General features: G+C 43.5%; 1 protein-coding gene across 4 annotated transcripts; it reads right to left on the bottom strand.

The window, feature by feature from the left end:
- Window positions 1-18,753: 18,753 nt before the first annotated feature.
- Window positions 18,754-120,989, bottom strand: LOC147623716 (TSL-kinase interacting protein 1-like). 4 transcript variants are annotated; one of them, XM_086820329.1, is made up of 15 exons: window positions 120,579-120,989; window positions 87,481-87,563; window positions 87,311-87,358; window positions 86,848-86,957; window positions 79,781-79,865; window positions 79,408-79,687; window positions 65,796-65,933; window positions 65,688-65,741; window positions 65,478-65,578; window positions 65,116-65,357; window positions 64,357-65,020; window positions 63,323-63,745; window positions 63,126-63,245; window positions 19,382-19,791; window positions 18,754-19,126 (listed from the first exon to the last, which is right to left on the bottom strand). In XM_086820329.1, exons 1-14 carry the CDS (start codon window positions 120,733-120,735, stop codon window positions 19,606-19,608), a joined length of 2,691 nt encoding a protein of 896 aa, XP_086676455.1. In that variant the 5' UTR covers window positions 120,736-120,989; the 3' UTR covers window positions 18,754-19,126; window positions 19,382-19,605. The 4 variants fall into 4 exon arrangements, with proteins under 4 accessions (XP_086676455.1, XP_086676451.1, XP_086676452.1 ...); XM_086820325.1 differs by having other exon boundaries at window positions 65,688-65,933; XM_086820326.1 differs by having other exon boundaries at window positions 65,688-65,918.
- Between the last annotated feature and the right edge of the window lie 11,255 nt (window positions 120,990-132,244).

The following is a 132,244-nucleotide window of genomic DNA, read 5'->3' as shown; positions in this document are numbered from 1 at the left end:
AGTGTGCCCTCTCCAAATTTTATAAGGAGGCTATCATATCATGTTCTTAAAGAGCAATTCAACCATTTTATTGACAAAGATAAGCCACTTTATTTTCACTTCGTTTGTCAAGGATGCATCAATCAATCGGCCATTGAATTAATGTAAAGGTTGCCTTAGGGTTGTCAGTTCGTGTTGGCCCCTTCTTTTTCTTATGTATCTGTTCCCTTCCTTTTTGTTGTCCTTTGTGAGCTTCTTGTTTATAGCCTGGTACTTGCTCCTCTTTTTTTTGTGGGTCTTTTGTTCAGCTTTTTCTCATCTCCTTTCACCATGGACAATCATGAACAAGTCAAAGTTTACATCCATGGGTGTATAAATTTTTGAAGATTTTGAAAGACTAAAGGAGTCAACTCTTATTCTATCTCATCATGATAATCTTGATGCACAATATGTGTATGATGCTTTGCACAAAGACTTTAAGGAAAATTAGGCTCTGTGTGAGAAGTCTAAACCTACAATCAAATATAACATCTTAGTGGTGCAAAAAATTTTGCGAGAAGTAAATTCTATCACCAATTGCGGTTAAAAAATATATTGGGTGAATGCGTTGTTGATTATGTATATTATGAAGTGCATGGCTTTTTTGAAGTGGTCCTTTCGAAAGCAACAACTGTGAAAAAATGGCCATTGTATTATGGTGGGCAAATGGTACATGTGCTTTTGTGGAATCCTACACAGGATTATCAGGTCCTTATCAAACACATCAATGCTTTGTATGGGTTGAGGTGGGTAACTTTACTGTGAATTTTAGTGAAGCCATACCAGGCTTGGCTCAATACTTGAGAATTGTAATTTGTACCCCACGTTTGATGGGCAATCTTTATCGTTTTTGTATTATGGGGGACATTGATAAACCCCACTTCTCAGTTTATTGCTATGGAGATAGATGGGGGGAAAAATGCTTTGACTAAAAATGGGGTGTTTTCGCATGTGCATGCTCACATGCCATAACTTTGGGAATTTGGCTTCGGGTTGTCCCAATCTCACAATCATTCTATTCCTCTTGCTTTGATGGTGAATGAACTAAGAGTTCAAGCAGAGCCCCCTATAGTTAAGACTCCTAATTCAACCCTTGTTGCCAACATAGGTGTGCAGACAAGAAGCAAAATTGTGCAACAGTCCCAACAACTACTACGTTTTGAGACATCTCGGAAAAACATGTTGCAAGAGATAAGAATGCGCTGGATTTTTGGGTTGGTAGACTCCAAATCCAAGAAAAGTAATCAATATCAGATCGCAATCATTGTAGTCAGCCACTTGGACAGAGTCATTTGCATCTACATCTAAGGATAAAGTATCAATGCCTACAAATATTGACATTGGGATGTTGTGGGCTGATGTGCTTAAGGGTGGAATGACGAAATTAGTCACTTGGACAGAGTCATTTGCATCTACATCTAAGGATAAAGTATCCACGCCTATAAATATTGACATTGGGATGTTGTGGGCTGATGTGCTTAAGGGTGGAATGACGAAATTACAAAGTATGCAAGGTGATATTGATATGGCCAGAAATTGCTTGTTGGTATCATTTTGCAATTCGCATATAAGGAGTAATAATTGACTATGGAAAATGGTATTTAGGTTGAAAAATTAATTACATGCTCTTAAAGATCTCATCCATACTTGTGTCTTATCCCTTCAAGAAAAATTACAAATGTATTATGCTAGGCATGAATTGGACAAAAATGATCAAAGATAGTTGCAAAAATGGCAAACTCAATCATGACAAAAACCTCTTTTGGACAAGGGTTGTTCTTCAAAAGCCTTCTTTAAAAGTTTTAATACAAGTCAAAAGCAATGTATTTCAAGACTCTAAATGCCTAATGGGGGGACAAAAATCTTATTCAATTAGAGAAAGAGCATGTTACTTATTTTTAACATTCTTTTGCAACACCTTCTCGATTGACAGTTAGTGCCGCTTGTGCTCGTGATGAGCTGTTTTCTCATGTGAAAGAAACCATGGATGTACAGGAAGCACAAGATCTTGAAGGTCCTTTCTAGAAATTAGAAAACATTGCTGATCATTGGGGGTCGATGGAAATCTCCAGGTTGGGATAGTTTAATTGTGTCCAGAATGTTTTCTTTAGTCTTGGGAAATATTGGAACAACCACTCTTTCTTATGATCAATCAATCATGGTTATAGGGTATTATGCCATCCTCTTGGTTTGGCAAGAGGAGTTAGTCAAACTGGTGCCAAAAAAATAAATGTCTCTACATATCTCTGATTGACACTCTATTACATCGATGACTATGATTTAAAAAGTAAGCACTAAAATGATCAATACTAGGATCAAAATGATCTTGAATATGGACCTACATCCAGCTCAGTATGGCTTTATTCCTAGATGACAAATTATAGATAATATATGCAATGCATATGTGGAAATAGAGTATGCCAAATATATAGAGCAAGATGTCTTATTACTGCAAATAGATGTGGCAAAGCTTTTGATATAGTTCATTGGGATTACATTGCTGGAGTAATGACAAAACTTGGGTTTGAAGAAAAAATGTGTAGAAAAAATGTGTAATGGCTATATGAAGACAACACGGCACATGGTGTATACTACGCAAAGGTTTGTCCTCTCCCTGGGTATTGGGGAAATTGGTTAGTCAAGGTTGCCCTTTGAGTGCTTTGTTATATGAAATTGCAACTCATCCCCATTGTTAATTTATATGGATAAAATCACTAGCAATGGATAACTATATGGGTTGCAGCTGGACAAGGTCATGTTTTGGTAGCCCATGCATATGCCGCTGACTCATTCTTCTTACTTAGAAATATACATCATGATCTTAGTGTACTTATGCAAGCACTTGAGCTTTTTGGTGAGACTATAGGGCTATTCATAAACTTTAGGAAATTAAAAATTTACCCTTGAAGGAAGCGGATTGGTATATCATATTATGGATTCTTCTATCTATTGACATTGTTGGCACTTGGGATATCCATTACGATGGAATGTGTCTCATTGAGATGCCACTGAATGGGTCATTCAAAAAGTGCAAGAAAAACTTGATTATTGGCAACTCTCTACTTGGGCTTCGAATTGTGCAATCCATTCTTATGGCATACATTCAATTTTTCTTGCCACTTTTGATATGGTCAAAAACACAGATTGATGGTTTTATGTCATAGACAATGGAAGTACTGTGGAAGACAACATCGCAAAAAAAGCACAAAGACTTCTAAGATATGAGAGTGTGTTTGCCCAAAATGCATGGTGGACTAAATGTTTTCAATATTCATTATCATGTATTGGCAAGAAAAGCAACATCTTTGAATACTTTTCTTGTACATGAACAACATTGTGCACTCGTGGGGTAGCACCAATATGTACAAAGTTTTAAACATGCTCGTTTGTTGGCAAATGAAAAATGACAACTACAACATTGGGACATATTATTTGGACGTGCATGGCAGGATTCCTGGCTATCCATACACAAGCAGATTGATTGCTTGACTAGAAAATAGTGCTCCAATATCTGCATAGTCTGGAAGGCCTCCATAGATAGGGAATTCATTGAGACACGGAAACATACATTGGAGTAGAGATTTTGCTGCCCCTTTAGCGATTACAATACCTCGACCATCTTATTGCTTGTCTACTAAAGGACATATATAGTGTCTAAGATGCCAAATCCCTTGAGGGACATGTTTGATCTTCCCCATAATCTCAAAGGAGATGGGGTTTGGCATGCATCACATAATTTCATGGTAGCAAATTAGAACACCCAACTATAGCCTTTTGAGAATGTTTTACCTGACCCACGACACAAACTTACAAGGGTAGGAGACACTTGTTTTAGTAAAATGCAATTTCTCACAAATCATAATAGCAAGTCTATAGATTGATCATTCCATAGCCTTGGTTCTCAGACCACGCTAACATGTTATGGGATATGAATAAATTGCCAAAATGGTGGAAAGAATATTTGGAAAAAGTATGGAAAAGTAAACTACATTAAAACAACAAGTATTCTTCTAGAGATGTATTACAAGAGCTCCCTATAATTGGTATAGCTTTGGCCAAAAGAAAGATTATTACTGATCAATGTCCAAGGTGCTCATGCTCTATTCAATACTTATTGCTATGGTGTTGTATTGACACCTAGGAATTCTTCAATAGTTCATTTGTTTGTTTGTCTACTAGATTTCTTGCTACACATTTCACTAGGAACTTTTGGATCTTTGGCAGATATGAGAGGAGACTAGCAAGAATGGCACCTTTTTTAGAATGGACAAGATTTTGGGCTCTCTGGTCACTTTGGATTGCACACAATTGTCAACTCATTTTCTAGTCACCCCCGATTGATAAGTATTACTACTTTCTTTAATGATTGCGCCAATGCCTACCATCGGCTACAACAATTGGATTAGACACGTCTAGAGTTGTTTTTCCATTATTTTTAGTTTTGTGAATTATGAGACCAAAGTGATACAATAATGTCCATGGCATATCTCATCATTAAATTGAACAAATAAAATCTCACTAGAGTGATGCAAAATTGTTCATGGAAATATCATCATGGAATACAAGGGGGAACATGAAACATGAGAGGAGCATCAGCCATAATAGATGGTATACCACTCTCCAAAATAGCAAGCATGGGGCTAATGAGTTTGGCGAGAGGTCTCCCTATGTCACATAGAAAGGTAGCTCAATATGGCGATGGAGCATGTCTTGGATGATGAAGGGATCGTGGTGGTTGACATTCGAGGATGAGGAGCATTGGGTACGTTGGGAATGCGGGCTCGGTCTTACGTAACTCTCCACACGGGTGAGGTGTCTGTAGTAGCCTGAGGTGGGTGCATGGGATTAGTTGTACATGTGTCCTCGTATTGGGTCCGAAAGAAGCTAGTGATGGGTGGCTGGCAAGGGAGGGGTCGGGATGGCTAGGGTCAAAGCTCTCTCAGGGAAAGTGTCCCTATGTGAGACCCTTACCCCTGTATCTATACAATAATTGGAAGCAAAAACTACACTAAGGGTAGAGCGACTCACTCGAGGCCTCATATCACAATTTCCCAATGCTTGGCTATCCCAGCTCTCTAAGGTCTGACCAGAATAATTCTTATGTCAAAATTATGTATGACTCCATGAGGTGTTACTTCATAATTCTTACAACCAGGCCACATCAAGTAGCTCTTTGAGGCTCAACAAGATGTCTCGACTTCTCGATTATGAAGGCAATTTCTCTATCCTTTTCATAACTTCTAATCTTATTTATTCTCTCCAAGTTAACTCATTCTAAGATATAATTTGTATGTTCATGCTTGGGCCCACTTTCTAATGTTTAATCCTTTTCTACTTAGATCAATTCCATAGACTCAACCTATCCCAGGTTCTAGCCTTTTGCGTGAGCATTGGTCCTATGGAACTAGTGTGAACTCACAATAATTTTTTTAATGAAAACAAAACATAAGACTAAACTTTTCACATAACATGTATAATCATAATCACATATCATTGAGTAACACATCACGGTTTCATAACATCATAATATATATCCTTACATCATGATCGTGATCCTCAGACATGACATCACACATTGTTGAGCCCGATCACTCCTAGATCTTTGTGTGGACTAGCACATAGACAAGCCCATGTCGTATATCCACCACAATTTGAAATCCTGGTATTCTAGGAGTTGCTTCTACTAGTCTTGTCACCTATCCTAGAAGTTAGCACATATGTCTAGTCGTGCAATGAAGAGAATCCAGGGCTCTAATACCAATGCAGTGAAGAGAATCCATTGCTTTGATACCAATGCAATGAAGAGAATCCATTGGTTTGATACCAATGCAATGAAGGGATCTTAACCAACTTGAGATATGGGAAATGGATCTAAGCCATATCCATGAGAAGCCATGTGTTAACCTGCACATGAAAGGCCAGCTCCCATGATGAAAGCCCTTACACTCATTAGCATGGAGTACACACATGTGCTACTCATCATCATAGAGAGTAGCCACCTAAACATGGGAAGACTACCATGAAGAATCAGCCATAGAAGCATGAGCTCCAAGAAATGACAATAATCAAAAGATAATAATGGTCATAAAAGGGTACAATAGCCTACACCAAGTTCACTTATATAGTGTCTAGCCAGTTCACACTAGCTAACAATATGCCCATGCCCCAAACCTATGCTCATGTGCTAGTGGAAAATAGCCTTGTTACAAGTCCTATACCTAGCCACACTAGGAACCACCCTCCCCACTCAGAGCTGCTTGTCCATCACACCGATCATGCCAGGAGCACACCCATGTTCCGCTAAGAGGGATCAAGGTATCGAACAACTGCCTTCATGTGATACACCCCATGGATGATATTCACATGGCAATCCATGAATTTGTGTGGTACTTTACTGGTTGGCTACCATAAACAAACAACACATATATCTAAATAGTTGTTTCATGTCATGGTTCAAGCAGCATGCATCATACATATAACCAAAGTTTACGAAAATCAACTATTTCAAGCCACTTTAAAGTCTAATTTTCTCTGTAACATTAAACCCTTTCGAACCCAAAAGTATTATAATCTACATGTATATGTGATTAGGATTTTCTTTCTCTAAAAAATTAATTCAAACCTAGACTATTAACCCCAATCCTAAGGTCGGATTAGTTCATCTTAGCTTAGCCCTAGCATGGGTTAAAAATCAACTCTCTCAAGGCACTTTAAAGTCCAATTTTCTCTATAATATTAATCCCTTTTGAACCCTAATATACATGTGCATGTGCATTAAGATTTTCTCTATCTGCAATTATTAATTCAAACCTAGACTATTAAACCCAATTCTAAGGTTAGATTAGTCCAAGCTAGCCTAATGCTAGCTTGGATTGTTCTAGATTCAAAAGCTAATGTAATCTAAAATAATAATTCCAAAGCTAATGTGCTAGATAAAGGTCATTTAATTCTCTATTTTTGGAATTTGCACAGAGACATTATCTCTTCTCAAAATTTAAGTAAAATACTCAAGTAATAGTCTAATTTATAAATGGTCAATTTGGACTATTTAAGCTTTTCTGGTTACACGACCTTAAAAAATGCTATCCTAAGGTGCTAATTGTCCTACCTAGGGTGCTGTGTATTAGTTCAATTGAGAATTATTAATCTATTTATTCAATTTTAATTAAAACCATTAAACCCATTCATATGCAAGAAATAGCAAATTTTGAATATAAGAATTAATGTACCTCTTAGCCTAGCTTTGGGGGTTGGAGTAGAGCCCAAGGGTGAAGTAGATGTGCTATAAATCTCCTTAGAAGTACACGAGTTTTTATGTCGCTTTCCTAGTTACAGTAGTAATTCCCAAGGTCTTGTAGAAATGCTAATGAAGTACCCAAAGTGTAAAATAATGATTGTACTAGGTAAAAATAAGGTACGGGAACATTGAAAATGATGAAAAATACTCTCTCCTCTTGAAAAATTCATGTATTTCTAGAGGTCTAAGTGGTATTTTATTACGACTGGGCACTCCACATACTTCTCTAGTTAACTCGTATTGGTGGCCCACTATATCTTATGCAACTAGAGTTACCTATGTATGTAACCATCCATTTTCATGTATCTTATGCAACTAGAGTTAACTATGTATGTAACCATCCATTTTCATGTAGTTTTAGAGGTCTAGGTGGTCTTTTATTTACTAGGCACTCCACATACTTCTCTAGTTAACTCGTATTGGTAGCCCACCATATTTTATGCAACTAGAGCTAACTATGTATGTAACCATCCATTTTCATGCAACTACCTCTACCTAATGCAACTAACTCTTACTCTTAGTAAACTAGCCCTGCTCATGTATGGTTCTTCAACTAATAGTATCCACCCTTATCTCTTCATTTATTTAATTTCCTTGGCCACAAAATTTAACCTTAGCCTAGTGACCTTACCTATTTAACCTTAGCCTACCTGACCTTACCTATTTAACCTTAGGTAATTTATTGTACATATTCCCATTTACAATTACCAAGACTAATATTTTGCACCTAATCCTAGGTTTAATTTTTAATATGCATTAGGAATATTTTATTTATCATTTTTAAAATTTACTTGTTAAAAATTTCATAACATTTTCTAAAATTATTGACCCTCTTTAACCCAATTAATGTGCTGGGGGATGTATGTGTACATGGGGGAGGGAATTCAACATAAACCAAGCTTTAGAAATTAACACAAAAATACATGAGAAATACTTAGCACTTGTACGACATAGACATTGGGTGCAATCTTCCCCCCTCACGTGTGTGGCCTTTTCTCCACACATGAGTATTTTAGCATTCAATAGGCCATGAATTCCAAAAATATAGAAGTTCTTTTTCTTCCACGACGCTCTCTCATTTCCTAAAATAGAGAGCTCTTCAATATAAGATTACTTGGAGCTAGGGGAAAGCTTATTTGCAAGTCTATGCTTCAAGTTTAAGCTTGTAGAAATAAATAAATAGATGTGCACAAGCTAGCACATAAATACAAAGCTTGTCCAAAATAATGAATGCCTTTTAAAAATAATAACTTGTGCGCTTTCACCTCAATCTTCTAAGTCCTCTTCACCTATAAAATATCCAACAATAAATTGACATAAACAATCGTTTCATAGGCATACAAACCGTCACCACACACACACATGTTCATCAGGCATAAGTATATGATATTAACATAATTTGGCATGATGCAAAGATAATCCGAGCATCCCCAAATCATCTAAGAGGGTAGAATAATATTTTTAAGAGGGCTTAAAATACATTCTCCAAACACAAATAGAGGAATGTCAATTTGTAACAATTACATGATACCTTTTAGCCTTAATCTTATCTAAGTTATCTCTAACTATCTAGCCTCTAGTGTTTAAATGTGGCCTTATAAAATAGAGGTAGAAGTACCTATGAAGTTACAAGAGAGTTTAAAATTGTGACTTCCAAACAGCCCTCTCAATGTCACCACAGTCCAAAGGTGAACCACCTCTTTGGTTCAATGCCACCACCACCCAAACGTGACCAAAGGTGAACCACCTCTTTGATTCAATGTCAGCACTGCCCAAATGTTACCAAAGGTGAACCACCTCCTTGGTTCAATGCTATGCTGATGAAGAAGATCCTTCCTACGGAAATATATCCTCACAATTCTCCATTGTTGAGAAATGGACCATCTTGACCTCTCCCCTCATGATCAGCTTTTATGATACTAGATCTCATCCACTTTACACAAGAACAGAATACAAGATTCTTTGCTAATTACATATAGCTCTAGTTATCGCAATGCATCTCCATTGATTACTCTTTCTTGATGTCATGTTCCCCAAAAATTTTCTTTAACATATACCCTCACATGAAACAAAGTAGCCAACCTTATCATTCATAGATTAATATACCATGTATTTATTGATCCAACATCCCAAACCAAGGTAGATGAAAGGGCCATGATATGATATTTTTAATTGATCCAAGATGCATACGTGAAACCAGGATAGAAGCAGTAACTTATCACAAAGTGTTTGATGTCTAAGGCACCTACCTACTTTGAGTTATAATATCACTAAGTGCTTAGCGTCTAAGACACCTACTAGCTACTTTGAGTTATAATACCAATAAGTGCTTAGTGTCACCTACTAGCTACTTTGAGTTACAATATTTGATCAAAGTCTTTCCCAAGTTTAGGTGATTCCATAATCCTTTATAGCTTTGATGTAATTTAACTCTCATATGCATGACTTCTAAAAGTTTTGTTATGTCTTATTTGAGAACCTACTCATCAACACTAACTGTAAAGCTAATGCTCAATCACGTCGTTACATGAGATGATAAGGCTCTTCTCCCTAGTAAATGTTGACTAAGAGATGAAGATAACCCTTGGCTATTGATAGACTTCATTATTCAAACAAAAATGTATAATCCTCTTGGTTATTAATAGACTTCACTCTTTAAATACAAATGTATAAGTCTAAGGTGTGTTATTTTAAACTCTCATTTGTCTAAAATATGTTATGTCCATGAGATAACATCTTCATGTTACCTATCAAAATGATATTTTCCACATATAGGATGATGCTTAAGTACTTGCCTTACTTTGATAAAACATACAACTACAGGACTTTTAGTAAGATTAAATCTTACAAAGTGCCAATTTGTTGGTGCCATGCATGAGGGACATGTTTCAACATGCATAATGCACGAGAGATGTTTAAACATGTGCAATTTTTATGGTAGCCTAAATCCTTTGCTTTTTGAATTAGGGATAATATATACTAGTAGTCAGTCCAACATACCTCCTCCTTGGGGAAAGTTAACTTCATATATCCTTGGGGCCAACACTCTTATGTTGCTTGCCAAAGTAAGGATGGTGCAAATTGTTATGATGTAACGTGGGGGCAAAAGTCCCTTTAAATTCAAAATTTTCAACTATGAAATTCCTTTAGCTACCATTAACGAAGCCTTATATTTCTCTAAAAATCCATCAAAGTGGTGCTTGTGTGTGCTTATGACCTTACATTTGTTGAGGGGATGATCCACAAGGTCCCAAGTGTGGTTCTTAGTGATAAAGTCATAATCTAATTACATGGGTAGCCTAAAAACGTTTCTTTTTTAATTAGGGATAATAAATCCTACTAGTTGCTCAATCAATATTTCGTTATAAAGAATGAAATTTGCCTTTGGGATATTTTTATGTAAAGATTATTTTAGAAAAATGTAGTCTCTTAGGTTAATTATGTTATATCAAAGAGAGAGAGAGAGAGAGAGAGAGAGAGAGAGAGAGAGAGAGAGAGAGAGAGAGAGAGAGAGAGAGAGAGAGAGAGAGAGAGAGAGAGAGAGTGCTAGCATAGTGGTTTGCATGTTGAGCTCCCAAGCAAGAGATTCCAAGCTCAAATCTCATCATCCCCACATTTCACATGGATCATATATGGTATGCTTGCTTAGCTATGACATCAAAAATCCTCCTCTCCTCCTCCCCTCCTCCCTCCCTCCCTCCCTCTCTCTCTCTCTCTCTCTCTCTCTCTCTCTCTCTCTCTCTCTCTCATTGTTGGGGATCCCATCAGAGATGGTTTGGGGCATCTATGCTTTATATGAGCAGGTCCTTGGGCGCATACGATGCCCCGCTGATGTTATTGCTACTAGCACCATAGGTGTGAACCAAGGATGCCCACTCTCTCCTACATTATTTGGGCTATACATTGATGAGGTGGTTGACTCATTGGTCACGGTGGTGGGGATGGGGTAGACATCTCAGGTACCACAGTCCACATTATGCTATATGTAGATGATAATATTCTGGTCTCTGAGTTGCGGATGGGACTATAGCACCATCTCCATCGATGACTTCTGCACATAGAGGGGGCTTACAGAGAACCTTGGGAAAACCAAGGCCATGATTTTTCCACACCTCAGGGCCGGTTCGACGACAGGCCATCTTCACACTAGCAGGAGGACAGGTAGAGGTGGTAGACTCATATGTGTACCTGGGGATTACATTTATGACTCCGCCCCGCCAGGAAGATTTACTATGGCACAAGCAGCCAGGGATAGACTCACATGAGGGTATGTAGGTAGCTCTGGCCATGATAGAGAGACAGTGTCACCAAGCACACTTCCAGGAGCCCCGCACGAAGGGGTGGTTGTTTTGACACACTAGTCACCCCTGCTTTGATGTATGCTGTAGCAGTACGGGCACCTGGGCTCGCCACCTCCACATGGTCTCACATAGAGAGGCCTCATATTCTCATGCTGTCATGGATGATCTGCAGCAGCAAACCCTCCGTCCCACATGGTCTCACATAGAGAGGCCTCATATTCTCATGCTGTCATGGATGATCTGCAACAAACCCTCCGTCCCACATGACATTGTCCGGATGGAGTTTGTTGCACCTCCTATGCTAGTAGAGGCCCTCTTCCAAATGATATGCTTCATACAGAGGATCAGAGATATGCCATCAGATCGACTCTCACATAGAACTTTTGAGGCATTTAGAGGCAGCTCATAGTAGAGAGTGGAGATAGGAGATCATGGAATTCACAAATGATACAGCGGCTCACTCAGCATGGTCTTGACATAGATCACGTGCCACCTTTTCAGTATGATATACATGCACCACATATCGAGCTCTCTCCTCACAGTGAGAGGAACAGAGTCCTTCGGTAGGATTTATGGCAGCGATACACTTAAGAGACTTGGATTACACCCAGTCAGCCTCTACCGCCAAAGATGCTATACTACAGAGATCAGTTTATGTGTATCTGAGTGGATGGATTCATACAGAGACCTGGATACATGGATGTGTACATGCCTCACAATGCCCGAGTGGTGATTGGTGAGCTCAGAGTGTCATCACACCAACTTGAGATTGAGGCAGGTATAGGGTAGCACGTATCCCCAAAGCAGAGAGGATATGCAGACTATGCCAGGAGGAGGAGAGTGAGGAACATTATGTATGCAGATGCAGAGCATATAGTGTCACATTAGAGAGAGATACACCACCATCTTCACTGGACATCCCTCACTCCGCCAGATCATGTAGTCCGCAGACCAGCGCAGATTTCACCAGTTCTTGCTAGAGATAACACAACGCCACTCACAGAGAGACACTGGTACTACGGACTTATACCACCACAGGGAGAGGTGGGCGACACCTCCAGAGCTCACTGATTTCTTCCAGAGATCTATCCCAGTGCTGCCTACCATGACACAGGAGGGGGTTACACTTCAGCGCGCTGCTGACCTCCGAGCCAAACGGAGACCAAGAGCACCAGGCTACCAGACTCCCAGACTACATCAGAGGGAGATCACAGAGATATGGGCTCGACATCAGCACCATATCCAGGAGTGGCTAGCTCACTTACACTCACACCCAGAGATCATGCTCCGAGGTATTTTTGCCTCGCCATCGCCTCTGTATAACATATTGCACCCCTATTATGGTAGTGGTTAGAGCTAGATAGATCTGCATTGCATTCTTGTATACCTTGCGCATATAGGTTGCATAATACTGAGCCTCTAGCAGTAGTGCTCCATCCATCACACCCCCCCACTAGCTCAGTACTTTCATAGCTTATTTCATGTTCATTTTGTCCCTTTTTTTTTGGACATCCAGAAGACATTGATAGTTGTACATTGATTTGTCTTAGGTCGAGTTCGGCCTCTAGTAGATGTTAATACAGCTCTCTCTCTCTCTCTCTCTCTCTCTCTCTCTCTCTCTCTCTCTCTCTCTCTCTCTCTCTCTCTCTCTCTCTCTTTCTTCTTCTTCTTTTTAATCTCTAATTTTATAAAATTATTTTAAATCTAGGTTTCTAGCTCCTTCATTCTCCTTTATGATAATTGTGGAAGTCTTGTAGTTTAGTTTATCACTTCTTATCTAGGAGCTAATTATAGTCTCTAAGTAACTTGCATGAAATTTTCTTGTTCTCTCGATTTTTTATTGAGAGTTCTCAAAATTGCAACAAGCACATCTTTCATATAATATTACTAAGACACTCACTGTTTTTAATTGAAAAGTACCTCTACTCAATGAAAAAGTCCTGACAATCTCTTCCACATATTTTAGGTTACTAAACATTTAAAGAAAGACTTCCAACTCTCAGAAATTGAAGGGACCTTTGGGGTATTATTTGAATCTAACAAGGTCATTATTGAAGGCAAACCCATGAGATGGCTAATTTTTCTCCTAAACTTAGGTACATGAATATATGCAATAAGAAACAAGCTATAATTTGGTTTCACCTACTGATATTCAACTATGATGAATAGAAGGCTTCCACATCATTGAGATTACACAATTTATTGTGAATAATTTTAAGGAGAGGCCTCCCTCTCTCTCTCTCTCTCTCTCTCTCTCTCTCTCTCTCTCTCTCTCTCTCCTTCTTCTTGTATTCAATCTCTAATTTTATAAAATTATTTTAAATCTAGGTTTCTAGCTCCTTCATTCTCCTTTATAATAATTGTGGAAGTCTTGTAGTTTAGTTTATCATTTCTTGTCTAGGAGCTAATTATAGTCTCTAAGTAACTTGCATAAAATTTTCTTATTCTTTTGATTTTTTATTGAGAGCTCTCAAAACTGCAAGAAGCAAATCTTCCATATAATATTACTAAGACACTCTCACTGTTTTTAATTGTTGAAAAGTACCTCTACTCAATGAAAACGTCTTCTACATATTTTAGGTTGCTAAGAATAAACACTTAAAGAAAAGCTTCCAACTCTCAAAAATTGAAGGGACATTTGGGGTAAATTACACATTGACTGCGAGTCCATAGAAGCAATTTTTGAAGTGGAGGATCTCCTCAACTGTCTAAGGGTGCATAGAGGCAACATCAAAATAGTGAAAGATGCAAAGATGTTTGCGAGAAATCATAGCATAACTAAAATCATTGAGTAGAGAAAAGGCTTAGTCTTTTTTGCATAATATGTTTGGAAGAAGCTCTAAAGCAAGGTGAGAGTTATGAAATGAGCTTTGCAAGTGCACTATGAGAATGCATAATATGTCTTATCATGGAGAAGCTCTAAAGCAAGGTGAGAGTTGTGGAAAGAGATATGAAGTGCACTTTTGATTGTGACAAGAATGATCCTCTTTATAATAAGCGCGCAAAGGTGTAGACTCGTTTGACAAGGTTGTGTTAATCATGTTGGTAAGTACTACTAGCAGTGAGCAAGGAAGCATATTCAAGGCAACGATCTCATCTAGTTCACCCATCATTGATAGTTGGGGAGAAACATCCATCACCCATTACATGGTGGGTTTTTGTTAATATTAAGTTATTTACAATTATATCTGCTACTACTGGTTATGGTAAGAGCTTTGCAAGTGCACTACTGATTGTGAAAAGAATGTGTAATATGTCTATTAGGAAAAAGCTCTGAAGCAAAATGAGAGTTGTGGAAAGAGAGATGCAAGTGCACTACTGATTGTGATAAGAATGCAAGTCTTTGTCATAAGCACTTAAAGGTGTGGGGTTGTTTTGACAAGGTTATGTCAATCATGCTGTTAAGTACTACTAACACCAAACAAGGAAGCATATTCAAGGTAACTATCATCGAGTTTACTCAACTTATCATTGATAATTGGAGAGAAACATCCATCACCCATTATACGGTTTTTATTGTTATCAAGTTATTTACAATTATATATAGTTATAATATCTTACACAATGAGCATATTGTTTACGCTCATGAGACAAATATGGTTTTTCCTTGACATGTGGAGCACCCAATGCATGGACAAGTCACATTACAAGGCAAGGGAATCTACTTCAAGGACACTCATCATGTAGAAGGGGTGACACAAACCAGTTACCTCATTCAAATGTTTGATTGGTTTTCATACACATTAAGTATAAGCTTATCAAAGGAGAAAGCTAGGTAATTTAAGATTGCAAAAGCAGTATACCTCCATCATACTAAGAAGATCAATAAGGGTAAATGGAACCGAAGTAGTGGTTGGTTTTCCAATACACATTAAGTAAAAGCTTATCAAAGGAGAAAGCTAGGGAATTTAAGATTGCAAAAGCAGTATACCTCCATCATACTAAGAAGATCAATAAGGGTAAATGGAACCAAAGTAGCGGGCCAACACACCATGATGCATGGCTTGCTAGAGGACAAATGTTCAATGAAAGAACATTAATTTATAATGGACATTGTACTTTTTTAGTTTTACACTATAAACAACTACTTTTTAAAATTTGCCCTAAAGTTGAGTGCTTATAAAACAAGCCTCTATGGCCTCATTTTTATCATTTCACATTCCATGGCTCGAATTAAGAATACTGCACACAAACTACCTCCATCTTGTCAATGCTAGTAGTAATAGTGGGAAGTGTCGTCGTGACCCTAACAGCATAAGCTCCTCGACCGAAGAGCATGAGCTTGAGCTTATACATACTCCTCCACCATGGATGGAACATAATATTCCACCTGTGCCAAGATAACATGGAACGAAGACCCTCACTTGTGATGTGGGTCCCCTTCCAAATTTAGAGGAATGTCAACAAGGGATAAGAGGACATGGGGGCTTTGCAATTCAGGAGAATGTGCATCCACCTTCACCTCCACCTGTACAACCACCATCCCTCCTTTTAACCTCAACTTGCACCACAACCTCGTCGTGGGTTGTCCACTGAAGAAGGGACTTGATTGGAGGTCACTATATCCGCTAAGGTCTGAAAGCCAGGAGGAGGAGCAAAAAATGGAGTAAAGGAACTCCATACGCCAATCAATGGTCAATCTCATTATTCCCAAGGCCCCTCTCTCATGCATCATCGTGGAGATCTTGCACAATTATTCTCAAGTCGTCTTCAAAGTCTCACCTTGGTGGGAGCCCTACTAGAAGTTGAGGCATTTTTGGTATCCTTCTTTGAGTATGCAAACCTCTATGCTATCCATGCAGAGGGTTAAAATAATGATGAAGGGTTTAAAATTAGCACAACTTTTGCATCATAATGACTTGTAATGATCATAGCAAGTGTTATTGACATGCAAAGTTTGCTCTTGATTAAGAGATGATCATAGCTAGTGTTTCGATATGTAAACTTTGCTCTTGATTAATAGAATGATATGGAACAACAATCATTATTTACTCAAGGTTGAAGTATCATCATGGAAAGGGTCACCCATACTCGCTTAAAAGGCACCCATAATTAAAAGGTTATGAATTTACATTAGAACTATATTCATATGATCATTCATAGTCCATGTGCAAGTAAGTAGTTAACCCAACATCTTGCTTACTGGCGAATTGTAATGGCATGAGGTTAAAAATGTGGCCAACAATACCTCGAAGCAACAAAACTAAAACAAATACTAAGCTTGGTGTTGCTAATTGGGTCTTTCTTGGGAGCTGTAATAAAAGTACGCGTTAAGTTCATTAAGAAGTGGTGCAAGAGAAATGGGAGATCAGGAATAAAGGGAGATTGCAAAAAAATCAAAAGGAACATCTGTGTGAGCAAGAGCAAAATTAGTAGACATTATACATGTCTTGAAGAAAATAATCAAAAGGTAATTGAAAGCACAAAATAATAATAATAAATTTTGCACATATTAGTACATCCATACACATCTCACTTTGTGGGCCAGCTCGGAATAGAACCCTCTTGGTAGCTTTTACCACTTACAAATAACCACAACATTAAACTGTACCCACAGATATCCAACACTCCCTTTTACACCTTTCATACATTGATTCAATCAAGGACTACCTTGTTCCGCAATTACTTAATATGCACTACCACAAATGTCATCTCTTTCTTGTGATGGGGTCCTCTAAGCTCTTCCACAAATTGCATCACCAAAGATTTCAACACTTCCCCCCCCCCTTCCCCCAAAAGACTTGAGGAGTTGTCTTTTAAGAAGAGACTTTTTCAAACCTTGACCATCCTCATGGACAATAAATAGGACACATTTACAACCAAGGTGAGAGAGACCACACTCAGAGAGTAAAGCAATTAGTTACAACATTCACTCACAACAAGCATAGCAGCGCGCACAAGGTCTGCAGCTTTCAGAGTATCAATTTTGAAGATTTATTTTGACAAATATTATGACTGGTGTGATGCTCACTTTATGTTGGTCTAATATGATATCAAGGGAATAAAAGCCATGATGTACTTTACGACAACATATTTCACTCTGCTGAAACGGTTGAGAATTATGGCCATCAGAGGATTAGGAAGCCTAGCAGTGGTATTATTCTTTGTGCTTGTTGGGACCAAAGAAAACAACCAACATGATAAAGAATCCTTAAACACCTCTGCCGTTCCTGCCCAGTAGCCTCTCACCACGTCCCTCCAATTGTGTAACAGGACAAGCCCAAAAAAAGCCACTTTTGCAACAACAAAAAAAAAAAAAAAAAAAGCCACTTGCAACAAAAAAAGAAAAAAAAGAAACTGTGTGTCAAGACCAAACATCCAGAAAAACGGTGTCCTCTGCTGTACCCCTTTTCCCCTTGCTGCACCAATATTAACTCCTACAAAATGAAGTTGGGAGAATTGCCTATGGGAAAATGTACACAGTGGATTGAGGGGCTCTTGCAGCACTACCTCCAATCCACCAGTGGCAGTGCAACCCATGGCCCACGAGGGTATGGTGACCCAAATCTGATTCACATTCCTGAAAGTAACTGAAACTCATCTGTCAGCAACCTTGCACATGGGAAACTTGTCTATGAGCAGGCATCCAACCCAACTTGTGAACATGAATGTTCATAAGCAATGTTGAATGCCCCCCCACTCATCACATTGGCTTCATTTGAAGTCATGAAAACATTTTGCTTTCTCAAAGGTCATCCTTCTTCACTTGAAGAGTCTGACAAAGGGTGGTCTCTATGAAAAATCCTCAAAGGACTAGCGAGACCTGGCCCTTTCTGTTCAAACAACCCTACAGAGATGCATGAATAGGATCGATTCCCCATCCTTAACAGCATATGATAGTCATGATGGCACATTTTTCTGTACTTACGTCAGGGAGTTTCGTTCATAATTGAGTGTGTAAGATTAAAGATAGCTGACAGCAAAGCTCCAACATTGTAGGTTGGCAAATGAAGAACAAGTGGTGAATTTTGTTTCGCTTGCTCTTGGCCAGAGTGCAAATACTCTTGCAATTGGGAGGACGATGCCTAAAAAAGGCAAAGGATGCATGCCTTTGTATTGAAAAAAAGGGCCCTGTATGATTCAGATCTTGTCCCTGAGTAATACATAAGCTAGTTCCCAAAAAATGTAAACAACCTATTTTTCAACCAACTAATATATGTACTTAATTGTACATCAACAACAATAAAAATACATTGCAGATATTTATAAACATGCACACGCACATGCTACTGCCATGTCACATGATCATACATACTTTTTCAGTCCAACAAACACCATTGAAATGAAAGTAACAAGCTTCTTATCATTCTGATAAGCTTGAACGTGCATATTTGGTGAGTTCACCAAGCAGTGTCTTGCAGGGTATCATTACTGCACATTATTTTCAGAAAAGTTCTAAGTTTGAATGTCCATAGAAGTGGCTATTATACCGTCCTACTGCTAAGGTCGCCTGTCCATCATATCATCTTCACTTGTGACAATTGTAAATCACTAAATTTATCCAAGATCACTGCAAAAACCCAAAAAATGATTAGTTAAAGCTTCACAGGCATCTTTCGCAACCATTCTGCAAGGAACCAATTTCAACAAAATGAACCAGTTTAAGCTTCACAGGCATCTTTTGCAACCATTCTGCAAGGAACCAATTTCAACAAAATGAAAAATGAAAAAATATTTAAAAAAAAAATAAGAGGACCCTATTCAAAGAAATGGGGTACATGCATACAACAGAGCCATTATTTTTAAAACAAATTGATAAACTCACCAGCTTGCACTTAGAATAGCTACTGGCCTCCAAAAATGATGTGGTCCTTATACTGACTAGTGTCTTCATGTACCCTTCTCAGAAGGCAAGAAGGTGAATATTGACAAACCAATTCTCTAGCTCTACATCCATCAGCAAATTGACCTTCCATCTGAGCGAGCTCTGCCTTTCAAGAGTCTTCACTGCCATTAATCATTTTGCTGTAAACATTCCTAAAAGGAAGCCTATGTTGACTGCAATCCACAGCTTGAGGAGGAAGGACAGTTCTCCCCACTTCCATGAGCAGAGCGGGCATGCATCGTATCCAAGCTTGATTCACCAATGGCTTTATGTCTAGGCAAAAAATATTCCTCTCTTGCACTGCCAAGAACTTCTTGCACTCCCAAGCTTACAGCCCCTGGAGAATCTGCCTGTTACTCCAAATAACACATATATCAAATTTTTTGAAAAACCTAACCCATAATGATAAAGAAAAAACCAGCCATTGAGCTGAATACAACACTGCTAAAAACCAGTCCAAATGTACATAAGAAATAAGGAAGGGGGGACTCCCTCCACGCTCAGCCACTCTATCTGAGACAACTAGAGGTGAAGAAAGCCACACTGGGGGACTGTAGAGCCAAGAAACTCCACTGTACTCCCTGGATAGGAAGGGTCCAGGGTTCCAGGCACGGAAGAAAGCCTCACGCCGCTGCTGCATGCGCTCTGAGTCAGGTCAAGTGCTCAAAGCGGCCCCAGAGGCTGTGTACAAGGCCCATCCAGATGGAACAGATGACCTCAGCTTTTTCTTTTTTCTTTTTTTTTTCCTGGGGGGGAGGGGATATATGTATCAGGCCGTTGATGGCCTCACTGCATCGGGCTCGCCAAATGTGCCAGGCTGCTATGCTACTGATGATCTCCCATCGCGAGCTAGTGTGTGACTGTGGAGTCCAGGGCCCAATCGAAGCTGCGCTACAGTCGTCACAAGGATGTGCATGTGAGTGAGACTCAAAGTGAGGTGGCGTCAATGGAACAGATGACCTCAGCTTTTTGTTTTTTCTTTTTTTTTCGGAGGGGGGGGGGGGGGGGGGTGGGTATATATATATCGGGCCGTTGATGGCCTCACTGCAACGAGCTCGCCAAATGTGCCAGGCTGCTATGCTACTGATGATCTCCCATTGCGAGCTAGTGTGTGACTGTGGAGGCGGGACTCCCTGTGCCTGCCAATGCTGCTGTGCTGCCAGGGTGCCATCTGTGGTCTCAAGGAGGATCCGACAGCCGAGCCGGGCAGAGTAATCAAAGAAGGGGATGGCCTCCTCCTGATGGGAATCTCGAGTGCCACAGTCCGGGGTCGCACTGTATGTGAACCAGTAGACTGCGACGCCATTGACCTCAAAAGGGGAGGAGAGGGGCGGGGGGGGGGGGGGTGGTCTGTCGCCCACTTCTCCCCTTATGGCTCACCACACGGACTCACTGAGGGGGAGATGGAAGGTCATCGCTGATCTGCCACTTGGGAGGCTGTCAGAAGGCTGCCCTGTGAAAAACCAAAAACCACCAGGGGGGACTCCGGTGCGGGTGAAAGTGTCCATCCACAGGGTATCCGCGCGTGGGGCGGGTGCGCACAGGGGGGGAGGGGGGAGGGGGAGGATCCTCAGGAGGAAGAAGTCAATCCGGTGGATGGCAGAGTCGGTGTCACAAATCATAATGAGTCTCCTCTCAGGGTGCCCAGGTGACAACCCTGGTCCCCGTCTTTCTCAGGACTTGCAATGCGAGAGGTGAGGATATGACATGGGAATGGATACTCAAGAGAAAACGCAAACCAGATTGTTACATCTCATTTTGGGGAACACCCCGGGCAAAAGACCTGACTCACACACACAGAATAAAGGTGATTTATAGGGAGGAAACCCCCTGCTCAGATGTCGGTGAAGATGATGCCTTTTTGCGTCAGCGTTTCCAACCCACATGGGCTTGGGGTCCACGCATGAATGAAGATGCGTTTGATGACTCATGGAGCTCATGCTGACAAAGATAACCATGGCGATGAAGAACTCGGTGTCTTTGATGAAGATGCAAGCACAGAGGCACTAAAACTGCGCATCCCCATGTGAATAGCCTTTAAGAAAGTTTTAAAAAAACTTTAATAAAGGTTTTAATAGACCTTTTGCAAGCTGGACTCAGCTGATGGAGTCTTAGCTTGACGAGCGAATATAACCGACGGCATCTGGTTATCGGACTGATGGCCGTTTTGATGGATGGTGCAGGCTGACAGAAGCGACAGGTCCAGGCAGACCAGGATGACGCAGGCATGGAAGAAAAAACAAACTTTAATAAGGCTTACTAAAGTCAATAGGTTACCCTGCTGCTTGACAGATGGCCTTCACCATCAGCTCGTTATGTTGCACCCCTGGAGTGTTGCACAGCAGAGGACAGCCAGATGGTTGGCAAGGCAGTTGACGGATAGGGCGACAGGTGGCTGGCCAGCTGGGGTGTGAAGATGCAGCTGACTGGTGGACGTGTCGGGCAGATCTAGGCGACGTCAATTGACAGGCAGATCAGGGCGACGTGGAGAAAGCACAATGCAAAGTGCTCAGGCGGAGCCATCAAAGCAAAAGACGGCGATTGATATAGATCATGGGCTGCGCATCGCATCAGAGAGAGTGGAGCTACTCAAAACACAGATATTGTGACTAAGAGATATCTGGCTTAGGCGACCTTGAAAAACACAAATGACACACAAACCTTGCTTTTTTCCGCCTTTGCAGTTAGGATAGCTCTGATACCAAAAAGCTATCCTAACTGCTAAGGTTCCACTCCCACAAGTCCATGGCAGTCAGCCCTCGCATCCAATACCAAATAAAAGGGGTGCACGCAAGATTGGAGAAACCAAATAAAAGGGGTGAATGCAAGCTCACCATGCAATTGTAGGTTCACGTCCGCCTGCGCCAAGGGCTGAGGTTCCACTCCCACAAGTCCATGGCGTCTGCCCTGGCGTCCCATACCACCAAAGGGACCCTTAGCAAGACTACCCGTGCTCCGCCATGTCCACGGCAGGAGTAAGCCTCTTGTCCAGACCACACATAGAGCTTATAAAGAACCCCCCAATCATGAATAGCCAATAACCTTGCATTTACTAAATATGAACCTTAGCCACCTGAATCCGCTTGCTTTTCCTAGTCCCAGGGCTCCCCTAATCCTGCTGGATTAGTCCCTAAGCCCAAGCGTTAGTGCTAGGTACGTACCACGGTAGTAGCCTTGCTGACATGGATCGGCCCCCCTCTTTTCTACGCAGCAACAGGTGGGCAGGCCCTCTGGCTCTCTCACTGCAGGATCAATACAGTTTCCACCCCTGACACTTTGACAAAGCCCTGGTCTTCGAGCACTAGCCCAAGATGGGAGATCACCTCAACAGCATAGCTGTACGACACATTTGGTAGGCCTGCTGCAAAGCGAGGCCATAGAGGTACCCTCACATCTCCAGCCAAGTCCATCTGCTCCATTTGGACCAACATCATTCATACCCTCCATGGTTAGAGAGGGAATCTGCATGGCGGGTCAGACCCCATGCGTACAAGGCACATGGCGCACGAGTCCTGTTCTCACTGATCAGGCCTGTGAGATTACTTGGCATTAGAGCTGGCTCCCCCCCCTTCTCCTCTCCTCCTAGCATGAGGTAGTTTCCCTCCAAGGGCTGGCCAGCCATGGCTGGAAACAACCCTCCCTAATTTCTATTTTGCCTCCTTTGCGGGTTCTGAAGACTTCCACTACGCCACATGTAACAGTGGTTTCAGAGCGTTGGACATGTGGTTAAAGAATTCTTTAGGTTGTTCCAGGTATTGTGGACAAACAAATATCGCAAGGACCCCAAGATTGGGCCTGTCAGGATTATGAAGCAATGACGGCTAAAGCAAGTGAGCAAGCAATGCTGTAAGTTGTCATTCACGAGTTTCGAACCTTTTCCAATAAATGACGTCAACATGAGACTTTCATTACCCTCCAATTGAACTATGCATACAGTTTTTCATGTCACTTGGCTAAAGAAGTATATGAGACCTCCACCTTCGGATGTACCAGATGAAAGGCAGCCAAACGTCATAGATACGGCTGAAGTCCTAGACCTGGCACATATCCTCTAACACAATCCGAACACTGCAACGGTCACAAGAAGAGGCGATTTCTTACCAAGTTCAAGGACAAAGGAACACACAACCCTGTGTGATTGGATAAGGATTTCATCAAATAGTACCCACCGTTGTTGGAGGCCTACTTTTATGCGACATCAGCTAGTACGACACCTTTCTGATGGGCAATGTGCATGTTGGGAGCCCTTGTCCATAGACGTGTCGCCAAGCACCATCTAGGTCTAGGATCTGGTCAGGTAATGTCCAAGTCCCACACAATCATATGTAACCCACTTGCAAGCTCTACTTATGTATAGGTTCTGGGTTGTCACGTGCATCGCCCACTTGGATGCCACGTGGACATATATCCGTATAGGGGTGCAGGACCTAGAGTGGAAACTCGTCCCTTGTGAGCCCTAGTCCGGGACAAGTCAGCTAGAGTTCCACTCTAAGCATCTAGAGTGGGTGTACAAGTCCCGTATACATAGTCTTGGTTAGGTGTGCAAGTCCCGCACATGAAGCAGTGCTAGTCCATACTATGAATCACCCTCTGGAATGATGATAGGTGTTCAAGGCATTAGGCTTGTGGCCAAATGTCAGGCACCTATGGAAAGCATGTCATGTCAAGGAAGATCTCCAAGAAGTCAATCTTTTTCATCATTCAGTTTTCCATGGCTCAGTATATCCATGGTACCATTGTATTACTTTTGGTCTAATAGGCCCTTGGGATCTTCCACAACTTTGTATTCCTAGATTCATCAGTTTGAAGCCGACTTTGTTGCTAGTAGAATGTCAAACATAGAGAAGGTGGTGTTAGCTAGTTGCTACATTGGGAGGGAAGCCATCTCTTGGTGGACTAATTGGGCCGCCCAGGTCAATTCCAATTATGGAGTTGCTGTCTACGAGTGAGACCATTTGTCACTGACCTCAAGAAGCGGTCCCTACTGTCTCATTATCTTGAACAACTCCAGAACGAGTATCGGGGATTGCGCCAGAACGTGCTACCTGTCCTCTAGTTCACAAATAAAGCCACTCATCTAGCTTTACAATAAAGTTACTCACCTAGCTTTACAATTGCAAAAATCAAACGCAGACAAACAAGGCCAATTCCTCTATGGTTTGGAGATGCAATTCCGGTGGGATGTGCGCATGTTTGAACCAAAGACTTTTAATCGAGCACTTTTGCTAGCGCGAAGTGCTGAGACGAAATGTGATGTCGAAAAACCAAGGACATCTCAACCTTGAGTAGCCAAGGCAGTCACTGCCTCTGGCAAGGGCTAGAACTAGAACCTATCAAGGTCTACCCTGGGAGCCTCTGACTCCAAGTACTTGAATAATTGACCTCGCCTTACTCCAAACCATAAGGCTCTGGCAGGCAAGGCAGGTGGTAAGCTCTGTCTTAAAGAGCACAGACAATACAAGGAGGAGGGGTGGTGTTTCTTTTGTCATCCAGAAGGACACACTTCTAAGGTTTACCTTAAGAAGACCCATGCTCAGACCACCACCCCAGCCTCAATAGTTTCCGTTGGTGAGCCACCCTCCCACACTGACACCCACGGTTTGCGCATTGTCAACTGGAGCTCGAAGATAAGTAGAAGAGCAACCATGACCAGGAGTATGAGCGAAACGAGTTACTCAAGACATTTGGCTTTGTTTGACAGTGGCATACAAAGGACGTGGTCATGGAACAGGCCGCTCGGAGAGCCCGTCATTCGTTGAGCTCAGTACATCGAGAGTGGAGGGATTTAGCAAGGGTATGACAACGAACATCAAGTTTGAAGCTCGCCGTGCAAAATTAGCCATCCAAGGCTCCGAATTCGCTCGTGATTTCATGGTTGCCCCTCTAGTAGGTGCAGACATAATCTTAGGGATCATGTGGTTTCACAAGTTCACCCTAGACATTGATTGGGACCAACACACATTCCGAATTACCCGAAATGTGTCAAAGTCTCCTGTAACCATTAAGTGTGAACCAAGGATATCAAACTTTCCAATCATTAGCCATATGCAAGCAAAACGAGAGATACAGAAAGGTGCACAATGTGCAGTGATCTATGTTCAGACCACCCAGACAGTGATAAGAGCTTCAGGGAAGTACTAAGGCCTGCATGACCGGTTCCAGAAGATCTTTCTTCGAGATAACCTGCCTCCCAAACTTCCCCATATAGATAGGGGGACTATAAAATTGAGCTCCTCCAAGGTTCCAAACCCCCCAATAAATTTCCATATTGCCTAAGCAAGGTCAGGGAGACAAAGTTGGGCCGTCGACTCCACGAATTGCTGCAGTCGGTTTTATACGCTCTAGTGTGTCTCCATTCGCAGCCCATCCTTTTCATGAGGTAGAAGGATGGATCCTCCCGGATTTGCGTAGATTATGGCGCTCAACAAGCTGACGGTAAAGAGCAAGTTCCCTATGCCTTGGATTGTTTACATCTTAGAGAGGTTGAATAGAGGAAAGGTGTTTTCCAAGCTTGACCTCAAAAGTGGGTACCATCACGTACAAATTGTAGATGAGGACATCCCCAAAACTGCATTCTGAACTTAGCCGGCCTACTACGAGTTCATGGTCATGCCTTTTGGTTTAACAAACGTCCCTGCTACATTTAACCGCATGATGATGCGGGTTTTCAAGGATTTGATAGGCAAGTGTGTCTTTATCTTTTTGGATGACATCCAGATGAGGAGTACGATATTGACGTGGAAAAAGTGATGAAATTGCTGAAAAGCAACGACCTTTAGGTTAATGAGAAAAAAATAAAATTTTATCTATACGAGGTTCATTACCTCGGATATATACTTAGTGCTGAGCGCATCCGATTAGACCTTGCAAAGGTGGCGGAAATCCTTAATTGGGAGATTCCAAAAACGATATATAACATTCGGTCATTTGTGGGTATTTGCCAAACGTATTCCACCCACATCGACAAGTTTTCTAATGTCTCGTCAGCTCTTACTAATCTGCTTAAAGGTGTCAGAACTTGGAGGCAACGGATTCAGAGGACCCTCTACGTTTACAAGCTTACAAGGGCCTTAAGGTTGCATTATCTGAGGTGTCTTGTTTAGCGTTAGCCTCCTAGGATGATAAGGTTGCATTATTTGAGGTGCCTTGTTTATCATTAGTCTCCTCGGATGATCCATTTCATGGTGATCACCGATGGGAGTAACATCGCTATCAGAGCCATGACCCATAGTTTCATTCCGTACTCGTACTCATCTGTTTGGTACTTTCAATACGTATCGTACGGGTACCTTGCTTTCCGTACCCGTACTTAAAAAAAGAATTACTTGTTAATTGATTGATTTTCACTTTGTATCCTATCTATGTGCCATCTTTGCTTGATACTGACTCTTCAAACCCCTATTCATGCTTCTTGCACCCTTGTTCCTAGCCCTCAACTCCCTCAATTTTCCTTTTCAATGGACTCATAACGCACAAGGATCTATTTATATTTTAGCTTGTACTCGGTCCTCACTAGCTTTCTTATTTTCATACTTATTTGTGTATATCATTGATGATTTCAAATTTACACTAGTGTCTCTGATCTATTTGTACACCTTAGGGCATTTGACATTTCATGTACAATACACCTATCATCTCATACCCCACCTACATGTATGTGAGCACCTTGTAGGTGAATTATAAACTTGTAAGTCATTTATAATATATATATTACTATTTATATATGCAAATTGAAAAGGTGAACGTACTCAAAGTACTTATCCTGATGTATGCTTTGTGTAATCATACCACACACGTAACGTACCGCACCATACCTGAAGTACTCAACCACTCCTCAACCGTCTTGCAGCAGAATAGGCCTCTAGTTGCTTACATGTCCTGTAAGCCGATCCCTGCAAAAAAGAAGTACTCGGTCTATGACTGGGAACTCCTCGCAATGATACAAGTCTTGAAGCATTGGAAACATTTTCTTTATTGGCGCGATTTTGAGGTTCGCACAGATCACTAGGCTTTAGACGATGCCAAATGCAAATTGGAGTGACCGTCAACACCATTGGAACCAGATTTTCTAGCAGGTTGATGGATTGATCGAGCATCTATCGGGTAAGGCCAACCCAGAGGCCGACGCCTTGAGCAAGAAAGGAACCGTGTCTCACATCCAATCCACACGGATGGAATTTGCTAGTACAGGACTCGATGAAATGAAGCACAAGTATGCAAATTCTGTGGAATTCGGTACTCAATGGAAATAGGCATTAGATGCCACATAACCATGCCACTTCTTGATACGCCATAGTTGGTTGTTATACAAAGGTCAACTTTGTGTGTTGAAACAATTCCAGGCAACTCTTCTTCACATTGCAAATAATGGCGTTATTGGTGGTCATAGAAGCATGAACTCAATTTTGGAGAAGTTAGAGTGGCAGTTTTATTAGCCTAGAATGAGGCGAGACATGTTCACTCATGTGCAACACTGTTTGGTTTGTCAAAAAAGTAAAAGCTCCTCCTGGGAAGAAGATAGGCTTGTTGCAATCTTTATCCATTCCGGAAGTACTTTTCAGGATATCTTGATGGATTTTGTGACGAACTTGCCTCCTAGTCCAAGCGTTTGATGATTGTTGATCGTTTTACCAAATTTGTTATGCTTATTCCTTGTAGGGCTAATGTTCCTACTAAAGATGTTGCTAGGTTATTTATTCGGTATTGGTACCCCGTAGGTGGCATACCTAGGACCATTGTCTCAGATCGAGATGTCAAGTTTACCAGTCATTTCTGGAAGGCATTATTTGATAACTTTGGGACTAAGTTGAATTTTTCCCACTGCATCCCACCGACAGACAGACGTCTAGACAGAGATTTACGATCAATTGGCGTTCGACATGCTGAAGTGTTATGTTCACAACCAGCAAGGTAAGTGGGAACAAATTTCGCCTTTAGTTCTAGCTATGTTGAATGACTCTTTTTTCTTTAGCTATTTGAAGGACACCATACCATAGTTACCGCGGAACGGCGTTCCGCCTTCCTGGAACGCCGGAACGCCGCTCCAAAGCTCAACGCGTGCCCGGAACGCGGAAACGGCAGCCGGAACGTGGGACTTGCCGGGGAACGTGGCGGAACGGCTGTCGGAACGCCGAAACGTAGGGCGGAACGCCCGTTTCGGGCGTTCCGACAAGTGCGCATGTTCGCGATGTCGGGGCGGCAGTTTTTATCCAGCGTACGGTTTTATTTCGTTGCTGCGCCTATTTTGTTGGCTGAGCCTGCTGCTTGAGTGCTCACTCCACCCTTCCTCTTGGCTGGCCCCTTGGCTGCCCCACACTCTCCATTCCACCTACTACCCCACCCTTCCTCTTGGCTGCCCCACACTCTCCCTACCTCGTTGAGGCTTGAGCCTTGGCTGCCCCACACTCTCCCTACCTCCTCTTGGCCCCTCCTCTTGGGCCTTGGCAAGTTGGCCCCTTCTTTTGCTCGGGTGGCACTCGAGTCTTGAGCAGGTAAGATTTAAAATTTGACGCAATGAACATTGGATTTTGGAGATTCTAGTTTGTTGCGTTTTTTCCCACTTTGTGGACACTTTACTTATGTCTCATGCAAGGGCATTTTGCATGTTTTTTTAATTCTCAGCCATTTATCAATTTCAATGGCACCTCCTCGTGGCATAGATGCAGAAAACAGATCCCCTTGGTGGAATGAGGTGGATCTTGTGTCTAGATATGATAGTGCAAGAGGAGGAGGGTCAGGCAAGTGGAAGTGCCACTTTTGTGGATCCATTAAGACTGGAGGCACGGATCATGTGTGAGCCCATTTGTTGGGGGTTAGAGGCAAAGGCATTTCTGTTTGCCCTATAGTGTCAGGAGCAGATATCATACGATTGCAGGCACTTGCAGATAGACTTGATGCAGCAGGGAGTTGGCCCTCTGTTCTTGATCCTCGAGGTACATCATCATCAGCTACACCTGCAGGCGCGGCATCTTCAGCGAGTGCATCTACCCCATTATTTGGGGCTGCTCCACAGCCATCCGCACATGGAACAAATGCTTCCCAGACCCAGGCTTCACGAGGTCCAGTGTAGGCTAGTCTTGTGGCATCATGGCACCCTGGGAGGAGGGCACAAGTAGATGCATCAGTGGCACGTTTTTTTTATGCTGCAGATGTTCCTTTGGTAAAGGCCCGCAACCCATACTTTGCAGATATGGTGAAGGAGATTGCTTCTTTCGGACCTGGCTATGCTCCACCCTCATCCGAGGCATTGCGCACTACACTTCTAGCCACAGAGAGGACGGCCATAGAGGATGCCTTGGGACCCATTCAGGATGTATGGCGTAGATGTGGCGTCACTATCATGGGTGATGGTTGGAGTGACACTAGGAGCCGCTCCATTCAGGGTATTCTTGCGTACTATAGAGGATGTAGCTTTTTTATTAAAGCTATTGACAATTCAGAGGCGGGCAAAACTGCAGAGAGATTGGCAAATATTTGGATTGAAGCCATTGATTACGTGGGTCCCAATAATGTCATCCAGTTTGTTTCTGATGGAGAGAACTCAAACACGGCAGCAGGGAGGATCATTGAGGATAGGTACCCACATATTTGCTTCACTCCTTGCATGTCACATAGGCTCAACAATCTCCTCAAAGATATTGGTAAGATGCACTGGGTGGAGCCTTTTATTGAAATGGGCAATCACATTGTTTCATTTATCACTCGCCACCACTACATTTTGGTTGTATTTCAACAGAGATCCCCAAAGGATCTCTTAAAGTATTCAGATACACGCTTTGCATATAATTTCCTTATGCTAAAGCGTCTTTTTGAAGTGAAGAATCATTTGAGGCAGCTTGTAGTTTGTGAGGAGTGGGATGCATGGCGAGAGCGTACCTCAGTGGGCAGGTATTCCATGCAGGTCCATAGTTCTTGATGACACTTTTTGGGACACTGTTGAGGTATTGTTGCAGGTTGTGCGGCCAATCATTCTTATGTCGAGGCTTCTTGATGGAGATGAGCCTTGCATTGGCAAGGTGTACGAGGGGATGGACAGGATGATTGAGAGAATCCTATCTCTACAGACTTTGGATGGGGGTAGGAGACAGGAGCTATCTCGTCTTGCGACAGGCAAGTGGACAGAGTATCACTCTGCATTAGAGGCTGCTGCATTTGTGGTGGATCCAGAATTTCAAGGCAAAGGACAAGAGACTGATGCAGAGGTTGTGCAGGGTTGGGAGGATATCTTGAGGAAGCTTGTACCCAGTGCAGATGATAGGAGGGGGGTTCGTGAAGACCTTTCCTTCTATCGACAAAAGAGAGGCCTCTTCGCTTTGCAGGATGCACAAAATGATAGGTTCAAGATATCCAGTGCACAGTGGTGGGAGGATTGTGGGGCAGATACACCATTGCTGCAAAGATTGGCCATTCGAGTGCTTAGCCAGGGTGCTAGCTCCTCGCCATGTGAGCGCTTATGGAGCAGTTTTGGGAGCATTGCAAGCAAGAAGAGCAACAGGCTTGGTGTCCAGAAGGCAAATGACCTTGTATTTGTTAATGCGAACTTGCGTTTGCTTAACAAGTTCAGGGTTTAGTGTACTCCAGAGCCATTTATTGGATTTTGCCTTAATCTTGATGACAATGATGGTGAAGATCAGCCAGAGGGAGAGCATGATGTGGAGCAGCATGAGGATGAGCAGATTGAGGGACAGCCTGGACAGGAGGATGAGATCCCACTTGCTGATGACTAGTCTTTGACTCACCACTTACCTTGGCCCTTGAGGCTAGTTTTGTACTTGTCATGCGATGTACTTTCTTTTTCAGTTTCTATATATCCTCATGCGATGTACTTTCTTTTCAGTTTCTATTTGGAGTCTGGACTCTTTAAATTTTTAATGTTTAAGACTTTAAAGTTTAATCTTGGATATTTTAAATGTTTTGTCATTTTATGTCATATGCTGACATGTCATATGACGTGGCGTTCCCCGACGTTCCTGATCCGCTCCCGTTCTCGTTCCCGCTCTCCTGTTCCAGCATCCGACGTTCCCGGAACGTTCCCGTTCCGTGGTAACTATGCGTGACCATACGAGGTAGCATTTGGAAGACCGTTTTGACCAAGATGTATCATGAGGTCCTCTGTGCCTAAAGCTAACATATTGGCAGAGTCTTACCAGGAGATTTTGGAGTTTGTAAACACGTTGGCTAAAGCGCACGAGACCTACACTCGACAAGCCAACAAGGATAGAAGACATATGATCTTCTCTAAGCCCAACGGAGCGTGCAGTGAGACAGATGCAACCACATGTACGAGAGATAAAGATAGAGAGAGATGGGAATAGGGGTTTCACACAGTACACCACGTTGAGCGGGGAACACGCCCTGCCCCCTCTTTAGGAATTTATTTCAAGAACAATCCATGGACTTTTCCAAGCCAGGGCCAATACAACAAATGAATACAATATCAAACAAAAGTGTCGATGTCGATGTCGAGGCGCAAGATCGCTGATGCCGAGCTCACCACAAGGATGACCCACAAAAGACTTACACCAAGCTAGTACCAATATCCAATATCCGAATCAATTCTTTGTTATTCACAAGAAATCTCACAAGAAACTTGAGGGTGAGATGTTGGATGCATGGTTGTCCAAGGTTCTTTCACCAAAAAGAGAGGAGGCAGCTTTTCTTCAATGGGCGGCAGCCCTCCAAAAGAAGGCGGTTAACACTTAGTTTAGGTGGTGCTATTGGGGGCAACAGAGGGTAGTAAACAGGTGGCTGAGGAGGAGTATAGAGTGGCCAAAATCTGGCAAACAGCCAGCTGAAATGCCGGCTCTGGGGTGGCGGAGGCACTCGTGGAAAACGGCTTTGGGCAGTGGTGACGCCGGAGGCAGGCGGCGGAAATAGCTCTCGGCGGTGGCAACGCCAACGGCAAGCGCGTGGGGGTTGGGGGGGGGGGGGGGGGCAGGAGCAAAGTTGAGCTCTGGGGCGGCAACACTTCTACACAAGATGGCACCTGAGCTCTGCACGGTGGCGCCAAGGTATTGCTTGGAGTTAGAGAGGGAAGAAGAGGCTAATGATGCCCACCACAAGTCTTCTTCAAGAATCTCCAAGGCATACTTCTCTATATTCCACCATGAGGATACAAGGTTCTTATATACTTGAAGGGGGGGGGGAGAGAGAGAGAGAGAGAGAGAGAGAGAGAGAGAGAGAGGGAGAGAGAGAGAGAGAGTCCATGCTTTTGCCTTGCTTTGCTTTTTGCTTTGCCTCTTGCTTTTGTTTTATTTTCTTTCTTTTGCTTTGTCTCTTTGCTATTGTTTTATTAAATATTAATAATACTCAAAGTTCTTGATTTGTGCTTTTACAATCTTCAGGGCCTTGCTTTTTGGCCCTGGAGTTGCATTTTGAAAAAGCGGCTTTTAGCTTTTTGATCCAGTTCGATGTCCTCTTTCCAACGGTGCCCTCAACTTTTTGGCCAATAAAGTTTGACTTTTGCTTTTTCCTGCTTTTTGACCAAGACGGGTGCTTTTTCCAATGCTAGCATTAGGAACCCTGTTTCCATGTGTCCATCATCCTGCCCATGTGTCCGGGTATGAGTTCTATCATATGAAAAGAGCAAGGAGGACTAAATAATTACATTCCCTCCCTCTTACATCACAATTGTCCTCTAACTGTGGCGTGCATATGATCGTGGTACTAGCCCCATCTCGTGCTCTTGTGCATCTGGTCTTTCCTGATATATGTTGTGCCTTCTACTCCTCTGGCAACATCTTTATGCCTTTCTTTGACCAATGTCCTTGTTCTTGATGGTACATAATCTTCATAGCCTCTAACAGAGGTTAGATATAATAAATGCATACTCACCTTCTACAAAAACTAGACACAAGCTAGTCAACAAACAAGTATGCATCATTTGCGTCTACTGGGTATTCAAGGTACAAGTCAGGTAGTCTCGAGCCCAGTGGACTATCACATGCCATAAATCCAAGCATTGCCCACGCATCAAAAATAGCACACAAAGTCGAAGAAATTCAAACATACATTAGTATGCAATGCACCAGTAATGATCCTCATGTTCAAACCGTGCTGAGCCATTTGGTCACTAGGACCGCTCAGTCTACCCTCAAGGCCATCTGATCACTATGACCGCTCGAGAGTTCATCAATAGTCATTTGGGCCATCTGGTCATTGACCGCCCGACTATGAAATCCAATACAGTTATCTGGGCCATTTGGTCGGAATGACTGTCTGGTTGCGAAATCTAATATAGTCATCCGGTCCCAATGACTGGCCAACTGCGAATGTCCAATATATCTGGCATCGTTGCCTCCCATATATAAATCTTGCTCCTTAGGCTTTTGGACATCCTTGCCACCCAAACTAGAGCATATCCAATCAAGACCATTACATAAGTAAGATAATGATCAATTCCATTTCAGTATAAATATATACAACGAAGAGAGCTAGGGGTACAATCCCTCCCTCTTAAATCTCTCTTGATCACAACACGTTCCAAGCCTGTACTTCAAATACATCTGGACCAACTGCTTCCTCATAAGCTCGAAGAATATCTGGGTAGACCTGTATATGGCTTCAATAAACTGACATGAAAGGCATTATGTATCCTCCAATGGTCTGGAAGGTCCAAATGATAACATACATCGTTGATCTTCTTGGTACCCTAAAAAGGTTCATAATATCTAGGGGCAAGCTTGGGTTCCTTGAGCTCCTTAGCTTTTGACTTTCTTAAGTCTTGCTTTTTCAAAACGAAATAACACCCAATACCCTTCTTCGAAAGTGACCTTCCTTCTATGCTTATCTGCAACTTTCTTTTGCTTGTCTTGAGATGTCTCAATAGCCTTCCGAACCTGTGCAACAAAGGCTGTATCCAAATCTCGAACAAACTCATCTGCATGGAAGATCTCTTCCTTGGGTCTTCCAAATAGGCAACAACAATGGTTTGTCATAGATAATCTCAAAAGGAACTTTGCCTATCGAAGAGTGAACAATGTTGTTTTAGGCAAACTCAACCAATGGCAACTACTTCTCCCATTGATCCTTTGCTTCGAGAGCATAACACTTTAGCATATCCAAAATAGTGAGGTTTGAAGCCTTTTCGGCCCCTTGAAGTCTTCGACTCTCATAGGCCACGGCATGGCCCTCCTGGTTCAAGATTGAATATTTTCAACAAATCTGGAATAATCAATACCGATTCTTTGCTAGCATAAAACTTTAGTGCTTCAAAGGATTCTTTTTTAGCTTTGGCCGACTGAAATCACCTGCGGCTTTCTTTGTCAAATCATGTAGTTGACTTGCTACCACAGCAAACCACTTGATGAACTTCTTGTAATAAGAGCATAAGCCAAGGAAACTTTGAACTGCATGCACACTAGTCAACTCTGGCCATTCCACAATAGCCTTGATCTTTTATGGATCCATCCTAACCTGTTGGACACTATATGACCCAAGTAGTGAATCTATGACAAAAAGAACTCACTCTTCTTGCCATTCACATACAACTTGTTCTTCTGCAATTCCTAAAATACCATATCCAAGTGCTTCTAATGCTCTTCTTCATTCTTTGAATGCACAATAATGTCATCAAAACAATAGTTGCAAATTCTCTATGTGCTCAAAATATTCTTTCCATCATTCGGTTGAAGGTAGTCGGGGCATTGGTAAGACCAAAAGGCATCACCAAATACTCGTTGAGTCCAAAGGTAGTCTTGAATGCGGTCTTACGAATGTCCTTTGGAACAATCCTAACTTGATGGTAACCACTCTTCAAGTCGATCCTGCTAAAGATAGTAGCTCCATCCAATCTATCCACAATATCATCAATCCTAGGGAGAGGAAACTTGATCTTTACAGTGATCTTATTAAGAACCCTGTAATCAATACACATACGCCAAGAACCATTTTTTTCTTGAACCAATAAGACTAGGGAGCAAAAAGGTGATGAGCTAGGTCGAATCAAACCCTTTTCCAAAAGCTTTGTCACTTGCTTCATAATCTCCTCTTGTTGAGCCTGACTCACTCGATAAGGAGGTTTATTAGGAGGTGAGCTTCCTGGCATGATGTCAATCTTATGATCTTTCGGTCTCTTTGGAGGTAGCTCTCCTGAAAGAGTGTCTGCAAAGTAATCCTCATACTTCTTTAGGAAATCTTTCCTTTCATGATCAAGAGTTGAGAGTGACTCATCACCCTCAGATTCTTTTGGAACTCTTACATATATCAAGTACAAGGAAATAGATTGCTTTATTGCTTTAGGAACTTGTATATGACTAATGAGTGGAATGGAATTCCCCTCAACTCTTACATCAAAAGTTATATTCTTGCCTTTAAAGGAATCTTAATCTTATTTCCAACCCAATCAATGGTCGAGTCTATCTTCTTATGCCAAGGCATACCCAAAATAACATCACAATGTCCAATTTTGCCAACAACAAAGTTCTCATGAACCACAGTCTCCAATCTGTAAGTAGAGCTTTCCCAAAATAGGAGTCACCTTGGCTGACATTCCTTCAAAAGCGGCACCTATTTCAATAGGAGTTCCGAACCTATCCAAAGGGAGGTTCATGGCTTCAACCACTCGTGGATGGATGTAGCGGTGGGTAGCACCACTATCGCAGTGGATAAGTATCGGTTGGTTTGCTACTTTGTCCCAAGCTTTGAAAAGTTGCCTCTTCTCTAGTGGTGTATTATCTTGATGTTCTAGGTAATGCATTACTTTGGAGCGGTTTGGTTCTTGGTTTGGTTTATCAGGACATTTTGCAACCATTTGTCCTTTCTTTCCACATAGGAAACATTTACTTCTTTGACATACTCAAGTTGCTTACGGGATAGCTTCTTTTGGTACAACGGGGGTTTATCCCCATTCTTGTTTTTCTTTTCTTGTGGCTTGTTCCTTGCTTGAGATTCCCCATTGAACTTCTTCTTTTGGGACGAGTCTCAATTCTCATTCTTTGATTTGCCCACCATCCAAGGCATATATAGAGCTTCGACTTGCAAGGCTTTGTCTTGGGCTTCTTCCAAGGTTTTAGGTCCCATCATATACACTGCTTGCAAAAGCTTTGGTTGTAATCCATTGGCAAACTTTCGCATTTCCATCAATGGTGGGATAGGAGTATATGAGGTAAACTTCAATGAGACGGCTGAAAAGTTATTAAGATATGTTGCCACACTTTCTCCCACCTTTTGCTTTACCTCATCCCATTCCTTTTGGACATCTGCCTCAAAGGTTGCAAGGAGGAACTTCTTGTTGAACATAGTTTTGAAATCAGCCCCATGAAGTAGGCTCGATCCCATCTTGGATCACTTTTAGCCACCAATTCAAGGCGGCATCTTTTAAGTGCATACAGACCGTACGGAGTTTGGACTTTTCAGAGAAGTCCTCTCCTCCAAAGCCGGTGTCAAACTCTTTCATGAAGGATAGAGCTTTCTGGGTGTTCTGCTTTCCATAAAAGGTATCAAACTTTCTCGGCTCTCCAAGCAAGGAACTATTCTTCTTGAAGATACTTTTTAAACTTTTGAAAGTCTCGATATTCAGCTGATGTCATGATTGCGGTCTCATGAGAGATAGATTGGCGGCCTTGGATCCCTCCTTGATGCTTTGGGTTGGATTCGTAGTTGTTCCCTTCTTGAGCCCCTTCGTCTCCCTCAACTCTCGACATGGTTTTGTCACCCCCGAAAAGATTTCTTCAAGAGAAATCCTTGCTCTGATACCTCTGTAAGCCCAACGGAGCGTGTAGTGACAGATGTTACCACGTGTACGAGAGATAAAGATAGAAATGAAATGAAATGAAATGTTACCACGTGTACGAGAGATAACGATAGAAATGAAATGTTATATTACCATCTTCAAAAGGCCATAATGACCTATGAGACCAAAAAGTTACATCATGGTGGATCTGATACAATGTCTGGATAAGGGAAAGAGAGAGAGATGGGAACGGGGGTTTCACAGACCACCACGCTGAGCGGGGAACAAGCCCCGGCCCCTCTTCAGGAATTTATTTCAAGAACAATCCATGGACTTTTCCAAGCCAGGACCAATACAACAAATGAATACAATATCAAACAAAAGTGTTGATGTCGAGACGCAAGATAACTGATGTCGAGCTCACCACGAGGATGACCCACAAGAGACTTACACCGGGCTAGTACGAATATCCAATATCTGAATCAATTCTTTGTTATTCACAAGAAATCTCACACCGTTAGTATATCCCTAACTCAGCTCGTCAATCAGCCTGCCTAGCTCCAAGCTTCCCCAAGCCTTGAAACTAGTCTTGCGTGCGTGTAGCACACGGTAGATACACACTGTGCACATGACATACTCCCCTTCCTCTAAGAGCTCACTCTTGAGCTCACTAAAAAGCCAGGGTAATCTATCTGAAGAGTAGCCAATGTCTCCCATGTAGCGTCCTCCTCAACACGATCCTTCCACTTGATCTTGTATTCCGTGATAAGCGTATTACGCAATCTTCTTTCACGAAATCCAAGAATCTTTTCAGGTTCGTGCGGAACAAATGTCATGTCCTCGATATCTATAATTTCTTGAGGAGTAACTAACTGATCTGTTCCACCCAGTACTTCCTTAAATCTACTGACATGAAATACAGGATGAACTTTCACATGAGAAGGCAAATCCAATTCATATGCAACTGAACCAATCCTTCGTGTAATGCAAAATGGTCCACAGTATCTAGGGGATAATTTCGGAGATCGTCCTGTCCGTAAAGTCTCGGAATCTTTCGGAACTCGCAAATACAGCATCGTTCCTTCAGAGAACTCTCTGGGTGAACGATGTCTATTAGAATAAAACCTGTCTCGGTCTTGAGTACTTCTAATAGATTCCTTCGCAACTTGTAACATTTTCTGCATATCTTGTAGAAAATAACGTGCTGCATCATGCTGAAGTCATGAGAATCCTACTGTAACAGGTGATCTAGGTTCAAAACCATACATAAGCATGAAAGGACTAAAACCTGTACTCGTATGCTTAGTACTGTTATATGCAAATTCTAACATAGGAAGATAATCCTTCCATGAACTCTGTCTTTTGGATACATATGCTCGAAGCATATCTGTCATGGCCCTGTGAAAATGGAGCAGGACAAGTGTGGGCATGGTGGTTGCAGGGTCAGAATATTTTATGATTCACATGGGGGGTGCCCGGACAGTGTTTAAAGATGTGTGGACAACCCTAGGTGTGAAGGGGGAACATTAAAACATTAACTTTTAATGTTTATAAAAGTTGCCCCTAGGCCTTAGTGGCCCTAGGGAACTTATTCAAGTTGGGCCCTAGGGATTATTATTATTTTTGGGGGAGGAGCCACTTTTGGAGAGTTTCTCTCTCTTCTCTCTCTCTCTCTTCCCTTTTGGGAGTCGTGGAGCAAAAGCATGTATTCTATGCGTGGAGAAGCTGAAGGAAGGGGAGGCGGCTGCTGAAGATCAGAACTGTTGCTGATTTTCTGAGAGAACCAGCCGTACAGCACTGTACGGCCAGAGCAGGACTCTCTCTCTCTCTCTCTTTCTCTCTCCTGTTGCTGGCGGCGCACAAGCTGTTGCTGTTAGGGGCTGCGCAGAAGGCCTGTGCAGGCTGCACAGCTTGTTTTTCAGCAGGTACACTTGGTACGGCTGCCGTACAGTGTACGGGCAGCAGGGTACAGAAGGTACAGTTGCTGCAGAAGTGTTTACAGGTGCTGGACAGACCTGTGCATGCTGATTCAGACAGGTACAGAAGTGGACAGCAGGCTGTTTTTGCAAGTACAACGCCTGGCACGCATCCCGAGGCGGTACAATCAAGTACAGTGCTGATTTTCAGATCTGTACTTTCAAGGACAGCATAGGAGTGAGCATCAGGAGGAAGATACAGGCAAGTGCAAGCACATGTGTGAAGCAGGATTGTGGGTTCAAGTGCCTGCAGGCACAGATTGGTGCTGTTGCTTCCTCCAGAGTTGTTTCACGAGCTGAACTTGGTAAGCCTTGACTCTGTTCATCCATCTCTCTTTCTATTGCTTGATGTTTGCTACAGGTATGTGTTATCTGGCTCCTTGTGAGAGGAGGAGTATAGCAGATTGACAAGAGATTAAGACAGGGATTGAATAGCACATGTATGTTGAGCTGAGAAGATGTATCATGCTTATGAGTTATGCCAGATGTATGCCCATGGCTGGCCTGCTTTGTGAACTTGGCTGATCAGAGGGAGGCACAGTGTGTTGCTTGAGGACACAGATCTGTGTGCATAGATCCTCTGTGCTGAGAAGGATTTGTGGGCAGTCAGATTGGACTACAGGTGTAAACTCTTGGCTGGTTTTTATGTTATACTCAGCCATACATATTATTTTAATGGAATAAAGAAATACCGCAAGGGGCGCCAAGCTTTGGGGCCAACAGGTGTCGTTGTGTTTTCAGATTTGGGCACTCTAGCTCCAATCTGTGTTTTGTTTATCATCTAGACTACAAGTGGACGGGTGTTAGCTCTTACCGCACTCTGGTTTTCTATCAGAGGCCGGTTTCAAGGTTCCGTTGCCGGGACCAATCATCAACTTTCTGAAGGGGGTGAGCTCGTGGTTGTTTTGGAGAAAGCCATCGCTGAAAATTCAGCAACCATGTCTGATATTGAGGAAGAGTACTTCTATCAAGAAGAAGAAGAGCAAGAGACTTCTCCTGAAAGAGATGTATCTGAGGATATTTATGCAGGAGAACAGGCTGCAGATGTTGAGCCTTATGAGGATGTAACACAGCCAGAAGATGTGCATGGTAAAGAGGATGATGATGCTCGGTTCAAAGATCGCTTGGCTGGTGTTATGGATACTTTTATGCAGCTCACACAGAGCGAGAGATTTGCTGAATTTATGAGATCTCGCACAGAGCCCCGCACAGAGCCCCAGAAAAAGAAGAAGAAGGTTCGTTCGAAGAATCTTTCTCATGGTAATAGTGGTACCACTCCACAGGATCCATCTCCTGCACAGTTTCCGAACATGCAGCATGCTTTTGGTGCTAACCCACAGAGTTCCTTCTATGGACAGCCACCTATTCCTCAGCAGAACATGCATCCAGGGTACTTTGGTGGTGGCTCAGTGTTTCAATCCATGACTGGGGGTTATCCTCAGGGAGGCATGGGTATGTATGGGCCTTTTGGAGCCAATTTTCAGCCTGGCATGCAAGGGAATATGTATGGTGGTATGCAGTCCGGTATGCAAGGAAATGTGTTTGGAAGCATGCAACCTGGGATGCAAGGCAATATGTTTGGTGGCATGCAGCCAGGTATGCAGCATGGAATGTATGGAAACATGGCTGGGATGTATGGTATGCCTGGTGTTGGAATGGGAAATGTTGACCCGATGATGGGTATGAATGTTGGGGGCAGCAATCTCACGAAACCACTTCCATATGATAATCTAACGCCTATGGGCAAGGCGAAGGATTACAAGGAAGGGGGAGCTGCAGTGAAGTTTGACACTTTCAGTGGGGCCAAGGATAAATTGAAGGCACTTACCTTTTTACAGCAGTTTGATGCTGCTTTTTCTGGTGGGAATTACACAGAGTCCTCGAAGGTGAGGAAAGCTGCCACTTTTCTCAAGGGCAATGCTTTGCAGTGGTGGTCTACTCTTCTTTTGCAAGGCATAGCACCCACTACATGGGTCCAATTCAAACAGGTTTTCTCTTCCGTATGGCTCACATCTACATTTGAGGTGGATGTTATGACAGCATGGCACAAGCTGGATGCTTCAAAGTGTGATAGTTTGGAAGACTATAACAAGAAGTTTTGGGAAGCTCTACTCCCAGTGACTTCTTATCGTGCCGTGCCATTATCTGAGCAGGTAGAGAAGTATTGTTGTGGGCTGCCCAAGGAGGTACGCGATTACTGTATAAAGACAAGAGTAACGAACATGTCACAGATGATTGAAAATGCTATGACAGCCAATGCGTTACTCACAGGTGGTTCATCTGGATTTAAAGGCAGTAAGAAATTGGGCAAGAAAGCTGAAAAATTTGGGCATGCTTCTCGTGATGCTAAAGGGTCTACAGAGACAAAGTATAAGAAGTTGCCAATGCCCAAAAGGACTTCTGAGGAAAGACAGGCTTTGAGAGATGCTCAAAAGTGTTTTTACTGTACTGAAGAGGGGCATATGTCATTCAATTGTCCCAAGAGAACGTCCAAGAAGGATCCTGACAATAAAGGAGAGCCCAAGCCAAAGAAACCAAAGCCTTCTGCAGGTTTAGTTCCTGATCTTGTGGGTGAGCAGCTAAGTGGTGAAGCTACAGAGTTGTGCAGGGCATGGGGCAAAGTGAGAGATCAGAATGCTTTGATCTTCTTTGACACAGGTGCTAGAGCCAACTTCATTTCACCAGATTTGGCTGGCCGATTGGGGATTCGCGCAGAGGAGATGGGGCCGTTACATGAGGCAAATATGGCTTGTCCAGGGTATGCAGAACCCGTTACTCCTATTATTGGGAAGCTTCGGCTTCATTTGCAGGGTTATGTGGACAGCGAGGAGTTCTTCATCATGCCTTTGGATGGCTGTGATGTTTTGTTGGGGATGCCATGGTGCCACAGGGTACATGCGGTGGTGGATACTTACAATAGGAAAATTACTCTGACTCATAGAGGGAAAGAGCATGTATTGGATGTAAAACTCAAAGGGGAATCTGTTCCTATTGTATCCGCTTCGGCGATTTCATCAGTAATGAAAAAGCATCTTTCCGCGTACTTGATTTATGTAAAGGATGCACAAGATGATGAGTCTAAGTCTAATTTGTCGATGTTAGATAAGGACAGGGCTGATTTCTTAAGTGGGTTTCAAGACTGTTTTTCCGAGTCATTGCCAGGAGAATTACCTCCTGAGAGGCCAGAAGATCATGCCATAGATCTGATTCCTGGTAGTACTCCACCAAATAGACCGCCGTATCGTGTTAGTGCAGCCCAACAAGAAGAGATTATGAGTCAGGTGCAGGAGCTATTGAATAAGGGGTTGATACAGCCTAGCTCATCACCCTTTTGCTCACCTGTGCTCTTAGTGCAGAAGAAGGATGGTTCTTGGCGCATGTGTATTGATTACAGGGCGCTGAATAAGAATACCATCAAGAATCGATTCCCCATACCAAGGATCGATGACATATTGGACCGCTTACAGGGCTCCACAGTTTTTAGTCGTATTGACTTGAAAAGCGGGTATCATCAGATACGCATTAGACCCGAGGATGTGCATAAGACAGCATTCCGAACCACATTTGGGTTGTATGAATTCTTGGTTATGCCCTTTGGTTTGACGAATGCGCCTGCCACATTTAACCGAATGATGGACAGGATTTTCCGACCTCATAGAGAGTTTGTGGGCACATTCTTTGATGATATGATTGTGCATTCACAAAATGAGGAAGAGCATAGAAGGCATTTGGCCATTGTGTTTGCAGAACTCAGAAACCATAGGTTGGTGGTTAATGGCAAGAAGAGTGAGTTTTTCTTGCAGGACATACATTTCTTGGGGCATATTGTGTCTGGTCATGGAGTCCGTATGGATCCAGCAAAGGTGGAAGCAATACTTAATTGGCCAGCTTTGAGGACCGTGCATGATGTACGCAGCTTTCTAGGATTGTGTTCCTATTACAGGCGTTACATACGGCACTTTGCTGAAATTGCTTCGCCTCTTCACGCTTTGACGAAGAAAGCAACTCCGTTTAGATGGGCTGATCGGGAAATTACAGCATTCAAAAAGCTCAAAGAAAAGCTTACGTCGGACCCAGTATTGGTGTTACCGGATCTCCGAAAGGCTTTTGTTGTCCAGTGTGATGCATGTGGAAGTAGCATTGGTGCAGTTCTCATGCAAGAGGGACATGTGATAGCCTATGAGAGTAGAGTTTTGCAAGATGCTGAGAAGCATTTACAGGTGTATGAGAAAGAGATGTTGGCTGTAATTCACGCTCTTTCTACATGGAAACACTACTTGCTTGGGGCTGATTTCACTGTGCAGACAGATCATCAGACTTTGCGATATTTCCTCACGCAGACTAAGCTTTCAGAGAAGCATATGCGATGGGCAAACTTTTTGTCAATGTTTCACTTCCAGATTGTGCATGTGGAAGGCAAAAAGAATGTAGTGGCAGATGCTTTGTCACGCAAGCCACAGGTCTCTGCAGTTTCACTTGCTTATCATCATGAGCTTGATGAAATGAAAGAGCAGTATGCCCATGATGAGGATTTTGAAAGGTTGTATGATCAGATGTCTGAGGGTCAGCGGCATGAGCATTACACTCTCAGAGATGGGTTTTTATTGATGCATGGCAGACTGTGTGTTACCAGGCCATTGCGACTCAAGGTTATGATTGAAAGTCATGCTCCACCGTATGCAGGTCATAGAGGTATTGACGCCACGGTCAAAGCAGTGGAGACTTTCTTTTATTGGCCAACCTTGCGAAGAGATGTTGATGCCTTTGTGAGGCAATGCATCGTATGTCAGAAGGTAAAGTTTGACCGTCAGAAGACACCAGGGTTATTACAGCCTTTACCTATTCCGGATAGACCTTGGGAGAGCATTGCCATGGATTTTGTATTCGATCTTCCACGGACACAAACGGGAAATGATGGTATCTGGACAATCATATGCAGGTTCAGTAAGCAGGCACATTTCATTCCCGTGAGGAAGACAATTAAAGTGGATCATATGGTGAAGTTGTTCATGGCGAACATCTTCAAGTATCATGGCTTGCCTACGTCTATCATTAGTGACCGTGATCCACGGATGACGAGTTTGTTTTGGAGAGGGTTGTTTGACAACATGGGTACAACTCTCAAGTTTTCATCGTCTTTTCATCCACAGACAGATGGTCAGTCAGAAGAGGCTAACTCTACAGTGTTGGATCTTCTCAAGTGTTATGTGTCAGAGCACAAGCAACAATGGGAAAAGTATCTTCCTCTAGTGGAGTTTGCATATAACAACACTGTACATAGCTCGACAGGCAAGGCGCCTTTTGAGATTGTAGAAGGAGGGAAGAAGGTTTCACCCATTTTGCATACAAAGGATAAGATCTTTGAGGCTGATCAGTATGTGGAGAGCTTGGATGAAGCTTATCGGAGAGTTAAGTTGGCCCTCCAGAAAACTCAGCAGAAGCAAAAGAAAGCCGCAGACCGTCACAGACGTGATTTACAGTTTGCATTGGGTGATTGGGTTCTTTTGCGTTTTGAAAAGGCTAGACTCAAGAAGATGAAGGGTAAAGAGCGCTTATTCCCTAAGTTGAGCATGCGATATTATGGGCCTTTTCAGGTTTTGGAAAAGATTGGTGAGGTAACCTATCGTTTGAAGTTACCAGATCACTGGAGGATTCACAATGCTTTTCACGTGAGTCTTCTTAGACCTTTCCGTGGGGATGTGCCTGAGGATGTATCAGATGAGGCTCAGCCGGAAGTTGAGGAACTTGATGAGGTTCTGATTCCAGAGCAGATACTGGCACATAAAGAAAGGAAGGTACGAGGTAAAGTTTCCCGTCGCTATCTTGTGAAGTTCAAGAACTATTCACCGATGGATGCGAAGTGGATGGAGGAAGGTGACTTAACAGATTCACCTCAGGTTTTGCAGCTTTATCTCGATGCCTTTGAGTTAGAGCCGACTCTTATTGTGGCTCATTCAGGTTCAGCAGAGCATGGGTCTGGAGCATTACCTGATGCTCAAGAGGGGGGTAGCACCTCCACTCCCTTGATACAGACAGGCTCAGATGACATCTAGAGGTCGCTTGGTGCAGATTTTATCTCATCCGAAGGTACTGAGGCTGACAGTACATCTGTTTATGGGACTTCTATGATATATGTGTACTAGTCACATGGAAATTTTTGTGGATATGTATGGTTCACAGTGGTATACAACTTGGACTATTACTATGCCATTGGTTTGCAGTGAATATTGATACATGTGTATGGCTCAGAGAGCTTGGGACGCTGATCTTGCCATATTGTATATTTCACTTTGGATATTTTGATGCATCACCAGAATGCAATCGAGGACGCTTGCCATCTTTCAAGAGGGGGGTATGTCATGGCCCTGTGAAAATGGAGCAGGACAAGTGTGGGCATGGTGGTTGCAGGGTCAGAATATTTTATGATTCACATGGGGGGTGCCCGGACAGTGTTTAAAGATGTGTGGACAACCCTAGGTGTGAAGGGGGAACATTAAAACATTAACTTTTAATGTTTATAAAAGTTGCCCCTAGGCCTTAGTGGCCCTAGGGAACTTATTCAAGTTGGGCCCTAGGGATTATTATTATTTTTGGGGGAGGAGCCACTTTTGGAGAGTTTCTCTCTCTTCTCTCTCTCTCTCTTCCCTTTTGGGAGTCGTGGAGCAAAAGCATGTATTCTATGCGTGGAGAAGCTGAAGGAAGGGGAGGCGGCTGCTGAAGATCAGAACTGTTGCTGATTTTCTGAGAGAACCAGCCGTACAGCACTGTACGGCCAGAGCAGGACTCTCTCTCTCTCTCTCTTTCTCTCTCCTGTTGCTGGCGGCGCACAAGCTGTTGCTGTTAGGGGCTGCGCAGAAGGCCTGTGCAGGCTGCACAGCTTGTTTTTCAGCAGGTACACTTGGTACGGCTGCCGTACAGTGTACGGGCAGCAGGGTACAGAAGGTACAGTTGCTGCAGAAGTGTTTACAGGTGCTGGACAGACCTGTGCATGCTGATTCAGACAGGTACAGAAGTGGACAGCAGGCTGTTTTTGCAAGTACAACGCCTGGCACGCATCCCGAGGCGGTACAATCAAGTACAGTGCTGATTTTCAGATCTGTACTTTCAAGGACAGCATAGGAGTGAGCATCAGGAGGAAGATACAGGCAAGTGCAAGCACATGTGTGAAGCAGGATTGTGGGTTCAAGTGCCTGCAGGCACAGATTGGTGCTGTTGCTTCCTCCAGAGTTGTTTCACGAGCTGAACTTGGTAAGCCTTGACTCTGTTCATCCATCTCTCTTTCTATTGCTTGATGTCTGCTACAGGTATGTGTTATCTGGCTCCTTGTGAGAGGAGGAGTATAGCAGATTGACAAGAGATTAAGACAGGGATTGAATAGCACATGTATGTTGAGCTGAGAAGATGTATCATGCTTATGAGTTATGCCAGATGTATGCCCATGGCTGGCCTGCTTTGTGAACTTGGCTGATCAGAGGGAGGCACAGTGTGTTGCTTGAGGACACAGATCTGTGTGCATAGATCCTCTGTGCTGAGAAGGATTTGTGGGCAGTCAGATTGGACTACAGGTGTAAACTCTTGGCTGGTTTTTATGTTATACTCAGCCATACATATTATTTTAATGGAATAAAGAAATACCGCAAGGGGCGCCAAGCTTTGGGGCCAACAGGTGTCGTTGTGTTTTCAGATTTGGGCACTCTAGCTCCAATCTGTGTTTTGTTTATCATCTAGACTACAAGTGGACGGGTGTTAGCTCTTACCGCACTCTGGTTTTCTATCAGAGGCCGGTTTCAATATCCTCCAAAATCTGATTCACTCTTTCAGTCTGGCCATCAGATTGAGGATGATCGGAGGAACTCAAATTCAAAGTTGTTTCCAACTTCTCAAAAACAAGTTTCCAAAAATCACTCGTAAACTTAGAGTCCCTATCACTAACTATGTCCTGCGGTAACCCGTACAGTCTAAACAATTGCTCGATAAACTGCCGTGCTAATTGCGTAGCTGTACTAGTCTTCCGGGTTGGTAAAAATCTAGCCATCTTTGTCAAGCGATCTACCACAACCCAAATAGAATCGTGGCCTTGATGTGTTCTTGGCAATCCGGTAATAAAATCCATGGAAATACTTTCCCATTTATTACCTGGGATTTGCAAAGGATGCAATAACCCAGCCTGTCTAAAGCGTTCAGCTTTATTTGCTTGACAAATTTGACACTTGAGAATATAATCTTCTACATACCCTTTCATCTTTGGCCAATAAAAAGTGTGTTTCACTAATGATAGCGTCCTGTGTACCCCATGGTGTCCAACAGAAGGGGCGTCGTGACACTCCTTAAGAATCTTGGACCTAATGTCCGGAATCTGTGGTACACAAATTTTATCATTACGGAATAGTAAACCATTCCGAATCATCCACTAGCCTCCTGCAGCCTGAATGGTAGACTGCTCAATCATCGAGTCTTGGTCAATCAATGAGCTCCCGTCCTCGATCTTCTGCCAAAATGGACCAAAATAACTATCAGTCTTGCAAAGCCCTCTAAATGACTGAAATACGTCAGTAGAAATCTCGGTGAACGACAAAGAATTCACCTCTCGAATTCGACTAAGCACATCTGCAACACTATTCATGGACCCTTTCCGATAACGGATCTCAAAAACAAAACTTACATTAATTCAGCCCACCGAGCTTTCCTTCCTCTCAAATCATCTGCATCACACACATACTAGATTGACTGATGATCAGTCAATACCACAAACTTGGAGCCATATAAATAATGTCTCCAAACCTTGAGAGCATGAATCACAGCATAAAGCTCCTTCTCAAGGGTTGGCCAACGAGATTGAGTGTCGTCTAGCTTTTTTACTCTCAAAAGCAACCGGTCTACCATCTTGAAATAAAGCAGCCCCGATAGCAGTGTCCCTGGCATCAGTTTCGAGAACATAAGGCCGACTAGGATCGGGCAATGCTAAGATGGGTGCTTGCTTGACTTTATCTTTCAAAAGTCTGAAGGCCATATCCAAAACGCAATTCCAAGTGATAGGCTGATTTGACTTACGTCCACGACCTTTCAATAAGTCGGTCATCGGTAGTGTAAGCTGAGAGTACTCCCGTACAGATTTCTGAAGAAAAACAACAAAACTGAGAAAAGAACGAAGTTGTTTCATTGTTCGCGGTATAGGCCAGTCCAGAACCTTCTGAACTAGGTCATAGTCAATGCTCAATCCATCTCTAGTGATTTGTGTCCCAAGTAAATGATGTCTGTCATAAAAAAACTCACATTTACTTAACTTAGCATATAGTTGATTCTGTCTTAAAATAGATAAGACAATCGTGAGGTGTCTAACATGATCCTCAAGAGTACGACTATATATATCAAAATATCATCCAGGAACACCACCACAAATTTTCCCAAATGTTCACGAAAAAGATCGTTCATCATTTGCTGGAAAGTGGCTGGAGCATTGGTTAACCCAAAAGGTAATACGAGAAACTCGTAATGGCCATATCTAGTCTGAAAGGCGGTTCTTTCGACATGCCTTTCATGAATATGTATCTGGTGATAGCCAGTACGTAAATCTATCTTCGTGAAATATTTCGCTCCTGCTAATCGGTCAATCAAGTCATCTGATCTAGGGAGAGGATAACGGTTCTTAATTGTCAGCTTGTTCAATCTCTTGTAATCTATACACATTCGCCAGGTGTTGTCCTTCTTTCTCCTAAGCAACACAGGTGCACCCCAAGGTGATTTACTTGGACGGATCTGGCCCATCCTCAAATAATCTTCGAGTTGTTTAGCCAACTCATCTTCCTCAACTTGGCTCATCCTCTAAGGTGGAATACTGACAGGATGAGCACCAGGGATCAAGTCAATACGATGATCTACTGCCCGCTCAGGTGGTAAACCCGATGGCAGTTCCTTAGGAAATACGTCTTGAAACGAATCAAGTATCTTCTGTAATTCTTTGCTTTCAAACACACTTAATTCATTTACATCCAAGGAAGGGATGAGAAAGGAAGAAAGTGGAATCAATACACAATGGAAAGCGGTATACAAAGAAGAATCCATTATATTTCCAAAATCAATTGTATTTACAAGAGGTCCCTCAGAGGGATGAATACAATCACCTAAAAGACTATACTTGGTGTCCCTATGCTAAAAAGAAAAAATATGACTAGACCAATCTATCTGGAGTTGAAGAGTCTTAAACCACTCAATCCCTAATAACAAGTCTACATTTTCTAGGTGCATAACATAGCATTCCAGAGTATCTTTGTAGTCCTGAATCTGGATTGGAAGCATCTCCACCTTTCGATCCCATACTTGCCTTCCTGCAGGTAGGCGTACCTCATAAGTATGATCACTGGGTGTCATATCAAGACTCAATTTCTGCACAAGTTTGTAGTTAACAAAGTTGTGTGAGCTGCCAGGGTCTAAAAGAATGTGAATCTTATGGCCATTCACTTCTCCATAAACTCGGAGAAGATCATGCAAGCCAAATACTTTAAAATTGAACAGACAATAAGAACAAGTACTAGGGCGAGAAAGTACAGTAATTGACGTACCTGTCAAAGACAATTGGTTAGCTGCCTTTGGCTTGGGTCCAGCGTTTGTCTTGGCACCCTTTTGCTTTGGGCACTCGTTACGCATGTGTCCTTGTTCTTTGCAGATAAAACAACGTCCTTCCTTCTTGAGCTTTAAAGCCCTAAGGAGTCGTTTCTTCTTCACTGGTGTCGAACTTGAATTCTTCGAAGGTTGATAAAACAACGTCCTTCCTTCTTGAGCTTTAAAGTCCTAAGGAGTCGTTTCTTCTTCACTGGTGTCGAACTTGAATTCTTCGAAGGTTGATCCGAAGACTTTCCTTCAGTCATGTTAGCCATAGGTGTGGAGAACTTTCTTTTATGCTTGTTCCCCTGCTCGGTAACGGGTTTTGACTTGGAAGAGACCATTGTATCATCATAGATACGAGCTGAATAAATGGCCTCGTCCAATGTTGTACATTTGTTATTTTTAACCTGTAACGTTATGAGTCGCAAGCTTTTTAACACATACCTTTCTTCGACCTCATCTTCTCTACCTACCGACTCGCTCGTTCACAAGGTATGCTCTCATACCACTGTCAAATCCCCACGGATCTCCTCGTGATCGTTCTTGGTACGAGACTCGAAACCTGCAAACAAACGAACAAACAAACAAGGGGATGCAGGCCTGACTCACCTCCCAGCCATGACATCCGTGGGCAAGCCCACAGTCTTGGCTGTCCCCACCGAGCCACGAGCTGAGCTAACTAGGTTGACGTACCAACCAAACTCCTCCTCGCGACGTCCCATACCGCCACGAAGCTACCCTCGTGGGCCTCGAGATTGCTGCCGGCCTCGGCTGCATAAAGCAGGTGCATGTCTGCACTAGATCCAAGCTCCAAGACCATAGAGCTCTCACAAACTCGCGAGACTCTCTATATCCCAATAACTAAGCTTGGCCACCCTTTTATAGGCTCTTGGCCGGTCATCGGGCGTCCACACTTGGACGCCCGCCTGTCCATACTTGGGTGCCTGCCCGTTAGTATATCCCTAACTCAGCTTGTCAATCAGCATGCCTAGCTCCAAGCCTCCCCAAGCCTCGAAACTAGTCTTGCGTGCGTGTAGCACACGGTAGATACACACTGTGCACATGACAGGAGGAGCACACAACGGTGAAAATCTGGCAAACAGCGCTTGAAAAGCTGGCTCTGGGGAGGCGGAAAACAGCTCTGGGCAGTGGTGATGCCAGAGGCAGGCGGAGGAAATGGCTCTGGTCGATGACGACACCGGCGGAAATGGTGGCGGCGCAGAGGCGGCAGCTGAGCTCTGCAGGGTGGCGCCAAGATATTGCTTGGAGTTAGACAGGGAAGAAGAGGTTAATGATGCCCACCACAAGTCTTCTTCAAGAATCTCCAAGAAGTACTTCTCTATATTCCACCATGAGCATACAAGGTTCTTATATACTTGAGGAGGGAGGGGGGGGGGGGGGGAGGGTTCCATGCTTTTGCCTTGCCTTGCTTTTTGTTTTACCTCTTGCTTTTGTTTTAATTTCTTGCTTTTGTTTTATTAAATATTAATAATAGTCAAAGTTCATTCAAGGCCTTGCTTTTTGGCCCTGGAGCTTCTTTTTGAAAAAGCGTCTTTTAGCTTTTTGATCCAATTCGATGTCCTCTTTCCAACGGTGCCCTCAGCTTTTTGGTCAACAAAGTTTGACTTTTGCTTTTTATTGCCTTTTGACCAAGACAGGTGCTTTTTGACCAAGACGGGTGCTTTTTATTGCTTTTTGACCAAGACGGGTGCTTTTTCCAATGCCAGCATTAGGAACCCTGTTTCCATGTGTCCATCATCATGTCCATGTGTCCAGGCATGAGTTCTATCATATGAAAAGAGTATGGAGGACCAAACAGTTACATCTTCTCGGAAGTATATCTTAGGATTTTGAAATAAAGGTTGAAATAGGTGGGCAAGCGATGTCCAAAGTTATCATTTCAGAGCTTTAGACATTTTTCCATTCTAAAGAAGATCAATGAGGTTGCTGTGAAGCTAAAGCTACCTAACAATTGTTCCATGCATGATATGTTCCATGTCAGTTGGTTGAAGACTTACATTGGATCTCCTCTCTCCAATGTCCACAATGAAGAGAAAAAAGACACAGTGGACAAAGCTTTAAATTATGGTTCCATAACAGATCCTCTTGCAACGTTTCAAGCATAGCTCCGGCTGAAAAGAAAGTCAGTTCCTCAGGAGGTTTCAAGACCGAGGGACACATGAAGCAGTGTGACTTGATAAGAACTTCTTCAACGAGTATCCGGCATTATTGATGGACTATTTCAAGGCTTTGAAGCTTCCGTCACGTTAAGCAAAAGGGGATGTCACGTGCATCCCGCACTTGGATGCCACGTGGACATCTGTACAGGAGGTGCAAGATCTGGAGTGGAAACTGGTCCCTCGTGAGCCCCAGTCCTGGGACGAGTTAGTCAAGGTTCCACTCTAAGCGTTCAAGGTTGGTCAGGTGTACAAGTCTCATACATGGTCTTGGTCAAGTGTGCAAGTCCCACACATGAAGTAGTGACAGTCCATGCTATAAGTCACTCTCTGGAATGATGACAGGTGTTCCGGGCATTAGGCTTGTAGCCAGATGCCAGGCACCTAAGGAAAGCATTTAGTTGCATGTAGGTTTGCATAGAGTGTAGGGTTGTACCCAATACTTGGACTACCATGAGCCATGACATTGGCCCATACGAAGCCCCATAGCATGTGTGGCCAGCCCTTATAGGGCATAGGTCTTGTTGGCCAGCCTGTAGGAGGCAAGGGCCCAGTCGGCCAGCCCCTAGTAGGCATGGACAGGCTGCCGGCCACACCTAGAAGGCCTGAACAGCCAGTCAGCCAGCCCTTGAGGCTTCACAGCCAGGTGGCCAGGCCACAGAGGACCACAGCAAGGCAGCCAGCAACAAACCCAAGGTGGCCAACAGATTGGACAAAGGCACCTATTACAGGTCGTGGGCATTAAATAAACAGGCCAAAAGCCTTTTGTAACTCACCGACCAGCAGATGGAAGAGTATAAAAGCATAGGTTAGCCATAGGTTTTATTCATCTCATTATTCACAAACTGCCGAAGGTATCCAAGGGCCCGACTAAGGGAATTCCGAATGCAACGATGAACTTGAAGGTCAAGAATCAGGTCATCTTAAGGCTGTAGGTACTAGGTTTACAGCCCAGGAAGATCTCCAAGAAGTCAGTCTTTTTCATCATTCAATAAAGCAAACACACCAGTCCTTGGTGGGGGGCCCTTCATAGGGTATTTGGGACCCAATTGGATGTACCTTGTCTTTATTGTTCTCTCTCTCTCTCTCTCTCCTCCTCTCTTGCACTCTTATCTCCACTACATTTTGCAATCGTCAGAATCCAAGGTGCTGAATAATCATTATCAGAGTATAATCCTGTCTGTACGCTTCCGCATGTTACACTCGCATTTATAAGACCCATAGTCGGAAACTCGCAGCACTGGTCACGTCTTTTAGAATTTATATCATCTACCTGTGCAAAAGCTTGTTTCCCATCCGAGGTCACTTGCAAGGTAACAATTGGCCATAAATGCATTTATGGGAACATGGAAGACAGCCCATGGGCAAAAACTGGGTGCCCATTTACCCAAGCAAAAACAGGCAAAGGCTGGACAAAGGAAGGCACCCCATAAAAAGGGAATAAAGGAAATTATGCCACATGTCAGCCTGTATAAGCCGGCTGACCAACACCTATATGCTGTATATATACGTGCCTGTTTGCCCACCATTTTCATCTACAATCATCTCGAAGGTAACAATTGGCCATAAATGCATTTATGGGAACATGGAAGACAACCCATGGGCAAAAAGTGGGTGCCCAGGCCCCATTTACCCAAGCAAAAACAGGCAAAGGGCTGGACAAAGGAAGGTACCCCATAAAAAGGGAATAAAGGAAATTATGCCACATGTCAGCCTGTATAAGCCGGCTGACCAACACCTATAGGCTGTATATATACGTGCCTGTTTGCCCACCATTTTCATCTACAATCATCTCCAGCATATGTGTATACTTCAGCCCCCGGGCAAGCCAATGAAGGAAAATGCGAGCATCTGGAGGTCTTGCAATCTGTGTTTTTCAGCCCTCTGTAAGAAGAGGAAAATGCAGGCCTACTTCAGCTTACTGGTCACCTATGTGCAGAGTGTGATATGCAGCGGAAGTCTTTGTATTGGTTGATCCTGTCACACAAATGCTCACACCGTCTTCTGTATCCTGAGTTTCGTGAGTTTAGCAATCCATTTCATTACTTCAAACTTTAAAGAGATGAGAGAGAGAGATATGAGAACTGTACACCAGATTGGGTCCCAAATTACCCACTGAAGGGCCCCCTATCCCGATAACGAGATAGTATTTGCTTTATTACTTTAGAGAGAATGACTTTGGACTGTAGATAAGCCAAACGCAAGATCTCGGAGGATCGGAGAGCGGCTGATCTGTACACTGCTGTAGAAACACCTCAATGACTTGATCTCGAGCCTATGCACTCCTCCCAAGGGCATGAGGAAGGGCTGCACACCTGAGGCTCAAAGAAGAAGAAGGTGGACTGTTCTACACACTGTTAGAATGCTGAAAACACTTATGAATGCTGAGTTACCTTCACCAGATGACTGCTGAATGTGTTGATGATGCACAGAATGCTGGACACTGATGCAAACAACTGTTTCAATGCTGGAAACTGTTGTAAACTGTTGCTTCAAGGCTGGATTCTGCTGTGGACAGAAACGCAGGTGTCTGGGAGTGTTGATGGACTGAAACGCAGCAGCAACAGATGACTGTAGGGCTGGAAACTGTACGGCTGGAGCAAAACGCAGGTAGACTGCTGTAAGGCTGCACCAAAACGCAGATATGCAGGCTGTTTGCTACTGGTTTTCAGGCGTGGAACTGAGCTGAGGATGTATGCTGATTCTAGGGTATGAACTGATGCTAAGGACAAGCACCTAGGCTGGGCTGAAGCTATGGATCTCAAGGGGCTGGAGAAGAAAGCTTATGGGCACTAGGGCATGGATTAGTCTTATGCTGAAAGCAAGAGAGAGAGGAGAGCTCTTAGCACAATGAAGACTGAATGAGCAAAAGAGGCTCTAGGCAAGCCTATTTATACTAACTGGAGGTTGGTCATTTAATAAACTTAATATTTATAAATGCCCAATCATGCAAATAATGATAAATAAATACTAATAAATATGGGAAAAATACCAGATAAATCCCAGTAAATTCCCTAAGGCTTTGGGGATGTTCTAAATGATGCACAGGCATATGTATGCATATTATGCAAGATGCAGAGTGCTTTCTGATGCAAACCCTAAGGCTTCTACTGACTCTACATGCATGAATGATTCTCTCCAAGTGGGTTAAGGGACTTGACTGACTGACTGACCCACTAAGGCTGAGGAATGACCTACGTAGCTTGTGCCTGACTTATCCTGGACTGAGGATGTACAATGGGGTCACGGCGTACGACAAATATCATCCTACTGGGTTCTAAAACTGTACAAATGCTGCACTTCTGATGATGAGCCATCTTGTCACCATGCACTTAGTGCAAAGTGCATGTGACATTCCCTCCTGATTAGCTTGGCGGCAAGTTCATGGCTTCCAAGTAGTCCGCCAATAACTGGGGGTACTCCTGGAAGAACTCCTCGTCGAGCCATACGGCTTCGTGGGTGCCTCGATCTCGGAACTTCGTATAGAACTGACGAATCCGTCGACCGGAACCATGCTTCCATCGATGAAGAAGGATCTGCTCAGGCTCAATAACTTCTGCCTCGTCTACCACGTCTGGCTGCTGTTCATCTGAAACATCAAACACTTCTGGACCAACATATGGTTTTAGCCAAGAAACATGGAAAACATCATGCATTGTCCAACTGGCAGGCAACTTTAACTTCATTGAGACATCACTTATCTTCTTAACTATTGGAAAAGGGCCAAAACTACGAAAAGAAAGCTTGGGACAACGTTTGCCCACTTGTTTCAATCTCTGCTTCATGATACGCAAATAGACCCAATCCCCTTCCTTGAAGTGGACATCTCGTCTAGATTTATTTGCCTGTCTGCTGTATGCTTCCTCAGCTTTGGTCAAGCGGTCTTTAACTGACTCAATGATCTCGGAAAATGCTTCCGTGGTTTTATTAGCCTCTAAAGATGGAGACACCATTCTCGTCAAAAGAGAAGAAAAACGGCGACCAAAGGCTGCTTCATATGGAGTCCGTCCGACACTGGATGAATGCGTGTCGTTTAAGATAGCTTGGACCAACGGAAGATAGTGCTCCCATTTGGACTGCTGGTCATGACAGTATGACTTGAGGACATCAAAGGCCAACTGATTATAAATTTCTGTCTGGCCATCTGTCTAGGGATGAAATGCACTGGACAACTGCAACTTAGTTCCAAAGTTTTCAAATAATGCCCTCCAGAAATGCGAGGTAAACTTGGAATCTCTGTCTGATGTTATGGTGCTAGGCAAACCACAAATTGGATACCAATGCTTGAGAAACAGACGGGCTACGTCCTCGGCTGTGGCCGTATGCTTGCATGGGATCAGCATGCAGAACTTACTAAAGCGATCCACAATGGTAAAACACTGAGTGTTACGGGATCCAGTGGATGCTGGTAGAGGCCCTACAAAGTCCATAGATATGTCGATGAAAGGTCCGTCAGGGATAGGCAAAGGTTGAAGTAAACCTGCCTTCTTTGTATGGGGAACCTTGACTTTTTGACAAATCTTACAGGCTTGTACATGTGCATAGACATCACGCCTCATCTTTGGCCAATAAAAGGACCGTTCTAATTTCTCGAGGGTACTGTTGATACCCCTATGTTCTCCAACTAAGGAGTCATGGACATCATGGAGAAGAGCAAAACGCTTTTCCCGAGTAACACAGAGACGGTTCTTGTAGAACAACCAACCGTTCTGTACTGAATAGTGGCCAGGCTCAGAAGTGAGGGCCAAACTATACTGAGTACCAAACTCAGGGGAGTCGACATATTGGTCTTTCATACTATCCAAGTCCTTCCCCGTGATTTCGAGAATGGTAGCTTCTTGGACTGCCTCGATGCTGGACTTTCGACTGAGAGCATCTGCTACTGGGTTATGCTTACCAGGGATGTATTCAATCATATCTCCAAACTGTTGGAAGATTTGACTCCACCTGGCCTGTCGATCACTCCACTGGGCACTTGGCATAGTCTGAAGCCACTTAAGTGCTTGGTGGTCTGTTTTCACTGTGAAAGCCTGTCCATAAAGAAAAGGCTTCCAATGTTTGAGCGCTGTGATCACACCCAAAAGCTCTTTGTCATATACCGAATAATTCTTTTCGGCGACATCCAATTTTTTGCTGTAATAAGCCACGGGTCTCAGGATCAACCAATACAAAGACTTCCGCTGCATATCACATTGGTATCAGAGCCAGGTATCACTGTAATATGCGGAAGCTTCGGAGAAGGATCGGTACTTCAAAACTCAGAAAACAGCACTCTTTTCGCGACGGAATTAACGCACAAAACTGAAAGACGATGTGCAGAAAATAGAGAGAGAAGGGGGAGATGGAGAGGACACAGTATTGGGTCCCAATTACCCTCTGTAGGGCCCCCACCACGGATGGTGTATTTGCTTTATTAGAATGATGTAAATCTGAAACAAATACAAAGTACTTGACCTTTTCTTGGCTGGAAAACCTGCCCTTGACCTTCAGTCCTTCACCCCTTTGCTTTAGCAAACCCTTGGCTGTCCTGGCCCTTGAATGCTTGGAGCTCTTGGTGAAATATGAGATAAAAACATGGATTATGGGCTGGGGTATTTATACCCTCCAAAGCATCTAGTCGGCCAGTTCTTAAAAGCTCCACGACTGGGTTCCATGCAATAAAATGCTTTCACACTCTATTAAATATTGTCCAGCCTGCGCATGCATTCCGGGACAGCTTCTGGCTGCTGGGCATGCTGCGCATAGGTGTGGGGACTGCCCCTACACCTGGCCGACTGGCTGGGCAGGGTTTCTAACCCTGTCGGCTGCCTGTCCAGCAGCCCTAGGGCTGGCCGACTGCCCTTCCAGCCCAAGCCATGGCTGGTGGGCACAATGTGGGCCCTCCTGGCCCCTTGGGGGTGGTTCTACACCTCCCCCATGCCCAGACTAAGTATGCAAATGCAAATCCTTGCCCTGGGGTAGCCCTATGGGCTGGCCCCATCTCTACCTGCAAACTACATGCCTACAGAGGCCTGGCATCCAGTTGCAAACCAGATACTCAGCACATCTGACATCATTCCAGAGGGAGACTCACAGCGCGGACTGGCACTGCTTCATGTGCAGGACAATGCACACCTGACCTTGGACTCATGTGCAGGACAATGCACACCTGACCTCGGACGACTGAGATGGATCCCTGGCTGACTCGTCCCGGACTGGGCTCACATGGGACCAGTTCACCATCCCAGGTCCTGCACCTTCTGTACAGAAATGTCTACGTGGCATCCAAGTGCGGGATGCACGTGACATCTCCTTCTGCTTAACTTGACGGAAGCTGCATAGCCTCCAAATAATCCGTCAATAATGCTGGATAGTCTGCGAAAAATTCTTTGTCAAGCCATACCGCTTCATGAGTTCCTCGGTCCTGAAACTTCGTGAGGAACTGTCGTAGTCTTCGGCCTGAGCCATGCTTGAAACGGTGCAGAAGGATCTGTTCTGGAACCATTACTTCTGCTTCATCAATGATGTCTGGTTCCGCTTCGTCTTTGACCTCTGAAGGGGGTGGACCTGCATATGGCTTTAACCAACTGACATGAAATACATCGTGCATAGTCCAACTCGGAGGTAGCTTTAACTGCATAGACACCTCATTAATCTTTTTCCGGATGGGGAATGGTCCGAAGCTCCTGAAAGACAACTTTGGGCATCGCTTGCCCACCTGCTTTAATCTTTGCTTCATAATCCGAAGATATACCCAATCTCCTTCCGAAAACTTCATGTCCCTTCTGTCTTTATTGGCCTGTCGAGTGTAGGCCTCTTGCGCTTTAGCCAATCTGTCTTTAACGGACTCTAGGATCTCCTGGTAAGACTCCGTCACTCTGTTCGCCTCCGGTACTGAAGACGACGTCCTGGTTAACAACGACTGGAAAGGCCTTCCAAACGCTGCCTCATATGGAGTCCTGCCAATAGCTGAAGAAAAAGAGTCATTCAAAACAGCTTGAACTAAAGGCAAAAACGATTCCCACTTACCTTGCTGATTGTGGACATAACACTTCAGCACATCAAAGGCCAACTGGTTGTATATCTCTGTCTGGCCATCTGTCTGTGGGTGGAATGCACTGGAAAAATTCAACTTAGTACCAAAATTATCAAACAATGCCCTCCAAAAATGACTGGTAAACTTGGCATCTCGGTCTGACACTATGGTCCTAGGAATCCCACCAATCGGGTACCAATGCCGAATGAATAGCTGGGCAACATCCTCGCAACAATAGTCAAACACTGTGTATTACGCTTATTCGGACTGGGAGGCAGATTTGTGACAAAGTCCATTGAAATGTCTTGGAAAGGACCCTCAGGAATTGGCAAAGGCTGTAACAACCCTATCTTCTTTCCACGAGGAGCTTTCACCTTTTGACAAATGTCACAGCGTTGTACATATGTAAACACATCACGCCTCATCTTTGGCCAATAGTATTGCCGTTCTAATTTCTCCAGAGTCGAATTCATGCCCCTATGACCACCTATAATGGCGTCATGGGCATCATGGAGAAGAGCTGCCCGGAATGATTTCATGACACACAGTCGGCCTTTGTAGTAAAGCCAACCATCGCGTATCAGAAAATGGCATGGTCCTGTGGCATCCAATGCCTGTTCCCACTGTGTACCGAATTCCTCAGAATCCGCGTACGTGTGCTTCATGTCTTCTAGTCCTGTACCAACAAGGTCCAGTCTAGTGGTCTGAATCGCAGATACTTGTCCCTTCCTGCTCAAAGCATCGGCCACTGGATTGGCCTTTCCTGGAAGGTACTCAATCATTCCACCGAACTGCTGGAATATCTGACTCCAGCGGTGTTGTCGATCACTCCACTGTGCACTGGGCATCGTCTGAATCCAGCGCAATGCCTGATGGTCAGTGCGGACCTCGAAATCACGGCCATACAGGAAATGTTTCCAATGTTTCAAGGCTTGAATGACTGCTAGGAGTTCACGATCGTAGACTGAGTAATTCTTTTCGGCGGGCAGTAACTTACGAGACATGTAAGCTACTGGATGACCATTCTGTTGCAATACACCTCCAATTGCGATGTTACTCGCATCGGTGATCACCTGAAATGGTTCGTCCCACGAGGCAAGGGCTAAACAAGGCCCAGTCAAAGGCTGTGACACCTGTGGCCTGGTCAGTATGAATACTAGACCAATGCTGCCACCAAGTGACTGCCTCACCAGTGAGATGGGGAGCCGCTAAGTGGACTTTGTCTTGTGGGTCTGTGATCCTAGCTAATGGAAAATGAGCATTAAATTGATGAACAAATTGATTAACTCAAGAATGATCAGACTTACCATCATACTTGCTGAAATTCGATTGACTGCAAATGATGGTGGTTGATGATGCTGCGGGATGCTGGTTGGTGACACCTATGACTGGGGAGACTGAGGAGAGCTGCTGATACCTCAAGTGTATGGCCTCCTTTTCCCGTTGGTGTTCAAGTAACATACGTTCTCGATCAAGCTCACGTTGGTGTTCCCGAGCGGCGAGTTCAGCCTGACGCCGGTCTTCGTCGATCCTGCGTTGGGCTTCCTCATAGTCCCGTCTTTCTTCTTTTTCTCTTCTCCTTCGGGCCTCGTCCTCTCTCCTTTGTTGTTCCATCTGAAAGAAGAGGGAGATGTAGTCGGGTGCTGCTGGAGGTGTAGAAGGACGTGCTGCTGCTGCTGCCTCCAAGAGTTGGAGACGCTCCATGAATAGCTGGTTCTGAGCTCTTAGAAGAGCTATGGTGTCTGCTGTAGGCGGAAGAGCAAGGTCTCCTTCGGGGGAGACGTCTTCCAGCTGATGAGTACTCTCTCGTGTAGACATGATGCTGAAGTCGGTGGTCGTGCCGGAACGCAATCTAACCATCCGAGGATGCCCCCACGCTAGGATACGGTGTGTGTGGACTATCTGAATCTGATACCAATGTGATATGCAACGGAAGTCTTTGTATTGGTTGATCCTGTCACACAAATGCTCACACCGTCTTCTGTATCCTGAGTTTCGTGAGTTTAGCAATCCATTTCATTACTTCAAACTTTAAAGAGATGAGAGAGAGAGATATGAGAACTGTACACCAGATTGGGTCCCAAATTACCCACTGAAGGGCCCCCTATCCCGATAACGAGATAGTATTTGCTTTATTACTTTAGAGAGAATGACTTTGGACTGTAGATAAGCCAAACGCAAGATCTCGGAGGATCGGAGAGCGGCTGATCTGTACACTGCTGTAGAAACACCTCAATGACTTGATCTCGAGCCTATGCACTCCTCCCAAGGGCATGAGGAAGGGCTGCACACCTGAGGCTCAAAGAAGAAGAAGGTGGACTGTTCTACACACTGTTAGAATGCTGAAAACACTTATGAATGCTGAGTTACCTTCACCAGATGACTGCTGAATGTGTTGATGATGCACAGAATGCTGGACACTGATGCAAACAACTGTTTCAATGCTGGAAACTGTTGTAAACTGTTGCTTCAAGGCTGGATTCTGCTGTGGACAGAAACGCAGGTGTCTGGGAGTGTTGATGGACTGAAACGCAGCAGCAACAGATGACTGTAGGGCTGGAAACTGTACGGCTGGAGCAAAACGCAGGTAGACTGCTGTAAGGCTGCACCAAAACGCAGATATGCAGGCTGTTTGCTACTGGTTTTCAGGCGTGGAACTGAGCTGAGGATGTATGCTGATTCTAGGGTATGAACTGATGCTAAGGACAAGCACCTAGGCTGGGCTGAAGCTATGGATCTCAAGGGGCTGGAGAAGAAAGCTTATGGGCACTAGGGCATGGATTAGTCTTATGCTGAAAGCAAGAGAGAGAGGAGAGCTCTTAGCACAATGAAGACTGAATGAGCAAAAGAGGCTCTAGGCAAGCCTATTTATACTAACTGGAGGTTGGTCATTTAATAAACTTAATATTTATAAATGCCCAATCATGCAAATAATGATAAATAAATACTAATAAATATGGAAAAAATACCAGATAAATCCCAGTAAATTCCCTAAGGCTTTGGGGATGTTCTAAATGATGCACAGGCATATGTATGCATATTATGCAAGATGCAGAGTGCTTTCTGATGCAAACCCTAAGGCTTCTACTGACTCTACATGCATGAATGATTCTCTCCAAGTGGGTTAAGGGACTTGACTGACTGACTGACCCACTAAGGCTGAGGAATGACCTACGTAGCTCGTGCCTGACTTATCCTGGACTGAGGATGTACAATGGGGTCACGGCGTACGACAAATATCATCCTACTGGGTTCTAAAACTGTACAAATGCTGCACTTCTGATGATGAGCCATCTTGTCACCATGCACTTAGTGCAGAGTGCATGTGACACAGAGGTTGTATCTCTCATCCCAGGCAGTCAAGTCGTCATCTAAAAGAGGGTAATTCTTAGAGGTGGGAATACCCAACATCAGGTCAGTCTCAGTAGGGACAGCATTCGACATCTTTCATTGTACTTATTATTTTGCAGAAATCAAAGCAAATACTCTCTTCAAAGGGGCAAAGAAGAGGGAGGAGAGGGGGGGGGGGGGGGAGGGTTCCTTAAGTGGGCAGTTTGGAACCCCTCACGTGTATTGTGTACTCTACTCTTCCCATCTCTCTCTTTTATCTTGCTTTTCCATAATCAGAAATTAACACTCTCCTGACCACGACTAAGAAGACTTCTACTCTTCCCATCTCTCTCTTTTATCTTGCTTTTCCATAATCACAAATTAACACTCACCTAACCACGACTAAGAAGACTTCCTGTTAGCTCCATTTGCATTGTGCGTGTTTTTCTTTATTAAATTATCTAAGTATTCCATGTGATACGCCACGCTACCTGGTATCAAACCTCCCGTTTTTCACTCTCATGTGAAAACAATACTTTTAAACTTGATTGAGCAAATGATGGAAGATAGGATGTACAATTTTTCCTAAACAGTTGACGGTTCTTTTTTAGGCTGCTCTACGGTTGAGCACTAATAAGGAGTATAGATGTTGATTGTTAAGACGTTTTCAGACAAAGGTAAACCCTCTCCAACTTTGTGTAGCTGTTGCCTAGTAAGTGTTAGCATAACGTCATGTACAGTCCTAAATATGGAACTACATCTTACATAGCCTAAACACCCTCACCCCAAAACTTTAGTCATGCTAAGTATTTTTATCAAATAAATTTCTCTACCATTCTGTTGTGCTATGTACCTTTCACAGTGATGCATTCCCCTTTTCACAGTGATGCTTTCCTAGTAAAACTCAACTTACCCAGGCAAAGTCTTGAGAATAGCTTCCCTTCCCCAGAAACTCTAATTGTTGTCGCAAAATCCTGGAGCCTGAATCACACTTGAGTTCCTCTGGATAAGAAAAATCTGCATGACTGAAACTCTGCCACAAGATCAACATATAAGTAAACATCAAAGGTTGCTAATAGACGCTGCATAAAAAACCAAAATTTTTCTTACCTGTTTCCATGCTTCGAGGCTTCCACAATCAGTGAAAGGAACAGCCATTCCATCTGACTCCCTCAAAGCCTCCCCAAAACTTGGAGGTTCCGAGCTGCACTGAGTCAGAACTGAGGTTTGTCTTTGTGAAACCACCTTTCGAAATGCAAAAGCATCACGAGTTTCCTCGCCATCCCAGGCTGGTGTTTCAGGATGGCGAACAAGGCTGGTATCGATCCCAGAAACATGTGCACTTTGAGCAGCAACTGCAGAATCAAATGAATCTAAAGACTGCATCGGTTGAAGAGCTTGAATTGATGCAACTCCTGATGTAAAATGCCCCGCCTGAGAGACTTCATTGAGAAAATCACTAACACTTATATTCGTCAAGCTATCAGCCCAATCTATTTCAGTAGGCAGTAATGGACCACTGTTGGCTGGATCCTGTGATATAAGCAGAAAAAAAGTAAAGGCAAAGTATTACATTCTTCACCTCCATGAAGCAAGTTAAAGAAGTACCTCATATTGACCCATTTATTTCCTTAAGAAGATCACACTATAGGCTTGCCTTTGTGACATGCATGCACCCACATGCAACAGAAATGCTTGCTTTTAAAAAGCAAAGTACGCATGTAAAACCATGTTATGTGAGTGGCCCAAGGTCAAATGGAAAAGCAAGCATATAGATCATAAGATGTTCAAAAAACAGTGAGTTTTTATGTGCAACAAAATTCTTGTGAGAGTCATGTAGCACCCATTCTTGCCTCGTCCCTAAGCTTCCACATGCAACAGAAATGCTTGCTTTTAAAAAGCAAAGTACGCATGTAAAACCATGTTATGTGAGTGGCCCAAGGTCAAATGGAAAAGCAAGCATATAGATCATAAGATGTTCAAAAAACAGTGAGTTTTTATGTGCAACAAAATTCTTGTGAGAGTCATGTAGCACCCATTCTTGCCTCGTCCCTAAGCTTCCAATCAAGTGCATGAACACATCTGACTACTGAAACTAATAAAGTCATGCACAACTTTTGATTATAATATCAGGATATACATACCTCAACAGCCCAAATCCTTTGAACAAAGCTGTCATTGCTGCCTTCATAAAGCCAGGAAGAAGTTCCCAGGTTACCTCCACTTTCTTGCACTTTGTGGACAGCTTTATTTGAAAAGCCTTTTCCACTGTCATTAAGACAGCCTGCTGACCCCTGACCAAAGGTGTTCATAGCATTCCTGGCATCCACCTGAATAAGGCCATCTAAAGAATCCATAGAAGCCAACGAAGTGTTCCTCACAAGCTCAAATCTCTTTGGAATAACATCTGCTTGGTTGTCTTGAGCAGACAGTGTTGCTGAATGACACAAAGCAGTAACCCTTCCATCTAGCGAATCACTACTCTGCAACTTTACTGATTCAACACATGGAAGTTCACCACCTTGCACATGAGTTGGTAATTCCTTTTGATGCATGCTTCCAGCACAGAAATCTTCTTTTGATTTCACCAGTGCTTGACAGGCCCCTGGCCCAGAAGCATTTTCTAAACCAACAAAGTGTGGAACGTCAGGTGGTGGAAGGACATGAGCTGATGAATGGACAGCATCAACGGCCGTGTCAGTCATTAAACTTGCCTGCAGCCCTCCCTCTTCTCTGACTAATGAAACAGGTACCTGTGAGCACTCCGCATGTGAAGACTGAAGAATGCGAGAAGGAAGCCAACCATACCTGGAGACCATGTCAACCAAGAAACATGCTGAGCTGAAGATAAGTCAAAATGCTCGAAATCCAGGTCACATTTAAAGCTATCTGACATCACTTGCCTCAAACGAAATACAGATGGGTTGCCCAATGCTGCATACACATCCCCTGCATTGAATGTTGCATCATTAATGCTCCAACTCTGACCAGCGCTCATGTTTTTCACTTGCATGGTGAAAGGAAATAGATGAAGTTGGCCTGCAGCTGCAGAAGTCCCACCCCACTTGTGAATCAGGTGGCGAAGGACTGAGGAAATTGCTTTTCGCGGTTTCAAAGTTAACTCCAAATAGGGATTAAGTCCATCCTGCACGAACATCCAAAGTCCATGGTAATTGAATCACACTCCAGCATAATGATCAAGAGGAAGAATTATCTAGCTTATAACACCACCCCAGCCATCAAAATCAGGATCCTAAAATAGTGCCTGTTCCATGGATTTGCGAGTGGCCTCATCAATGGGATACAGCTGTAGTTTCAACTTGGATGCTTGCTTTTCTTCTTCAATTGTAGCCTCCACTACGTCCCCTGTAACATTTTCCAAAACCAAACAAGTCAGCTCTCGTAGCATATCTATGAAAATCTCAAATGATGACCATTCTATTGCACTAGTCTTTCACAATAATGAATCCCTCACCTTGTATGCCCTCTTTTGGACCTGACAATAAAGGTTCGTGTGACTTGGGAAGACTCTCCAGCGATTCTGGCCATGCTTCAACAGTTGATTGAGTGCGTAGTTTTGAACGTTTCCAGCTTGGTTCAACTTGCCCAAGTTGTTCAGCTGCTGCCCGTTCCAACTGCTCTGCAGCTTCCGCCATAAGGCTTACCCCTGCACTCGCAGCTTTTTCCCATCTTTTGATTGCAGCTGCTGAGACATTGCAATCTGAATAAAAATTTGGCCAGTGACAATATTATCGATGTTAACTATGAAATGTTGAACCTGGTGGCATATTTGTGAAGATGTTAAAAAAAACGCTGATAGCAACTCAAAAAATAGACATGTACCAAACATGCATTTGCTGAAATATTGAACATCACTCTTACAAGCCTTATACACATACATGTATTTATACATATATACATATATACAAATACACACACACACATATACAAATGTATGTACATACGTATGACACTTTTTTTTTTTTTGGTGAAACCACTATTTTCTCTTATATTCGAGAACCCTCAAAGTGAGAGGCTCTCATTAAAGTACATCTAAAAACAGTGGAAAAACACTTCATGGTTCTGTTGATCAATCTGCTGCCAACTCAAAACTATCAATCAATGACTGACGTAATGATCAACGGAAGTAAATATACTTGTCAATCCGAGGTTGTGCAAACACCTCATAATTACAATCCAGCCATATTGTCCATAAAGCCCAATACCTCGCCCAACCAAAGAAAAAAGCATATTCCTGCACACTGGAAGGATATCTCCCAATCATCCAAAACATTTTGCCAAATGTCACCCCAGTGAATCTTATTCGCATATCCGAAGATAGACAATTCAAAAACGCACTTGTGTCAGTGCACGCCCATAGCAAATGATAAGTACTCTCCATTTGATGATGGCGCTGCAAACAATTTGGAGCAGAAATTTTCCACTTTGCCAAATACTCTCCTACCGAAAGCGTTCCCGAAAGGCATCTCCATAGAAAAACCTTATGTTTTAAAGGCAATTTGATTTGCCATATCTTTCCCAAATTAGCTTTCCACCACCCTAAGGATTTATTCATATGAGACACCCGCATGTCCCTTTAGGCTTTATCCATGGTTGTGGAAGTAGTAACTTATATGCCCTTGCCGCTGTCAGCCCATAAAGAGGAAACTGCATAATATAACCTAGCCAGGTGTTTTTTAGCAGCCAATCATCTTGTTTTTGCCAACCCATATATAGGACATATCCCCATGTCTGCTCCCAATTGCCATCGTCATCGTGCTTGTGGAAACGACAATGGTCTGCCTTCAGTCGATATGACATCTCTGACCGTGCAAATTCCTTTTTGTGCTAAAGAATAAGCTTTTATTGGCTCAACAACAGCCATAGTCACAAGGGACAGGGAACAGCCATAAGTAGGGAATGGAGACGGGGGAGAGAAAGGCACTTAAAAAGTACTTTTTTTTTAAGTTTTTCTACTCTACACTTATTCTACTTTGGAAGTACATCAAAATGAGCACAAATTCACACTAAAATGGTAAGCTTTTGAGTCATATTAACAAAATATGCTGATCAAAGAGTGAAGGCATTGACGGTTGATTGTATTAAGTAGATACAAAATGAGTCATGACTCAAGAGTCAGGACTAAGCTTTAAGGAGGCACAATACATGGAAGGAGAAAAAACTTCAAAAGGCTAAAGCATGGAAAGACTCAAAAGTGCTAAAGCCTAGAGCTAAGTAGTAAGGCCCATGAATCATGATGCATGAATGGTCATCCACGTGAAGTGCTCGTGTCATGATCATGGATAGCTTGTGGCAAAGGAACATCAAGCTCATCCTCACTGGCATGATGTTGTTGCACATCATCCTCTTGTTGCTCTTCTTGTTGACTCATTTCCCACTCGGTGAAGGGATGTGCCTTCTTGGTCACGCTGTTGCAAAGCATTCGCAATTTCGAGCTGACGAAGACAAGGTCATTGGCACACTCTACCCCGAGTTGGTTCCTCTTCCTAGAGGCAATGTGGTTGTAGGTGCTCCAAAGTTGCTACAAGCAAGAGGTAGCTAAGTATGCGAATGGCCAGCTATTGTAGCTCCGGTCCATCCAAACCAAATTCCTCCCGCCATAGAGCGGCACCAACTTTTGAGCGATCGATTTGTGCATCATGACAACCATAGGAGCAATGAAATGACCTGTACATGGAAAGTTGGTCCCTAATCTTGCGCCTAACCGATGCATCAGGCACAAGATGGTCCAAGATGGTCCTCCTCCTAGCACTCATCTCCCAATCGCTCCAATGCTTGTTGCCTTGGAATTTTGGGTCAACCACATAAGCTGCTGCATGCAATGGAGAGTAGTAGTAATTCCACCTTCTTAGCAAAAAGGCATGGATCTCCTCGTATTTGTCTTCGTCAGACACGAAGTCTTTCAACTTCTCTATCATGCGATCCATGGTCTCATAGACCTTGCCTATGCATGGTTGCAAAGCATCTACAATCCTCAATAGGTGGACTATGGACCTCACCATAGCATCTGTGGTCTTCACACTCTCCCACCAAGAGACGTCATCCGCCCGTAACCTACACTCTCGGCCGGTGTCTGTACAGGACTCTTGCATGTCAACAAACCCGTTGCTAAGGATAAGCCCTCTCAAAGCACCACTACAATCCTTCAACCGGCCCAACATAAGGACGTTGTAGGCAAACCGGGTGTCAGAATATTTGAGGGGAGAGAGAGAGAGAGAGAGAGAGAGAGAGAGAGAGAGATTTTATTAACGTCTTCCAAAAGACCGAACTCGGCCTATGAGACAAATCGGAGTACCTGTATGGGGTATCCTCTGTCATCCCAACAAAATGAAAAAGTACTGAACTAAAAAGCTGAATCTGGGTGTGCAATAAGTACAATGAGTGGTGAAGGGGATGGAACTCTACTACTAGGAGAATGCAAAGCTATATGCATGGAGTATACAATCATGATATGCAACCTAGCTAGCTCCATCCTGTACCATACTGGGGGTATAAAATGGTATACATCAGTGAAGGGAGAGAGAGAGAGAGAGAGAGGACCTCTTGTTGAACTCATGCTGTAGTCGTTGGTGGTTGAAGACAAAGCAAACCATGCTGTTGGGTTCCTCAATGGGCGAGCTGATGCATGGCAACGCCCCTATGTCCTTGAGGAAGTTGTTTAAGCAATGAGCCATACAAAAAGACACTGTGACAAGTCCATACATACCTTGGAGGATAGCTCCCGCCACCCTGTTCGAAGGCTCCGTATCCGCAACAAAGCCCACTACATGCTTGGGGCCAATGATCTCCATGGTGGTAGCCCACTCCGCCGCAAGCACATCCGCGGTCTTCCCGGTGCCGGATGCATCATGAGATGAGGTGAAGTACATCTCTTTGCGGCAATATGCAACCACACCATGAATACTCCTCTTGTGGGTATCGCTTCATCCATCCACAATGAGGGAGACTTCGTTCCTCTCCCATTGCCACTTTGTGTTGTCGGCCGCTTGCTCTACAATGTGCTTCTCCTGGGGTGCCATCACACCAGTTTTTCAAAGGCTTGCATGCTAAGAGACAAAAGCAAAGCATACATCGTTGCAAAAGCCCGATGGTTAGTGGACCATGATCTTGAAAGGGAATGTGTGGCACATTTCCAATCACTCTTTGCTACACCAAGGCATTTCTCACAAGAAGAGCTGAAAGCGAAAGCCAGAATGCTTATAAATGTGACACCAATTCTTGATCAACAAGAAGCTGCACAGTTGGAATCCCCTTTCACGAACATGGAATTGCAAAGTGCTCTTGCCAAATTGGGTAAGTGGAAGTCACCAAGATGAGATGGATTGAGTGTGAAATTTTTTCAACATTTTCGAGAGGAATTGAAAGAAATTTTATTGGCAATGATAAATATTGCATAATTAGAAAGAGTGATGTTGCTTCCTGGCAAGAGGGCCTTGTGAAATTGGCTCCAAAAAAGAATGTATGCCTAAATTTGGCTAGTTGGAGACCTATCACTTTAATGCCAATGCTATACAAATTGGTGACAAAGATGATCTCCAAAGGAATAGCCATTGTGCTTAACAAAGGGTTGCATCTTGCCCAATATAGTTACATTCCTACACAACAAATAATAGACAATATATGTAATGCTTATGTAGGAATGGAGTATGCCAAATATACTGCTCAGGAGGTATTATTATTGCAAGTAGATATTGCCAAAGCATTTGATACAATGCATTGGGACTTTATTGCTTCCACCGTGAAATGTCGGGGGTTTGACAAAAATCATCTACTAGTTGTACGCAGGCATCACAACTAGATGTATCATTGGAAAGGATTATCATCACCTTGGACTTTGGTAAAATCAATTAGGCAGGGCTATCCACTACGTGAAATGTTGAATGCAATTTCCACTCATCCTTTGTTTATATATATGGATATTCTTACTAGGGAAGGAAAATTAGATGGACTGATCCAGCCAGACGGGTCATCAATGGTTGCACAGGCATATGCTAATGACTCCTTTTTCTTCCCGCGGCAGATACTCCAAGGGATTTGACAATGATTATGGATGCTTTGCAATTGTTTGGGACAAAAGCGGGACTAGAAATCAACTTTAGAAAGTCAAAGTTGCTACCATTAAAGCAAATGGATTGGATAGCATACGTTGGCCAGGAGATATACTACCTCAGGCCAAATTACTAGGCATTTGTGATACCCTTTGGGTTAAACATATCTTTCAAAGCAGTTACATGGGTGCTCACAAAAGTCCAACAAAAGGTTGATTATTGGCACTTGTCTACATGGCCTTTGCATGTTAGGCTACGAATAGAGCAATCCATCGTGATGCCTTACATCCAGTTCTTCTTGCCATTGTTGATTTGGGACAAAAATCGATTGACATGAATCATCAGCAATGGAGCTATTATGGAAAACTAGCTATGATAAGAAGGCTTTGAGGTCATTGATAATGGAGCATATTTGCAGCCCTAAAATGCATGGTGGGCTGACTATCTTGAATTTGCATTATCATGTACTCGTCAGAGAAGTACCATGATAATAACTTTCGTAGAACAAGGGCAACCATGGGCACGTATGCTTGCTGCAATGTGTACATGTTACAAGGTTGATTCATTTGGGCATTGGAATTTGGGGTATCTTGGTAGATCAGGTACAAGGAAATATACATGGTTTCCTCTACTCTTCTAGATTGCTCCAAGATTGGAAGTTTGTGCTTGTACATTTGCATTGGGCACATAGGCCAATGCCTCTTGGAAATACATTGGTAGATTAAAATGTGCATTGGAGCAGAGCATTTGATACACCATTGGCTATTGCCATAGTCACAAGGGACAGGAGGATGGGACATGGGGACGCCGTTTCGGGACACGTCAGGAACAAGGACGGACGAGGACGGTCAGACATCCCTCTTGGAGGTGTCCCTCACAAGCGACAGGGAGACTTGGCTGGTGCTGGGGACGGTGTGGGGGACAGCAATGATCCATTGCGCAGTCTAACGGTCATTTTTATGACCGTTATATGGCCGTTGGGGACGCTGTCTTGGGGGCCTTGTTGGGCCATTTTGGCCCATACTCACACGGGCCATAGTGGCCCTCTGGCCTTGCCTCTTCTAATCTTCAAGACTCTTGCCTCTCCCTCTTCCCTATCTACATAAGAACATGCACACACACACACACACACACACACACACACACACGTCCTCACATACACACCTTCAAGGCTCAAGCCTCAAGTCTCATTGCTCATTGCTCAAGAGTCAAGCTTCAAGCAGCAAGAGCCACACACACAAGCACTCTAGTCTCTCTCCTTGAAGAGTCAAGCCTCTTCCAACTTCCAAGCCTCTCACACAAGCACTCTAGTCTCTCTCCCTCAAGCCTCTTTCAACTTCCAAGCCTCTCACACAAGCACTCTAGTCTCTAATCTCTCTCCCTCAAGCCTCTTTCTCCCTCTCTCAAGCTATCAACTTTCAAGTGACAAGCCATCTTCAACCATAGCATCCTCCTCACATGCCGGGGCTTCCTTTAGAAGGACGACGGGATGGACATGGTGGGAGGAGGTTTACTACACTCCATCAGCTCATGGAGGCGGTTCTCGGCCAAGGGCATGCAAGCTTTGCCCGTACAGGAGAACAGGTGGCGCCGACAAAGTGCGAGCCCACCTCTTGCGTGGGCATGAGGTGCAGTTTTGCACGAATGTCATGCTTGAAAAGAGACGGGAACTTTTCGACAAGTTTGCTATCTACAAGGCGGTCGATGCGACACAAAGGACACCACGAGTGACCGTCGATCCCGCGACGATGCGGAGAGAAAATGCTTCAAAAACATTTCTTTTGAATGAAACACATTTATTTCCCTCCCACCGGTTATTGATACGATTGGGGCAATTTTTTAACCTAGAACGCTCTTCTTTTGAAAAAAACGTCTACCTGTTGCACCTGTGAAAACCAACAAAGAAGGTACCGCGTTGAAAAAATCAGCCCTTTCCAACTCCTCCCGCACTTCTCAACTTCTGTGCCTGCCATCTCTCACGTTGGTTGTGCTGATTTGTGCCTTTTTTCTTCGATCCCCCTCCAAAATATATATATATATATAATATAGAAATTTGGAGGTTTTTATGCCAAGGTGCCAATCTTGCCTTGCCTTTGTCAAGATGCCTCACACTAGGGATGCCATGTGGGCCCATGTCACTCCTGTAACAAGATATGGTGGTGCAGGCACCCAAAAGCAGCAATGTAAGTTTTGCAGGGTTTGCTCACGAGGTACCATAATCCGTGTTGAGGCCCATTTCTCATGTTTAACTGGAAAAGGCATTGGTGCCTGCAAACCTCAAAGACGAGCTACAAGAATGAAAAAGACAACAATTGGCATGATGCGGTGCCTGAGAATATTGCTAGTAGTGAGGATACAGGTGATGCATCAAGGTGATGCATCAGAGAGAACACGGTTGGACTCAGAGAAGGATGCACAAAGCCAAGCAGGATTCGGGGGTGCTAGTAGTTCCACTCCCACAGTAACACGAAGCCCTTTACCTACAGGACCTAGAGCCTCTCTAAAGAGAGTAAGCATTCAAGCATGCATGCAAAAGCAAGAAATTAATGATGCAACTAGGGAACTCACTATGCATTTCATCCGATGCGCTTTGTCTTTTCACATTTTGTGCACCCCAAAATGGAAAAAGGCCATGACGGCAATCAACCACATTGGATGTGAGTGGACCCTCCTATGAAACATTGCACACTAAAGAGCTCAGAAGAGATCAACAAGTAGTGAAGGTGGAAATGGAGCCATTAAAAGCCACTTGGACTAAGTATGGTTGCACATTATTATGTGACGGATGGTCAGATATACGCAAGAGGAATGTGTACAATGTTTTGATGTCCTCTTGCAAGGGCACTATGTTTTTGTGTGCCATGGATGCATCTATGCTTGGGTACAAGAGAGTAAATATGGTCACACCCCCCGGAGGCTATCATGAGATAGGCCCACAAAACATAGTGCAGGCGGTCACTGACAATGGTAGCAACTTTGTCTCTATGGGACAGATCCTAGAGGATGAGTTCCCGCAGATTGTATGGACTCCATGTGCATCCCATTCCCTATACTTGCTCGTTGAAGATCTTGTAAATTTTATGTGGGTTGCTGACATCTTTGACACTGCGTGTAGCTTGGTAAAGTTTGTTACCAAGAGACCCAAGGTCTTGGCAATGTATCATGCCAATAGTGACCTTGAGCTTCTGAAGCCCTCACAAACTAGGTTTGCATATATGTTCATTCTGATTGAGTGAATAGAGAGAGTCCGACAAATACTCATGCGCACAATGGTCTACCGAGAGTGGATGAGCTGGGAGGATCATGAGCACCCTAAGGTAGTTGCTTTTGCACACAAAGTGATGCAAGAAGGTCGGTGGAAGGAGGCAAAGGCTTTGGTGACCGCTCTTCAACCAATCCAAATTGTTCTTTACATCACTGATATGGAGAGCATCGAGTTCATGGACTTGATTGAAGAGACATTGTTCTTCGCATCACTGACATGGAGAGTATCACTCTTGGACTCTTGTACGAGTTCATGGACTGGATTGGAGAGGCTCTTAACCAATGCACATGAGAGACACTCAACATGCCCAGTTCCAACTTCCAACTAGTTGCCTTCTTGTTGTAACTTGTATCTTAGGCTTTATCTACGAGCTTTGATCATTCATGGCTAATTTTCAAGGTTGAGGACATTCGATTGTTTTGGAACGACCAATGGGATTGGTTCCATAGACCAATCCACACGGTTGCCCACATATTACCCTCTCTGACAGAGGAAGAAGCAGTATGGCAATGAAGAGCTAGAAGACAGATGACAAGATTACATTCAGAAATGGACAATAGGCGACATAAAACTCATGAGACACTTCGAGGATGAGCGGCTAGTGTATAGGAATGCCAGCCACACATTCGATAGACAGACTACACATGGAGTTCACCTAGTCGTCCACTGGGGATGAAGATGGCCTTCTACAAAGATCACCTCCTATGCCTGACAGAGGATGGATTCATCATCCGCCCACGCTACATGGACACACACCTATCCTTTGGGGTGTGATGTGCAATGAGCCAGATCCGCACCTCATCCCACTAGCTGAGAGTGGAGACTGCCAGATATGGGCCTAGCGTGGCCGCACCAGAGGACAGGATATGCCAGCTCCGTCACATAGAGCCCGAGACAGAGGATCATTACATATGTCGATGCCCTGTATACTATGAGATTCGGGGGAGGTTTCATTGCCTCTTCCGAGCTGGGTTCGGACCACTTTCTAGGATCATGGACTTCCCGGATCAGAGATATCTGGGACTTTTTCTTCTAGAGCTCTGTAGACACAAGGAGTCCTTAGTGAGATCCAGATCAGCTGGACTTGCTCAAGGACAAGCACAAAGAGCTCTCACGGAATTCTTTCATACTAGCACTCCAAGGGCCGATCCACCCATCATACCCAGACCACAAGCTAGTGCAGGAGCTCGGCCGAGAGGTGTGACACTCGATAGAGCCACTGCGTTATACAGAGCTCGACGCCCCAGACCCCATGGCCCTCGCCCATGGCCACGCCATCCGGGCCATCATCTCCCATCATTGCGGGACCTTCTCACGCGAGCTCATTTTAACCACCTTGAGCACCATGTCACAGTGGCCCATGAGGGATGTACTAGGGTGATATGAGAGCTCTCTTTTCATGTACTTAGATCAGATTTTATAATTCTAGATTTTTGTTATCTTTCTTTATTCCTATTTTGTACCCAGGATGATGTACCTCATGGATATGATGTAACCTTTTGGTCTCATAGGTCATTTTGGCCTTTTGAAGATGTTAATAGAACTTTGCTCTCTCTCTCTCTCTCTCTCTCTCTCTCTCTCTCTCTCTCTCTCTCTCTCTCTCTCTACATATATATATATGTGTGTGTGTGTGTGTGTGTGTGTGTGTGTGTGTGTGTGTGTGTATACATATGTGTGTGTGTGTGTGTGTGTGTTGAAAAATATATATACATCATTTCATTTCTCTCTCTCTTTCTCCCTCTCTATATATATACATATGTGTGTGTGTGTGTGTGTGTGTGTGTTGAAAAATATATATACATCATTTCATTTCATTTCTCTCTCTCTCTCTCTCTCTCTCTCTCTCTCTCTCTCTCTCTCTCAGTTTCATTTTCTAGGTGCCAGTAGTATCATCTTTATTTTTCATTTTTTGGTTTTTTATCGAGACATTGTATCAGATCCACCATGATGTAGCTTTTTGGTCTCATAGGTCATTATGGCCTTTTGAAGACGTTAATATAACATTTCATCTCTCTCTCTCTCTCTCTCTCTCTCTCTCTCTCTCTCTCTCTCTCTCTCCGCCAGTGTCCGATGCGGCACATATTATGAGATGGAGGCACCTCCATAGTGTACCCCTCCGTCCCACATGATATTGTATCCCCTCACTATATTCCACTCACCTCCATAGCGTACCCTCCCCTCACTATATTCCAGTTCCAGTTTCATTTTCTAGGTGCCAGTAGTATCATCTTTATTTTTCATTTTCTGGGTTTTTTTATCCAGACATTGTATCAGATCCACCATGATGTAACTTTTGGTCTCATAGGTCATTATGGCCTTTTGAAGACGTTAATATAACATTTCATTTCATTTCTCTCTCTCTCTCTCTCTCTCTCTCTCTCTCTCTCTCTCTCTCTCTCTCTCTCTCTCTCCGCGCCAGATGGACCACAGCAGCAGCAGGATGACATGGATACCGCCCACACCAGCGGTACACTGATTCATCGTGCGATTGAGCTTGGGTGGTCCAGACGCCCTCGACTACGGAGGAGGGCATCCCAGCATAGACGGAGGTTGCAGCGGCGGATTCGGATTATTCTTGCGAGACATGCGGGACACCCAGTCAGGTTGCTGACCACAGAGGATATTGAGGAGATCCGCCAGCGTCCGATGCGGCACATATTATGAGATGGAGGCACCTCCACCATAGTGTACCCCCCCGTCCCATATGATATTGTATCCCCTCACTGTACTCCACTCACCTCCATAGCGTACCCCCTCCCTCACTATATTCACACCCTATAAGGGTTTCTGTTTACCTTCCAGTTCCAGTTTCATTTTCTAGGTGCCAGTAGTATCATCTTTATTTTTCATTTTCTAGTTTTTTATCCAGACATTGTATCAGATCCACCATGATGTAACTTTTTGGTCTCATAGGTCATTATGGCCTTTTGAAGACGTTAATATAACATTTCATCTCTCTCTCTCTCTCTCTCTCTCTCTCTCTCTCTCTCTCTCTCTCTCTCTCTATATATATATATATATATATATATATATATATATCACACAGAGATTGAGACAGAGGAGCATTACATATGTTGTTGCCTAGTATACTACGAGATCCGCGGAAGGTTTCACTATCTATTTCGTGAGGGATTTGGTCCACTATCCAAGATAATTGACTTCCAGGACCAACGTTGCCTAGGCCTCTTCCTGCTTGAGCTCTGCAAACACAAGGACACCTTCTTGAGAGAGCTTCGGCCCCAGCCACCCCGCCCCCTCCCTCGCCAGCCAACCATCACCAGTTTCTTCCGGACCCAGGAGGTGAAGGACACCGATAGAGCGGATCTTGTGGACCCTCCACGAGCTGCTCTGGACCTACCTCGCCCGAGAGGAGTTACCTCAGACCGAGCCTCCACACTCCACCGTGCCCAACGCCCCCGGCTCCCCCATTGGCCACGATCACCTCATCAGCCCCAGATCCAGGACATGCTCCACCGCCATCAAGCTACCTTTCCACGTGGCATAGCTAAGGGAGACCTCTCGGCAATACTCATTAGCCCCAATTGCCTATTCCCTCGCAACCTTGGGAAAGTATTACTATGGATTTTATTATGGATTTGCCTAGATCCCAGCATGGGAATGATGCTATTTGGACCATTGTGGACAGATTTAGCAAGCAAGCTCATTTCTTGCCCGTCAAGAAAACCATTAAAGCTGATCATATGGTAAAGCTTTTTCTTGCTAATATTTTCAAGCATCATGGTATGCCTAAATCCATTGTTGGGGATAGAGATCCTAGGACTACGAGCCTCTTTTGGAGGGCTTTATTTGATAATATGGGTACTAAACTTGAGTTTTCATCAGCTTATCATCCCCAAACGGATGGCCAAAGTGAAGCTGCAAATTCAGCCGTGTTGGATTTGTTGAAATGTTATGTGGCAGAACAAAAGACTGCATGGGAGAAGTATCTTCCACTTGTTGAGTTTGCCTACAACAATACAATCCATGCCTCCACGGGAAAAGCTCCGTTTGAGATTATCTATGGCAGAGTGGTATTGCCACCCATCCTTCGAACAAAGGATGAGATTTTTGCAACTAATGAATATGTTCGAGACTTGGATGTAGCTTTTGGTCAGGTGCGGACAACCATTGCAAGATCTCAGGAGAAGCATAAAATGGCTGCTGACAAGCATAGAAGGGACATGGAAGTCAAAGAAGGTGATTGGGTTTTGCTGAAATTTGAGAAAGCCAAGCTTCGGAAGAGGCCACGACGAGAAGGATCATATCCTAAGCTTTCTCCTCGCTATTATGGACCCTTCAAGGTGATTCAGAAGATCAATGAAGTGTCATACAGGCTTGCTTTACCTAGTCACTGGAAGATTCACAATGCTTTTCATGTGAGTCTATTTCGGAAATATGTGGGGCCAGATCCTGATGAGCCTGTCACACAGAAGATCCGCCAGAGATTGAAGAGCTTGAGGAGATCCTCCAACCAGAACAGATTGTTTTTCACAAGGAGAGAAAGCTACCTACAGGAAAGCTTTCCAGGAGATACCTTATGAAGTTTAAGAATTATTTGCCTATTGATGCCAAGTGGGTAAATGAGGACTATTTTGTTGATTACCCACAGTTGTTGCAGGCATATCTTGAGGCTTTTCAGTTGAGGACAACTCTTTAGAAGCCCGGGGGGATGTCACCAATTGCCCGACCATTTGGTCCATCTCCAGTTTTTGTGTCTCGTTCACTTAAGGCCAGGCCGGTGCCTCATGTGAAGAGGCCAGTAATTTTGCTGACATGGACGGGAGCTAGACTGGTGCCACCCGTGTGTTAGCAAGATGGTGTCGTATGGACGGGAGCCAGACTGGTGCCACCCGTGTATGACCTGGACTGTGTTCGACCCATGGGATTGTCACGCCATGGAAGAGCCAGTATTCGTGCCGTGTTTTGCCTATGGGACTGTCACTCCATAGGGAGGCTCGTGCCTGGAACTGTGTCTTACCTTTGGGACTGTCACTCCATAGGAAGACCAGGTTTTTATGTTTTACGTCGTGCCATTTTTGTGCCGACAAATATTTTGTACTTGTTCCATGCACGGGAGATATGTCCATGATACTATTTGCACATGCACACATGTTTTGCATGTTTGAAACTGTTTTCGCATGACATGTATTTTTGTGTTTGCCTATTTGACGTGTTACTTACTGAGCGGGGACGCCTGCCAGTGAGTCATGAAGTCTGCTCTGTCTTCGACGAGTTTTGGTGCATGTGAACAGGTGGTAAGTATATTGCACATGTTGGTTTAATATTTTATATTTCTAACCCTTTGGTTTATAAGGTCATTTGTTCATACTCACTTAAAAGTGGGCACCCCCTTTGGGCACCCACTTAGGGGCCAAGGTGGGGAGCCCCACTTAAGTGTGTGTGTGGGGGTGGGTGCATGGTCACCTACCCACACCCCCATAGAACTGGCCGCCCACATGCAATCGTAGGGGGACAGCCAAATCACTATTTGTTTACTCCCCCTCCAACCTTAATAAAAAAAAGCTCCACGACCACCCTGAAATATACGATTTTGGTGCGCCTCCATCACCCTTAGTATTGCTGCGCTCCATCGCTGCTGGCGGCTGCACATGCTACAGGTGGCTGCGCTAGAGAGAGAGAGAGAGAGAGAACATTACCCAATTCATTAAACAAGTAGAAGTGTGTGCGTAAAGAATACCAGTTCCATTCTTGCGTTTTCTTGGCGGCTCTCTCTCTCTCTCTCTCTCTCTCTCTCTCTCTCTCTCTCTCTCTATATATATATATATATATAGAGAGAGAGAGAGAGAGAGAGAACATTACCCAATTCATTAAACAAGTAGAAGTGTGTGCGTAAAGAATACCAGTTCCATTCTTGCGTTTTCTTGGCGGCTGTGGTGACTCTTGCTTTTTGCGATTTGTACTCTTCATTTTCCGCTTGACAGAATTGCCCCGCCCTGATACTGGCTTTAAGCCATGTGAATCTGCAACTGCAACTGTTTTTGCTGACTCAGCTCCACATGCAGAAGGCTTTCTTGCAACTGGTGCAAGTGGTTCAGCTACCACAGGTCCATTGATCACAGATACAGCTCGTGGAGGTTTCTTTTTGCTTGCTTTCATTCGGTCCTTCATAATTTGATGTTCCTACAAGAGGTAAAGCTACACTTTTTAGACATCACTTCTATATAAGCTGCAAAAAAGTGCCGAGTACATGGGAAAAGGAACAATGATACACACCAAAGCAGTAACGAATGTTTTGAAGCGCCTTGGTTTTAGGTGCAGTTTTGAGGCTGAACAGCTCTGTTTCTCCAAGAGCGACCACCTAAGTTGGTTCCACTAACTAATTAACCAGTTGAAAAACAAAAGTGACAACAGAAGGCATATGTCTTTACAAAATTGTGTTATCAGAAAACCATTTTCACCTTTCGATTACTTTTTGCATGAAAAAATAAAATGTCAATGCCATGAACATCACCAAATACAAATCACCTTTTCTTTTCCTAGATCGTGAAAGAATAAAGGAATGAAGGGGCCTAAGATAAACCCAGGGCAGCCTTATATACGAAACACATTACCATATTCATATGTACATACACCCACTCCTAGTTCTTGTGTTACCTTACATGAAGGTAATAAAGAGAGCCTAGAAGGAAACTTATCATGCTTGTATCAATGTTAAAGCAATAGTCATGCTTTTCCACTATTTGTCAATGAGCTACAAAATGACTTTTCTAGAACAGATGGCATAGCCTCATGATTCAGGTCAAAAGAAACACCACAACTTTCTCTCTCAGAACCAATAAGCAAACCATCCCCCCTAGAAAAAAACATCTTGTTCTACCTACATAAGAACAAGGATAGGCATGCAAAGGTAAACCGAAAACACTCGTATTATCTATGCAATATAAAATTGTAATGGTTGGTATATGTATAAAGTGCAAAATTATGTTTTTAATATTCTCTCTGTTCAAAATCTAGAATTTACTTTGTGTGAGCTTGAAATTGAGTGTTAAACAAGGAATAATACCATCCCCACTTGATGGGATGTAATACTTTTCAAGATGTTCAAGCTAAAAAATAGTAGGGACAAACGATGAAACAAACCTTGACGGCAATTAGGGTTAGAAGAGCGGCGAGCCCTAGTAAGTGCATGTACAATCCCAACCGCCTTAACATCTATCACACACAACTGACACATCATAATAGGTGAGCGGGCTGCCTCACCACCTAGTGATGGCTTCCCTAAGAAGAAGCTTAAGCTTAAGACTAGACTAACATTGAGCAATGTTGTTTGCCCAAACCCTAACACTAGGGCCCACTTTTTGAGAGTCTCACTCTGGCACAAGTGTAATTCCCCCGGTTGGGGTTGAGCACAATTTTGACACACCCTTGAACTATTAATGTTCATAAACCAAGTGACTTGGCACAACACAAAACAAGATAGCAATGCTGAAAATTGAAATGACAATGCAATATGGCTGGAAAGGGCCGACCCCCCCTTGTAATATGATTGTAGTATCAAGGAACTTTACATAAAATCTTCATAAGTAATGCGTTTCATGTAAGCCTCTTCTGTAAATATGTGGGACTGGAGCCTAAAGAGCCCGTTATGAAAGACCGACGTCTAAGTGGATGAGCTAGTAGAGGTGTTATAGCCAGAGTAAATAGTGTTTCACAAGGAGCGTAAGCTTGCAGGTGGCAAACTTCAAAGACGCTACCTTATGAAGTTTAAAAATCATTCACCCATGGATGTTAAATGGATGAACAAGGTATACTGAGTATCTGCAGCTCCTAGAAGCATACTTGGAAGCTTTCAACTGCGGTCAACTGTTTAGAAGCCGCGGGAAATGTCACTAGTTGAGCATTCTTTGTGCTTCCGGACCTACGAACAGGCTCCATAGTGTGGACATGGGCCAGTAGGCTGGATATGAGAGGCTAGGGATTTTGGTCTATGCCCATGTCCAGATTATGTTATTCTGGTTGGCCTGGGGGGATGTAATATCTACGCCCGGAATAACTACCTGCCATAGTTGTTTCCATACATCATACGATGCCATATCATATGGTACAATACCATACAGGTTCGCGCGGATTTTTTCAAAAAAAATCGCATTTTTTCATTATTATTATTTTATTATTTTTTTTGGGGGGGAAGGGGGGGGGAGGAGGGGGAGGGGGGTATGGTCTTGTTTTTGCTTGTCTATGGCTGTTTGAGCTTCCTCTGTATTATGATGCTTCCCTCCTTTTTAAAATACTCCATATCTCGAAATTCAAAATACCTAAGTTTATAAGTATTTTTTTTACATCGTATTTTATCGTACAATAAAAATAAATAAATTATATCTTACCGTATTTTCCCATACAGTATCGTATCATGCGATATCATACCTAATAACTATGCCGCCTGCTACAAGCTAAATGAAAGGGAGATTGACCAATACATTCTTATGCATGGCATACTTGCATGCTTGGAAATGTTTTCACGTGAAATGTTTAACTACATGCAAGATCTATGTGTCTAATTTACGGGCAAGGGACACCCGTCCATGAACCATGCACGTGAATCTGAATTCTGACCTAGCTTGTGGGCTGTAAACAAGTGATAGGTGTGCCTCTAAACTCTATGTTTCTTCATTCAAGAGTTATGGCTAAATTTTATGTTTTGCAAGACCACACCTCATTTAAGTGTGGGCGGACAAGTTATAAGTGATTTTCGTTCACACTTTATTAGAGTATGGGCGGACAACTTATAAGTTAGTTTGGGCACTCCAGTCGGTCAGGCTAATAAACAAGCACCCAAATTATTAATAGGTGTGGATGTGCACCCTCCCACTTGGAGAGATGTGGCCTATGATGAGGTGGACCAATGGCTAGTCTTTATGAGTTTGGAAACCTCATCTCTCTCTCTCTCTCTCTCTCTCTCTCTCTCTCGCGGAAGTGGGCGCCAACTTCTAGTGTGGATAAGGGAAGTGGATTTTTAGCAAAACCAGTCCAGGAACGTGCATTTTTTTGCTTGCTCTCTTGCCTTTCTAGTTCTTGTGGGACAGCTGGCAAATGGATCACTCACTACTGCCCAGCCCTTGGGGGTCCTTTTGCACTGCTATTTCATGGATATCTACGTGCTGAAAATGCTTTGGAGCATTTCTATCACCGACAATTTGATCAAAAGCTGATTTCTTCTCTTAAAACCAGAAAATTCGGCAGTAAGAGCTTTCACAAAATTCTCTCTAACTCTACATCCGCGTACTTGACCATTAAGGTCTTCTATGGCTCAGCCTAGCGCACACATGCTTGTGTATGGATGCCAGTGCAGCATAACTGCTTGTGGCAAGACACTGGGGAATGGGGAGTGAGGTTCTTCGGGACAAAAGTACTTCTGTCACCATTTGGTCCCTTCACCAGTGTTTTACACATTGAGCAAAGGAAAGATGAGAACGGGGATTCTCCACAGAAGAAAGCCGAAGCATTCATTGGTGTATTTTGCCCTGAAGTGTTGGCTAAAGAGCATGAACAACATGGGATTTTATTTGTCAAAGTGACTTATAATGTTTTTAAGTCAGTGTATATACACATCATTAATACTGGGTTGGACATATTATTATTTCGGGCATGCATATGTGGACCAGAGGAGGCGCCTAGAGGAATCTTGACCAACAAGCTGGGAAAGGCATAAACTTGATATTTTTGGCAACTCAGCCACTTTTGGCTAGGAAGGAAAAAAGCACAACTAATATGGGCTGGTCAACTCCTTGAAAAGGACGAGGAAGGATGTGTATGCGGGATAGGTGGCAGGGAGCAGTTGTTGCAAAACGTTTTCTCTCTCTTTCTGAGTGTTGGCCATACAGCAGGGCAGCAGTGTGCTCTTTCTTCTCCTCCGCGCTGGTCGTACAGCAAGGCAACAATCAACTCTCTCCTCTGAGCTCTGGCCATACAACAGCAACAGCTTACTCCCTCCCTTGGGTGCTGGCCGTACAGCAGCAACATCATCCAACCTGTTTTGGTTCTCTATCCCCTTCTGTGCGCTGATCATACACAGTTGCAGCAGCCTTTCCTTTCTCTCCACTGAGCACTGGCCGTACAGGTGGGCAGCAGCTGATTGGTTCTCCCTCTCTCTCCTGAGAGCTGGTCTACAGCACAGGTTCTCCCTCTCTCCTGAGCGCTGGCCGACAGTACAAGTTCTCCCCCTTCCTTCTCTCATTTGGCCGCATGCAGGAGCTGGTCGAACAGCTGCAAATCCTACAGTGGTTGTACACTTTTCTTTTCTCCTCTTTTTCCATCAGATGGAAGGCTGAAGTCAGCGGGTTGTCTTGGGGTGTACTCCAGGATTGCTTGGACAATTTTGTGGACTTGTTTTTGGCTTAGCTTTGTGAAGGAAGGTTTGTTAGAGCCTCGGCTATTCAGGAACTATGGAAAATCCGGTGCTGATTGCACCCTTACCTTGGATTCTTTGTAACAACTTCTACTTAGAATAAAGAAGTTCCTACGGGGGCGGCCATTCCGGCTTAATGCTTTGTTTTTGATATTGTTTGTGGTTCTTCCGCCGTGTTTTCATAGCTCTGTTTGGTATCTGAAGTGTCTGTCTATTGCTCCAGGTCCCCATCTAGTTACAAAATCCTTGATAATACAAACATATTACAAGGGGGGTCAACCCTATTGCAGTGTCATTTTAATTTCAGCATTGCTATCTCATTTGGTTTTGCGCCATTTCATCTTGTTTAATAGTAATAATAGTTTCAGTGTGTGACAAGACCCTGTTTGGGCCAATTACGAAAACCTAACACAAAACCAGCTGCACATGACAAGACCTTTGCTGCATGCAAATTAACGCATCAAGCTGTGGGAAAAACATAACGCAAACCTGATGCATGACCCCTCAGAACACTCCTAATGCAAACACAGCCCAATGCTCTAATACCAAAGTTAAATGCAAGCAAAAGTTCATTCCCTAACTAAAACATTAACTAAAAGGCTAATTAACGTTAATCAAAACATAATCACATCGTGCTCCAAATAACAAAGATCACAAAAGCATTCACCTAATCTACTATACATTGCAAACAATGAATATCTGCCATGTTGTAAACTCAGATTTGGACTAAAATATGGATTCCTTCCATGGTAGCGTCAAGCTTAAATGCAGAAGGTTGTACTGCTGAACTGAAGGTTGATTTTCTTTCCAAAGGCTTGTGCGAGCTGTAAACTTCACATTAGGGCTGCTCCTTCCTTGGTTCACGAACTTGCCTTGTTGCTTGGACTCTCGCTTTGCAATTTGGCATTAAATGAATAAGACTCACCCTTGTCCATCCTTAAATAGGTGCATATCTGTTGATCAGCCAGTCTAGGGTTGGTGGGCACATTGATACAGAATCCTCTCAAGTGACATTAACTTCACATGCATGCTTTTTCCCACTTTATTCATGAAAGTAGATGGTTGATTCTGCCATCTAGGCCCAACAAAGAATAGGTGGTGGACACATGCATGCTTTTTCCCACTTTATCCATGAAAGTAGATGGTTGATTCTGCCATCTAGGCCCAACAAAGAATAGGTGGTGGAAGAGGATCACATGAAAATCGACCACTCTTTCAGGAAGGTCCATGCAATGGTGAACATGTCTAACGTAGACAATTTCAAACATATCCTCTTCAAAGTGTGATTATCCGAAACCTCCGGCATACATTTTCTCAATGCTGCATGTTGCTTGTGAGTACCATCTTACAGCTTTTCATGTGCTTGATGCCCAGAGCATAGACATAAGCAACAACAACCTACATGGATCAACTAACACAAGACAAAAGGCAAACGAGACAAAAAGAGAGTTAATGGCCAGCTTTTGGGGTCTGTAGGTGAAGTTCAAATAGACCAAACGGTACATGTGAATCCTGGACCTCCGCCTAAGCAATGGATGACATGGGCACTCTGCATTGCAAAGTTGGAAATAAGAGGTGTTGCAGTATGACCAGGAAGCACGTTTCAGTTCCTCTCAAACCTATTTAGGTGCATGGCTGCAGTTCATCAGGTTTTTGTTGTAAGATGAAAAATTCTCCCAATTTTGTAATCCATCCCTTTTATGCATAATTGTCAAGTTTGGGCTTAAAATTTACATAGTAAGCTCCAAATTTGGGCATTCCCCTAAATCTCCCCCAAATTTTCCTCAAATATAATGTTCCGCTTTCAATTTTTTGTTGCTAAACTTGCCCAGTTTTTCCAAATTTGGCGCCAAATGTATGGTCCCTTTTTCAAATTTTCCCCAAATTTAGGCATTTCCCCATGTTTAGGTGTTTCCAACAAATGTGGCGTCTTTTTCAAATTTTCCCAAAAGTTTCCCCCAAACTTAGCATTTCTCCGCCAAATGTATGATTCTACAAATTTGGCATTTCCCCAAATTCCCCTAATGTATGGTTCCCCCATCGAATTTCCCACAAATTTGGGCACTTTCTCCAGATTTACCTTCTCAAGGAAATGTGCAGGACTGGTGCAATTGCTAATGTTGTTTCTTATATTATAAATATGGATATAAAACTATCCCAAATTTATATTAGTTTTTGTGGCACTGCCATTTCAAGAGGACAATCTTGAAACAATTTTATTATTGTTTTTTGTGGAATTAAAACCATTTCATGCAGCTATGTGTCGCTCTCACCTGATGTTTCTTCCTGAATCCACTAGGCTACTTCACAACGTATGCTAGTAAGAAAAAAAAACTACATTAAGGTGTTATAAATGGCAACGGTAAATGCAGATCACGTAATAATCGATGCCAAATATAGTACCCCATTGTGGACTGTGTATTCCTTGAAGCTATTTGAAAGATCTTAAACGGAATTGTCATAGCCCCCTCACAACGTTCATCCCATGGCTCTAGCCACCAAAAGTGTGACCTTTTAGGAACGACAGTTAAAGGAATGTAGCCCATCCTTTTAATACAGAAAGACATGTGCTTGAGGTTATGGTTGCAAAGCTCAATAATTATTAATCCTTTAAAAAATGACGAATGGTTTTAAAGGACTGTACTTACTCTAGGTGGTAAGGTTTTTTTGCTATTAGATTTTACTAGCAATTTTATAAGGCCTTTTGGCACACTGAAACATTGTTAACATTGAAATGCTTGATCTTTTTTCTTCTTCTTTTTTGCACGAAAGCAACACAATTACAACCCATAGAATGTTTACCTAAAAAAAGCATAAGAGCCAATCAATAACGATTCACACCTGGGTTTGTGTCCATGACATTTACAAAATGTGCAAGCTTATATGTTTAGAACATTGATTATCCGAACGTATTATTCAAGAGTAGTGTACTCACCAACGAAGCATTGCTAAGTTTGCATCCTTTGAATTTTTTGCATCCAAAGAAAAATCAGGACCCAGAAGCTTATTTATTCGTCTAATAAGCCGATAGTAATAATGTCGAACCTTTGGCAAAAACATGCAGGAGTTAAAACACACACAATTCTTTTATCAACCCTCATCTCTACAAAATTTCCAACACTTGACAGCCTTGTAAAGCCTTCTAAGTATTAAAATCATTTCTTAATAAATAAATACTATGGCAGCCCTACTCATGTCATCTGTGCCCAAGTGTACGTAAAATTTCCATGCATATTAACCTTAGAATAACAGCTTCATGCAAGCTAAGTATTTGGTGCTTCTCAAAAAGGGAAGGGTAGAACAAGAGAAATGCTGAAACTACAGATAAAAGCTAGCACAACATTCCCTACTGCACATCTGTTTAGAAGCATGAGCAATGTCTTCAAGAGAAAAACCACCTGATCCTTGTTCTTGCTTTGAACACGGCTTGTTATCTTCTCAAAGTTCTGAAAGCAAACAAAATAGAATCAACTCTTACCCAAAGCCAAGCACTAGTAGCAATTCTGATCTTCAATAGCACCACCTCACATGGACAATAATTTTCCAAAGAAGCCATGATGGAATGGACCTTCCCAACATGTCGCAAGGCAATGAAAAAACTCTCCTCCTCCTCATGGGTCCAGGCATCCCACTGTCGAGTCGGCTTTTTCCCTGGTGATAGAACTAGTGAGTATACAAGGTCCTAAATTCTTGTTGTTTATGGAACGCAAACTAGTAAGACAACCAATTTTCAACTTTAAAAGCCCGTGATCATGGGTCGCCCAAAAATTTGTTCACACTAGAGAAAATTTCTTGTTGTTTACACCTCACAAATTTTCCAACTTTGATATAATAGTAGTGATAACACCATGAATCATTATCACACACAAAAAGATGAGATTCACAAGTAATTGGCATCATAACTTTTAGTGAAAGCTAAATATAGCCTTAGCTTTGATGGCTATATAAGCCTTGGGACTTTGTAATTTAATCAGAGATATTGGAATCAACACTTCAATGATAGAGATCTCAGATTTTGTGCGGCCTAACATATGATGTGTATGTTACTTTGAACAAATCAGTGTGTTGCTTTTGGGTACTCACACACTTAAGCACACTAACTATTTTAAGGGATGGGTCACACACATAAATCCAACAGTGTTACTTTGAACAAATCAGTGTGTTGCTTTTGGGTACTCACACACTTAAGCACACTAACTATTTTAAGGGATGGGTCACACATAAATCCAACAGTGCAACTGAGAAGGACAGTTGCACGTGCAGCCTAACATATGATGTGTATGTTACTTTGAACAAATCAGTGTGTTGCTTTTGGGTACTCACACTTAAGCACACTAACTATTCTAAGGGATGGGTCACACACACAAATCCAACAGTGTAGCTGAGAAGAACAGTTGCAATGCAAGTGTAGGAGAATGTGACACACCTCACCTGTGGTGGCACATTGAAGATAGGCCCGTGTGCAGGCGCATGTGCCATGTGGCATGTAGTGGACCTAGCTAACAGCAGTAAAACAGACCGACCAAATGCATTGGTCCAAATATATACGTAGGTAGCTAAAAATCATCAAAATCATATTCTTTCCTCAGCATTGGACTTCCCATAGCAATTCTCTCTAGGCGAATTCCTAGCCAGGAGTGTACAATAGGTCACAGGGCTGCAATTGACATTTTCACTCAGCCATATCCATTGTACTCGAGATTCAATTGTGTTACTTCTTTCTTGTGCATAATATAGACAGCAGTTTAGGACTCATGTGTGTCGTGTGTTACCGCACTCTTCTTTCTCTCTCTTAAAACCCTAGCACATAGGCACCAGTGTTCTACACGTGAACCTATTTTCCAATGTGGACATTGCCTCCAATTATAACCTTTGAATGTCCATGAGGCCATAGACACCTTAAAACCTGTGGGCATTTGTGCATGACTTTGTTTGGGTGTACATTAGGCCCAGTTTTAATGTTAAAAGGTTTTATCGGCCGGACAACTTTAAAAAAATTTGTATTGTTTAATGAAGTGAGGACATTTCACAACGTACATTATGAAGCATGTGAATACCATATTGTGGGCAATATATATACCGTCATAAGGCCAGATGAATCTGAACTTAAGAATAATTTTAAAAGAAAGAAGAGAATCACCAAAAACAAACAAAATTTAAAAATTTTACAATTTTTAAAATTAAAAAAAACTTAATAGAGACACTCGAGAAAAAATAATAATAATAATTGTAATAATAACTTGCAAAAATAGACAAATACATAACTAAATCACACACACCCACATACACACAAACAAATTCTATATTAAACCACAACAAAAGAATTTCTAACAAATGAGCTAAATAAATTTTTTATAACTAATTAGCAAAAACAAACTTTAAATGACTAATTCACTAAAACAAAACAAGTAAAGACGAAAATACAAAAAATGGACATGAGCACCCTCCAAGTGTTCACGCTTGGGAGAGAAATTGAAGGCTGGCCATCCACGTGGATTTCTCCATGTAATAAAAAGTGATACTTTCTTTTCTCCATTGCGCAACAAACGTGCTCATGTCCATCACCCAACTTCACGTAGAGGAGAGGCAACCCTTGCCAAGCTATTTGTTCTCCATTGATGACGGTTGGGACCTCCTTGTAAGGGCTGTATGAAGCATCTATGGGTTGCAACAACTATTTACGGCCACCCCTTGCCTTCTTCTTGATGTGTGCAATTGGTATTCAAGTTGTGGCATGCAACCTGTAGGATCGTGCAACTCACAGGGCAAGGCCTTATTTATAACTTATTGTTAGTGAGCATAAAGCAAACCACTTTAATCTATAATACAAGAGATAGAATTGTAGAGAGAGAATGTCACCATTTGGCCACCCAACTGGTCCACCCTTACTTTCTCATTATGTATACACATTGGACTAGCGTCCATGGTTGTTATGCAAGGGATTGATGCCAATCATGTGATACTATGGATTTGGCTTTTCGCTGGGACTTGTGCCCCTGTGTACATGCCCGAAAATGCCTAAAGAATTGGTGTTCCATTGGATCTAGTACCTCGTGTACTTGCCTAGAACACGTCTATTGTGGTATAGTCTCATGAACGGAGATTGTCCATACCATTGTTGCATTGCATAGCATCTTTATGTGCTTGCTTGCAAATTGAATTTGCATGTTGTTTTCATGCTTGCTTGACCAATGGGTAAGGGGATGCCCGCCCGTGAACCGTGCATGTGAAACTATCTGATGACATGCAAACCCGGAGACAAATCTATTCACTTTGATACATATCATGGAGAATATGATGGCTAATGCATCAAAGTCTCGTGACTTCAAAGCCGGAGACAAATCTATTCAGTTTGATACATATCATGGAGAATATGATGCGTCAAAGACACTTGCTTTTATTGCCCTGTTTGATATTGCTTTTAGTGATGAGGATTTCACTCAGAAATCCATGCATGTACGCATGTTTATGAAAGATATTGCTGCTCATTGGTAGCTTACTAAGAAGCTCTCCCCAAATCCTCTTAGATCATGGAAAGAGTTCAAGCAGAGGTTTTATACCCAGTTCTTGCCTCCCAATGCAATAAATGCAAAATAACGAGATAAAATATGCAATGTAGGGCCTCATATGTGGGCCAGATACAAGCATGCAGGGAGTTCCTCTAGGAATGAACAATATTTCCAACACCTCCTCTTTAGTGCCAAATGGGCGGACCAACGCCGGCACGCTAAAGTAAGACCTCCAAAGAAGCATGATGGAGCGGTTTGGTAAAGAGGTCTCCAAGGTTGTCCTTGGTAGAACAAAATACCAAGCAAAGAAGACAAAGTTCGATCCAATCTCGAACAAAATGATAATGTACTTCGATATGTTTGCATCGACCACAAATCACTGGGTTCTGTGCCAAAGCAATAGCACTCTGGGAGTCCGAGCAAATTGTGACAGGAGAATCTTCTGCACAGCATAAATGTTACAAAATTTGATGAATCCACAAAGCTTCAACCGTGGAGAGAAGGTAGGACTTATACTCAACCTCAGTAGATGATTTAGCAACAATCCTATGTTTCTAAGACTTCCAAGAAACTAGTCCAAATCCAAGCACAAAACAATATCCAGAAGTGGATCACCGAGAATCAACATAACCAACCCAATCAGCATGCGTGAATCCCACTAAATCAGAACCACTAGAATAAGTGATACCATAACTAGATGTGCCACAAAGATATTGAAGAACCCGCAAAGCAGCTTGCAAGTGAGACCATCAAGCCGCAGAGGAGAACTGAGTGAGAATACTCAAGGCATAAGAGATATCCGGATGAGTGTTGTTAAGGTAGAGCAATGAACCAACCAACTGCCAGTACTCAGTAGAATCAACCAAAGGAGAATCATCGTCCTTTGAAAGCTTGGAACTAGGATCCATGGGACAAGAGAGCGGAGTACGATCTGTCAAACCATAAAGAGAAAGAGATTTGCGCACATACTTCTCCTAAGAAATAAAAATGCAATCATCACACTGCCATACTTCAAGACCAAGAAAGTAATGAAGTAAGTCATCTCAAACAATTGTGAAAGCTGAGACTGAACATGAGTGACCAATTGAGAAGCAGATCTTGTAAGGATGAGATCATCCACATATAGCACAATGATACAAATATCACCATCAGAGAGAAAGACATAAAGGTTTGAATCTGGATAAGCTCTCTCCAAGCCAAGTGAAATCAAGAAGGCATTAATCTTCTAATACCAAGCACGGGGTGCCTGGTTGAGATCATATAGAGCATTCCACAATAAATAAACATGATCTGTGTGTCCTTGAATCACAAATCCTAGAGGTTGCTCAACATATACCTCCTCTAAATCTCCGTTCAAAAAAGCAAATTTAACATCCATCTGAAAGACAGGCCATCCAAAATGAGCAACCAAGGCTAAAACAGTCCGAATGGTGGTATACCTGGTTGTAGGTGCAAACGTCTCATCAAAGTACTCGCCAACTTTTTGAGCATAGCCACGAGCAACAAGGCAAGCTTTGTACTTATCCAAAGTACCATCAGAATGAAACATAGTTGTCACAGTACGAAAATACGATACCGTACGGAAATTTTCGGTACGATATGAAATTTTGGGATACCGTACGATAAAATACGGTTTTTTTTATTAAAGAACACCTACAAACATAGACATTTTCAATTTGGAAGGGTAGAGTCTAGAGAAGTTGTTTCAAACCAAAATATCATTAAAAACAACTAAACAAGTTTGAAGTGACAAACAAAAGTACATAAAGTATAGAGGTGCGATGTGATCATGCGCGCTAGGCACGAGTACAAAAAGAGAGGCTAGAGCTCTCACTGAAATCATCCTCATGAGAAAAGGACACATCAGTGGCCTCGCCGAAGTCGACATCGCTAAGAAGGTTGCCCTCATCATCGAACTCGGGTTCTCTAAGCTCATGTGAGAAGCCAAAGGGAGCATCCTCATCTGCAAGAGCGAGTGTGGAGCTACCCGATCCACGCCGCACAGAGGTATGCACTATGTCCCTGAAAGCACCACGAACCGTGCACCCACGGCTTCCTACTTGCACTCCTCTGCCACTACCTCCACGCCCACGACGAGTGCAAGTAGGTCGTCGATCAAACGACTCGAGCTCTCGATAGATCTCTGCATAGATCCTCTCCTCCTCATCCTGCACTTTGTTTACACTCTCAAGAGTGCCCCATGTACAATGATCAAGTGACAAGCAATGTATTAGAATTTGGTTCCAAATTTCAATAAACATTGAAGTTTGAAATTTGAATGCTTATAACTTATAACTTATAAGTTGTAACTTATACCTGTCTCGCCGATTCCATCTTTTGCGTTGCGCGCACCATGCGCAAGTTAGCGCGGCAATACACTAGCCGCTCTAACTGTTGTGTGCTCAAGCGATTACATAACTTCGTGTGTACAAGTGAGTAGGAACTCCAGTTCCTCTCACATGCACCCGAAGAGCAATCCTGAGCTAGGATTCTCAAAGCCACCTTTTGGAGGCTTGAGAGCGCATACCCAAATGTCTCCCACCAAAAGAGGGGCTTCACAAGGGATTCCCTCTTCCAACAGGTAGTAGATGCAAACGCGGCTCCTCCCCTTTGGTCATTGTAGCTTATGAGCTCCTCAAGGAACTTCCCATGGCGATCCTCCGGCAATGCTTTGGGCAAGTAAGCATCTCGGGCTTCAAGTAGCTCCACGTTGGTGAAGAGGGCGGGTGATTTGTAAGCCGGATGCAATAAAGCGGCAAGACCATGGATAGGTCTTCGCATCCACTTCCATCTCTTCTCCACAATGGCCAACATACCATCACGCTTCTCCTCATCGATGGAAGGAGAAGCGCGCAACTCTGCTATGGCCTCTCTCATGAAGTGAACAAGAAGGCCCTTGGTGGCTCCCTCCATGTCGGTCATCCGCAATACCCTATAGAAGGGCGTGACCGCAATGACAATAGTGCGGACCGACTGCCAAAACTCCTCCTTTAGGCAAAGCCGTTGCATGGCTTTGGCCTCCGCCGATTCTCGCTCATCCCACTCATTCCACATTGTGGAGACCACTGTTTGGCGAAGGGAGGGTTTCACATCGTGGAGGCGCTCCAAGAGGAGCCACATGTAGGCGAAGCGTGTAGATGAAGACTTCTTCAATTCCAACTTGCTATGTTCGCGGAACATGGCAAGCACCTTCACCTTTGTGGTGAAGAAGGTGACAATAGAGATAGCTTCGGTCATTACTTCCTTCATCCACACTAACTTGCCCATATCCTCCATGAGCAAGTCAATGCAATGGGAGGCACAAGGCGTCCATACTATTGAGGGACAGTCCTCCTTGAGCAACTTCCCCATCCAACGGCAATTTGAAGCGTTGTCGGTGATGACTTGCACCACGTTCTCCGATCCGATCTACATGTCACAATGCACATGAATGGATGCAATGAGCGTATGCGGTATGAGACTTGAGTCATGATATAGCCACATATGATCATATCACATATACTAAAGCCTAAACTTTAAAGACTTGAGTGCAATTTGAAAGTTTAAACTTACCTCCATGATGGCTTGCTTGATATGGCGATATATGAATGCACCCGATGTTTTCCTCCCCGCCTTTCCGGAATCCACGCCCTGCACAAAGTATGTGCCAAGAGGGCAAGAGACAAGTATATTGATGATGCCTCTCTTCTTCCGGTCACTCCATCCGTCGGAGCGGATGCTACACCCATACTTGGACCATGCCGCCCGCACCAGATTGAGAGATCTATCGATTCTCTCCCTCTCATCCACAAGCCTCTTCGTGCGCATGTCATGATAGGAGACGCCGGTTCATCCTTCACATGGGCCCACATTTGCAATGGCTTTCACCATTGACTTCCATTGATCTACCTTGAGCACATGGAATGAGAGATTGCACTCAATAATGGTGCGTGCAATCTCTATATCCGCTAGCTGTTGCCGTTCTCGGAGATGTGATAGAGAAGAAGAGAACCCCCCGGTGGCTTGGGCTAGAGTGGCTTGCCTCATGGGAGACTCAAGCCTTTGTCTCTTTGAGGAGGCGGAGGTGGAGGCGGAGGCGGCACCGATGGAGGTGGCACCGATGGAGGCGGCGGGGGAGGATGTATCATAAGGCGGGAAAATGACCTCATCATCCGCCCTTGAGCTTCTACCACTATCACAGTGAGCACCCAATCCACCCTTGATCTTGTTGAAGATCTCATCGGATATAGCAAGGGGGACTTCCTTGCATGGCGCAACTTGCCCCCCCACCTTTCCAAGATGTTGGAGAAGCCTAGTAACTCCACTTGTGTATTGTTTGCCACAATACGTACAAGTCCACCTATATGACTTGGACTTTCCATCGGCTTTCTCTACATGGATAGCATGCACATTGAAGGCTTCATTCTTCTCCCTTGTCATTGTAATAGAGAGAGAGAAGTTAGAAGATTCAAGAGATGGATAGGCTTGAGAGAGAGAGAGAGAGAGAGAGAGAGAGAGAGGCTTGAGAAAATGAGAGAGTGAGGCTTAAGTCTTGACTCTTGAGAGAGAGAGAGCCTAAAGGCTTGAGAGAGAGAGAGGCTTGAGAGATGGCCTATGGGGGAGAGAGTGGCTTGAAAGTTGAGAGTTGAGAGAGAGAGAGAGAGAGAGAGAGAGAGAGAGGGGGGGGGCTTGATGGTCACTTGAGTCTTGAGCAAGACTCAAGAGAGGGGGGGCCTTGATGGTCACTTGAAAGTTGAGTAATGAGAGCCTTGAGAGAAGCTTAGGGGGTGGGCATTTTATAAGAATGTAACATGTTCAATGGCCCATGGCAATGGGCCAAGCAAACACATGGGCCACAAAGCAAGCCAACAAACGGCCCTTAAAACGGCTACAAAATGGCAAAAGAAACGGCGCAGGCGGCAGCGAAACGGCTATATCGTACGGTATCGTACCGTACGAACCTGTTCGTACCGGTACGAGAAACAATTATGGAATGAAACTTGACTTTAAAAATACATTTGACACCAATGACCTTCTGATGTAATGGGCGTGGAATCAAAAGATGAAAGAGGCTACCAAAAGTAAATATGATCTTTGAAGGAATCAAAAGAGGGAGGCAATTTACCAAGCAGCTTGTGGATCGGGTCGTTGATTGTGCTCCCATATTCTTCAAGTTGCCGCTTGATGCGAGTAAAGTCCCCAATCTAATCTTATCAGTGATATTGTCAGATTCACTGATGGAAATCTTATCAAGATCCGCCTCCAGCTTGGCAATCTTTACAAAAGAAACCGCACCAAACCTCCTATGAAATCTCAAGCCACATCTGCCGAGCATTACTCCTTGTAGAAATAACTATGCATGCATGGCACAAGTCATGCAATGAATGATGATGAGGCATCCACGAGCATCCAAAACTCCCTGAAAAGCTAGATCCACCAAGGCAAGTGTCATAACTGATGTCCAAGCACGAGCACCTTCAAGTAGCCACTGGGTATAAAAAGACCAAGTATAATAATTGGTGGTTGTACGCTTCATGGAATCACTGATTTGGGGAGGAGTGTAGGATGGAACATGAGAGAAAGAAGAGGAGAGGTTCTGAGGGAGGGGAGCAACAAGAAAAGAAGTGATAGGGGGAACCACCAAAGGGGTGGAGAAAGAGGGTATCGATGAAGTGGTAGCTTGGATAGTAGGGGATAGGATTCCCTAGGAAGAGAAATATACAAGTCAAGGCTGAAATCAAAGATGAAATGTTGTGGGAATGAGGCACCTATTTATATAGGTTCTCATGAGCTGGTTGGCCAGGTCCTACAGGCCGAACTGGACAAAAATCCATGAAATGCTGAAAAATGCTTTTAAAAAAGGCACCTAAAAATGGTGCAAAAATACCAGATAAAATATGCAATGCAAGGCCTCATAAATGGGCTACATACAAGCATTCACGGAGTCCATCTAGTGATGAGCAATATTTCCAACACTCTCACTACTGAGCAGAGAGAGCAGTATTTGAGCGAGGGCAAATGCTTTACTTGTGCAAGCGATGAGCGTATTGCAAAAGCATGCCCAAACAAGAAGCAGCGTGATAATGTGAATGCACCAAAGCCCAATGTGCATATGATTCCCGATGTGCACAGGAATACTAGACATGATAGCAAAGAGAGGATTGTGGGTAAAGCTTGGGAACAACTTAAGGATCAGCCACTTTGTTTATGTTTGATGATTGTGCAACTAAGAACTTCATATATACACAAAAGGCAGCCGCTTTGGGTATTGAAGTAGAGGACATGGGTCCTCAAATTGAAGTAGGGGTTGCCTTTGTGGTAAAGAAGTGCAAGTTACGCCAATCATTAGCAAGTTGCGCGCACACATTCAAGGCATTTGGATCATGAAAACTTTCTTGTAGCACCTTTGAATGGTTGTGATATTCAGCCAAGGTCTTCCCCGTATTATTCACCCGTCCTCTTGGTTCAAAAGAAGGATCTTTTTGTATGTGTGTGTATTATAGAGCTTTGAATAAGCTCACCATCAAGAATCGGTTTCTAATCCCACGCATAGACAACAATCTTGACAAGTTGGATCGGCATGCTTTAGCCACGAATTGATCGCAAGAGTGGGTATCATCAAGTGCATGTGGTGCCTAAGGATGTACATAAAACAACTTTTAGGATAGCATTTGGGCTTTAGAGTGCATGTGACATTCCCTCCTGCTTAGCTTGGCGGCAGGTTCATGGCTTCCAAGTAGTCCGCCAATAACTGGGGGTACTCCCGGAAGAACTCCTCGTCTAGCCATACGGCTTCGTGGGTGCCTTGATCTCAGAATTTCATATAGAACCGACGTATCCATCGACCGGAACCATGCTTCCATCGATGAAGAAGGATCTGCTCAGGCTCAATAACTTCTGCTTCGTCTACCACGTCTGGCTGCTGTTCATCTGAAACATCAAACACTTCTGGACCAACATATGGTTTTAGCCAAGAAACATGGAAAACATCATGCATTGTCTAACTGGTAGGCAACTTTAACTTCATGGAGACATCACTTAACTTTTTGACTATTGGAAAAGCGCCAAAACTACGGAATGAAAGCTTGGGACAACGTTTGCCCACTTGTTTCAATCTTTGTTTCATGATACGCAAATAGACCCAATCCCCTTCCTTGAAGTGGACATCTCGTCTAGACTTATTTGCATATCTGCTATATGCTTCTTGAGCTTTAGTCAAGCGGTCCTTGACTGACTCAATGATCTCGGAAAATGCTTCCGTGGTTTTATTAGCCTCTAAAGATGGAGACACCATTCTCGTCAAAAGAGAAGAAAAACGGCAACCAAAGGTTGCTTCATATGGAGTCCGTCCGACACTGGATGAATGAGTGTCGTTCAAGATAGCTTGGACCAAAGGAAGATAATGTTCCCATTTGGATTGCTGGTCATGACAGTATGACTTGAGAACATCAAAGGCCAACTGGTTATAAATTTATGTCTGGCCATCTATCTGGGGATGGAATGCACTAGACAACTGCAACTTAGTTCCGAAGTTTTCAAATAATGCCCTCCAAAAATGCGAGGTAAACTTGGAATCTCTATATGATGTTATGGTGCTAGGCAAACCACAAATTGGATACCAATGCTTGAGAAACAGACGGGCTACGTCCTCGGCTGTGGCCGTATGCTTGCATGGGATGAGTATGCAGAATTTACTAAAGCGATCCACAATGGTAAAACACTGAGTGTTACGGGATCCGGTGGATGCTGGTAGAGGCCCTACAAAGTCCATAGATATGTCGATGAAAGGTCCGTCAGGGATAGGCAAAGGTTGAAGTAAACCTGCCTTCTTTGTATGGGGAACCTTGACTTTTTGACAAATCTTACAGGCTTGTACATGTGTGTAGACATCACGCCTCATCTTTGGCCAATAAAAGGACCGTTCTAATTTCTCGAGGGTACTGTTGATACCCCTATGTCCTCCAACTAAGGAGTCATGGGCATCATGGAGAAGAGCAGAACGCTTTTCCCGAGTAACGCAGAGACGGTTCTTGTAAAACAACCAACCATTCTGTACCGAATAGTAGCCAGGCTCAGAATTGAGGGCCAAACTGTACTGAGTACCAAACTGTACTGAGTACCAAACTCAGGGGAGTCGACATATTGGTCTTTCATACTATCTAAGTCTTTCCCCGTGATTTCGAGAATGGTAGATTCGTGCACTGCCTGGATGCTGGACTTTCGACTAAGAGCATCTGCTACTGGGTTATGCTTACAAGGGATGTATTCAATCATACCTCCAAACTATTGGAAGATTTGACTCCACCTAGCCTGTCGATCACTCCACTGGGCACTTGGCATAGTCTGAAGCCACTTAAGTGCTTGGTGGTCTGTATTCATTGTGAAAGCCTGTCCATAAAGAAAAGGCTTCCAATGTTTGAGCACTGTGATCACACCCAAAAGCTCTTTGTCATATACCGAATAATTCTTTTCGGCGACATCCAACTTTCTACTATAATATGCCACGGGTCTATTGTCCTGCTGGAGGACTGCACCTATGGCTACATTGCTAGCATCGGTGATGACCTCGAAAGGTTCGTCCCATGATGCTAACTTTAATACAAGTGCTTCTGAGGCAGCTTTCTGGAGTGCACGGAATGCATCAAGCACCTTGCCTGTAACTGAGACTTTCTGCTTGCGAGTCTTCACCCCTTGAGCAAGTCGGTAAGAGGTGCTGCAAGGTTGGAAAACTAAAGGTGGACATGGGTACTATAGGCCTGACAAAGACCTACGAATGAACGGATTTCTTGGGCAGTCTTAGGAATGTCCCAATCTAAGATCTCCTGAACCTTTGATGGATCCAGTCTAATCCCATCGGAACCGATGATGTAGCCCAAATACTGAACTTCCTTAACACCAAAGACAGACTTTTTGGCGTTTATGTAGAGCTGATTATCTTGCAAAAGTTGCAAGACTTTCTCCACATCTTTCTCATGCTGCTCCGCAGTGGCTGAGAAGACTAGTATGTCATCAAGGAATATGAAAACACACTTCCCAATGTGGACTGCGAAAATCCTAGACATCATTTTATTGAAGGTTGCAGGTGCATTTGTAAGCCCAAAAGGCATGACTACAAACTCGTAGTGACCATGCTCTGTCCGAAAAGCTGTTTTTGGAATGTCAGCTTCAAAAATGCGGACCTAATGGTAACCACTCTTGAGGTCGATCTTAGTGAGAAACTTAGCACCATCTAAACGCTCCAAAATGTACTCTATCCTTGGCATAGGAAACTTATTCTTGATAGTGAGTTTGTTTAATGCCCTGTAGTCGATACAAAGGCGTGCAGACTTGTCCTTCTTTTGGACAAATAGGATAGGTGCAGCAAATGGGGAGGAAGAAGGCCGAATGAATCCGGCTCGGAGAAGCTTAGATAACTGCTTTTCTAACTCGCCCTCTAAAGTCTTGGAAAGAGGATAGGGAAACCTGCTAGGAGGATCTGATCCAGGGACCAAATCAATGTGATGGTCCTCAAGGCGAGAGGGTGGGAGACTGAGCGGGAGATCATCCCTAAGCATAATGTTCTGGTGTCTGGATAGGAGGTCTGCTAACTGAGAGACTGAAGATGTAACAAATGCTACTAATGAGGGAGGGGCTGTTTGAGCACGAACATAAAGGAGTGCTCTTTCTGCTCCCTTGCGGATAGCTCGTCTGGCCTAGAGATGCGAAATCAATGGGATGCCAAGAATGCTTCTATCCCCACGAATCATGACAGGCTCAGGAAAACCTTTACAAATAGTAAAAGTGTCCTGCCCTCAATCGGGAATAGGCTCATACTGACGGAACCACTGAATTCCTAAGATCATGTCACACCCCAACAGAGGTGAGACGATGAAATCTCGTTGAAATGAGGCCTTCTGAACTTCAAAGGCAAATTGCTGTGCCTTCTGGGAAATGTGGGTGCGAAGACCAGGTGTAAACCCGTCCACATCCAAATGATATGGGACTAATGTGCACTTCAATTTATTAGCCAACTGGGAAGAGATGGCCTCTTCAGAACTACCCATATCGAAAAGGACTACAAACTGTCGGCCCTGGGCAGAGCCATAAGCTCGGATGAGACTCTTCTGAGCAGCATCGCTCTCACCCTCCTGCTTAGCATCAAATACCACGGATGGCATAGGATGCATGGAAGGTAAAAGTTGAACTGCATTTGAGGCAGCAGGCGGGGCTGGAGGAGCTGGGGAGGCCATGGCAACCGTGGCAGAAGGAGCTTTGGCGGCTTGTGCCGCTTGCCATTTGTGGCAATCCTTCTTACCATGCCCTATAATATGACCAAAAAAACATCTATTTTCTGACTGGTACTTCCTTTGCTCCTCTCGAGAAAGATAACCTCCAGTAATGCCTGCTTTAGCCTTTTCATCAGGGGTTTTCTTAGGTTCTTTATCTTTCTTACCTCCTGAACTAGAGCTATTACTGTTGTCCTTGTTAGCATCTTTAGAAGACGCATTACCTTTCCCTGTCTGTGCAGCTGATTGCTGCTACTGGGGTTTGGTACTGGACTGAGATGACTGCTTGGGCTTGCCCTCGTTAAGCTTCATTTCTTCATTCTGAGCGAGAGTCAGAGCCCGGTCATATGTACTTGGTTCAAAGTTACGAACTGTGAACCGAATGTTAGAGTCCAATCCACGAATGAATTGCTCCATCTTAGCCTGCTCAGATAACCCTAACTGATGTGCTAATGTAATAACCTTATCGGAAAACTGAAGCACTGAGGATCCGTTCTGTCTGAGTCCATAGAACTCGTCTTTCGGACCGGTCATGTACTAGGGCGGGAGAAATCTGGTCTTCAGGTCATAGACAAAGATGTCCCAGTCAAAGGCGGTGACATCTGTGGCCTGGTCTGTATGAATACTAGACCAATGCTGCCACCAAGTGACTGCCTCACCAGTGAGATGGGGAGCCGCTAAGTGGACTTTGTCTTGTGGGTCTGTGATCCTAGCTAATGGAAAATGAGCATTAAACTGAAGAATAAATTGATTAACCGATGAATGATCACACTTACCATCATACTTACTGAAGTTTGGTTGATTGCGAATGATGGTGGTTGATGCTCCTGCAGACTGCCGGCTGGTGACACCTATGACTGGGGAGACTGAGGAGAGCTGCTGATACCTCAAGTGTATGGCCTCCTTTTCCCGTTGGTGCTCGAGTAACATACGTTCTCGATCAAGCTCACGTTGGTGTTCCCGAGCGGCGAGTTCAGCCTGACGCCGGTCTTCCTCGATCCTGCGTTGGGCTTCCTCATAGTTCCATCTTTCTGCTTTTTCTCTTTTCCTTCGGGCCTCATCCTCTCTCCTTTGTTGTTCCATCTGCAAGAAGAGGGAGATGTAGTCGGGTGCTGCTGGAGGTGTAGAAGGACGTGCTCCTGCTGCCTCCAAGAGTTGGAGACGCTCCATGAGCAGCTGGTTCTGAGCTCTAAGAAGAGCTATGGTGTCTGCTGTAGGAGGAAGAACATGGTCTCCTTCGGGGGAGACGTCTTCCGGGCTGATGAGTACTCTCTTCTGTAGACATGATGCTGAAGTCAGTGGTCGTGCCGGAACGCAATCTAACCATCCAAGGATGCCCCCACGCTAGGATATGGTGTGTGTGGACAATCTGAATCTGATACCAATGTGATATGCAGCGGAAGTCTTTGTATTGGAAGATCCTGTCACACAAATGCTCACACCGTCTTTTGTATCCTGAGTTTCGCGAGTTCAGCAATCCACTTTAATACTTCAAACTTTAAAGAGACATGAGAGAGAGATATGAGAACTGTACACCAGATTGGGTCCCGAATTACCCACGGAAGGGCCCCCTATCCCGATAACGAGATAGTATTTGCTTTATTTCTTTAGAGAGAATGACTGTGGACTGTAGATAAGCCAAACGCAAGACCTCGGAGGATCGGAGCTTGGCTGAACTGTACACGGCTGTAGAAACACCTCGATGAACTGATCTCGAGCCTATGCAATCTTCCCAAGGGCATGAGAAAAGGCTGCACACCTGAGGCTTCACCAGAGGGCTGGTGTATGACTGGATGATGCTGAATACTGATGTAAACTGCTGTGGGACTGAAAACGCATTAAAGGGGCTGCTGGAAATCTGCAAACGCAGGGCTGAATGGCTGTTTTCTGGCGTGGAACTGAGGCTGGACTGAAACGCTAGCTGAATACTGATGCTGGACAGAAAACGCAAGCTGAATACTGGCCTGAATAGATGCTGAAAGCAGGCGGCTGTTCACATGCAGAAAACGCAGGTATCTTATGCTGATTTGGGGCTGATCTGATGCGCTTATGGCTGTAGGACTGCTGAAGATGCATGCGTTGGAGAACCAAGGTTGGCTGAAGCAAACTCAAGCACTCCAAGGGCTGGATGAGACTAGTCTAGTGCTGAAGGCAAGGGAACTCCTAGGGCTGAGGAGGAAAGCTCTTAGCACACTGAAGACTGAATGAGAAACTAAGCCCTATGCAAGCCTATTTATACTAACTAGAGGTTGGTCAAGTTGGCTGGTCATTTAATAAAGTTTATATTTATAAATGACAATAAATGCTAAATAAATACTATAAAATATGAAAAAAATACCAGATAAATCCTAGTAAATTCCCTAAGGCTTCTGGGATGTTCTAAATGATGCACAGGCATATGAATGCATATTATGCAGGATGCAGAGTGCTTTCTGATGCAAACCCTAAGGCTTCTACTGATTCTACATGCATGAATGATTCTCTCCAAGTGGGTTAAGGGACTTGACTGACTGACTGACCCGCTAAGGCTGAGGAATGACCTACGTAGCTCGTGCCTGACTTATCCTGGACTGAGGATGTACAATGGGCTCACGGCGTACGACAAATATCATCCTACTAGGTTCTAATACTCTACAACTGCTGCACTACTGATGATGAGCCATCTTGTCACCATGCACCGAGTGCAGAGTGCATGTGACAAGACTATAACAAAATAGACGTGCTCCAGGCAAGTACACGAGGTACCAGACCCAATAAAACACCAATCCACTAGGCATTTCCGAGCATGTACACAGAGGCACAAGTCCCAACGGAAAGCCAAGTCCACAGTATCACATCAGTGGCATCAATCCCCAGCATATACAACTGTCATGGACACCAATCCAATGTATATACATGATGAGAAACCATGGGTGGACCATTTGGGTGGCCAAATGGTGACATCCCCCCCCCCTCCCCCCCGGGCTTCTAAACAGTTGTCTGCAACTGAAAAGCATCCAAATATGTCTGAAGCACATGCATCCAATCTCTGAAGAACTCTTCATCTACCCATTTAGCATCAATGGGAAGATAGTTCTTAAACTTCACAAGGTAACGCCTGACAACTTTGCATACAGCAAGCATGCGTTCCTTGTGATACACAATCTGCTCTTGCTATAAGATCTCCTCAAGCTTATCCACTTCTGGTGGATCGTCAATGACCGTTTCACTGGGCTCCGGCCCTACATACTTGCAAAGGAGACTCACATGAAAAGCATTGTGTATGTGCCAATGACTAGGCAATGCCAATCTAAAAGCCACTTCATTGATCTTCTCAATCACTCAAAAAGGCACATAGTACTTGGTTGCAAGCTTAGGATATGCACCCTCTTTGCGAGGCCTCTTTGCAAGTCTTGCTTTCTCAAATTTCATTAATACCCAATCATTCTCTTTAACATCCAATTGCCTTCTATGCTTGTCGACAGCCTTTTTATGCTTGTCTTGTGACCTTGCAATGGTTGTCCGCACCTAAGCAAAAGCAATATCCAAGTCTCGTAGCTGCAAATATCTGATCCTTTGTACGGGGCCTTTCCTATAGATGTATGCGCCGTGCTGTTGTATGAAAATTCCACAAGCGGTAAGTACTTCTCCCAAGAAGACTTTTAATCTGTCACATAACATTTCAAGAGATCCAACACGGCTGAATTTGCAGCCTCACTTTGCCCATCCGTTTAAGGGTGATAAGCTGCTGAGAAGTCTAATTTGGTGCCCATGTTATCAAATAAGGCCCGCCAAAAGAGACTTGTATTCTTGGGATCTCTATCTTCCACAATGGACTTCGACATTCCATAATGCTTGAACACTTGTGCAAGATTTATTTTAACCATATGCTCAGCTTTGTGTTAGAATTTGTGCATCTCCGTGTTTTGGGGATCTACTATTTATTTGGTATTTTATCTATTTTCTCCTATTTATTTTGTCCAAGGCCAGTCGGCCAACCCTAGAGGTAGTCGGCCAGGTCCCTACACACTATATAAGGAGTTCCCAATTATTCACTCATTCATCCATTTCCCTTGCACATAGTTCAACACTCAGTTGTTGTTCATTGCCATTGTAAAGCTTTACTCTGCTGTTATAAAAGGTAATCTTGTCCAACTCTCTCAATCTCCTTTGCACTCTCTCATATGTTTACTATTGATGCTTCTGCCTGTGCTATCTCCTTCATGGTATCATTCGCTTAGATCCAAGCTGCTCCAAGCTCTGCAAATCTGCCCGCCGTCACATCTTTGCCTTGCGTTTTCTGCCCTATCTCCTCCTTGCGTTTTCTGCTCCATGAGAAGAAATAACTTTTCCAATTTTGAGAGCTCTTTTGGCTTTTCTACCGCTTCTTTGGTTTTTTCAACCTACTCCTTAGCTTTTTTTTCTTTGACCGCTTCTTCTTCTTTGTCCTCTATTTGTTGCTTTAGCAATCTATTTAGCTCCAAGAGTGATCTGATGAAGTTTTCATTGCTTTGCGGAAACGTTTCTGTAGTGGTTGTGTCTTCCTTGTAGATCTCTCCATCAATATCTTCTTTGTAGCTTTTTGACGATGTCTCTACTAAGTCCTGACATTGTGGAGGCTTGGGTGGTTTTTTCTTGACCACGGTTTTACCACGGAAAGCTCTCACTTTGGGGTAGCCAAGCTAGGTTACAACTTGTAGCTCTGATAACCAATGTAGCATGCAATGGGTTGATTGTCTCGTAATGCGCAACAAAGCCTTCTTTATACCCGTGAGTTTATGCAATTCCACTTTGAGAGAGAAGAGAAGAGAGAGAGAGAAGATAGATAGTCGACACAGTATTGGGTCCCAATTACCCATTGAAGGGCCCCTTCTGCAAGCAGGAGTATTTGCTCATATTTCTTTGGAGAGCTTTGTACAATGAATATGAATGATGACTGAGGACTGCCAAATGCAAGGATGAAGTAGACTGAACAAAGGCTGAACCAGATGTTGTCCAAGCTCCTTTGAATAGCTCTTCAATTACCATTATGCAAGCCCAAAACCGAGAGATGCACATATGCTAGCTGAATGCTGAAGAATCTCTTCGCGGAGGCCTTGGGGCTGTAGCACACTGAGGTGCTGAATGCTGAAGGTATGCCCAAGAAGCCAGAGGCTTTAGGCACACTAAACTGCTTGAGAGCACTGCTTGGGATGAATGATGATTTACGCTGAAAACAAGGTGCTTGCTTATATATGGATACATGCTGCTGGTCCGCCAGTTACAGCCTGTCGGCCTGTTTTATATGGACAATAAAATGCTAAAAATAGCATTAAATGCTAGCACAAGTCTACGCTGCTGCCCACACTATGCTGGCCGACTACAATCCTGTCCACGACTTGCTGATGTATGTGCATTTTATGCTGGCCGACTGCTTGTTGGAGGCCCTGATGCTGGCCGACTGAGCCTTAGCCCATTACATAGACTAGGCATGCTGCATATTATGCACTTTATGCTGTAGGCAGTTCTAAGTGCTCTCTAGGGCTGTCAACAGTCCCTAAACATGCTGCATATTATGCACTTTATGCTGTAGGCAGTTCTAAGTGCTCTCTAGGGCTGTCAACAGTCCCTAAACAGGCTGCCTACTGATGCCATGGCCATGGGCTAGCCTTTGGCTGGCCCATAGGCATGCATCTAGCCTCTACATGCTCTATACATGCTTCTAATGCAAGACCTTACCTATGTTTGACTACTACATGCATCTAGCTCATGAATTCTCCAAGTGGGTGAGAGGACTCTCTATGGCTATGGAGACTGACCTACGTAGCTCGTGCCTGACATGTCCCAGACTGGGGCTCATAATGAGGTCATGGCATATGACAAATATTCCTAAAAAGGTAAATCCTACTGTATGAATGTTATGGCATGCATCTAGCCTCTACATGCTTCTAATGCAAGACCTCGGCTATGGTTGACTACTACATGCATCTAGCTGATGAATTCTCCAAGTGGGTAAGAGGACTCTCTATGGCTATGGAGACTGACCTACGTAGCTCGTGCCTGACATGTCCCAGACTAGGGCTCACAATGAGGTCACGGCATATGACATATTCCTAAAAAGGTAAATCCTACTGTATGAATGTTATGGCATGCATCTATCCTCTACATGCTCTATACATGCTTCTAATGGAAGACCTAAGCTATGGTTGACTACTACATGCATCTAGTTGATGAATTCTCCAAGTGGGTAAGAGGACTACTCTCTATGGCTATGGAGACTGACCTACGTAGCTCGTGCTCACAATGAGGTCACGGCATATGACAAATATTCCTAAAAAGGTAAATCCTACTGTATGAATGTTGCACGTAGAGCCAGTGTGTCACATAGCACTCCAGTGCAGGGTGCATGTGACATTCCCATTCTAAAGACGATCAATGAGGTTTCCATGAAGCTGAAGCTACCTCCCAATTGGACCATGCATGATCTGTTCCATGTGAGTTGGTTGAAGCCTTATATTGGACCTCCTCTCTCCGATGTCCAGGATGAACAGGAACCAAACATAGTGGACAAAGCTGAAGTTATGGTTCTAGTACAAATCCTCTTACATCGTTTTAAGCACGGCTCGGGTGAAAAGAAAGGCAGTTCCTCATGAAGTTTCAAGATTGAGGGACACATGAAGCGGTGTGGCTTGGCAAGAACTTCTTTGAAGATTATCTAGCATTATTGATGGACTATTTGGACGCTTTGCGGCTTCCGTCAAGTTAACAGAAGGGGATGTCACATGCATCCCACACTTGGATGCGACATATCTTTACAAGCAAGTGCAAGGCATGGAGTGTAAACTGGTCCATTGTGAGCCCTAGTCCCGGACGAGTCAGCCAAGGTTCCACTCTAAGCGTCCAAGGTCAGGGGTACAAGTCTCGTACATGGTCTTGGTCAAGTGTGCAAGTCCCACACATAAAGCAGTGCCAATCCATACCACCCTCTAGAATGTAGAGGTGGACCGAGCTCTACCTAGGACACCGGTCTTAGGTTTAGGTTTAATGGTCCTCGGGCTAATGGAGGTAACTCCTCGAGCAAATCGATACTGAACAAGTGTCCATGCTTGTCCAAAATGCGATGTCTACCTGCCACCAAATCCTCCAAGTCATCTGGCTCAATAGCCATGACAGATACGATACACGTATGACCACCCTTGCTGAAAAATCAAGTGATCAAGGACCAGGCGACGGATTTCAACCCTAGGCAATGAGATAAGGGTTTGGTGGGGCAAGGAAGCACAATATTCCCCATTAACCCAGGTGCAATGAAGAGAACCCAAATATTCACTTTCCCCCAAACAAGTGATTAGTACAAACCCCCTAAGAGGGGTGCAAGCTAGCCCACCTCCCAACCAGAGGTTCTATGCTTCGAACCATCCCCAAGCCAGGGACTCTAAAGTCTAACTCCCACAAATCTATGCCAATCTATCCCATAGAGGCTTTAGGCATGCCGATCTATGCTCTGCCACATGCATGGCCGGAGTCTTGGTCGAACTCTGACCAATAGTGAGGTTATGACAATAATAACCCATGTTTCACTTATATAGTGTCCATTGTTGCTATAAATAACCATCATGTTATAAATAGCTAGTACACATGGATTTATTAATAATAACCTTAGCCGCTAGTATTAGCCTTCTTTCTCCTAATCCCAGGGCTCTCCTAACCCTACCGGATTAGGTCACTAATCTCGACGATTAGCACTACGTATGTAACAAACTTCTCCTCCTCAGATGTTTCTACTCTTGGAAACAAAATATGTCTAAGAAAGAAAACTGGGAAACCTATGCTATAAACTAGCAACTGTATCCCAAGTCAAGTCCTCCTCTGTCCCATCTTTCCACTTAATTTAATACTTAGGAATCAACTTATTTCTAAATTGCCTTTCCTTGAAATCAATCACCGTTTCCGGTTCGTATGGAACATAAGACAAGTCCTTAACCTCAACAAGCTCCTGAGGAGTCACAATGCTATCCTCAACTTCTAGCATCTCTTTCAGTCTACTCACATGACTACTAACATGAAAGACTGGACCTCCCCTCCTAAGCTATTCCCACTCTTGAAAATAAACAATGAAAACTCAAACTACATCTGATAACTTGACAACTAACTCCATAATGTGGTTCACCATGCCTGCTCTTTCCACTCATTACTCTGCCATAGGAACTGACTAAATCTACAATCACTGTTCCTAATGACGGACCAACTCGAACCAAAGTCATGAGGAACACATCAATCCCTCAATCCAACTCCCAAGGAATCAGATAATCCGACATCACAAAGACAATTGTCGTAGGCGAATCAAATTACCTATCCTATAAGGATTGGGTAATTCCTCGTACCTTGGGTAGATTTAAAAAATACCTTCCCTCTTTGAGAACCTCATAACTATTAGATATCTTAACACTCGTCATAAATAATGTCTAAAAATATTCCTATCAAGACCGTGTCCGAAACAACCATGATATAACTCTCCTTCTGTACCATATCCTCTGCCAAATGCACACCTATGGAGTTGGCTATACAGTAGGTCAATTCTATGGCTTTACTTTGGCTTCACCAACGATATCAAGTTCCAGTTCATCTTGGACATCTGTGCGGGGGAGGTCTCACATAGTGCTTCAACCAAACGACATGAAACACATCATGCATGGTCCAATTGGAAGGTAACTTCAACTTCATGGACACCTCATGGATCTTCTTCAAAATGGGAAAAGGTCTGAAACTCTGAAACAACTTCTTTGGACATCACTTGCCCACTCGTTTCAACCTTTGTTTCATAATCCTGAGATATACCCGATCCCCTTCTAAGAATTTCACATCCCTTCTATCCTTGTTGGCCTGACAAGAATAGGCCTCATGTGCTTTGGCCAACCTGTCTTTCACAAACTCCAAAATCTCTTGGTAAGACTCCATCAATCGGTTAGCGTCAGACATTGAAGATAATGCCTTGACTAAGGAAGTCTTCCAAACGCCGCCTCATATGGAGTTATGCCAAATTGCCAATAGCTCAAGAAAAATGGTCATTCAAAACAACTTGACCAGACCAAAGGCAAAAATTGTCTCCACTTACCTTGCTGATCATGGACATAATACTTCAACACGTCAAACACCAATTGAATGCAAACCTATGTCTGCCTATCTGTGGGTGAATTGCACTAGAAAAAATCAACTTAGTACCAAAATTATCAAACAATGCCCTCCAAAAATGACTGGTAAACATGGTATCACGATCTATTACAATGGTCCTAGGTATGCCACCAATTGGGTACTAATGCCAGATAAACAGCTTTGCAACATCTTCGACAATAACATTAGCCTTGCAAGGAATAAGCATAACGAACTTGCTAAAACGATCAACAACCATCAAACACTGCGTGTTGCGGTTACCTGGACTAGGAGGCAAATTTGTCACAAAATCCATAGAGATATCTTGGAAAGGGCCATCGGGAATTAGCAATGGTTGTAACAAACTCCCTTGCTTCCCATGCGACACTTTCACCTTTTGACAAATTGGACAATGTTGGACATATGTGAACACGTCCAACCTCATCTTGGGCCAGTAGAATTGCCTCTCAATTTTCTCCAACGTTGACTTCATGCTCCTAATGTCCACCAATGATGGCATCATGTGCGTCATGGAGAATAGTTGCCCTAAACTGCTTCAAGACACAAAGTCGACTTTTATAGAAAAGCCAACCATCCTGTACCAAGAAATGGCATGGTCCTTGGCGTTCAATGCTTGTCCCCACTAAGTATCGAATTCATTGGAATCCGCGTACTTGTGCTTCATCTCGTCTACTTATGTACTAACGAGCTCCATCCGTGTGGATTGGACATAGGAAACAGTTCCTTTCCTACTTAATGCATCGGCAACTCGGTTGGAATTGCTTGGAAGATACACAATCTGTGTGAAAACAGCTTTTTGTCCAGCCCTAAAAAGGGGATTTTTTGGACATTTATTGGTTTTATTTCGTATTTTTGTGTCTTTTCTGCTGGCCGACCAGCAGTTCCCCACAGTATATATAGCTTTGCCTCATCATTCACCCCCACTGTGTACCACTTCTTGACGATATCCGGTACCATCTGCTGTTGTTGCTGCTGCTGCTTCTACCGGGCTCTACACCACATTGCTTCATCATCATCGCCTGACAGGACAGCACCTCAGCGTTTTATCATCTGGCCACATCTCGGGACAACAGCCCACTCTCTACTACAGGCCACACCATGGGACAGCAGCCCTCTCTGCTACATTCAGTACATCAGCGCTTACATCAGCATATCATCAGCACATCATCAGCGTTTACATCAGCATATCATCAGCGTTTTGCCACAGCTTATGGGACAGCAGCCCTCTCTGCTACATAGAGCACTTCAACGTTTTTTCCTCAGCTCTCACCATCGGGACAGCAGCCAACTCTCTGCTTATCTTCACCATCGACACCCTTCAGGTACGTAGCACCCTTGTCACCAAAGCTTACACCACTCGGGACGGCAGCCCTCTCTACTCTTCACCACCCCTCAGGTACGCAGCACCCTTGTCACCAGAGCCTACACCCTTCAGGTACGCAACACCCTTGTCACCACAGCCTGCACCCTTCAGGTCTTGCAGCACCCTTGTCATCAGAGCTTGCACCACTACACCACTCCGGACGGCAGCCCTCTTTGCTCTTCATCTACCACCTCAGGTACCGCAGCACCCTTGTCACCAGAGCCTGCATCACCTCATCTTCCGCTGCCACTACCACCTCGGAGTACCTCTGCATCCACCGACGCGAGCCTTCGACACCGACCACTTCTCGGAGTGCTTTGCCTCACATCGACGCGAGCCTTTGTCACCGACCATGCTTCAGCTCCAACATCATCTCTCCTTCTACACTGGTCTTTCTACTCAAAGTTACCTCACATCAGAGGGCTCTTGTACATATGTTCACTCACCATTATATATAGACTCACTAACATATTTCATGCTGTGTTGTTTTGCTTTGATCTCTCGTACATCTGGTCCTTTCGTCCTTTTGCCCTCACATGATATTAGAGCTATCGTGAGCAAAGGGATTCAAGACCTCGAGAGCACACAGCATGGATCGTTTACCCGCATTTCCAGAGGACCAATTTTTCTCACCAGACGTTGATTCTCCAAACTCTGATCTGGACCACACAAGGAATGGGACTTCTTACTCAGTGGAGAGTCCTATTCAAGATCTTACTTTGGGAGACGATCAACCTATCTACACCACCTTTGCCATCACAATCGCCCTCTCTGACTTTATCAGATTTTGTTTCCAGAGGGGGATACATTCCTTCTGCCAGCCAATGTGTCAGTGTAGGATCCTAGCATCCATCATCTTCTCTCACGTTTCCCTTTTTGGCCTGAGAGGGGGTGTGTGAAAACAGCTTTTTGGCCAGCCCTAAAAAGGGAATTTTCTGGACATTTATTGGTTTTATTTAGTATTTTTGTGTCTTTTCTACTGGCCGACCAGCAGTTCCCCACAGTATAACTGTGTACCACTTCTTGACCATATCCGGTACCATCTGCTGCTGCTGCTTCTGCCTGGCTCTACACCACATTGCTTCATTATCGTCGCCTGACAGGACAGCACCTCAGCGTTTTATCATCTGGCCACATCTTGTGACAACAGCCCACTCTCTACTACAGGCCACACTGTGGGACAGCAGCCCTCTCTGCTACATTCAGTACATCAGCGCTTACATCAGCGTTTACATCAGCATATCATCAGCGCTTACATCAACATATCATCAGCACACATCAGCGTTTACATCGGCATATCATCAGCGTTTTGCCACAGCTTATGGGACAGCAGCCCTCACTGCTACATGGAGCACTTCAGTGTTTTTTCCTCGGCTCTCACCATCGGGACAGCAGCCCACTCTCCGCTACATCACACCATCGGGATGGCATCCCTCTCTCTGCTTATCTTCACCATCGACACCCTGCAGGTACGCAACACCCTTGTCACCAGAGCTTGCACCACTCAGGACGGCAGCCCTCTCTGCTCCTCACCACCCCTCAGATACGCAGTGTAACGCGCGGAAGCTCTGGGTAGTCTTCTTTCAGCCCTAAACACTCTTGAAAACCTTCTGATGCAAAAAACGCACCATCTGATGCAAAAACGCAGGTAGAGAGAGAGTGAGAAGTGCTGGAATTTCAGTATATACTATGGTACAAAAAGGTACATATCTTTGCAGCCCTTGGCTGCCTCCTTGAAAAGGTGATAACACACCTAAAATCCTTGCCCTAGACTAGGATCCTACTGACTCTCACCCCTAGTGGGTGGAATGACTTAAACATGGAGCAAGGAGCCCTTTTTATATGGGATTTTTGACACTTTATGCTGGCCGACTGCTGGTCGGCCAGTTCCATGTCCAAATAATCCCTTTTAGCCCTGTCCGACTGCTGCTGGTCCTTGTCTTTGATGCGCATGCTGCCCACCATTCCTGCTGACGTCAGCCGACAGCCAACATCCTCCTTTCCTTGCAGCCGACAGCCCTAGCTTGGGTTCATGTGCTTCAGCCGACTGCTTCCCTCCATGACCCCACTTGTCCTGCTCCATGCTCACCTCAGATGCTACACCTGGCTCTACTGGTTCATAGTCTTTTTCTGCTTGCCTCTTCTGGATCTAGCCCTGGAAATGTCCATGGCATCTGTGATGCACATGACATCCCCCTCTGCTAAACTTGATGACGGGAATCCAACCTGCTCTTGGATGACTGTCATCATCCCAATCCTGTCCCGAAGTCCCTCTGTCATCATCCATCCCTGGCAAACCTTTTTCCCTGAAAACCCGATCTGTTCTCCAAACCACTCTGTCTCTGATGAAGATCTATGCATCTGGTCTTCCTCTAGTCCACAATCCATTCCTGCCCTGACTCTGAACACCGTCTTGGTCTTCGTTCCTGGAACTGAGTCTGGCACTCTCACATCACCCTTGGAGGATCAACCTCCCTTGGGACCGTTCCCTTAGAACCTATCTGGCTCACAGAACTGCCATCCCCATCTGGCACTGTGGAACACCACCAACAAACCTCCTGGGAGTTCTTCCCGCTTCTGTGCTCCTCGCCTTGGGCTTCGAATCCGTGTACTTTCCTGTACCTTGGACCTGTACACCATCATCTGGGACTGAATCAGTGTTCAGCTTGGCTGAGCCTGATGCTCTGATACCAATGTAACGCGCGGAAGCTCTGGGTAGTCTTCTTTCAGCCCTAAACACTCTTGAAAACCTTCTGATGCAAAAAACGCACCATCTGATGCAAAAACGCAGGTAGAGAGAGAGTGAGAAGTGCTGGAATTTCAGTATATACTATGGTACAAAAAGGTACATATCTTTGCAGCCCTTGGCTGCCTCCTTGAAAAGGTGATAACACACCTAAAATCCTTGCCCTAGACTAGGATCCTACTGACTCTCACCCCTAGTGGGTGGAATGACTTAAACATGGAGCAAGGAGCCCTTTTTATATGGGATTTTTGACACTTTATGCTGGCCGACTGCTGGTCGGCCAGTTCCATGTCCAAATAATCCCTTTTAGCCCTGTCCGACTGCTGCTGGTCCTTGTCTTTGATGCGCATGCTGCCCACCATTCCTGCTGACGTCAGCCGACAGCCAACATCCTCCTTTCCTTGCAGCCGACAGCCCTAGCCTGGGTTCATGTGCTTCAGCCGACTGCTTCCCTCCATGACCCCACTTGTCCTGCTCCATGCTCACCTCAGATGCTACACCTGGCTCTACTAGTTCATAGTCTTTTTCTGCTTGCCTCTTCTGGATCTAGCCCTGGAAATGTCCATGGCATCTGTGATGCACATGACACGCAGCACCCTTGTCACCAGAGCCTGCACCCTTCAGGTACGCCACCCTTGTCACCAGAGCCTACACCCTTCAGGTCTTGCAGCACCCTTGTCATCAGAGCTTGCACCACTACACCACTCAGGACGGCAGCCCTCTCTACTCTTCATCTACCAACTCAGGTACCGCAACACCCTTGTCACTAGAGCCTCCATCACCTCATCTTCCGCTACCACTACCACCTTGGAGTGCCTCTACATCCACCGACGTGAGCCTTCAACACCGACCACTTCTCGGATTGCTTTGCCTCACATTGACGCGAGCCTTCGTCATCGACCGTGCTTCAACTCCAACATCATCTCTGCTTCTGCACTGGTCTTTCTACTCAAAGTTACCTCACATCAGAGGGCTCTTGTACATATGTTCACTCACCATTATATATAGACTCACTCACATATTTCATGCTGTGTTGTTTTACTCTGATCTCTCGTACATCCAGTCCTTTCATCCTTTTGCCCTCACACAAACATGCCACCGAATTGCTAGAAGACCTAGCTCCATCGGTGCTACCACTCACTCCATTGCACGCTTGGCATCATCTAAAGCCAGCAAAGTATAATGATCAGTGCAAACCTCAGAATCGCACCCATATAGAAAATGTTTCCCAATGCTTCAGGGCTTGAACCACGGCAAGGAGTTCCGAATCATTGACCCAGTAATTCCTCACTACAAGAATCAACTTACGAGACATGTAAGCAATTGGATGACCGTTCTGTTGTCGCAGAGCTCCAATGGCGATGTTACTTGGATCGGTGATTCCTTGGAATGGATCATCCCACGAGGCAAGTGCTAAACAAGGGGCCTCTACTACTAAAGCAACCTTGAGGTTCTTGAAAGCCTACAATGCACACAAAGTCATGTGAATGCGCTGCCTACGGATCTTGACAGCCTTGAGCAAATTTGTGAGCGCCGCCTACGGGTCTTGACACACTTAAGCACATCTGTGAGCGCTACCAAGAGGTCGGATAGCTTGTCGATGTGGATGGAATATCAATGATCCCCAGGACGAATGGGTGGGAGCTTGGGCAGGAGGTCATTCCTCAACATGATCTCTTGGAACCATGGAAGGAGACCTGCCAACCGTTGCTCTAAAGGTGTTGATGTTTGAACAGCAGATTGTTGATAGCAGCCAACTATGGAGGGATGGCATCCTTAGAGCTGCCCATGTCGAAAAGGACAATGAACTGCTATCCCTTCGCTCTACCATTGGCACGGATCAGAGCTGAATGGCATTCGAAATCAAGGGTGGGAGGTAGGTTTAGCTTTGACGGTGGCCATTGCAAAGGACGACGCCTTGGTGGCTTTCTCAGGCTACCACTTGGTACAATCCTGCTTACCATGGCCCACTTGATGGTAGAAGAAACATCAGTTCTTTGCCTGGTACCACTTTTGCTCTTTTGGCACGAGATGACCTCCAGTAATGCCCTCAAGGGTGGGAGGTAGGTTTAGCTTTGACGGTGGCCATTGCAAAGGACGACGCCTTGGTGGCTTTCTCAGGCTACCACTTGGTACAATCCTACTTACCATGGCCCACTTAATGGTAGAAGAAACATCGGTTCTTTGCCTGGTACCACTTTTGCTCTTCTGGCACGAGATGACCTCCAGTAATGCCCTCTTTGGCCTTCTCCTCAAACACCTTCTTAGGTTTTGCTTCTATGTTTTTCTCACGGCTTGAGCTGCTCTAAGACTCCTTATTGTCCTTAGTGTCTTTGATGTTCAATGTTCCCTTACCCCGCTAGGACGATGATTGGTGATGCTATGTTGGGGTTTGGGGCTTGTTTAGGTTTGCCTCTGTTCAGCATCCTCTCCTGATTATTCTAAGCCAGAGTCAGAGCCCGATCATATGATTGAGGCTCAAAATTATGTATAGAATACCGGATGTTCGTATCCAACCCCTTGAGAAAACTTCTCCTCTTCCGACTTCCCGAATTGTTGTGCCATGGTTATGAACTTGTTGAAATAGGTCAACACTAGAGACCCATTCTAGGAGAGTTTGTAAAACGCATCCTCGAGATTGGTCATATACTGGGGTGGAAGAAATCTTGCTTTGAGGTCAGACACAAAGGTATCCCATATGTAATGCGTCGTGGCAGTGGCTGGATCTGTATGAAGATCCAACCAATGTTGCCACCAAGTAACAGCTTCCCCAATGAGATACGGAGGCGCCAGATGGACTTTATCATCAGTATCTACAATCTTAGCTAATGGAAAATATGCAACAAATTGATGTACAATCTGACTGGCTACAGAATGATCACACTTACCATCATACTTACTGAAGTTTGGTTGAGCACACATGACACTGGCGGATGGGGTAGTGGAGGAACTCGGACCACATGCCAATATGGAAAGTGCCGCCTATCGGACTGACATGTAAGGTTGCCAATGTCAACTGATGCTTGAATTGCACAGCTTCCCAATCGAGCTTGTGTTGATACTCCAAAGCCGCGAGTTCTATCTGCGCCGATCTTCTTCAACCTTGCATTTGGCTTTCTCGATCTTCTGTTAATCAGCAAGTTCCCAACATCTTTGCTGCTCCACTAGAAGAAGCATGTGTTCAAATTATGTGGGATCGTGCTTCTTTAGACTACTCTTTAGGCTTTTCTGTCTCTTTTGCATGTTGAAGTTATAGCTTTAGTAGTTTGTATTGCTCCATCAGCCTTGAAAGTCTTAAGTGCTTTGTGGAAGTGTTTCTTCTTTGGTGGTGTCCTCTTGGACACTTTCTTGTGCACTTTCTTGTGCAGTGGTGTCTTCTTAGACACTTTCTTCTACGGTGGTGTCTTCTTTGAAGCTTCTTCATCTCCAGACATGGTGGATGGCTAGGTGGTTTTTATCAACCTCAGTTTTACCATCCACGAAATGCCCTCACTTCAGTTTCTCCAGACATGGTGGATGGCTAGGTGGTTTTTATCAACCTTAGTTTTACCATCCACGAAATGCCCTCACTTTAGGTAGCCAAGCTAGGTCATAAATAGAAGCTTTGATACCAATGTAGCATGCAACAGGATACGTAGAGTCGACACCAGATTGGATCCCAACTACCCACTTATTGGCCCCCTTCCGCAAGCAAGGGTATTTGCTTTATTACTTTGAAGAACTTCTTTACAATACAAAAAACTTACTGATGACAGTTAACTGAAAATGCCAAACGCAAGGACCAAGTAGACCAAACATCGGCTGAACCACCAAGTGGACTGAAGACAATTTTGAAGACACTTCGGAAAGCATTATGCACACCCAGATCAGATCAGCTGACGAATATGCAAGACAGAAGGCTGAATGTTGAAGAGGACTTGGGGATGCCTTGGACTCAAGCACAATGAAGCGCTTTGCTGAAGATATGTATGCACAAGTCTAGAACACAAGCACACATGTTGCTACTCTTGATCATTGCTGAAAATATGAGAGAATGAGATGATTTATGCAAGGGACTGTAGGAACCTCATATAAGATCACCTATATGCTGGCCGGTTTTCTTATGTTGCTGTCGACATGTTTATATATGCTCACAACTTGCTACAAATAGCAGTCTACTGGCCAACAGGCTGCTGGGGCTGGCTGACTGGTTGGCCCCCATGCCAAGGCTCAAGTGCTTGCCCCTTTGGTGGCTTTTGGTGGCCCGTGGTTGGCCCCCTTTGGTGGGCCATGGGCTGCCCATGTGCAAGGCCTTAAGGCTGGCCATAAGGCAAGCCTATGCATACATGCTTCTATATGCTTGTTATGTTCCAATGCTAGGATGACCTACATGCACTATTCTACAAGTGGGTTAAGTGACAGACACACGCACCTAAGGCTTGAAAAGACCTATGTAGCTAGTGCCTGACATGTCCCTAGACTAGGGCTCACAATGGGGTCACGGCATACGACAAATAATCCCTAAAAAGGTACTAATGATGTACAAGTACAGCAATGATGATGAGCTTGTTGCTCTTCAAAAGATCTACAATGTTTGCATATGAAACGGTTGTACTTACAACCACCGGGGAACCATATGATGTTGATAGACTTGTTTGGAGGCCACCTGTAAGCTTCACGGGACTGGCCAGCCTGTTTTTAGAACATAGTTAAGTGAAATTGGGAAACAGAAACGAAAATTGCGAACGGAAACAGGAATTCCTACGGCATAAAAATGGAAACAGAAACCCCACATCAGCAGCGAGAATTGAGGGAGGGAAGAGGGTAAAAGTTCATGGTTGTTTGTACATATATACCATCACATTGTAAGCATGAATTCCAAGGTTTATGAGAAAGGAAGGGGAAGAAAAAGGATACACCCTTTGGCATATGGGTAGCTAGGGCACAAGTTATTGACCCTATTCAACCACTAGGAGGATAGAAGAAAGCTGCAACAACTACATCTATGACCGATTGTTGGTTTGGATTCTTTATATGATTTCATGCAAATGTATGTATTGGGCAACTTGGTGATCAGGGGTCACACACAAGCTTGTACTAGGAATCAGAATGGCCCATCTTCAGCCCCCAACATGGGGCTGATAGTCTTGATATTTCCTAAGTCCTAAGTGAGCAGTGGAATCACAAATGCAAGCAGGCCTGAACCTACCATACATACATATATATATATTTATATTTATATTTATATATACACAAGAAAAGGTTACAACTGAATCTTCCCTAAGTACAAAATGATACTCGAAAGTGATCTCTTGATCTCAGCCCCAAACACTTCTCTTAAGAAAAGGTTACAACTGCTTCCCTAAGTACAAAATAATACTCAAAGTGGCTCTTGATCTCATCCCCAAACACTGCTCTTAAGAACAACTACTAAGCGAAGCATTTGCTGTAGTCTGCAGATCATCTTGAGCCTTCAGTGCGTTTCTGACTTGTGAGCTCCAAAAGAGAAGAACAAATCAGAATCCAAACCCACTTCTTATAGGAAAAACATGCCAGGTCGAATTCGGATCGGCCAGCTCTTTTTACCTTGAAAAATAATATCAAAAATCATTCCAAATGCTTGAATATTGTGCCCAAAGAGTGTCCAATCTATGGGTGCCTTGCTTGGGCACTTTTGTACACCTATGGGCTGCTAAATCGACCCCAAATCCAACCCACAAAAGTTGTCCACCACCAACTTGTAGGTGTCTCACATTCTCCCCCACAAAAACTACGGCTGTCCTCACTTGTACAGTGTCCATACAAAGTATCCTCTCAATACAGAAAAAGATCCAATCCAATCGCATCCAAGATGCCAACTGCCTTGAGCATTGTGCAACCACCTTGTGTCCACTTTTGAGGATAGCATTTTGTCCTCACCTTGTCAGCACTAAAATGTAAACTGCCAATTGCTCATGTGAGACGTGAACTCTGAATGAAACAATGTCTTCCAGCCATCCTCCTAAACTGTGGGTCGAGATTTGCATGCACATGTACATGCTAATCCCAAGACTAATCCTTGAAGGGCAACAAGATAAAGAACAAGATTAGAACCAGATTTTGGAGCTTGTGTTGCTGGTATGGGCAGGAAGACCTTGTGGAGGACTCAAGAGTCTGTCGGCCAGCTCATTAAGGGAATATACTGGATGCATGCCACACATAATCCAGCATGTTGCAGCAAGCCTTTAAGCAAGCAAAATGCTTTGCTCAACTCTATTGCGCAGTAACAGATGATGTAAAACATATTTAGTAATAAAACCATCAGAATTCTTCCCTGTAAACCTTTCTACACCATCTTAGGATACAATGAGATGAGTATTAAAGCAACAACCAGAAAATCTGACCGACATGCTCTAGCCCGAGCGACAACAACCCAGCCTGCCAGCAAGAGGATGCGGCTCTAAAGAGTAGTAAGCCACATTAGCCGTAATTTTAAGAGGGGAGAAAAAACAAACTGACTGACATGCTCTAGCCCGAGCGATAACAGCCCAGCCTGCCAACAAGCAAGGACCGGGGATGCGGCTCTAAAGAGTAGTAAATAAAAGGAGGCCACATTAGCCGTAGGGGAGAAAAAAACAAAAAAAAAACAAGCAGAAATCCTGAACAAACGGTTCAGAGGCATCAAGTCTTATAGCATCCACAACAGGAACGGCCTACCTGTAGGAATCCCTTTTTCATCAACAGACTCAGGAGCAGTTGTTGTTGTTGCTGCTGCTGCTGCTGCTGCTGCTGCCGCCGCCGCCGCTGGCGGTGGTGGTGTAGTTGGCGAGGTGACCGCCGAAGACGACGACTCCTGAGCTGCAGCGCTCAGCATGGCGTTTCTTGGCTGGAAAACCCTAGCTCCCTCCTGCCATATCCGGAACTGCGAGAACGGGATCTGCTCTTCGTGTACATCCGCAGACCGAAGATACTTTATGAACCTGCGATTAGGCAGTTGGCACCTGGTGATGACATCTTGGTCTGTTTCGAAATTCCGCTCCCTCTTTTGCAACTTGCCCCATTGTTCACCATAGACTTTCCAAATTTAATTCACAAGTAATCATGAAGATTGATTATAAAGTCGGCCTTGAATTCACACAGTTTTCAGATACTGATGATGACGTGCATAATTAGTGGAAGAGAGAGAAGGGCAAACTATTAAATAATTGTATTTTTGTTCTGACTTGTGAGGTAGGTTTTTTAAAAAAATCTACTTGTAGTAGCAGTACCAGGTGAGGAGGGGCCTTCACTCACGTAGATCAAACTAGATCCGCGCACAAGGATTGTGTTTTACACAAGCGCCATAGTTACACATTTGTGTGGGGAAAAGCTGTCACACTTCCTACTTAGGATGGATCTTACGTGACTACAGAGAAGGCCATGAGTTGTTGGCACAAAGGCGGATGGAGCAATTGATGGAATGGTAGCAAAGGTGAGTGACAACGCCCCTAGGGTCAAGAGGGCGGTGAAGTAAATGGGTAACAAAGGTAGATGAGGTGGCAACAACCCTTACCACCCCACATGTTTGTCTTAAAGAAGGCCATAGAGAGGTGACGAGACTAGTTGTTAAGGCATGGCAATGTGGTACCTACATAAGAGAGAGCAGCTACGCAAAGGATTTGGAAAAACCGTAAAAAAGCATGCAGAACGAGAAGGCCACCTACGGGAGAAGCAAGGGCACACATCGCTCTCTCTCTCTCTCTCTCTCTCTCTCTCTCATACACACAGGGTTAGTGTCAGAGGTTGACAAAAGGTACCTCATATATTGGAGATGGCATCACAATGTCTAGCACAAATATAGATAGTTAGAATAAGGTATGGAGGCGGTGGTAAACCTCGTAGCTCTAATGATAACCTCGTATATGCAATCATTGGGATGGTGACATGTACATTGTTTAAAGCACATTGGTAATAAATGTCTAACAACCAGAATTACAAACCTCGAGAACATGTAGGAGAGAGAGGTGAGGAGTGCTTGTGTGTGCTTGGGTAAGCACACACAAGCAAGGCCATGATTGTAGGCATACGCCTCCCACCTAATGACTTATTTGGTTATGGAAACTCTCCTATGCCTAAATGTACAAGGGTGGTCTTACAGAAGATAGCCAATCCCACCCCCTCGTGTCTCCGTTCTCCATCATCTTATTTCTTGGGTAAGCACACACAAGCAAGGCCATGATTGCAGGCATGTGTCTCCCACTTACACGACTTATTTGGTTATGGAAACTCTCTTATCCCTATGTGTGCAAGAGGTGGTCTTACAGAAGATATTCAATCCCACCCCCTCCTGTCTCCTTTCTCCGTCATCATTTTTCTTGTCTCCTTTCTCCATCATCCTACTTCTTGCAAGTTGTCAGATGTAATTACACATTGTCTCCTTTCTCCATCATCCTACTTCTTGCAAGTTGTCAGATGTAATTACACATTGTCGTTAATTACACATTGTCGTTAAGCTACGTGCACCTTTGATGTGCATGCACTGGCCACATGTTGCCATGGGCAAGGTAGTCAATACATTCAACAAACTCTTTGATAAAATGTGCAAGGAGTGCAATCTCGTATGGCATTTGATAACAAATTGTCATATGTAAAATTACACATTGTCATCAAGATATGTTGTTAAATCACATTGGCTAACATTACTCCGAACATACAGCAGCACTTTTTGAGCCATACTTTTTGTACCATGCAACATGTAAATGATTATGGGAAATCTTCGAGCTTACGACTTGTATAATGTCGAAAGATAGTCAAAGCTGAGCTTACAACTTATGTAATGCCGATAGTATATACTTAGACTAGGAAATTAACCCAAGCTAGCTTATGACTTGTGTAATGCCAGTAGTACTTAGACTAAGAAATTAACCTAGACTAGCTTTGGGCCCCAGGGAAGCCGAGCATTATAAATATGAGTCTTGTATATAAGACATTTTGACTAATGAGAAAAGAGGTAATCCAATTCTCACAATTGAGTTTGAGTCTTTCTTGCTCTTGTGATTAATGCTTACTTGCTTGTGTACTCTCTTATGCTTGCTTAAGAATTGTGTGTGTGAGTGATAGTGTGGTGATGCTAGCTCTCCTCTCCCAGAATGAGGATTGCCCCTCATCCCCCAGGCTATATAGTGTGTGGCCTGCCGTCCACACTAGCCTGGCCGCCCATGACTCCGCATGGGCGTCCTCTCCCACTGAACCCCAGATGGACGGCAGGCCAGGCTAGTGTGGCCTGCCGTCCACACTAGCCTGGCCGCCCATGACTCCGCATGGGCGTCCTCTCCCACTGAACCCCAGATGGCCACGTTCTCGGCACTTCGGCCGAGGCGTTAACGCTAAAGCCCCGTCTGGCCATCCGGTCTGCCCTACACAGGCGTTACAGCCTACGTGACACATACATTGTAAATGGAGTATTGGCATAGCCCAGTTAGAATGCAAATCCACTAGTTGTTGGTATTGCTTAACTTACATTTTGTTGTTTTATTTAGCTTGGTGTAATGGAGCATGGAGCAACCTTAAGACTCATGTTGCATGTGTGCAAGTAAGTATTCACAAGGCCCGACACACATTCACAAAAGTAGGAACACCGATGTAAATTTCAAAGTCAAAGCCAGAATTCAATGCGAAGCGAGATCCATTGTACACTTGGGATTGTTTAACCAAATGTGTGATACATGTGTGAAGAAATATTATTGATTTCCATGTTTCTTGTATGAAGACTAAACCTTTTACTCCAACTATAACTCAATTGAATTGAGATTGATGTTATTACCACTCGGGCCATTTGACTTGCAGTATTTTGACAACCGTCTTGTATGTTTGCCATGCACAAATAACGACATACGGTAAGTTTCTCGGCTCTAAGCAAGCATGAATTTTCTTTAACTACTTTGAATGATAGATAAGGGAATCTTTTTTTAAATCTTGCATTTATATTCTTTCATTGAGAATAGTAAAACCCATAAAGGGAAGTTTTTGTTTAAGACCTAAGAAAAATGGAGAGTAAACTCGTGCTTTTTATAGTAAATGAGATGTTTCAAAACTAGAGAACTAGTATTTGAAATAAACATGCTTAACTATAGTTTTAAAAGAGTTTTAAGGTTATTGCAATAACCCACCGCATGATAAAGTTTTCATTTTCTAAAATAAAATATAACTGCATAAAAAATGGCATGATCTATGTATGTCCACCAGATTATACACGATAAGACATCGTTTTCTCCCTTACTTGAGAACAATTATTGTCTTTAGTATAACTTATTGCCTTTCTCAACAATAGGGAAATTGTAAATGCGACATGAGACGTGGAAAGAAAATGTTAGATTGACCTTTTAATGATTGGCTGCCACTTTTTCTAAACAAGAGGGACAAATCATAAATGATGACTTGAAACACTACATGAGATACTACCTGTAAATTATCATTTCAAGCACAAACATGGATTGACCATAGTTATTGACCTTTACCTTAGATAAAAATAGATATTAGAATAGTATTAGGTCCTAAGTGCTGAAAAGTCTAATCTACAACCTCTAAAACAGATATTAGAATAGTATTAGGTCCTAAGTGTTAAAAAGTCTAATCTACACAAACATAAATACTCATGGTGGTGTAATTCTCTAGTTGCAAAAGAAAATACATATCGGATCATTTACTATTGAGACTTGAAACACCGCTAGTTAAAGTGTAAATAGAAAATGATGCACATGTCTCAGGGTTGTCCCACTAATGAGTACTCATTATCGAGACTTAAAACACCACTAGTTAAAGTGTAAATAGACAATGATGCACATGTCTCGGGGTTGGCCACTAATCAGTATATGTTACTCATTATCCTTTCTCATTGAAAGAAACTTTTAGAGAGCCTTGCGTCGAGTGGCGGACCAGCTCGCACCGTTTCGCATCCGACCAGGGCGCACCCGCGGCCTCCATTCGCTTCCCTCCCAGCAATTTCAAGCACTTTTTAACTCTCTTTTCAAAGTCCTTTTCATCTTTCCCTTGCGGTACTTGTTCGCTATCGGTCTCTTGCCCGTATTTAGCCTTGGATGGAATTTACCACCCACTTAGGGCTGCATTCCCAAACAGCCCGACTTGTCGACGGCGCCTCGTGGAGCGACAGGGTCCAGGCTCGACGGGGCTCTCACCCTCTCCGACGCCCTTTCTAGGGGACTTGGGCCCGGTCCGTCGCAGAGGACGCCTCTCCAGACTACAATTCGCACGGCAAGGCCGCGCGATTCGCAAGCTGGGCTCTTTCCGGTTCGCTCGCCGCTACTAGGGAAATCCTCGTTAGTTTCTTTTTCTCCGCTTAGTGATATGCTTAAACTCAGTGGGTAGCTTTGCCTGATCTGAGGTCCGTTCGGTTTTTCCGGTCGAGGGGACGGCCCGTGGCGGACCACACGGCCGCCCCCCGTCCCGCGAGCCCAGTTCGACGCACGCACCCTCGGGCGACACGACTGCAAACGTCGATCCTCCCCCCCGCCGGCACGCCGCCGGGGGGGGGGAGCGGACCACCCTTGCGGTGCCTCGCCACGCGGTGCCGTCGATGCATTTCAGCCGACCGCGACACGGTCGCCCCGCCGTCGCCCTGTGGGGTTTATTGTTATCCTTTCTCTTGATGTAATACTGGTATGGGATGGTATAGATGTTACGATGTTTAACGATCACAATGTTTGCATGCATCGATTGGATACTTAATTATATTTTTATAAATATATTTATTTGAAGACTAAAAATTATCATTACAAATTTTGAATATGAACCATCCTATAAAAGATGCTCGGTGGATGCTTGAGGATATTTTTGCTCTTGTTCAGACCTCATCCACTCATATGATAATACACACAATTGAGGATAATTACAAACTCAAGTAAGAGGGATGTTAGCTAAATCCTTATATGGTAGATTGGGGATGCATAAAATACAATTGCACCATGTTGGTAGATTGGTGATGTATGAAATACACTTGCACCATGCTGGTAGTTGGTATCATGGTACTAATGGGCTAGTGTTATTAGTGTATATACATTTAGGGCCAAGCTAATGTTATTGGTATTACGAGTGATTTTGTGTTACATACTCAACTAACGTTATTCGTGTTTACGTTTATGCCTATCATATGTTGTCATGTTGAGATTAATAAATTGGTTGTATATAACTAACATGGTTGACATTGTTGAGTATAAGTGTGATGAGAACTATGACAAAGCTAACTACGATGTTGTATGGGTGCTAGGTTGTACAGAGCGCATATATTATCATTTGTAGTATCATATAGAGTTAGTTCATTTATTTGGCCATGGGTGCTAGGTTGTATAGAGCGCATATATTATCGTTTGTAGTATCATATAGAGTTAGTTCAATGTTGGCCATGCGCCAACATTGTGTTATTATGTTGCCACCCATTTAGTATTTCACATGTGACTGTAATTATTTATGGTCGCAACCTTCGTTGTGAGACTAATGGTTATTTTTGTAAAAGATTAAGCTATTTTGAAATAAACATAAAAATTACTTGTATGTGGGAAGTGGCACCCAATGATTTGTCTTGTTGGGATCAAGACATTGCTTGTGTGTGTGTGTGTGTGTGTGTGTGTGTGTTAACCATCTCCTAGATAGTGGCAATGTGTAAGTGTGTCTTGTCTGTGTGTGAACGACCTCTTAGAGGGGCATCAAATAATATCTAGATATTTGTGTGTTCATGCCATAAGTAGTGATGTCATTGGGTAACCTATAAAGGTGCATGTTCTTCATTCTATCACATCATTGAGTTGTGTATTGACCACTCTCTCTCTCCAAGAGTTTTATCCTCTAAATTCTCTCTCTATCTTTTTAAACATACACTTCTATATCATGAAGATCTTTCAACCTTCATAGCTTAGGACATTTGACAAATGGTATCAAAGTGTTAATGTCCTATGCAACAGCTCAAATTTTTTGTGACTATCACTCAGTGCACCACCCTCAACATCTGCCAACTAGGCACCTAGTGCAGCACTGCTCCATTTTCTCTCCCATAATAGTTGCCCACATTTGCCATTGCCATCACCTAGCATGGCCGCTTCTTCCTATTAAACAACCACTCCTATACCCTGAGTGTGCCAACTCTAAAGCCATGATGTAGATGCTACGTTGAGCTCGTCGACCATCTTTCAACACATCTGATCTTGTGCCCAACAATAAGCCAGATACATCAGTTATGTTATGTGTACTCATAGAAGAGTAGTCAACTTGAAGAAAGGACTTTCTCCATCGCCTACTTGTATCAAATTTATTAAAACAACTGTGGCAACAAGCACTTGCTAAAATCCAAACAAAGAAGGTAGGTATTCATCACAGTAAAGAGAATTTGGGGCTTTTCAAAATTTAAACAAATCTTGCTTAAAGCATTAATCTTAAATCTCCCTTCATTTCTCAAAATTAAGGGCATATATCAAGAATTAAAGGGTTGTTACAACACCTGAATGGGGAGGCCATTCCCCTAAACATAATGTGCCTAACTTGTTTTTGTTCACTGGAATGCTTATGTTTCTTGATCACACTTCTAGGTGAGTAGAACAAAGAACCCATCCCCTAATCAAAAGATGCCACTAGATGTTTAGTAATGTCTTAGAAGTCTCATATATGTGAAGATGTAAGGATTTGGTGAGCAGAATGGGGAGCCCATCCCCTAAACAAAAGGTGTCAAAATCGTTTTTGTCCACACAAGGAAGCTTATGTTCTCTTAATCATACTTTTGGGATTAGCACAAGTTTTAAGGCTCCTTCTCAAGTATATTTACTATATTGAGCCGTTTCAAGTATACAAAGCCCAAAAATGTTTCCTTTTTATAAGTGGGAGGCTAAGCAAAAGAAGAAAAAAATATATTTTGTAGATAACAAATAGGGTAAGAACTTCAAGACTAGGATTTATAATCAGGAATATAATGGCTATTGAGAAGAGAAAAAACAAAAATGGAAGTTTTTATTTAAGACATAAGAGAAATGGAAAGTAACTCTTACTCTTTATTAAATGAAAAGTTTCATTAGTATTTAAAGATAGAATATATAACTTTATCTTTAAAAGAGGTTAGTGGCACCACATAATAAAGTTTAGATTCTGAAATGAGAGGATCTTTGTATGTCCATTTAATTATGTATGATAAGCAATCGAATTTCTTAGCACTACCTTTGTTGATTGTAGCAACTATCTTTGGTATAACTTGGTTACATCGATAACACACGTTCCCCTTAAGAAGGAAATTATAAATAAGACATAAGACCTAGAAGGACATCATTAGCATTGACCTTTACTGGCATGGCTCTTCGAAGCAAAATAGAGAGATCATAAGTGATGATGGGAACACAGTAGAAACTCCATGTGATATTGTACACATAAATGACCTTTTCAAGCACAAACATGGATTGAGCATAGTAAATAACCTTTAGTTTAGATAAAAATAGATGCTAGAATATTATTAATTCCTAAATGTTAAAAAGACTAATCTATAAACTTACAAAACACAAACATAAACAATCATGATGTTAATGGTGGCTAGTATGTATTCTCTAAACACGAAAGAAAATACATATTGGATCATTACTATCAAGGCTCAAAATACCACTAATTGAAGTGTGTATAGACAACAATGCACATGTTTCATGGTTGGCCACACTGATGAGAACATGTTTATTGTCCTTTCATATTGAAAGAAACTTTTAGGACATTGTTCTTTGATTTCCTTTTTCTTAATGTCATACTAGTATGGGACAGTATAGATGTTACGATGTTCAATGATCTCACGATGGATGTATGCACCGATTAAATACTATAATATATTTTTTTGTAAACTAAATGATAATAAAACTTGCGATTACATATTTTAAATATAAACCATCCTTTAAAAAAAACTCTATGGATGCTTAAGCGATATTTTTGCACTTGTCTAAACCTCATCTGGTCATATAAGTAATCATGTAATTGAGGACAATTGCAAAGTCAAGTAAGAGGGATGTTAGCTAAATATTTTTTTGCTAATGCATTTGTGATATCATGCAGAGTTTATTTGTTTGGCCACATGCCAACATTTTGTTATTATGTCATCATCCATTTAGTATAGTTGGGGCATGCTATATTTTGTGCACATGTGTGTGCATGTTGCACAAATTACGACACACATGGTAGGTTTCTCAGTTCCAGGCGAGGCATTAAGTTTATTTCACCATTGCTTGTGATAGATAAGGGAATTTTTTCCATTCTTACATTTATAGTCTGGCATTTTAAGTCTCCTACATCTCTATTATTCTCTTAAATTCTCAATTCTATGGCAAAAACTATATGCAACCACCTATTGTTGAAGAGAAAATATTTGCATTTAATGCACAAAAAGAAGCCACCTTTGAGCATAATTTGGGATTATTATAGGTTGGGCCCAACTTACACATAGTCCAAGTCTAGCCAAAGGAATACTCAACATTTATGGGGGCACCAACCAATTTAAGAGCAATTTAATAGATTTCGTAACATGAACAAGGGGCATCCATATCTATTTTGCTGTACTTTCTTAGATATTTAGGGATAAACTTTCATTATCTTTTCGTTATGTTTTAATTGATCTTTTATTGAAATTTATAGTTCTGCTTATGTTAATCTAAGGAACCATACTGGGTCTTATAAAGCAGCCAGGTTGGCCAGATACACTAAGAGGATATGATGGTTCACTCTTGGATAGTATGTCAATGGGAGTCATATAATAGTAGGATGGAATAATAGGATAGAATAATATCACAACACACAACACATAACATGCTTACTTAAATAACACTTAATTAACTAGACAACAAGAAACACTACATTAGAATGCTATATTGCACTTGTATCACTATGAACGAATAGTCATAAATACCACTCACTGCACCGTGCACACTCCGCAATGGTCACGAGGGAACAACACACTTTGCTTAGGAAATAATGACATATTATGAACACAAGACTCAAGGATTAATAGAATGGGATAGCACAGCCTAGGATCGGATCTCCTCTCTTGAATCGGGATAGAGTGCCCTTATAACTTTGGAGACTCATGAAGATGCCATCAGTGATGACCATTGGTGAGCATCTTCTATCTTTGGAAGGTGCCAAGGAAGTACATAGACGATGTTGTCACACAACCACACTCCAATGCCACCGCCACACTCCAAAAAAGGAAGCTCAACCCTCCTCTCACTCAATCTCCCTCACTCACATGCACTCACACATACACAATGAGCATATAATAGCTCTAATTGAATTAGGCAAGCAAGCAAGACACTTAAGAGAGCAAGAGAGTAGAGAAGGAGAGCACTCTAATACTTGCATAAGAGAATGAATGGTGAGAATACAAATTGACCCTTATCTTGGCCCCCAACCTTCACACCTTGGCTGGCCATACTTAAAATATAGGTCCATGGCTATCCAGGGTCGCCTAGGCTTTTGCGAATACTTAATCTAAGTATGCAATTGTTGAGGGGGAATATAACCACTTATTCCCGCTTGCAACCTACTGAGGTTCACTAGTTATGCACGCAGCATCCACCAGACAAATACGGATCTAATGCAAAATAAATTCATCACATGGATCACTGAACACTACCGAGCTGATTGCTTAATAAACATTGTAAAAACACGATACCTTAATAGATAACGTTAACGATCATAGCGTATGAAACAGAACTGAAATACATGGAGACATAAAGAGGAAGATGAATTTACAAGAGAGAGAGAAGAAAAAAAGAACGGTCTTGCTTATATCAATCCAAAATAGAGACATAAAGAGGAAGATGAATTTACAAGAGAGAGAGAAGAAAAAAAGAACGATCTTGCTTATATCAATCCAAAATAGGAAATGGTACAATTGGCAACCAACCTTTTGCAAGGCTCAAGACTCATCCATTTATTGTGCCTGCTTGAAACAGAGACATAAAGAGGAAGATGAATTTAGAAGAGAGAGAGAAGAAAAAAAGAACGGTCTTGCTTATATCAATCCAAAATAGGAAATGATACAATTGGCAACCAACCTTTTGTAAGGCTCAAGACTCATCCATTTATTGTGCCTGCTTGTAGTATTTGTTAGTACTGTGATGATAAAATGCGCCGGCTTAGTGTTTAAGGAACTGTCGTTTCCTACAATAAAGTAGGCAGGCCCTGATGGTGTTAACATGCGACTATCCGCCGCCGATAGCTGCTGGCACTGGCTCACCGCTAAGGCTAGCCTACGGCTAACACTTGTCACACCTGGTGGGTCAGATTCCCAATCCGATAACTTGAACCCACGATGTTATCTTCTGGACTATTAGATGTCTTTTAGCCTATGGGCGAGTTCTGATCATAGCTAATGGAGGTGTTAATGATGACCTCTAGTTCAACGCTTGTAGAAGCCGGATCTTGAATGTTGTGGTAGCATGCACATCTTGGAAGAGTGGATCCGGAAGGAGGAGGATGACGAACGCCTTCCACGAGATGAATTCCGGGGATATCTTCCTGGAAGTAAACTTTCGAAAGAAAAATTATGGGGTAGTACTGGCTTCTTCTCAGCATACTTGCCTTGAGTTCCTTGATGTGAGCGAGAATCTCGACGGTGTCATGGTTGTCGGTTTGCTGCTGGTCTTTGTTAGGCATTTTCATGGTGATTAGCTGTTCATAGTTCTTCTATAGAGCAGTGGAATAATCCTTTAGCACTTCCAATAGTTGCAGCCTTCCTATATTGATAGGTGCCTGTGGATTTAGTGTGCTGGCAAGTTATGTGGGGATATCTCCACTTTCGCTGCATTCCTAACTTCACGACTTACTTCAGAGGGCAAGGTGATGCTCTAAGGTGAGGATGGATATACCTCTGCTAGTGATATCCCAGCTATATCGGGTAGGAGCACAGAGATGGGACGTAGAGGAGTTGCCCATGATCCTTGAATATGAGCCCTTGTGTTTGCATGTTCCTCTATGTTACTACTGCTGATAGTAACTTCAAAACTAGACTATCTTCTTGTAAATGGTCTTCTGGTGTCATTGTTACTGTATCTCCATCTTCCAGAATGCTGGGTTCTTTGTCCTCTCCCACCGGAGTAACTGTCTTTTTCATCAAAGCTATGATTGTCGTGTTGGCTATTGGCATAGCCCTAGGAGTGAGCTTTTGAAACCCATTCTTTGATCTCCAGTGTTGCGCGAAGAAGGTGGTTCTCTTTCTGGCTATCCTTAGCTTCTCCCTTTATTGTAAGGATCTTTATGCCATCGACAGATGACTGGCCTTCACTGTAAGGATCTTTATGCCATCGACAGATGACTGGCCTTCACTGTAGAAATTTCTATGAGAACCTAGACATCCACCGTAGATGGTGGCTTCCTTT

Source organism: Cibotium barometz, chromosome 26 (assembly GCF_041138505.1).
Source record: "Cibotium barometz isolate CiBa-2024 chromosome 26, ASM4113850v1, whole genome shotgun sequence".
Taxonomy (NCBI): domain Eukaryota; kingdom Viridiplantae; phylum Streptophyta; class Polypodiopsida; order Cyatheales; family Cibotiaceae; genus Cibotium; species Cibotium barometz.
This window is presented reverse-complemented; position numbering and strand designations above follow the sequence as displayed.

Coding starts and splice junctions, on each gene's coding strand:
- LOC147623716 (XM_086820325.1), bottom strand. CDS start 120,735: ATGCTGAGCGCTGCAGCTCAGGAGTCGTCGTCTTCGGCGGTCACCTCG. Junction 87,359..87,480: donor CCTTGCGACATGTTGGGAAG/GTCCATTCCATC, acceptor GTTTGCTTTCAG/AACTTTGAGAAGATAACAAG. Junction 65,021..65,115: donor CCATCTGTATTTCGTTTGAG/GCAAGTGATGTC, acceptor CATGGTCTCCAG/GTATGGTTGGCTTCCTTCTC.